This window comes from Corvus hawaiiensis, chromosome 8 (assembly GCF_020740725.1).
Source record: "Corvus hawaiiensis isolate bCorHaw1 chromosome 8, bCorHaw1.pri.cur, whole genome shotgun sequence".
Classification (NCBI taxonomy): domain Eukaryota; kingdom Metazoa; phylum Chordata; class Aves; order Passeriformes; family Corvidae; genus Corvus; species Corvus hawaiiensis.
The window spans coordinates 355,349-464,058 of NC_063220.1; the positions used below are offsets into that span (position 1 = coordinate 355,349).

A 108,710-nucleotide genomic window follows, 5' to 3' on the forward strand; every position below is an offset into this window, starting at 1 on the left:
GGGCCCTGTGGCCAGGGAGGGGTTATGCAGTACAGGTAGGGACTGAATCTACTCCTGAATTCTTTACAGACCCTTGTACTGGAATAGCCTACTGGTACAGAATTGCAGTCTACCTTAAAGAGCAAAGGATTTAGGTTTAAAATTGAATTTATGTATGTAAGCCTTTAAATTGTCTTCATGACCACAATGATTTCCCTCAGAGGATCTGGTATGACTCAGTAGCTGAGGGGCAGTGGTGAGGCACTAAACAGTTCCTTTGGTATATCTTGATGTCAGGCATCTTTTTCTTTTCTTTTCTTTTCTTTTCTTTTCTTTTCTTTTCTTTTCTTTTCTTTTCTTTTCTTTTCTTTTCTTTTCTTTTCTTTTCTTTTCTTTTCTTTTCTTTTCTTTTCTTTTCTTTTCTTTTCTTTTCTTTTCTTTTCTTTTTTCTTTTCTTTTCCCTGAAGGTTTATTTACCCTCACCTATGACTTCTTCCTGCACTGGCAGATATGATCCAAATGTTCTTGGGCATCTTGTTCTGCTTTAATTCAAAGGTTCAGCCACTGGTGGTGTATGCTTTATTTCAAAAGGTTTCGCCTTAGAAGCTCTCAAGACGGGGACAAAAATTACTGGTGACAGCACTGCTTTCATCTGCAGGAAGCCATCAATCGTTGCCTATGTCAGCCCTTGAGCCCGTGCCCGCCCGCTCTCGGTGCCGCCGGTGCCGCGGCGGGTTCCTAACGGCTTCCCCGCCCGACGGGGCCGCGGGGGCGGCTCCCTCCCGGCTCGCTCGGCCCCTCGAGCGAAGCCGGAGGCCGAGGGGCGAGAGAGAGGGAGGGCGAGAGGGAGGGAGAGAGGGAAGGTAGGTCCGTGTGTGTTGTGGGAAGGCTGCCGGGATACGCGCCTGTGTTGTGGAAACCGCGAACGGCCGAGGGGCCGCCTGCGGGTCTCTGGCGGATACCTCTGGCAGCCGGTTCTCTCGGCTGTCCGGGCAAGCGTTCGGGACCTCCGGAAAGGCCTCGCGCTCGCGTCTTGGAGCTGCCCCATGCCCCTCGCGGGGAAGCCTCGTCCAGCGGCGGGATGGACCTGGCGGTGAGGGAGCGGCTGCTCGCGGCAGAGAGCGGAGGAGGTGAGCGGGCGGCCGGCGGCTGCGACCTTGAGCCCATCTTCAAAAAGAAGTGAAATTGAAACCCCACTTCAAACAGGGAAATAGCTTGATCCTAATCTGTTTTCTAAGTTCACTTTCTAGTGTGCTAACGTTAGTGATTTTAAATAGCAAGAGAGTTGTTAATTCTTCATCTTAGAATCATACCTAACTGCGAACAACGAACAACGTGTGTGACATTGTTTTCCTTAAACATTCTTAAATTATTTCTGCAAAAGAGAGACTGCATATCACGTGGCTCGTTTGAACACAATCATGTCAGTACACCTGGAAGCAAAAATTCTTCATTCCTTTTTTTTATTTCAGATGTTCAGGCTTTGAAGAATGCTTACGAGTTGATCAAATCAGCCAGTCAAGGACAATCTGCACTTGACTCGTCAGATAACATCAGCACCGACTTATATGTTTTATGTGCTGAACAAGCACTTCGGGTTTGTAATTTAGGTCTTTTAGCTGTATTGAATGAAAACATGTATAGATACACTGTATTTACAGCCGTTACAGTTACTACTTTAAAAATCTCAGAAGTACCTGAGGAAAGTATGACACTGTTCTGGTTTTGGAGAGCAATTGTTTAAACATGCATTTTCCATTAAAACTCAGCCCTTAAATTATCATTTCTTTACAGTCCATCAGCAAGGTGTGGTTTGTGAAGTTTGTAATTAGAACAAAATTAGCAAGGTGTACCATAGTATATAAAAAAAACTTTGCTATGCCTGTTTTTTCTTGTTATGGAAAACTTAACATTAAGCAATTTGGTTATGACTGAAGAAAATATGTTCAAGAAGGCAAAAGAACCCTAATAAAAAATAATAATGACCCTGGTACATTCTAATTATGAAAGGTTGTTGCTAATTGAAATGACTTCTATAAAATGTGGTAGAGATTTTTAATTTTGAAGTACTTGTTAATTTTCAATCTATGAACATAAGTGACTGGGTCTTTAGCAGACAGAGTTTGTAGTAAAACATTTTTTTCCCCCCAGGCTGCAATCCCATCAAAATCCGTCTGTGGTCTGAAAATTGAGATGTAGCACTGACAAATCCTGCCAGCTAATATCCCTCCTTTAAAAAAAGCCCAAAATTCTGTTAAGAATTTTGTCTTTATGTTAACAATTGTGTTTAAAAAGGAAACATTTTTTGGATACTGTAAGCAGTTCTATGACTGACTGAGGAGTTTTGTTAAATAAAGAAGCTATCTTTTTACATACATTTGGAATGACAAAACTATGCCTTTAATAAATTGTAATGGGCTTATACCACAACTGGTATGCATCTCTACGGAATATTGCTTGCATACTGTTACGGAGTTAGATGTTACCCTTGATTAGGCATGCATTTTTAAAAGCTAACAATTCCTAATTATTAGTTGCATTTTAAAAAAATATTAAAATGCTTGTTTTGGGTTTTAGCTGGGATATCTGGAAATCAGCAGTGACTGTCTGCAGATGTATTTTAAAGGAAGATTTCCTGTGAACCAGTTTCTTGGCAGAGCATATTTGTGCCAAGGCCAGTTGCATGCTCCACACTCTACAGATAATTTGGTGAGAAATTACAAAGGCTGCTTTATATTAAGCCTGTTTTTATGGGTATTTATTCCTAGGTTTTTATGTGTTGCTTTCAGTCATTTAAAATACACAAGGATAATCAGGACTGTGGGAAAAATCAAAGGAAAATATATTAACAAGTAGTTTGTGAGTAAACAAAACTTGCCATCTGAATCAGACTAATATTTCAAATATTTTGGAGAAGACAATAAAAAAGAATGCTTGCAAAATTTTTCAGGTGGTCGATTGTTTTAAGTCACCCTTTTAACTTTTTACTTAAATATGGTCCTTTCAGACCAAATTAGCTGTAACTGTTAAAATAATTGCCGGTTTTATTGGGGAAGCATTTCATGGGCTTGTGGGAAGTGGTGGACTGAAAAGGCCCTCAGAGAGGTTGTACAGTTCATTTCTGTGGCAGTGTACTTCCAGCATTCATCAGTAACATTTCCACCTAGTACATGGATTTGGCTTTTTGTAGTGAGAGGTGGTAGCAGCTCAGCAGGATACTTCTGCTTCTGTGTGTTGCTTTTAGGTGTTACAATTCCCTATATATGAAAAGTTTGCCGATTTTAAAATGGAGTGGGATCTGTTTTCTGTCTTCAGTGTTTCACTTGTCCTTGTACTGTGGTCAGTCAGCTTTGATCATCTGTTAATGGTATCTAGCCCCTAAAAATAGCCTTAACAGATGTTAGAATCATAGAGTATTCTGAGTTGGAGGGGACACGCAAAGATCATCAGAGTCCAACTCCTGGCCCTGCATACGACAACCTCAAAAATCCCACCCTGTGCCTGAGAGAGTTGTCCAAATGCTCCTTGAGCTCTGTCAGTCTTGGCGCCATGAATGCTGCCCTGGGGAGCCTGTTCCAGTGCCCAACCACCCTGTGGGGAAAGAACCTTTTCCTTCTGTCCAGCCTAAGCCTTGACACAGCTCCAGCAGTTTCCCCGGATCCTGTTCCCGGTTATGGAGAGCAGAGGTCAGTGCTGCCCCTCCACTCTCCCTCAGGAGGAAGCTGCAGAATGTGATGAGGTCTCCCCTCAGACTCCTCCAGGCAAAATAAACCAAGGGACCTCAGCCAGACCTCATATGGTTTCCCTACTAGGCCTTTACCATCTTTGTAACTCATAGTTTGTGTTACTTGTGTTAACAAATACGCCTGACAGAGGTTTTAGTAGTTTCTTTGAATAATGTTTGAACTAACTTTCAAGCTAGAATCTTTTCTCTGTTACATTTTCTGTACTTTCTTTCTTCTATGAGCACACGTGCAGAATAACTGGTCAATGGTCACTTTAAGACTTCATGCATGTTTGTAATGTCCATATGTTTCTAAATTAACAAACTATTCTGTGATGTTTTGTGAATCTCAATCAAAATTTTCTGTTTTCTTCTTGACTCTTGCTAAATTCTTAGAAGTTAAGGATGGTCTCAGATTGTGCAGTCCTGCCTTGGTTCCTTGTGTCATGTGTTGTAATGATCTTTTAAGATAGACTTCACATCAGTTGTAAAGCTTTTTCGCTAGATAAATGTTCCTAGATAATTTACGAAAAAAGGAGTGGCACAACATCTCATGCTGTGCGACTAAGTAATCATCATTCACTTAGAAAAGATAAATCTGTCCTTATTTTGGTTTCCATCCTAAGGAACCCTTCTTAATTGGTTAAGATACTTGTGTTCTTAATTTTAGGATGCTTGGGTTCTTAAGGGCCAAGTGCAACTTCTTTACTTCAGTACATATTTCATCTCTGGTTTTCTCTGTGTCTGGGCAGTTCCCACTTGGTGTTCAGTACCCTTCTTACACCATTCCAGAACTCAATAAGTCAGTCCCAATTCTCTTGGAGATTTTAGCTTCTCTTTTCTAGCATACTGTAGAGACCCCCTCTGGTATCATCCCATTCCTGCACCTCCAGCTCCACCTCGGCTTCGGTATTTGCGCTGCATCCTTCTCCTACACTTTCAAAAATCCCTTTTTACTATCTTACTCATCTTCTTTACACCCTCCCTTCAGGAGTTTGTACATACTGATGAGGCCTTCCCTGAGTTGCCTTCTTCAGGCTCAACAGTCTCAGCTCTCTGTCTTTCCCCATAGGAGAGATACTTCAGTTCTGTTTTGAACTTTGCAGCCCTGTGTTGGACTCTCCATAGCATCCATGTCTCTCTCATACTGAGGAGCCTGGAACTGGGAACAGTGCTCCTGATGTGGCCTCACCAACGCTGAGTAGAAGGGAAGGATCCCATCCCTCAACCTGCTGGCCAAACTCGTCCTAAGGCATCCCTGGACACGGTCAGCAACCTTTGCAGCAAAGGGTATGCTGCTGGCTGATATTCTTCAACTTGGTGTCCACCGGGACGTCTAGTTCCTCCCCTAAAGAGCGGGCTCCCAGCTCCTTCAATGATAAAAAGGCATGTCTGACACATCGTTCAGTTGACGAATTCTTGTTGGAACTTTTTTGAAGAAAATTATTCCTCAAGATTTTTAATGGGACAAATGACTATAACTTTTTTCCCCCTGGATTTGCTCTTGGATATTTCTGAACTTCATTTGCTGGAAGCTTAAAAAGTATGCAGCTTTGTAGGTGTGGAAAATTTCAGTCCCAATAATTAATATCTGGTAGAAATGAAAGAAGCTGAAAATACCATCTTAAAGTTAGAAACCAGAAAAACACATTAATAGGCTATCAACCAGTTTTTAGTTATTCTGTTTCTATAGCAACAGCTTACTATGGCAGTATGTTTTAGCTGAGATTGGTCTGAAAATAAAATTTATGAAATATGAACATACTAAAATAGGAAAAGAATGTACTGATTTATAAAAGCCATATTCAAATTGTACTAGCTTTTCTTTGTTTTATTCTAGGAAGAGTTTGAAAAGTTTGTGCTCTCTTTTATGAAGGCAATAGATTTTGCATCCCATGACAGAAGGTAAGCCCTACTGATAGGATTAACTCTGAATCCCAGGAAATGCTACTGATCTGGCTTTTCAATTGTGTGTCTCGATTTTCATTAGGAGTTGTGTTGTTTGGGGTTTTTCTTTAGATCTTTCCTTCCATTTTGTAACTTCTGTTACTGCTGTGAGTGCTGTAACAACGTAAGAATACTGAAGTCTTACATTGACAGGATGAATAATCCTGTTCAAAGCTGGCAAATATCTCAGCATTTCTTACCCTTTTACAGTTACGATTTATAGAACCAGAGCACCATGTTAGCTTATTTTTAAGTGGTTAATTATTGGGTATAGTTGCAAGAGTAACCATATTCTTCTTGTGCTGTACTTGTATTCTCAGTTCTTAGTCAGGATTTCTTCCAATGAAAACAAAAGTTGCACTTTTTAACTTCCTAGATGTGTCTTACAGTGCTCAAGCTGTAATTTTATGTTTATTCAAGTTCATGAAATACTAAATTTTTGATTCTTATTTTTCAGGTATTTTTTTTTGATATATAATGCCTCAGTTCTTTATTGGCAACTTGTGAGGCCATTTCTTAAGCCTGGATTCCGCTATTGCCTTATTCCCAGCCTTTCACAGATTGTTACAGCATTAAACCAAATTGAAGAGCAAGACAGGGAATGGCGAGCAGAACTCATGATGTAAGTTTAACTGTATTTTTTCATATGGGCATTCTGTAGTCCTTTTGGGACTGTTACCTGAGGTAGTCTTTAATAAGGTATTTTTCACTGGTAATGTTGCAGACGTATTTATTGTGAGAAGCTTAATTCATAACTTTTTAAAGAGACATAAATGTACTGCACATAAAAGGTGCTTCATTTCAATATTTACTTTAAGCCTGAAGTTTTAGTGGCAGAGACAGCTGTGACCTAGATCAGATCTGAGGTTTCACAGTCACTTTGGATGTAGTGTTTGAGTCATTGATAGTCATTGGAAATAAATGATGTATAAATACCAATGTATTGTCATTCTCACATTTCCTGAGCAAAGCTGGAGCATAAACCTTGAGATAACTGTACTGAGGGAAATAGTTTTATGTGCAAAAGGTGGAGTGTCCATGTAATTTTTCAAGGTCCCACAACCTTTTCTCAGAGATGTTTTGATCCGCTATTCGACAGACTGATTCCAGTTCCTCTTGCATTTCTACCATAGTTTTTACGTTTCTCTTTGTGAACTTTTCTGTTTCTTTACTCTGAGACTGTTGTTTATTGCTATGTAGCATTTTCTTTATAAGCTGAAACTGGAGGGAAGTAACAAAACATTCCGAGGGGTATGCTAAGGACTATCTAGAATACCATGCATGCAGTTTCTTGGTACCAAACATACTCTTGCTGAGGAGTTGATGAGAACAAACACATACTCACAGTGTGTTTGTGTTATAAAACTAATGCATTTTTTTCCTAAAGTTGTATTTATTTTTAAAATATTTTTTATTATGATTATCGTTGTTGTTGTTAATTTATGTCATGGAGTCACAGGCTCTTTTTCAGTTAAATCAGATAAAGTATATAAAATCCAGTAGATATATTGCAGTTTCCAATATGAACAGTTTTCTATTGCTAAATGGCTTTGAAATACTAGCCTTTCTGGTAGCTAAGGGAGAACCTTAGGATACATCTCACAGAAATGTTTTTTTCATACACTTTTAAATAATTGATCTTTTTAATTATGGGTATCTTGTTGAGAAAAGTTTTCACAAAAAACCTGCAAATTTCCCAAGATTCTTGTTGCAATCTGCACTAAATATGTGTTAGCAGCTGCATATATCTGGAAAAAACAAAGATGTAGAAGTTAGAGGATCTCTTTTGTGTTGAGTCAATGCATTAGAGCACTAATCACTTGTACTGCATTTAGAAATGGTACCTTGAATACAAAGAGTATTAAAAAAAAATAAATAAGAATTATTTCGGGATGTGTTAATAAATATTTCATACCAACATTCTTTTGATCTGCAGAAATTTACTTGAGTGCTTCCTTGATGCTTCAGAACTGGAAGAAGCAAAAGAGTTTTCATCTACTGCTGCAATCTTTATTAAGGAAAATGTTCCAGATAAATACTCTCAAATATTTTCTTTAATGGTAATGCTGAAAAATATTTTAACCTCCCATTAAGACAGGAGCTTTGTCTACAGTTCATAAGATTGTAGTTATAAATGTTATATAAGCTGTTTTCTTCATTTAAATTTTGTGAGTTACCAAACAATTCTGTAGATATGCAGAGATTTTCACAAATTGTATATTTTTGATATTATAAGCTCCCTACTGCTCCATGGTCTTTTAATGAATCATAAAATAATGGGAATAACTGTGGCTAACCCTAACAATTCTGTTTCGGGTTAATTACTATTGAAAGAGTAGGTGTAGCGAGAGCAATTTAACCTGACATGCCACAGAGGGCATATTTAGTGTCTCTTGACTTTTCTCATGCTGATAAATACTTAAGTGATCCAGCTTGAACCCTATAAATAATTCTGGAAATTGGAGGATATGACAATAGATCACATTTCTTGCATGCCCTTAACTCGAGAAATAAGAGGGTGAAGACAAAGGTGGCAAAAGCAGAAAGAGGCAAATAAAACTCAGAAGCTGCGTGCAGGCATATTTTCTTTCATTCTACTACGCTGTCTGTTGTCTTTTCCTGTCCACCCCCCAATCAGTACATTTCAAAAGTGTATTGTTTATATTTCAAGATTCTCTATTTGAATTAAGAGAACTAATATACAGCGTTCCAGAGGTGTGATAACAATGAAGTAATCACACTGGGGCAAGCTTGAAATTCCTTTTGTATGTTTTAGAAGAATTGTTGAGCAGAGCTGTTTGACAACATCCTTAAAGAGAAGAACGAAGTAGTTCTAAAATTGTGCTTGGGCTACAGAAGTATGATCCAAACTATTGAGTGCCTTAGTAGCAGCATACTGAAGTCCTGCAAAACTTAGTGTTCCAGTACAGCTTAAGTAATCAGTATTGATAGCTGTGGGCAGTCAGTGTGAGAGTAAGAAGAAATGATTTGCACACTATTAACGTGTAAGTCTGCACTTAAATTGAAGTAACTGCAGTTTATTTTAATGTCTTCATAGTACTTCTTTTCCTGCCTATAATCTACAGGTACGGATTTGGCTTGTTTCTTACAGTTGGATGAGATGATTTCAGAATGAGTTCTATCAAAAGGTGTTAAAAATGCATTAATTAGAATTCTAATTCAGAAGGTAGTTCCACATTTATATTTCTGCTAGTAGTTCTGATCCTGACTATTGGAAGGTCAATATAGCTCTACTAGGTGATGTTTGTATTATCTATGCAGAACAACATAGATTATCATAGTAGCCACCTTGCCCTTGAAGTCCATAAGAACAGTCAACACACCTGCTTTATTTTATTTTATTGAGTGTTTTTCCTTTGCTTATTTAATCAAATAATAATTAAATTGTTATTTTATAGGTGTATCACCAACTAATGGATATTTCCCAGGCAGAGAAGGAAATACAAAATTCCATCCATCTTTCAGTTATTTATAAAATGCAGATGTTAAAGTTGTAAGTATGAAAATGTATCCTTCCACTTGTAATTTGATGCTGCATATTATAGAGGTACAATCAGGTTCTGGGATCCCACATGCTTGTAGAAAAATCTACTGCAGAGATTAATTCCTCAAAAGGAAAATTATAACGACAGTTTGGGTAGTAACTGTCAGGTCTGTCTAGAGAACAGCCTCATCTAAAAAGTGAGCTAGCTCTTTGGGAATGTAGGGATTAGTGTGTTGTACAGATATTGTCAGGAGAAAGAATTTAAGAGTCTGAAAGACATTTTAATATCAAAGGGACTCCAGTTCCATCCCCAAGCTGTGTACAAGAAAGTAAAGATGAAGTGGAGAAATCACCTAAAATACAATGTACAAACCATGGAGCGTAATGCTTTTTAAACTCTTCAAATTTTAAAGGCATAAGAAAATTTTGAAATTTAGACTTCACAGCAAAGCCTCATGTAATTTTTTTTCAGTGTCTCAAGATTTCTGCATTTTAAAAATACAGATTCTTTTCTTAGTGGATTAATTTATACTGACACTATAGGAAAGGAGTCTTGCACATAATTTTTTTGTTTTGTCTTGTTCTGGAATAAAATTTACTGTCTGAGAAATTAATTAGCACACTGAATCAGGTTTTATTGGTTTTTTTTCTTGGTTTTTTCAAAATCCAGGTATCCCACTGATACCTTGGAATAAGAGCCATCCATCCTGAAGTTAGGAGAGTTATTTCAAATTTTTAATGCAATATTATTTCTCATGAAAAATTATGACCCAATTCCTCATATGTTGCAGGCAGTGGGACACAAATATATTTCCAAGCGATGCCACCGCAAATCTGAATTCTTTATATGTGCTTTTGAAACAATATGATGTACCTCCAGCATCTGTTCTCAATATGAAGTGAGTTGTATTTGTCATAGCTCCATGGAAGTTGATGATGAAGCCGATCCTGCTTCCATTGAAGTCTGTCAAAATTGCTGATGACCTTGCAGAGATTGAATTCATACTTGTTTGTGTTGTGTTAACACATAGGTCATCTTAAAAAAAGACAAAATCCTATTAGGTTTTGTTACAGAACCCAAGATTAAATATCTTCTTCCATACAGCTGTTTGTATAACACGATTAAATCTTTCCATAATAATTTCTTATTGATAAAATGAGATTTTTAAAAGGTCTTAAAATTGACATGTGCTTTTCAGACTGTAGTAAATTTTTAACTCTTCCTGGGGCCCTTTCCAACTCTTCAGCATGAGTTCGAAAGACTAAACTGATCGCTATTTCAGTAATTATATCACAGCTGTTACATATAGAAGTAATACTACATTTTTACTCATTAAGGTAAACCCTCTTTGACAATATTCAGGTGTACTACTACTTCTCCTGTTCCAGACAGTAGACTATGCTCATCTGGTTATTTACAGACACCCAGTTAGAACAGTCTCCATGTGTGTGTCTGTGTTCTTAGTTCCTAGGTAGCAGACTGATGCATTTAACTGCTTTGTGTGCCAGTTCACTGAATTGTATTTCCAAAATTTTCTGCAGTCCTTCTGCAATCTGAAGTTTCTTACTTCACCAGGTCTGTGCTTCATGCATTTCATTCTGTATTTTCTGTCTTCTTCAGGAGCTGTTTGTGCAGACTGCATAGGAGTATGCTAATTATTTTCCACAAACAGATTAACTTCTGTATTTTTCATGTAGCCAACTTTGAATTCTTTCCTTTTTCCTTGTTAACTGTGAACATTACTAGTGTAATACTTAGCATTATCATAATAATACCTGTAATATTCATATGACTTCAAGGTTTTCAGATACATTGCACTTGTTGTACATTGTTACTTTCAAATAGTATTTTTTTAATTCCATGAAAGAGCAATATCAAATTCTCTGAGTGATGTTTTTGTATTTTTGAAGGATTCCTTTGATTCTGGAATTAGCTCATTTTTCTCTGAAAGTAAACTGCACTGAACTCGCGGCTCATTGTATACTTGATTTGAAGAGTGCTCGGATTACTGTAAGTTTTAATTATGTGGGTTTGGGGGTTCTTTTACACACGCTCTCACACTCCCACACCCCTTTTGTGTTTATATTTAAAAAATAGTACAAATGGTTCTATGGTATTCTGTCCATCTGTGTATTGTTTATATATTAATTGATATAAATAATTATTTGGATACTTGATCTATTCCTAAACTAGAGAAGTACATGCAAGGTCAGAAGGTAGGGTGTGGATAGACCAGGGTGATTAGCAGTGCAGTTTGTTTTGGCAAATAAATATTAACTGTAAATTTTTGCTTCTGTTTTTGAAATGTGACCTGTGCAAGAGTTTGATTGGAAGTTAAATTCAAATTTCTATTATAATGATCCTGCTTTGCATTACTTATAAAATTGAACTTATCCTCTCGGAATTTTTTTTATTCCACGTGTCTGATTCAGGCCCATCATTCTGAACATTTCCTGAAAGTCTAAAATCATATACAAATCCATAGCATTCCACTGGAAGATGTGTTTAAATCCCCTAGATCAAAGATTCACAAGGATTTAATCTGAGTATTTGTGTAGACAGTAGTAGTAAATACCTGCTGTGTGGCAGCAACAGAGAAACTTTACTTCAATTTCAACCTTGTCCATTGGAGTTAATGTGTTATTTAAGTGACCATCTTCAGATTGCCCAGCATCATTTGACATGATTTCTTCATAGTAGAGTGACAGTAATCTATGTCAAAGTTTCAATTCCTTGGCTTTTGCCAAGTACTGATAAATTTGTCTACCATAACATGAATTCCATCTCTGTGTGTATTTGTCATTAAGTTTTGCACAATCTCTTCTCTTTTCCAGTCATGGGGATGTTAAATTACTAAAGGTCATGCTGAGTGATTTGATAATAGCTCATAATGAATTAGGAATGTAGAGGCTGTCTGAATTTCCTCACTACACCAATTTAACCCAAATAGAGCGTATCTTAGATGCTTCTATGATCAATACAGATCATTTATATGATTTAATAGTCAGCTCGTTCCTAAGCTGTTAAAAGTCTAACTTCATTTTTCACTTAAAAGTTTCACTGCCCATCAAGCTGAATCCTTTCTGTCTTGACCAGCACTTGTTTATTCCAAGCATGGGCCTTTTAAATAATATTAATGAGTAAATGGAAGAGGGCAGATTTAAATCAGATACTGCGAAAATGTTCTTCCTTGTGAGAGTGGTGAGGCCCTGGCACAGGTTGCCCAGAAAAGCTGTGGCTGCTCCATCCCTGGAAGTGTTCAAGGCCAGGTTGGACGGGGTTTGGGGCATATTGGGATAGTGGAAGGTGTCCCTACCCATGGCAGGATGTTGGAACTGGATGGGGTTTAAGGTCCCTTCCAACCCAAACCATTCTGTGGTTCTACGATTCTACTAGAACTGAAATCAAATTATGGTATAGGAGGAATCAGGTGTACACTGGTTTTACTACTGCAAAGTCTGGCAATGAAGAACTTATTTTGCAGCCTCCAGTTAGTAAAAAGTGTCTGCAGTTCAAATAACAAATTCTATTCCCTTTGTGTAATTTCAGTTAATTAGCTAGTATAGTGGGATTCTTAGTAGGGAAGTGCAGTGCTGTGTTACTGTAATTGCATGGCTTTAATCTTTATCATATTTCTTTTTAATTATTGAAATTAGCATTTTGTGTATTAATACTTCATAGGAGCAAGGGAAACTTATTGAGATAGAATGTCTGGAATGTGAATATGAAATGAAGAAAAACAGCACTGAAATTGTGAATTATACCAAAGGAGTTGTTGAGGTATGTTCTTTAACTTTGAGAGAAAAGGAAAAGTTTTAATTTGTTAAATGTGGAAAATTGCATTTGACTATGTGTCTTAATTAAGTTACACTGCTCAGGAATTCTTTAAACCTTTCTATTCTTTTAAATTGGACTTCCAAGAAGGAAATGGAGAAAAATAAAGTTTTAAAGTTTAAAGAAAAATAAACACACAGTTGTGTGTTCGTCCCTTAAGTCTTCTGTCTGACCATAAAGGTTCGTAATATATTACTTTCCAAGAGCAAAGATGGTAGCATTGAGGCATGAAAGGGCAACACTCTCATGTTTTCACATTTTGCCTTTATGGGAGGTGTTTTCATGGAATATCTTGAGTTGGAAAGGACCACTACGGATCATTGAGTCCATCTCAGCTGTGATTGCATATTATGGTCAATCTCATACAAATTCTTATGTCAGAGAAATCCAGATTGTTGCTGATAAATTGTCACACTAGGGAGGATTTTCTTGAATTTTTGTCAGTTGGTCAGTTGGCTCAGTTATAATTCAGACCATTGAAGTTAGAAGCCTAAATATCAACACTATCAAAGGGATTGGAGAGGTGCCTACAATGAGCAATTTAGGCCAGCTATTAGAGTCACCTAAAGTTGCTATGGTGGGAAGTAGGAATACGTGTAATGGAAATTGGTAGTGTGAAAACTTACTCCTGTCTAGGGCTGTTCTTATTTTGGAGTTCAGAAATTCCACTCACCTTTCGGAAAAAAAACCCCTTGTTAATGAATTCCTCATAATACGAAACACTACTAATACTAACATGTAAAAGAGGATATTCAGGTATTTCTGAACTTCAAGCCCACAGTGTATGCAGTTGGAGTGGTTTTTTGTTTGATTTTTCTGGTTTTTTTTTTTTTTTTTACTTGCATAACCTCTAAAAATAGTGTAATAAATGGCACATCTGTTACTGTAGGTAACTGTGTTACTGTACATAATTCAGTAAGAACCAAGTTTAATTGACGGTATGGCAAATTCCATTCATAATATTTATTTTTTTCCTCTTCTGTACTGCATCTGTAGCTGAATGTGAAAAAAACCCCTAAAACCTGCATCTGTAGCTGAATGTGAAGAAAACAGCCAAACCTTCTGAATTCACAATTATCAATTAAAGTATTCACGATTATCAATTTTTGTTTATCATAAGAATGGGGAATAGCTGACAGACTTCTGCCAGAAATATGTAGTAGCAGCCTGGAGTAACGAAAAGAAAAACTCCTTAGTTATGGATGCCTGTTTACAAAAAAAAATTTATGAGAAGAATTATTAAGCAAAAAGTTTCTAAAGTCTGCTGGCTAAGGGACTGCTTTCTACTGAAAACAGTCCTAAGATTAAAATTTGGAGAACACATAAGAAATTCAATTTATTAAATGCAGTAGTGCTAATTATTTCTTCGTCTATGTAGGCTCAGCTGAAATTGATAAGAAATCTTGAGTTAATGTTAAAACGTGCAGTTCAGCTGGGAGATCCTGGTGTGATTCAGGTTGTTTGTGCAACCCAGTGGAATCTGTGCTTACCACTACTACAACACAATTTGCATCAACATGTGCGAAAGCCACTAATCTCAGTTGCTGATGTCCTTGAAGAGATTGACAGGTAATTTTCAATGCTATGTACTTTCTTGGAAGGTCTCAAAGCATCAAACTCCTTTAAAAGTGTTCAAATTCTGTGACATTAAGTGTCTTTGAAAATTTTCCACTAGCTTGTAATAAATGCATGTCTGTATGTTGCATACATTTCCCTATTAATCATTTAAATATAGGTTCCTTTCAGGCAAAATCTCACACTGTTTAATGACCTGTAACAAATATTGAAATGTTTTAGGAACTTAAAAATACTCTAGTTAATCAAAATTATGTGAGAAAATTCCAAAGCTGCAGTATGTGTTTCGTACTGTGGTTTAGAGTCTCGTGTTAACATCACTTTTGTTGGTTAAGAAATTAAAATTCAAAAAGTTACTTTTGAAAAAACGTCATGGCTTCTGTCTTATATGTTAAGTAAGACATTTCTTGCAAGATAGTCTTTTTGTATCTTTGGTGATACTTCTTTTTAATTGAAAATCCTACTGCATTAAGAAAACTAATAATTTTTTGAGGTATATTCTTCTATTTGCTATTATGCTGTACTTAACCCATAGCACCTAAATATTTTCACCTTTTTGTTAATTTGAGTCAGACAAGTAAACATTACTATTTGGTGCTTGCTTGAGTTTGGACCTATACATCATCTGACTGTTAAGAACAGAGATCAGAACTTTTGCAGTCGAGTGAGTTGCAATCAACACAATCTGCCACTTGAGCAGGACCTTAGGTGGTTTCTGATGCAAGTATTGCAGAGGAAAGTGAGGAATCTAGTTTCAGTGGTTTAAATTTTTTTTTTTGTTGCATAAAGAGTGGATATACACATGCATGAATGCACTATATTGTATTACTGTACTGTTATTCAAGCATTTCTTATGCTTTCCGTATGTAGAGTGCAAGATCAGCACAGGCAAATTTGAAATTTGTACTAAATGTTGGTAATGACAATTTTGCTCTAAAAGCTTGCAGGGGAGATTTTGGGGGGACTAAGGTTTTGGGGTTTGTCACATGTATATTCTTAACCATCCAGTAGACTCGGCCTCAACTCTGGTCTGGTACTGTCACTAGAGATTGAATGAAGTCACTTGTCTCTATTAATTAGCCTGTCTCAATTTTTGTTTTGATTGCAGCATTTATTGTGGCTACTTTGGTCCACAGGAAAAGGGTGATACTTCCTCAGTCAGGCTGGCTCTGATGTGGACATACATTAGTTCTGTGGCATTATATTTGATAGGCTTGAAAACCTCTCTTCTCTGTTTTTTTCATAACATTGCTTTAATTTATCTGATTTTTTGTTTTTCTTCCTGAAAATAATCTGAAGCAGCATGTAGAACTCTGAGCTGTCATGAACAGCTTCCTGGGGCAGGTGATGGGTAGGGAGCCAAGTATACCTGAGACTGGAGAACATGCAGTTTTTGGTGAAAACACGCCGGCTCCATAGAGTGGTGTCAACCACACCTGGGTAGAGAGAGTACTTAGAGTGAATGTGTATGCCTGAGGTGAGCCTAATCTTTAAAAGAGCTGAGCTAATGCAACTAGGGCTAGACTTTTAGGAGTATTAGCTTCTACTTAAATGTTAGGAAGAGAGAGTGAACTTCTGTCAAAAGTCATCATTCAATACACTATTCTTTCTCTGGCAGCTGACTACTTTTGAAAACCACCTGATTTGCACAGCTAAGCGGTACTGAAAAAGAGTTCCACAAATATATGAAGATCAGTTAGTCCACAAGATGTGTTGCTTTCTCCTGCAGGGTTAATGAAAGTAATATGCAGTTAAATTTTCTTATTAATTAAAAAGGTATGATAGTGAAAATTAAAGATACAAGTCGGTTAAAAAGGGAATATCAATTTTAATACTAGAGTCACTTTTAAATATTGAGTTTCATCTTTGGGTGAGTTTTAGGTCTAAGAATGTTAGTGTGCCTTATTTTAACAATTTACACTTAAATTTGTAACCCTTAGCATGTTGATTTTGTTGCGCTGCCAAGTTCATATGGAAATAGCTCGTATTGAAGAAGATGGGGATAGACTAGAAGCTGCTCTGGAACATTTGCAAAAAGCTATGCAGCTGAACAACAGTGGGCAGTATCAAGAACATCTAAGACTGAGTTTTAACCGCCTTCGGTTGAGTGCTATGTTGTATGAATCACCCGAGCATCCAGAGGATCAGGCGGTAATGTTGATTGAACAGGTAAGCATGAAGAATAAGGTCTGTAGCTGAAATAGGCTTGCTTATTAAATTCCAGCGGAGGAGAGACACCTGTTTAGTAGAACTGCATATTAGTAGAGACAGCATCAGCTTGTTTTCAGCAAACTGTCTTTGCTTTGTTGCCTTGAAGTGGTTATGCTGCCTCACAGTCTGAAAATTGTAACAGAGGATTTTTTTCCCAGTTATTTCAAAGCTTACTTCTTGGGGAAGGCAGGGAGATGTTAATTAGCAGAAATACCAGCAAAAAAAGAAGCTTATTAGCAGTTGTCAATAATTAGGATTTCATTGCATGAAGCAGTGTTTTATTTAATGAGAGGCACAGCATCCAAATTGCTAAACATCCTAGCTGGCTATGAGATAAATCAATATTATGTGACACTTACAAATGCCACTAAATAATATATTTTACAGTCACAGTGAAGTCATTGTCAGGAGTTAGTGCATCTAATTCTGTTGTGCTGCCTTAGCACCTGAACAAAAATCATACTGGCAACTGATTGTTTTTTCTGGTTTCAATACTTTTCCATGCAAGCTTACTCTGCTTAAATGTTGCTTTAAAAAAACCCAGGGCTCCTCTGACTTTGGCTAGTTCTTTGCAGACCAGGATACTTTTAATATTTTGTAGCAATTCCTAGTTACTACACACAGGATATGTTACCATGGGTTGTTTACGAAGGTATAACATAATGTCAGGTTATATACTGAGGAATATACTGTAAAGATTGACGAGAAGCATGAACAGTACTTTGTATTAAATGACCCTTGGTGGAAGCATGTGAATATCAACAGAAGTTCCATGGTCACCTTCAATGACAATAATACTGTAGAATGATGTCTAAGATACCTAAAGATACACAATTTCTATACGTATTTTTTTGGTAGTAGCAAGTTACATGATAGGTATTCTGTTATGTTTAGTAAATAAGATCTAGTTGGAATATAAAATCAACCTTATAACAATGAGTTCTTTTCTTTATGTAGGCTAAAAGGGGAAAACAAAAGGATAATGCGAGGAAAAAGAGATCCCTTCTGGTAAATGCAGGTCTTGCATTAGCTCCTGACACATTTCAAATAGTCCTTGACAGTGAAAAAGAAGCTAAAGGTAAAGTATGTGTGTGTGACTAAAAGTTACTACACTTAGCTTTGCACACTCTTAAAGGCTGTGCATAGCATCTAGTGGCAACATGTAGGGAATATTGCAATACAGACAAAGTGATAGTTCTGCTGAATTCTGTGGCAGACTTCCTATCACTTTCATTAGGGATCTAAAAGTTGTATGGTGATACTGGAAAAGGTGTTGATTTCACCTCCAAATTCATCTGAATCTTACTGTTGTGCACTGTAAGTAGTTCTATTTTCACTATGTACAACTCTGGAGTGTTTTTAACCAAGGTCATTTTAAAGCAGCGTTTTCAGAAATTTCAGCCAATACACTGTGTTAATTACATTGGGTGTTCTTTCTATATTGTAATTATCTTTCTCTTCTAAAATCTTGTTTTTTAGAGCTCTAGTTTTGCACAGAGATTTAGGTGTGAATTCATTATTTACTTTCTAAAACATGGAACATAAATGGGCACATTCCTTATGCCCTAAACAGCTTCAGTTTTTGATTATGCAGCCCCTGGCTGAGGAAAAGTGGTCAGGGAACAGACTTTCCAGATTGCTTAAATTGTTTAGTTTTATCTTAGCAATATAACAAGTGTATGTGTGACTAATCTTACTAACTTTGAGTAGACTCAGTGTACTCCCGCAGTAGAGATTATGCTGGAGGAAGGGAATGCTACAGAAAGAGTCCTGTTGCTTCCAAAGCTGTGTATTTGTGCTGTGGAAGGCCATGCAGTTCTCTCATGCCATCTGTTCAGCCAGGCCACAAAGTTTACCTTGCATATCCCCATTCCAAACTTGATCAACTAATCACTTACAAGCCAGAGTCTTATTTACAGATCAATTATTCGACTCTGTGCAGTCCTTTTAATAAGGTGAAAACTATGTTGCTGGAAAACATTTTCATACATTATTTAAAGTTACAGAATGCATTGTATTTGTAAAATTAAAAGAATTAAAATCATGGACATCTCTTTGATTTTAAATTTTGACTTGACAACTATACAATTACGTTTGAAGTTCCTCAGAATAAATCTTAGCACACATTAGCCTTCCAGGTTGAGTCATTAAAATGAGTGAGTTTATTACAACATTGAAACTATTACAAGACTTCATTTGACACAACATTTTATAAAATTTTGTTCTGAGAAATTCCAGTTGTTTCTGAGGCTGTCATCCAAGCAGTGAGTTTTTTGCTTTTTCTATGACTTAAGCTGCCACAAGCTTACACGTGTATTGAAGGAGCACAAAAATATATATGCAAATTTATTATATAAAATGTACATAGGACAGAACATCAGATTTATAGGGTTATATTTTCTTTTCGATTGCATAAAAAACTTTCATTCTATTTTGATGAACACGCTTGACTTATTTAGTGAGAACTGTACCCATAGATCCAAAGAACAATGTCCTCTTTTAATCCACAATTCTTTTCAACCTTACATGATGTAACTGTCATTGTGCATTATACTGGACAATTTCTATCAGATGCTCTACGTGTATAGTTACACAGAGGTATCACATGCTGGACAATGCATTGCAAAATATATTTAGCAAGAATGGTAAGATGCTGTGCCTTCCTCTTTTTTTGTAAGTGAACCTGCTTATATGTATATTTTAAAGTCAGAAGTACTTTAGGTGTATTTGCTGATATTGTTTGGCAGAATTTTTGGGGATCAAGTTAAAACCTGTTCTGTCTGCATTATGTTAGGGACCCTTGCTTAGATTCAGGCGAATGTAGAAACTCATTGGATTTTCCAATCATGTCAAATTACTTGTATTCTAATGCAAAGCATGTCTTCTCTGTCATTACACTACAGAAAAAAAAAAAAATCTCTTTTTGATGTATTTGTACTGCTGGAGTAATTTTTTCCTCAGGAGCCAGCTTCTTTTTCCCTTGCATCAGTTTTCTGTGCTGGTTATTTATTTATTAATATTTCTGCCTAATACCTTGTTGACTAAGTAAAATGGAAGTCAGTATTATCAAAACAAAACAAGTTGATTAAAAATGTGTTTGATTAGATAAACATTCTTAAAATTCAGTATGAATGTGTACTTTACATATTACATCATTCACTTGCTCTTGAATGAACCTAACTACAACTCTATATGTCCTGTCAGAAAAGAGGTGTACTTGAGATATTTGGGTACTAAACAAGCACAGATCAGTTTTGGATGGCACAACTGTATCTCAAGGTACAGGAAAAAACCAAAATAGATGCTGGTGGGGTACGTTTTTTTCATGCTGGTTGGTTGGTTTGGGGAAAGCTTGAAGAAATGAGAAAAGAGCTGGATTTTGAGTGTTTCAGCAAGGAATCATGAATCAAATTGTTTGCCTTTCATGTGGATTTTTAAATTTCTAATATATAAAAATTACATTTAATTTTTATTTCTTTGCCAAGTTTCCTCAGGCAATAGTCAAATAAGCTACCTCTGTGCAAAAGCCCAACATCATACTAAAAGTGTGGAGAAAGTTGATGAACATTTAAAACACTTAAGAAACGAAAATGGCAGAGAGAGGTAATTGCTATAGACCAGAAGTGTCTCTTTCATCTTTTGTAGAAGTCTCTAAGAGGAAAGGTTCTGTCTCAGAGGTTAAGTTACTGGATGGTATCTTGTAAGAGGCTGAATATTTCAGCCTCTGGCAACACATTGAAGTGTGTGTATAATTTCTTGTCCAAAAAGCTCTGTTACATTTCCATGCTGTGCAGGATTTTAGTCTTTCCCTGTTTCTAATCTTCTCTCTCACATGCACACTTAAACTCACCTGTTCTATTGATATGAGCCCAGCATATAGAGGGATGACTGGATTAAGGCTCGTACTTGATGTAGAATTGAAACTTGCAAGTGTCTTTTTAGGTCCTTGTACCACATCATGTGCTACAACTTTTTTGGTGAAAAAGCTAAGTAGTTCATTCTGAAAGTCAGAAAGATCAATCTGTAGAAAAAGGACAGGCTTCATTTTGACTGTATTTCATTTTGTCACTCCTTATTTAAAAGGATGTGTCTACTTTTTTTCTGCATTAAAAATTCCTGTGATGAAATTTAAAGGCAGTTGTTTTCTATAAGATTCTAAATCCAAACTTGTTTTCAAGGCTTATTTTTAAATACTCAACATTAGCTTTGAAATATTTAGTTTACTTTATGACATAGAAAATGAGAGTTGTCACACACATCTTGAAACTTCAGTATAATTACCATCCAAGATAAGAATTTTGTCTATTGATATGCTGAGGAGATTCTTCTTAATTAATAAAGTAATAGTGTTACCTTTGCTAGATTAAATGTAATTTTTTTTCCTGATGGCCATCATTATTGACATGATTGTTTTTGTCAATCTTGAAGTGTGGAACCTAATCCTGCTTATGAACTAATTTTATTTATGCTTTTTCTTTGGTAGAATTATTCTTTGGGCAGATTTGGCAAAAGTTGCACGTAAACAGGAAGTGTGGGATGTCTGCCGTGCAGCATGTAGATTTTGCCTCTTGTATGATGATATTTTGTTTAGGGAGGCAACAAAACATAAAACAAGTAAGTGACAAATTATTTTGAACGTTGTAAGGAACTATTTCATCATTTATTAAAGTTACTAAAAGGAGTCAGACAATATTGTTTTCTTTCCTTCCATTCCCAAAGTTCCCTGAGTGTCTTTTCTGTCACTGCATGTTGGCATACGTGGAATATTCTTTCTACTTCCAAATCTAGAAATCAGTCATGTTTTTTTGTAGAAGCCGTCAGAAGAGTTTCACCAGTGCTGTAGAGAAGCACTTCTATGAAATACATCTACCTGTCTTAAGAATTCCCTAATGGTCCTCTAGGTCCCTATCATTCATGCCTGAGGGAGCTGTAGAAAAATGGGTTGTTAGTGACTTTGTATGAGGCTCACGTGTTAACATTTTTACTCTTTAATCCCCTATTAGTGAGTGGTTCCTCTGAGGTGTCCAACATTGTACCTTGTTCCTTGAGGGTCTGCTGGAAACCTACCACACATTAAGAGTTTTTAACTTGGGGGAAAAGCACTTTCAAATCACTCTCTGCTTGCTGGCTTTTAAAGTTGGTTTTGTCAGGGAGTTTGCAAAACTCACATTTCCGAATAGATGAAATGGCTTTTCTCCTCGCTAGCCAATGTTAGTCGAACCTATTCTATATTGTTTCCAAGGTCCACTTAATATAGGACATTAATTTGCCAGTTTTCTTTTGGAATATTTGCATCTTCTGACTAGTTTAATCTTTTGCCTCCTTTCCAAACTAAAGGGAAAAATAAGTACACTTACCAGAAACTGAAGGCAACCGTGTGCCAAAAGAGTAATGAGTAGAAACTGCTGTGTTCTTACAAACTTTGTGCTTATATTAAAATAATCTTAGACCTTTCCCTTTCTTATTAAACTGAATTTTTAAATTATTATTATTAAACCAAATTATTAAAAAGAATGCTATTTTTTCTCGTTACTGATGTGCGTGTTACCAGAAAGTCAGCCCAGTCCATGATTCAAACACAAATGCTTTTGCCTCTGCATAATACAGTTCTATGCTCCACTTCCATTAATGCAATAAAATTGAATTAGAGGCCATGGAGTCTATTAATAGTGCAATTTCAGTATGTATATTATGACTGGAGAAAGTTATTTGCTGCGAATATTGAAGGTTATGCACAAATGCAGCAAAATCACAGGTAACAAATGCCTCAGCACTGCTTGAGAACAGGTTTTGAGTGCAATAAATGGTACTAATGAAAAAATTAGTTGCTTGGAAAAGAAATCTTTTCTTGTTAACTATTCCTTGTGAATTTAAGAATATGTAAGGATTTGTAAATTTAAAAATTAAGATGATGATTTGCATGGAAATAATAATGGGTTTATTTATTTTTAGCACAGGAGAACAAAGCTAATGCAACTATGATGGCTGACGGTCAAGGTGACAGCTTATCAGGAGAATCATTGCTACCTGCTAAATCCTTCTCTTTTGAAGCAGATTTACTCAGAATACTAGCAGAAATAAGATTTATTAATGCAGAGGTAAAGAAATTACACAACTGTCATTCATATTTGTTTAGTTTTGTTTTATATATAAATCTTGAAGCACTGGAATTTTGAGTTTAGTTATTTTCTATCTCTCTAGGAAGTAAAAGTAGTGGCTTCATGAAGCAACTTTATCAAAATACTGCGTGAAAGTAACTATAGCAATAGTTTTACTGCAGGTGCTAATAACACTTTTTTACAAGAGATTCTACTGTAAATTTTTGACATCTGACATTACATTCCTGGATCCTTAAAGTTCCAGCATGATTTAAAAACTTACACATACGAATTATGGTTGTTTCTCCATGTAATTATTTAGTAATATTATTAGCTGTAGACAATTTTATGATTATGAAGTACTAAGCATTGTATTTCATATAGTTGTATATGTATAGTTGTACATGTACAGTTCAACATTTCACAAAGCATTTAGTATTTTTTAATTTTTGAAGAGGTAACAGCACTAATATGAAGTCATAGTCTGTTTTTACGGTGATAACCTGGGTAGAGAATTTATTTCTCCGTATCTTTTCAGGCAATTGTTCATTTATTAAGATTGCAGGGAATTGAACTGAATGATCATGCTATACTTCCAGAAGCTACAAAGCAGTGTCGTCCAGGATGTGTCTCATATCTTCCTGAAAGTGCTCCAGAATGGAAAACATACAGGTGCTTTTCCATAATATATAGCGAGACCTCGGAACTCTTAACAGAGCACTATTATCAGACACAGATGATAATTGCAAAAGCTGTTTTGCCTTAGTAAAATTCATTGTCACCAGATTCTTCACTTTTGTAGATAGTCATGGGAAATGGGAAAAGGATCTGAAAAATAGTTTGAAATATTTTTTCTTAGGTTTTCTTTCATTCTGGAGTGTGGATTTTATTTTTCATTTAACATTTATTTCTCTGAAGCGAGAAGCTAGTATTCCAAGCTGAAAAACTATTAAATTGTTGTATATTGACACTTAGATCATTAAATTCTCCACTTAAAAATATGTTTCCCCAAATCAAAAAGCTCTTTGTCTTGCTTTATAGCTCCTATACCTACAATGATTTCATAGCACTGAATGCATACGATGAATTGTTTCAGTTTGCAAATCTAGTGTGTTCCATCCAATCAACTGAAATTAATTTGGGACAGTAGAATATGTTTTTTACCAGTCTGACATGATTATTTCTTGCAAAGGAGAAGAGGGGGGAGAGAGATTTCTGAAGATGATGCTTTGACTCTCTGCTGTTCACATTTATAGTAATATTAGCCTTACTGTTACAGTGGTCATGTCCTGAGAGAGCAGGATGGCAGAGTTGTGTCCCTAGGTCTGTTCATTAAGTCTGAAAATTAATTAAAGTTTCTCACACTGCCTGCTTGCAAATATTCAGTAGAACGGGAAAAATTATAAACTAATCAGAGCCAAGGGGCAAAGAAGATGAGAATTCTGTTCCAAAATTTGCTACTTGCTATTTTTGAGTTTACCTAATTAGATTAAAAACCCATAGAAAAAAGAGCACTTTGGTCTTCTGTGTCCTGTACCATTGTTGACATAATAATACCCAGTGTCAGTTTGTGCTTTTGACTTTATGACTTTGTAACCATGGCCATTCTGTATGATCATTCAAGACTGTATTTTTAGTATTGTTTTTTCTTAGCAATAGTACATTTTGATAACTAAGAAAGAAAGAAAATAAAGTTATTGAAAGAAAGTTATCGCATAGACTGTGAAAATAATGATATTCTCTTTAAAACAAATACAGCATTTCGGATCACCTGGAAATGTCTTTGAGTGCAAGAACATGCAGTTTTAAGTAAAAAGGACATGTCCTTACCTCTTAGATGGCATGCCTCACTTACCTCTATATTCAAGTAGAGCCTTGACATGGTTATTTAGGGATTTCTGGCACTGATGGGTGGATTCACATGCATTTAAAAAACCCGAACATGTGGAAGGAACATGAACCATAGACAATATCTTTCAAGCTAATAGCTTTTTCAATGTCAGAGACTGCTCATTTCATGTTGATACCACTTCCTTTTCTGAACCAGCTTCTCATCCAAGTAAAATATGTCAGTGGATGAGGACTTAATAAATGCAACTGAAAAGTAATCAAATTTTTGTTCTTGTTGTTGGTTGAAATGTAGTACTGCATATTTAACCTTACCATATAATCCCTTCTAGTGTTGAAGATTTGGAATAACAGCTTCTTTATACTAACTTTTTAGTTTATGGATAGACGACTTATCTCGGTATGCTATGGAAAACTTCCAACGTGCAGCTGAAATAGGAGAAGAATTGAATGAAGCCTGGATTGTTCACAATGCTGTGGTGTATATCTTAAATTATAACAGACATCTGATTTCTTCAGGAAGACAGAGGGACATTATTGAGTATCTGCAGACTCTTCTTGGAGCCATCAAGACTGTCGGGCATGACGGGTAAATTTAGATGTTCGGATATGAACATAATCTTTTTTTCTAAAACAAACATTGAAAGTCACTTGTGCTGTGAAATATTTATTGCTGGCTTTCACTGGTAGTGAAAGAGCCTTGGTATACATAGAGTAGCTCAGGAGGTAAATTGTGAAAACTAAATGTTAATCCTTTCTATTTGTTCTTTGTTACTATACACTGCAAGCCATGCTAACTTTAGGCCAATCAGTGTTACTTTCTCTTCATTGTGGAATAGCAACACGTGCACGCAAAATAGCATTTTGTTAGGTTAGTCAGAAAATTGGGAAAATTCTCTTAGACTCTGCATATGCACAACAGCTCAAAATGCATTTGCTTGCTGTCAGTTCGCTGAACTTGAATTATACTGTAAATACAATTCAAGTTCATTGTTCATAGGTTCATTGCAAGTATTTCTAACAAGCATGAGGTGATTACTACTGGTTGTGAAATAAGAGAAAATAGAAAACAAAGAAAGGGAATGTGCACATTAGTAGACCATGAAAATGGGAACATAGATTCCACAGTGGTTTAGGGAAATCCTGATCTGCAGTAAATGCAATGGGAGAATGATTGACCACTGTGGAGTAGACACTTTAATCAAAATCTGACTGTGGGACAAAATCCTAGATATTTTTGCACTTCACTGACAGTGACCTCATCACCAGCTAGAGTAAGGATCAGCAGCAAAGAAGTCTCTTTTAACAGTACTGGGGAATAAAATCTGTATTTCAGTTTGTGCAGCGATGAAGACTGGTAATACCTGCTTATTAATTTTGACACATCAGTATGTACTAGCAATAATCTCTTAGATGTAATTAAATTCATGTTTTCTCAAAAAAAAAAAAAAAAGAAGAAAATTCCAGCTTGGCAGTGGACTGGCATGATAACCACAAAAATATGTGAAGGGCTTGGTTTAGGGTACTTTTTTGTTGAATATAGGTAAAACCTTACAAAAGAAATGTTGCCTTTGTAAATCATGGCTCAGTCCTGTTACTTCAGCTACGTAGAAAAGGACTGTGGCAAAGAGACACAGCTGAATTAGGGATAGAAAAACATGCTGCGTGACCATCACATGCTCACATCGTGGTGTATGGTGGTTGGTTGAATTATGTTTGTTATGCCTGAAAACTGTGTAAACTAATAACCAGCTAACTGCTTAAAAAGGACGGGTTTTTGCAATAAAGTGGCTGTCCTTTGCACCTGCCTGGGGACTCTGCATTGTGTTGTATCATAACACTTTTTTAGAAAATAGTTACTCTTTTCATATATAGTAACCCATCGATAAAAAGTTGTTTTTAATGCTGGTCTGACATATATATAATTTTTTTTTTCTGTGATAGAAGGGAAACTTCAGTTACACAAAGAGTGAAAAAATTGATGTAAACTGAAAACTGATTCTGAGTTTTGTAGTTTTAATCATTAAACTGCTTTACCAATGAGCAGATTTTTTTGTAATATCCATAATTTTGCGTTTTAAGAAAAAGCTAGATTTTCAATGCTTACTTCTTGAAATCAATAACTTCATTCTTGCCTTTTATTTTGATCTGATGCAGTATGCACTTCTGATTTTTGTTTCCTTCTACAGAAGTGCTGAAATTTTAGTGATGTTATGTAATGCTTTGGCTCGAGGCCTAATTATTTCTTGGATTCCAAAGCCAGAGCCTGCTGAGAAGAAAGAAGATAGAGCAATAGACAGTAGCAGAAAAACTGCAGCAAAGAAACAGGAAAAAGCAAATATCATCCAGTCTTTTTCAGTAGATCCCAGTGGACTTCCTGACATCAAAGCTGCCCTAGAGGTACAAACCTGTTTTTTTTGGTAGTCCCTTTCGTTCTGCTGTCATACATTGTAATTCCTATAAATTCAATAGTAGGAATTTTGGAAAAAAAAAAAGCTACCTTCTTTTACAGTTTCTGCCACCACAGATCCCCCCCAGATGAACACTGGAGCTCCTTACCAATTTGGGGCTGAGGACTATAACTTCTATTTGCCTTGCGCGTTGACTTAAAGGAGATGTTGTTAGGCTTAGAGAGGCATGTGCAATAATTTAAAAATAGCTAATGGATAGCATGCTCCATACAAGAAACTTTCCACATTTCTCCTGTGTTTCACATTTATTTTTTCTCTTCTTGGTGTTTAGATTTGTGAATTTGCCCTAAATGCAATGACTGGAACCATACCTAAGGAAAAAGTCTCTGTTGCTGCACAACAACAAATCATTGCTACCTGGGTGAAAGCAAGGCAGTTAAATCAGCAGCAGATCAGACATCAACTTGGGACTCAGGAGGAGGTATGATTTCCCTGAAATCCTGCATAAAGTTGAAACTTTACAAAGAAAAGTTAAATTCGTAAATTTATTTAATAATGACTGAAATTATCAAGGTATATTTTCTTCTGTATATTTGATAGAATGTAAAAACAATTTTTTGCTGTAGTTCCTTACAGAACTTAGCAAATTTTTCACAATGGGTATAGCAGTTGAGTCTACATTTCTTAACTCTTCCTTCTCTTGTTAGCTGCCATGGTGATGTTTGTCATATGATGACTGTTGAGCAAAATTGATTTTGAATTCACAAATGTAAAATAATAAAATCGCTGCATTAAAAGTGTTAAGGAAAATCAGCTGTATTTATGTCAACATATGCTATGGCCTCTTTATATATATAGATTACAGACCTAGTAAGCTGGAAAGAAATATTTTATTCTTATATTTTTATTTTATAGTGCTTATACAACTGGAAACCCACAGCGGTATATGAAATTTGCCTTCATTGTATTGTCGATGTGTGCTTTTAGTGTTGAAACTGTAGTAGTTCAGCATTCACAATGTGAACTAAAAATATATAAATACAAAGAATCAACCATTTTAAGGACACAGTAGAGAGGAGGAATTGCTTAGAGCAAATTGAGGTTTTCAAACATCCTCATCATTATTATTATAATTGTTATTATTATTGTTATTAATGTAGTTATTGTTATTATTATGATTATTATCTTGTCATCTCAATTACTATCCTAAATAATATTAACTTGCAAAAAAAAATCTCTTAATGTGAATTTTTTATTTCCGCTTAGAATAATGACGAAGCACAAAGTCCTCTGGCAAGAATTCTTATTGGTCTGGAAATGTATTCATGTAATGGCTTGGGTCTCATGGATTTCACTGTTCCTAGCTTATCTCAGGTATTTTGGTTTTTTTATAAGCTTCTGAGTTTTAGGAAATTGCATACTATGATTTTGGATTCAATTTTAAATGGAAGTTAAATTATTTTTGAAAGTTTTCTTGTACCACTATTTTCTTTAACCAAGAGATGAAATATTTATGACAGGAAGGAGATTTTTGTGACAGGATAATTTTATTTATCCAAAGATGAGATAGCATTAGAATATAAATATTAGGTTTATGCTTGTGTTGCTCGAACAGATTTTTTCAGTAACCGCCAGATGAGCATAAGAGGTTCAGGTGAATTCTGTACAGAACCATACTTCTAACCTTTCATTTTTCTTCTGGAGAAAACTTAATAGAAGCATAAAGTTGTTTAGGTTGGAAAAGCCCTCCAAGATCATGGAGTCTAACTGTTCCCCCAGCACTGCCAAGGCCACTGCTAACCCACATCCCCAAGTGCCACATCCACACGACTTTTAAATTCATCCATGGATGGGAGCTCCACCACTGCCCTGGGCAGCCCTTTCAGTGAAGGGATTTTCCCAATATCCAACCTAAACCTCCCCTGGTGCAACTTGAGACTGTTTCCTCTTGTCCTGTCACTTGTTACCTGGGAGAAGAGACTGACCTCTCCCTTTTCAGGTAGTTATAGGGACGTTTAGGGTTTGTATTAGAAGCATTCAGCATTTGAACAGAAAACTTCATATAATAGTGAATTTACTTTTGACAATTGCAAGGTAGAACACAACTACACTTGGATTCTATTTATTGACTGTGTGAATCGAAACAAGCAGGTTGCCAGGACAACCACGAAACTACTGCTGACAACTAGGACCTGGGTCCTTATAAATATATAGGTATCTAATTCTAGTTAGTCTACAGATTTATGTCAAATATTATGAATTAACTTTAGCTATCACTTCACTGGCTTACTTTTGTGTAGCAGTGTTGTAGTATCTTCATTCAGACGAATTCATTAACAATTATCACTATCCTAAAAAGGTGGAACTTTGACATGTACAAAAGAAATGAAATGAAAATGTTTAGACCCTATAATGAAACTATATATGAAACTATATATATCTATGTATACATGTTTAGGTTGGAAAAGACCTCTAAGATGGAGCCCAAGCTCTCCCAAGCTGGCATATCTATAATAGTATACATAGCAACTATTTATTACAATTACTGGTTGTTGCAAAAACAGTTCTATGTCCCATTTTTACTTTTGGTGTAACTAAAATGGGCTCTGAATTTTGAAAGTCCTGTTTCACTGATTTTTGAAAGATGCCTGAGGACATAGAATAAGTCCTGGCAGATACTTCTGGCCAAAAGGCATGCACAATTACACCTGGATTTGCACATACTATGGTAATACTTACTACACAGTGAATGAGGCCTCTCTATTGTATATTTTGATTGTACTTGTAGCTCTTTCATTTTCTAGACAGCTTTATCACATACTTGTTCCATGCCCAGGTGGGTTGTAAGGAAGATACAGCTGTAAGCATGTAATTGCTGTAGAAAAAAGCATATAAAACCCTGGAATTTAAACTTTTTTTTTTAAATCCTAGTTAGTGAAATTGGCTGTAGAATGCAGTTGGTCAGATTCCTTAGTGGAATTGCAGACTCTGACACGACTTACATATTTTGCGTATGTATCACAAGACTATGAAAGCGTGATGACTTGTTCCAAAAGGATCTTGGAATCAGATGAGAATTTTGTCCACAACAGAAATATTAAGAAATATGGAATGTAAGTACATAGAATTTTGCATAATGTACTTGAACTAAGTTTTGAAGAAAGTAAATAGGGTAAATCTGTCTGGCTGCATAATCAAAAACGAAAGAATCTTTTTTAGAAATAAATTGTGCAGTTAGACATGTAAATGAAAGTAAAAGGCAGTGGGAGATCCAGATTGTGCCTCTGGATCCCGTTCAAAAAGATGGATGAAGCCTGCTATCTAAGTGAGTCAGCAGCTTGTACATCAATGTAGCTTGAAATAAACATGTGAAAAATTTCAGATACAATATATCGTTCATTTTTTTCCTCTGCAAAATAATTGAACTTACAAAAATAGTATTGTGTTCCCTGAAACTTGTAGTTGCTTTCTACATGGGTTTAAACACATGTAAAACCAAGTAAGTTATCTTAATATTAAATAGATAGTTTCAGAACTTCACAGAAATTCAGGGAATACTTGCTGCACATCTAGCAATCTGCAAACTAATGAAAGATAAAATGTTCGAAAGATAAAATGAATTGTCAATGCTGTTTCCAGAGAATGGAAGACAGTCTTTCCGTGGTAAAGCACAAGCTGGGGACAAGGAGGTTAAATACTTAATTTAAACTTGTTAACGTATACTGTGGACAGTGGTACCCTCTTGTGGACACAAATCGTGACTGCATGGCAGTTCTCACCGCAGAGTAGGAACAAGCCAGCTGCAATGGTGGCACTTTGTAACGAAGACACTAAAAGCTCCTGCAAATTGTATTTATTCTTTTCTTACTAAACTGCTATTAATAAATAGTATTAACCAATGGTATCAACTTATTTGTGTATTAATTTTTAACTTATCAACTCTGGGACTGAAATCAACATTGTTTTCTTCTACATGTAGTAGAATAGGATCCGTATCAATTTTTCCAGAACCCTGAGCATACTTTACCAGACACAAGCACGACAAATCCCAAAAGAAAGGACCAAAAGTTGTCTAATTTTCCCGATTTCCATTTTTAATTGTTTGGTGTGTAATTTCGACTTTGAACCAATTTTTTTTTTTGATGTACAATAGTGAAAAATAGGGAGAAAATGACAAATCTATTTTCTTTCCTTGCTAAATATATGTAATAGTTTTTTAAAATCTGACTTCACAGTTATTTTCATTAGAAGTGTGAAAAAGATATTTTAGTCTACCTTTAAACAAAATATTCAGGTTTTGAAATGTTTGCTAATTTTATAAGAAAACTCAATAGAAAGATTTTTAACTTCCAGAGCAAGGGACATTTATATAGTAGCAACTTGAGTACATCATTAATAGGAATTGGTATGGTCTTAGCCTGTAAGACTTAGCACTTCTTGAAGTATTTGCCTTTATGCAGGCTTGGTACCAGGGTGAGCCAAGAAATGTTAAGCACTATAGCCTGTATACAAGGAAAGAGCATAATGGAAAATTTGTCTGGAAGAAAACATCTGCGTGTAGCAGCATCAAAAACCTTCGTTCAGAGTGCCAGGTATGTTTTATGTTGAAAGAAAACTAATATAAAACAGATCTAAAATTCGATTACGGTTTTGAGGATCATCGTATTTTCTCCCAAGACTGATAAAAATCAACATAGTTGTGAGTTGAAATGTTTAACAAAGAATTTGACAGATTTCTGCACTTCAGTCAATTTCTCAACTACTTTCCACATAGCTGACCTTGTAGTCTCATAGGATCATCCCATCCTCAGAAGGGATCTAGTTCAGACTCCTGCTTAAAGCAGGGCCAGCCCAGGGCTTCATCCAGTCTGACTGTGAAAACCTCAAGGAATGGAGACACTCAGCCTCTGTGAGTAACCTGCTGCACTGCGCAGCTGTACCCATGGGGGACATTTGTGAACCTTTCTTATTCTAACTTATTAAAGCTTTTGCTTGTCCCGCCATTCACTTTGAAGAGCCAGACTGTTGCTTCTCAGTAACTTTGTTAGGTTAATGAGAAAAGGAGAAACTTCTCCTTGTTAGGTCTCCCAAAGCCACCTCTTCAACTAGCCCTCGTCTCAAGGCAAGTGCAGCCCAGTCCCTGGATCATCTTGGTGGCCCTTCACTGAGCTCCTTGTGATCTGTCCATGTCTGGCATGTATTGGGTGGCCTAGAACTGGATGCAACAGTCTAAATGTGATCTAAAGAGTGCTGTCTAGAGGGTGATCAGACTGCTAGATTCAAAAAACTGTTTTTTTTAAAACAGTAACGCTATTCAACTGGTGATTACCTTGCACCACTCCAGGATTTTTTACTAAAATTCCAAGCTCTTTCTCACTCAGATGAGTACTGTGTTGTATCACAATCTGGAGGATTATTAAATGTTATTCATTCAAAGTATCATTTGCATGAAATACGCTCAATGCAATTTGAATGCAGCTAGAGGCATTTGGGGCATATTCTTGTGTTACAGTGGTACTGTACTATGCAAAATACATAGTATGGTATTAATTACTATGTTCTATTTTTTAATGTTTTTTGGAATGAGAAATCAACATAATAGGAAGCCAAAAGAAGTATATTATTCCAAGGAGAACATCTTGAGGAGGTTTCTGCTATTGTTTTAATGAATGCTCCTGAGCTAAGATTATGCAAAAATACAGTAAAATCATTAATATGCTACTTATTTATTCCTAGTTCTGCTGAGTGTGTGAAGTTATTTGGTATATAAAAAAGGAAAACAGCTTTTCTGTGAAGCTCTCATGCTAAGTCCTCATTGCTGAAGTTACATATGGTGATCCACAGATCAGCTAAACCCAAAAGTTCATAGAAGTAAAATTCTTTATTAAAGCTAAAGTGTGGGTTTTTTTCCGTATTAAGTTCTACTTCCCTTTCTTCAGGTATGCAGGTGAAGCTGGAAATTATTCCCTTGTAATGTTTGCAGCTAGGCACTTTTGGAATGCATGTTTACCTTTGCTAGGCTCACCACTTGACAGAGAACAGCTTAAAGAACCTACTGAAATAATTCTTAAGAATATAATTAAAGCAGAATCTAAAAACAAACAGGTAAGAATTTCTAATAGGTAATGCTTGTTTTTAGTGATTGGTGCTGATGGTAAAGAAACTTCAAGACACCTCTCCTAAGAGGCAAAAGTGACTTGTCATAAACACATTTATGGTTTCTCACCTGCAGTCACATACTCTTTTATTCCATTTGGTGATTCTTATGGTTTTAGGCAATTGTCAAACTCACAACAGTTTTCTGCAAAGTAATTTGCTGTCTGATTTTCACTTTAGTGTTTCACTTCATGAAGCTTACAAAAAAGAATGTTTCGAAAATATTCAAAACCCAGAAAAAAAGCCACTTCTGGCAAGTATGTTAATGGATCTGGAGAATATGATAGTAGATCCTAAAACACTAACTCACGAAAAAAAATGTTACTAAGTTAAGTTTTCTCCCACCTGCAGACTCAAATTTCTTCTACCTGCAAAAGGAAAGTTTTACTTTTTATATCTTCAGGTTTTTAACAGATGGTTTAGGACTTTGGCAGTAGGAAGGAGTTAAAATATAGACTGTGTTGGGAGTTTGTGATAAAATTAAATACTTATTATGAACAGCACATGTAATCCAAATAAGTCATCCCCTTGAAACCGTATGCAGGTGATATGTGTCATATAACACATCTCACTATGTGGAATTTCTTCTGCACACTGAAACTTCCATGCACATTTACAACTTTTCTTACTTCAAAACTCCATGGAGCTGATCCATTTCCTTTTTCTAGATTTGATTTACATGTCAATGAAGCTGCTGTGAGTTTTCCTGTACATTTCCATGGGCACTTGAATGAGCACTTGAAGGGATTGTTGATGACTTTTGCAACCAAACTTAGTGGTACAAATAGGAGTCTGCATCTCAGATCATCAAGCAGGATAGTACAAGAATAAAAAGCTTTATTTTGATTTCTCGTCAAGCCATGTATAAATCACAAATAATCAGAGACGGTGACTGGTCTGCTTATTCTGGGTGTGTAGGAACTGATGAGTACAATGTGTGCTTGGAAGCACAGTGATAATTTTAAGTTTAATGGAACTTTGACAGTGTTTAGATACGTAACAGTAATTGCCCATAGACACAGTCCTAAAGTTTGTTGCTTGTAGAGATATGTTTAAAACCAATAAAAAGGAATACTTCGTTATGTGTATATAGTTAACCCTCCACCACAGCATAATTTCAGAGTGAATCCTTAATAAGTGGTATTAAAAAGCAGAACTTTAATGTAGATAATGAAAATTTACAGCTCTAGGTAGCATAGGTGTTTTTATGTCTGAAAATGTTGGTAATTCTTATGAATTAGAAGTGAGTAACTTCTGATAGTAGTTAGAAAAAATAATTCCTGTTAACAGAGTGCTCTATATTTTATTATTTCTGGAGTTACTGAGTTTTTAAAATAGATATACACTGTAGTAACCATTGTAAGAAGCAGGAACTGGTTTCCAGTGATCCTTGACCAGGATAATTAGGCAATTTTTAAATGCAGTCACATCTGGAGAAGGATATAACAGCAGATGTCCAGATTCTCATCTACCAGTACTCCCAAATCCTTCACCACAGGACTGCTCTCATTTCATCCCCAAGGCTGCACTGATACTGGGGTTTGCCCTGACACAAGTGGAGGACCTTGCACTTGATCTTGTTAAACTTCTCAAGATTGCCTTGGGCCCCCTCCTCAAGCCTGTCAAGGTCCCTCTGGGTGACATCCTTTCCTTCTCATCAATCAACCACACCACTCACTTCGGTGTCATCAGCAGATTTGCTGGGAGTGCACTCAATCCCCTTGACTATGTCAGCAATGAAGACACTGAATAATACTGGTTCCAGTCTCCCTGGTATCGGTACCCCTTGAGGTACACCACTTGTTACTGGTTTCTACTTGATATTGAGCCATTTGGACATTGAACCAGTGACTGTAACTCTTATCCAACAGTCCATCCATCTTCTTTATCCACCTAACAGTCCATCCATCAAAGTTCTATCTGTCCAATACGGTAACAACAAAGTTACTGGCCACGATATCAAAGGCCTCAGAGAAATCCAAGTGGATGACATCCATAGTTCTTGTCCATTGAAGCAGCCACTCCATTGTAGAAGGCCACTAAATTAGACAGACTTTGTGCCTTCATGGAAGTAAATGCTGATTAGACCAAATCTGATAAAACTTTGATGATGGTAACGTAATACTTACCCAAAAGTTGTGGCTTATAGCTCAGTTAGCTTATTGGCATCATCCTACATGTATTCAATGGTTAGTGTGTCATATTGAGTGGGACCAATCTGATTTTTATTTATGCCTCGACATCTGTGATATTCTTATAGGGGCTATACATGCGCTGGCAGCCCTGTCCCCGGGGCGGCTTCCTCTGGCAGCCAGTCGGGGCAGAGAAAGCATCCCCGATCAGACTGTGAGCAAGAGCCCCCACCACTGGCGGGTGGGGCAAATGCCCAGATGCTCGCGAAAAAAATGCCCGCGGAGTCGGGCTGTGGGAGGAGCCTTAGCACACAAAAGCAGGTAGCCGCGGCACAAAGGGACCTATTTGCTTTGGGGTATTTTGGAGGGAGTGGGGGCTCGCCTGTAGGGTCAGCTCGGCCCCCCTTCCCCTTTCGCTTTTTTTCCCCCCTGTGCTCCAGCTTCCCTGCCCGTACTTGCTTTGCCCTGCTTCACGGTTCCCGCGAACCAGCTCATCACCGCGACGATTTGGTGTTCCGCTGTCTCCCCGATGGAGCGGCCGCCTCCGCCGCGTTTGCCGGCCGCGACCGCCGCCGCCGCTGTGTTTCCTGCGCTGCCCGCCGCACCAACCTGCTGTAGGACGAGCCTGCGGCACCCAATTTGCAGTCGCCGCCGCCGTGCCCCGAACCCGAGAGTCTGCAGCTGCTCCAGGAGCGCGCCCGGAGCCGCAGCAGCCGGTTCCCTGCGGACGGAAGGGACGCGCAGCCTGCGGCTGTTCGCAAATCGCGCCCAGCCCGCCACGGCAGCCGCGCAGCCGCCCCGCGGTTCGCGGCACGCACGCTGCGTCTGCTGAGCTGACGCCGAAAAAGCGCCCGGGGTTTCTGTAGTAACGCTGTCCCTATCTTCTCTTTCCTTCTGTTTTTCTCTCTTTCCCCTCTCTGCTCTCTTTTCTATCCCCCTTCGGTAAGAACACTTACCCTTTTCTATCAGTAAACGGTTCTCAGATATGATATTGCCGCGTTTGCGCTTTATTTTTGCCTGAGAAGTCTAGCAAAAAAAAAAATCCTACTCCCCTTTTTACAGTGGAACGGGACACATATATGGATCCATTTGAGAAACAAGATAGTGAATTTATCTTTGAAGACGCAAAACTGCTGTAGAGGAGAGGGAAACAGTTGGCATGTCTCTGACCTTTGGGTGAGAATTGCGATAGTCAAATTTTCACAGGTAAAGAGTGGAGCCTGCTTTAGGCACGGGTGTAGGCAGAGAGCTCTGTAGAGTCTCTGCCAAACTCAGCTGCTCTGTGACTCTGTGAGAGAACTTCAGGATTTCATGTTATTTAATGAGTGTAAGCGATTGAGTACTACTAAGTCTGCTTATTTTTGTATTGGGTTTGTATTATAGAACTCAGTCTGGAGAAATGCCTGTGCCTTTCTTCTGGTCAAGCTGCTATTCATATTAATGATATGGATTGGTTCACAGATGAAACAAAAGTTCAAAATACTTAAAAATATATGTTAACTGAAAGATAAAGGGCTTTTTCTTCTCTCTTCTTTTTTTGTCCTTTTTTTAGGAAAAGAAAGATACATGTCCTTTGCATCAATGGATTACAAAGGATTTTCAAAATATTGGGTTATCAGTTGGATGCTTTCTCCCAGGCATGTTCTTCCTTCTGTTGATCTAGTAATAAAAGAAACACTAGTATTTTGTAATCACTATTCTAATTCTGCAGTATGATAATAAATCATTTGAATATACTTCAAAGGTGCTGAGGAAGATCTCACATTAAGAACCTCATTATATGGTCTATTATTCCACATCTGTGCTGATAAAGCTGACTGGGAGACAGCACTAAAACTCCTGGATGAAGCTATTCAAGTTTTGCCTCAGACAAGACACAAACTGTAAGTTGGTTGATTTATTTTTATTAAAATCAGCAGTTTGGTTCTTGAGAAGTATAAAACTCATGAGTATTTTTTCATTTTTGCATTGGAAAGTATTATGATTACTTTTTAGCAGCCTGTCCTTACAACACAAAACACTGTTGTGTCTTTTCCATGAAAAAGACATACATAGGCAGTGTTTGCTATCATTAATCTGTTAATAATATTTGTAAATTTAATTTTTAAACAGCTTGAATACAAGTAGTATCTTACTTCCCAAGCAAATAGATGTATGAAATGTGGCTATATGGCAGAAACTTTAGTTTTCCAAACTGCAAACCCATTTTCATTAAATGGAAACTAAATTATCTAGGATATTGTTTGCATAATCTTATCTGAGTTGAAGGTTTTATGCCCTTTTATGCCAGTTTATAAGCTTTGCATCTTTGTACTACACTGGTGCGAACTAGTATGTGTGTCTTATTCACAAAGTTATTTTACAGGTACAGATGCAGGTAATTTGTTTGATCTTTTTCTAGCCTGATTTTCAAACTTATGGCTACACTGAGGGCAGGATCGGGATGCAATTTTATGATGGCCATCCAGAAAATTAGTCATGAAAGTGAAGATTATTTGTCACATATGTGGCATCACTTGGTAACAGTCTCCAGAAGCATTGTTGGACAGTTAAGCTGTTTTCAAAATGCGATCATTGCTTTACAGGTTTGTCACTTCTTCCTGTTTGTTCCCATGCTGATAGAATCATGTTTCTCAAGTGACTCATAGGACTGCAAATTCCTGAATGGGTAGGGAGGCCATATACTTGACCATTACTTTTTATAACTTTGAGATTCCTCTTCAGTAGGAAAACTGTATGGTTGAATCTTTATATCCAGTAAAATTTCAGTTGAATCCAGCCAAAGAAAAATGTCTAAGAGTAGCAAGCGGTTTTAATAAAATGAAGATTTAACTGGTGGTGGAGTTTTCTGTTACATTCTGTTTATCATAATTCTGATTATGTGATACCAATAAAACTGCTTGATGTCAAATTATTTTTTGCTTCGGTTAAGATGACATGAAACTTCAGAATATAATTTTGATGGCTTACATAAACAAACACAGATTAACTCCTCCTTTATTACTTTTATAGAAACGAGAAGATGAATGGCAGAGAGTTGATTACCTGATGGAATTTGCTGAATGCTTATATTGTAATCAGTTTCCCCTCACTGATGCTATTAAACCTCTGGAGTGGGCAGTAGATCTCCTGCTATGTATGAAATTCCCTATGCAGTCCTCACAAGAGGAAGGTATGTAATATGAGTATCTCCTTCAGAGGAATTTCTCAGCAGGAAACACAAGGGAGATTTTAAATTTACAGCTTAGTTATCAAAAAGAATGGCACAAGTTTGTCTGTATTTTCTCGTGCATTTACTGTCATTTGTTCAATACAACTTCAGTTTATCTGTGAATTCTGTGTTATGCTATGGAGACTTACCCTCAGTCTTTTGGTATAGTAAGATACTGCTCCCCTCTGACATAGGGATTCCTAAATTGTGAGATGCTGCCAGAAAGCAGTGCTGGACAGTTTGTTTCAAGTGAGTTCTCAAGGAGGGACAGATGAAACTGAAGGAAATAGTTTATGTGCCAAGATTTGGGTACCTAAGTCCATTGCCCTTTCCTTGGCTTTATTTTTCAAAAATGACTTTAAAAGGGATGTATGCTTTCAACTACTTGTGTAACTGTAAAAATTCTTTGGTTCTTTAACACAAATATCCACTTGTACTGGTATGACCTCAGTGCTCTGATAGGATACCCCAATATTCATTTGGGAAAAAAAGTATCTGATTTCTGGAACCATACTCTACTGTGTGGCATTAATGAGCATCTGCTCTGCTGTTCTTTTTTGTGTGGATAGATGACATGGATCAGGCAAGTACTTCTGGTGTTTTCATTGAGCAAGATAAATGTTCAGTGTCTCTACTGTCACACAGTTGATCAGTAACAGTAGCAATATTCTGTTCATACTTTTCTGTTAGTGGTTTTGTTGGGTTGTTTCACAGTCCTGTGGTGATTTTAGTTCTGTAATGATCCTCCCACCCAGTTTCACCTGGTTGCTTATGATTACTGTCCTTCTTACACCACTTAAGTTTCAAGAAAATTTTTGCAAAGCTCTTGATAGAAACTCAAATAATATAATAAGGAAAATTAGATTCAAATATAAAATAGCCCAGGTTGGAAGGAATCTCAAAAGATTATCTGGTCCAGCCTTTCGTGGATTTCACTTCTCTGTCAGGCTTACATCATTTATTATACAGAACTGTTACATTATTGATTAAAAACATGGTACAGGTAATATTGCATCATTTTAACAAGAACATCTTCAGTAGATAGATTTCCATTATTCTTTTTTCCCCCTAAATATTTTTATTTTCAATTCAGAAATTTTAACTTTTAAATACATTTTTACAATGCTGTCACTGTGAGCATGTGTTCCCTTTTTTTTTAACAGAAAAAAATGCTGCAACAAAATCGTTGCCTACAGAAAATGCTGAGATGGACAGTGGAGCAAATGGTACCATGCCCCAAATTAATTTGGAAGATTTGAGTAATATTAAACAACTGGAAGCTTTGTTTAGAGCGCAGACATTAATGGCTTTATTTTCTGGTCATAGTTCTTCTTTTCATCAGCAGCACTGTTTGATGGCATATGCCTGTATCATCCGTATCTGGCAGGTGAGATCATATGAAATTATATGTTGTGCTGTGTTATTATAATATGTCCAGTATATTTCACATCTTCTTGTGTAATTATGGTACCAGCTATTCATTTGGTGTTTAACTTTGTCCTTAGAGTTTTCTGGTTTATGGTGCAGTTAGTATATTTTCTCAGGTTTAAGGATTCAACAAGAAAATTGTTTTGCTTAGGAAAATGGAGAAGAGACACTAACGATAAAAGCAGCGGGCCATTGTTTCTCTGGAGCCCATTCATATGTTTTGTACAATAGGTTCTCAAATTTTGTATTTTTGATTTGTTGAGGAATCTCAGTATTGGCAGAATACATACTGAAGACATTTTTAGCAGTTCTGAAGGATGGTGATTTCAGATTGAGCTTCATGAAATTGAATCAAAAGGGCTGTCATTTGACTTACAGGAATTGTATAGGCTGGCAGTGTTCAATGATTAATTTCTCAGATTACTTTTTCATAGAACATTTCAAATGAATCAAATTGACTTCTCATAGATATGCCCAATTGAAATGGCTATTCAGAAGCACAGCAATGATCATAGGAAAACAATTACATGTTAAGTAAAGTAAGTATTTGAAAGGACTAAATCTGTACTTGATAATAGTAATGCAACAAATCATTATAGGAACAGTCTCAACTGGGACGTACCAACTAGATTGGTAAGCTATAGCTTGTGTTTAATTTTATTCCAGTTAGATGTAAAAGCCTGCAATTTATTACCAATTAATCATGCTAATTATGACCAAGAATTCATTGTGAAATCAGTTTAACATGTGATGTGAGACAGGAATTTGCAAAATAAAAATTGAATATTGACAATTTTTGGATTTACACAAGCATAACTTTTAATATCCAACCCTTGACTGAGTGTCGTACTAAGAAAAAAACTACCTTGACTACTACTGTTTGAATAAGATATTAAAACTAAAATTTAAAGAGTATCCTACAGTGCCAGTTGTAGGATAATGACAGTAATTCTAAGAATCATATTTGCAGCTGAACAGTATTGTGAGAAAAAGAATAACCATGTGGTATTGAAGGAGTACAGGACACCTTGTTTTGGTGTAGAATGGAAAGCAGACCTGACTGCAGACATCCTCTTTAGTGTTAGGACTCCATAAATAACTCAGTAGAAGATATCAAAACATTCTCTGAAAAAGTCAGCTGCCTCTGACTTTTTAAAACATTTTTTACCTTTAATTTGGAATTTTCATTTGTTGTGAATATCCAGCATTATTTTTTGATTGATATTTTGTATTCTACTCTTGATTCCTCCAGTAGAATATATTAATCTCCTCAAATTAATGAAATTAATGTGGTTTTTGGTTTTGGGGTTTTGTTGTTGGTTGGTTGGGTTTTTTTTGTTTGTTTTTGTTTTTGGTTGTTGTTTGGTTTTTGGTTTTGTTTTTTTTAAATTTTAGGTAAGATCAGAATCTATGCTTTTGCTTGTACAGAGAAAATTTCAATTAATTCTTTTGTATATTTAAATATTTGGAAATTTATATAATATTCATTAGTAGCATTGTAAAAGACTAACCCAGAAAGAGGACAGAGTGACTCTTTGCCATCTTGCAGATTATTTCCTTATAAAATTCATCCCTTGAAGAAAATTAAGCTAGTTAGACTAGTGGTTTGAAAAGAAAAGAATTGCATTTGCAACCATATAGGTTAAAAAAAGGTAGCAGTAGCATTTATCGCAGAGATGATCTTGTCTTTTGACAGTTCTGCTGCTTAATCGCATTGTCATGATTGTCCGAAATGCTCGTACAAATAATGCAAGCATCCAGGAGTCTCTGAAATGGTTATTTTCTGAAGAAAACTACTGTGCAAGCAGAATATGATACGTGATAATTGTTAATAGCTGTAGATAGTGACTTGCAGTGGAAAATAACTATTACTAGAAACTGACATTATTATTATTATTGCAAATTGAAAATAATTAACTGTAACTATTTGATTGTCTAGGTGTCATTGTCAGCATCAGGGACTATTACAAAAACATTAAAGACTTCACAACTTACAAATCCTCAGAAACTGCAGTCAAAAACTTCTAAAAAAGACAAAGACAAAAAGAAACAAGTAAGACCCACTTTTCTGTGGAATTAAAACAAACCTCTCTTTCTAAGAGATGTTTCCCTGGGCTCATTTGGTAAATAGTTCAGATGCTTTCCTGTACCAACCCTCAGAACCTGGGAAGAATTTCTCTTGTGAATCTATGTATCATACTTTCACTCTTGATCACACAGTCTTGACAGATCATGAATTTACAAATACTTCTTCATTTGTTGCCTTTGTCAAGATACTGCTGTTTTGTAAAACCCACGGTCTAGAGATCCAAAAAACACCCCAAATCTGACAAAACTTCAAAGGATATTAAGCAATTGTGTTCATTTTTTTAGCTGAATATTTAATACCAATAGAATTGTTAATTTGATCTCCTAAATGTCCTTATTTTTATTATAGGTTGAGGTTTCTGTTGCAAAGGAGAAGCCGAAAGGGAAAGAATCAGTTGATACCTTACCAGCAAATGTGGAAGAATGGGCCCAATATGACTGTCCCAATGAAATCAGAGATACTTTTAAACAGAAAACAAATATTTACGGTATTAATTGGGATAATTTCCCAAAACCTGTAAGTATACTTCTCAAAATTATAAAGTATTTACTATTCAGGAGAAAATCACTAAATGGTTGTATTTTAGTTTTTCTCTCTGTATGTGTTCAGACAGCTATCCCAAATACTTTTGTATTGTAGTATTCATTAATACTTCAAGAGGTGTTAGCCTGTACTTTGCAGGCTGAAATGAACTTAACTTAGAGAAGACATTTACCAGCTTTCTGTGTGTCTTGCTGCTCTTTCAGCTAGAAAGTTTCTTTGTGTCTTCTTTGAAGTTTATTTTGGAACTGAAGATGTAATCATTAATTTAAAATTTATTTTCTACAAAACTATGTTTATACTGACTGAATTTAAAAAAAATTCTTTTCAGACTTGCACTTTGTATTTTATGGACCTTTTGTCTAAAGAACTGCAGAAAATTTTTTGCCCCCACTTGATTCTTCCAATCTTTCAGCTAGCTGAAGTTATTGCTAGTGAAGTTCTGGAATGTAGAAGTCTGTCTGATCTCTATCACCTCCGGTTTGTATCCTTTATTTATTTTAAATAAAAGAGAAACTGAATGGAGCGGACCATCCATTAGTATTTCACCAAGTAACAAGACTTTTTTTGACTTACTGTTTTATATTTGTAATAGTTTTTTATTTATTTTCATTTATTTTTTATGCATTTTAATAGAATTTTGACAAATAGGTTTGCGGAATTAAAGCCACTAAGTTTATTTGTTACTTAATGTGATCTCCACGTGGAAAGCATACAAGATTATGAAGCCAGGCCACTTTCAGGTGAAAAATTTTTGAAATGCCTTATTGTCATCTAACTGACAAAAGCAAAGTCACAAAAAGTTTCTATGAAAGTCTTATCTATTAAGTATTCAAAAGGCAGACTCACTACTTGCACCAAAAATATATTCTTCACCTTAAGGGCACAAAGAAGTTGCCCTAATAAGTGCATTTTTAGAGAGATTTACCCCTAAAAGTTTTGATTTAAAAATATTTAATATGCATGCAGTGGAAAATTCTTGATGTTTTAGTTAAAGCATTTTATCATGCTTTTTTGATAGGTATTAAATAATATTTGCTTAATAAGTAACAGTAATAAGCAATTTTTTGTCTTGTTTTCTGTTTGTGAAATACCACATAATGAAGCTTTAAAATGCCTAAGCTGATTCCACCGAGCAGAATAGATATTTGTGTATACAAATATACGTGCTTCTCTACCAATTGATTACTGAGTTGCTTTCTTACAAGACTAAAAGGGACTTTCTGATAGGAAATTATTTTCAGCCAAGATTTGCCAGACAAATCTTTTTTGTTGATTCCTCAAGATTTGTGTTTATTTCATGGTATTTTATTTATATCTATGACCTGATGTCTATATATGATTAGATAGATGTATAGGAATATATTATTCTTTACTCAGGACAAAAAAATAGGTTAGCACATACACACCGGGGGACAGGGGGGTGGTTGTTGCATGCTATAGTGAGACCATATAAATATTTTCATACTTTTAGTACATAATTTTTGCCATTAAGTTGGAGAGATACAGGTTTGATGGACAAGACTGGGGCTACTGGTGGATGTCCCATCCCTGGAAGTGTTCAAGGTCAGATTGGATGGAGTTTGGAGCAACCTGGTCTTGTAAAAGATGCCCTTGCCCATACCTTTAGATATCTTTAGAAGTTCCTTCCAGCCCAAACTATTGTATTATTCTGTGACCGCTGTCAATGGGTAATTTCCCCTGTTTTTATTTACAATCTTTGTTATTGCCAGTGTTAATCAAGACATGAGAAGGCAGGATTGACAAATGTGGAATATGTGCTATTTATATATAATGTGCTTATATGAAGGAACATATGAATGATCTGGATTGTTTTTTAAACATTTTTTCTTTTTATTTTTAGAATTGCCCTGATATGCTCAGATTTAAAACTGAGTCAGGCATCTGTGTATCATGAGAAAGCTGCTGGAGAAGTATACATTAGTGAATTAGAACAAGCAATGTATGTATTTTCCCTACTGAGGCGGTATTTAGTTGGGACTGTTTTCCCTACAGCTGATAAGTGTTGTTGGGGGAAAATAGTGAAAAACATGATCTCAGAACACACTTTTGGTATATTAGCTATTCCCTAAAATTCTGTGCGTGTTTGGTTAGTGTCTATCTACCAAGTAGTGTACGGTAAAGATTCCTAACACACTAATACTTCGTTATGAAATGCTTTTTAAAATATAGTTGAGTTTACTTTTTCTTTCTTGTGATTTAGGTGTAGGCAAGAGATTGCACTGAACAAAGAAAAAACTGTATGTATGAAGACAGAAGAAATAAAAATACCTTTTGAAAATGCTCAGCTTAATGGTAGTAGGAATGAGAATATCCTTACTTCAAGTGAAAAGGTTTTTATTTCTACTTCAGTTTCTATAATAAATTACTCTTCACTTTTTTAGTACACTTGCTAGTTTGTTTTTAGGTAGTACTTGAGAAATACATGAACACAAAAATAATTAAAATGCATGCTACCTGCTAGCAAGCATTAGCTGAGGCTGAGCTGGGTTTGGCTGGCATATTATTTATACTGAGAAAGAACAAGATTGGAATCTTTATTGATACAAAGTAAAACTACTTTCTTACAAATGGATTTGGGGACTAATGCAAATCGATTAAAAGACTGAGAAGCAAAAAAGATACTGTAGTCACTCTTGGTCTTGTTTTTTCTCTTCTTTCTCTCTCCATCACATTAGCGTGTACTGTTTTGCTTCCTCTTACATACTGTTTTAAGAGCATGCAAATATTTCAGTTCTGTCTTTACTCTCTTTTCTTCAGGAAGGTAATAATTGCCTTACTGATTTTTTTAATGCTTACCTCCATTTTTCTCTTTATTATGGCAGTGCTGTCTGGATTGTCATCATACAATTTTGCTCTCTTTGTATATTTTTTCCATACTTCCGCATATAACGTACCTGGGTTTTCTAATTACTAATCCCTCTCAAGTCACCCTTTTTAGCTCTTGTAAATAGTATTCCTCTTTGAGTTTTAGTTATTACCAGAAATCAACTTCTTTGTGACAGCAGCATATCTGAAGTAGTTATCTGTCATACAGTTAGTTTGAATAGTGTATACTTATGAGCTCAATGCCTTTTGAGGACAGTAAATTCCAAATCTCATAATAAACCTGTTGTTCCTGAAATATAATGTTAAATTTTGAAGTTAGAAAATACAGCTGAGCTGTGGGATATCATAGTTAATAACAACTTGTATTCTGTCTAATTTAGTTCTGAAATTTATGAAGGTGAAAATACTTTTTTAATTTCTCAGGGTTTTGAGTTAAATGCAGTAACAGGAAGAGGACTGAGTGCACTTTCTTTCCCTCACTTGTGGATTCAAAAAGCTGAAGTACTAATTCAGCTAGGCTTGTATCAACCAGCAAGACTTCTGCTTTCAGAGGCCCATGCTGCAAGTCAGGTACAGTAAAAATTAAATAGAAAAAGAAACACTAATAGAATATATAGGGAAAATGTTCATTTTGATGCAGTTATTCCTCAGAATAATAATAATCAAACTGCAAAGCCAAGCCTTCTCCCACCGCCCCAAACCAATTCCATATTAAGTTTCAACATATGTAATATGTAAATTTAAATATATGGCATTTCAGTCCAACTTTATGGGAGTTGTCTGAAGGTTATATAAATTTCTGAAGCAGTGTCAGCATCTCTGTCTGCTTTGCAGTGGCCTTGGAAGATACAGGTATATTTCAACCATGTTAGTTTAAATAGGTGGGTTCAGAAGAGAGAGAATTTCGCTCCATCTCTCAATATTTTGATCATTTGAAAGTCTGGTTATTTCATTTTGAGCTTCGTTATGGATTTACTGCTGTTTTGATAAAACTGAAATTATATTTTAAAATTCTGGCAGATCTGAAATAAGTGTCCATATGTTTCACCAAACAGATCTGCATCATCTCATTATTATGAAGGATCATACATTACTGATATTTTCCCTATACCTACCATTTTCCACATTTCCCTGTGCTTCATTATACAAGTTATTGAAATACAATTGTTGCAGTAAATCCTTTACTTTTAAAAAAATATAATTGCTATTGTCTTATTTTGTGTAATAATTTTTCTTGCGTAAATAAAAACTGCCTGTGTAAATTTAGCATAATCATTAATACTTTGAATAATAATATATGAATGATATTCATGAATAATACAGGTCCCTTTATAAAGCATTAATTACGCATTGTGTATTGAGGAAAGTTCAAAATCCATTAGGGAGGACAGTATTTTTAATAATACAATTTGTTACTACTGTCCTGTATGTCTGTATGCTAGTATACAAATATGATACAATATTTGTCCCCTATACAGCACCAGTTACATAGCTTATAACCAATGTGAGTTCACTGGATATCTAGCGTATCTGTACAGTTCACAAAAAAAATCTTTCGTCACCACATTTCTTCATCAGCCGCTGACAAACACTAGCAGATATACACATACTAAATAATAGCAGGAAAATAGCTTATTTGACTTGTGAGATAGAAGGTAGAGGAACATGAAGAAATATGAAGTAGACGTAATATAAGGAGTAACTAAGAAATTCGGCAGGTACTTGGAGGAATACCATTTTGTTTTTATTTCTGTAAGGTTAATCTAAAATATGGACAGACATAAATACGGATAGCTGTCGTGGATTTTTGGTATATAGATCACATCTCTTTCTTTCTAGGAATTGAGGGCCCTATCTGATATGTCAAGGTGCTTGTACTTACTTGCTGTGTTGGCTAACCTGGAAAGAAACCACAGACAAGCTAAAGCACTCCTTGAGAAAGCACAGCTTCTGGGAGGCAATGAACAGTTTTGGTATAACAGTACTCTTAGTCTAATAGAAGCAATTCTAGAGGAAGAGGGAGAAGGAAAACAGGGCACGGTAAGGAAATATTTTGAGTTTGGAGGTTGTGGTTTGGGGTTTTTTTTCAGCAGTGGTCTCTCTCAGTGTAGTATTATAGCCTTTGCATTTCAAGAAATGCAAAATTAGGTGTTAAATGTAGTTAGTGTTTTTTTCTCTAGCATTCCACAGACATAAATTACAGATTCCAAACAGGTACAGGCCACTAGGAATGAGATTCTACCCACAGAAGTTTAGGATGTTTTTATAAGCTGTATATTCTTTTCTTGGAATAAAACCAGTTATAATCTAGTATGTATGACTAAATCCCAGAGAGCTGATTCTCTTGATTAGAATTCTTTTGTATTCAGACAGTTCTGTTAACACTGGTGTACTTATTTTCCATATTCAATGAAAATCACGCCTTTCAATATTATTTTCTCTTACCTTCTTCCTTCTCAAGTATTTAAAATAGTTTTATAAATATTATTTCTAGATTCTGGAAAATACTACTTTAACACTTTTTTTTTTTTTTTACTAAAACCCTGTAGCATCAAATATGCATTTACTGTTAAACCCTTTCATGAGTTTCAGCATAAATATAGTCTTATGTCTGTGATGATGTAATCTGTCTTGATAAACTATGCAAGTCTGTGTTGTGTAGAGGCATTATTTTGATTTTGACTGAACTCATATTTACTGTCTTGGTACGTACCTCCAAGATGAATCTGGCTCCATCTTCTCTCCTTGTATGTATGTGCACCATTCATGTAATCATCAAAGTATCTAAGTATCTGAGTATCTAAGTATGATGATAACTTTCAAACTTTCTAACTTACAGTTACCAAGAGCCAGCCATCCTGGGGATAGTTAACATGTTCTGTACAAAATTTAAGCTTTCTAAATGAATGATTATTATAATCCAGAGACATTTAAAATAGAATTACAAAAATTCTGGTGTTACCTGCAGGCTTGTGAGATACTGGAACGTACTGTAAATGTGCTTCAATCTACTTTACTGAAGAGACCTAGCAGGCAATCGGAATTGGGTATTATGATTGCATCCCTTGAAGCCAGGTAACTGTCTTTTCTCTAAAATATGCCCAGCTTCTAATATGCAGCTACATCGCAAATATATGTAATTTTTACAATGCTGTCTTATTTTAGTATGGCAAATTCAGTGGATTCTCAAATATTTTTGTTCTAAGTCATTTATGTGGTGGTTTGGTTTTTTAAAATTTAAATTTCTTTCCAAATTTTTGTATTTCCTGCCCTAATTCTTGTATGTAGCCCTACTACCTGTTACATTGGTAAATTAGATACCACAGTGTCTTGTGCATAGTTTGCAGTGTAGGCTACCTAGAGGTGCAACATATATTTGTCTATGCAGAGGTATCTGTTTGAACACTCCCACAACACTACTGCAGTCTACAGTATTGACTTACTTCTGTTCTCACCGTGAACCAAGAAGCCTGTTTATGGTGAAACTAAACAGTGATTTAGGTTCCACTGAAATCCAAGCACAGAGACCTTAAAATGCGTTGGTAAAGGGAGAGAAGTATACAACATTTACACACCTGTCTCTTTCCATAAATGGGAAGTTTTTCAATTAGAAAAGGAAGACTAATATCAGTCTTCTCAGTTCATCTGTATTTAGAAGATACAATATTTGTATTATTAATACTATAATTTGTAAACACACATTTATGAGGCTTTTTGTAGATTTCTTAGAATTTAAAGGAAAGCAGAGTGAAATGTGTCTGTTCTCAAAAATAGCCTGTGCTTTCTGACTGCTTTCTTGTATTTAATTTTTATTTCTAGAAAAACACTTATTCAGATACATTTTGCCCAGGATCATATGACAGTTAATGCCAAGTCTGCTCAGTTGCCACAGGTGCTACAGGAATCCTACAATAAATTAGCTCAAGTTGAGAAGGACTTTTTTCATCATGGGCATAAAAACTACAGCGCTGAAATACTGCTGGAATGTGCAAATATTCGTAGGTAAGACTATACCTCTATACCTCTATTGAAAAATTTTATTTAGGTTGAACTAGTCCATGAAGTGTATTGTTTACTTTTTGTAGTCTAATTAAGATGGGAAAGAGCAGATAACATTGTTAGGTTTTATATATTGGTGTTACATGTCTGTTTGCATTCTTCATGTGTTCTGTATTCAGAAAAGTACTGTAGAATCAAAAATTGTTTTCACTGAAGGCGGAGTTCTCTTTTGTTCTCTTTTGAGGTCAAAACAAAGTGTCAGGGTCTCTTAAGTCAGTTTTTTGACTTCCCATTTGTAGACACATTTTAGCAGCCACACCATAGAGAAATATTTCTCTAGAAACTGCTGCAATAGTAAAAGTGCAAAACAGGGTATGCTTGGAAACCCAGCTGTTCACAGGATACCCCCTTAAAACAACTGAGGTAATGTTTTGTACCGGGTATACTGCCATTGTATTTCTGGAAAATACATACTCTAGAATATTATCTGCCTTGCTTCTCTTTGAGTCTTGGCATCTTCTTGCATTGCAGCAGTACAGTTCTAAGAAGAAGACCTTGGAAAAATAACTAGTAAACATTCACTTCTCCTATTTGTACATTTCAAAACCACATACACAAAATTAATCTTTTTATCTATAATTAATCTTTATTAATTAATAGATTCATTATTTAATTATATATGTTCAACAGTGCTGATACCATAAAAATAAGCACTTTCTTATGTTAGTTCTTTTGAGTTAATGGTGTTGGATTTTTCTTTCAGGATGATTGCCAAGCAGGAAAAGAACAAAAAAGACAAACATAGTCATTATCTACATGCTTATAACTTAGCTCAGAGAGCAGTATCCAAAACAGAGGAAGTATTTCATAGTGTTTGTAGTCTATTTGCAATTAATGAGGTATGGACATTTTTTTTCCTTAATTGTGGAAAAGAAACCTAGTCTAGTTGTAATATTCACTCATTCTTGGATAATCTCATTTGGGGCTTCCAGAAATTATCTTCTTGTAATGATAAGCATGCTTTGTATATAGAAGGAAATATTGGATGCCAAAAGAATTTACGGTTGAAAGAGGGACGAAGAGAGGATTTGTTTGGTGTTTGTCAAGCTTATTTAGTTCTGACACTTATCTAACAGCTACAAAAGAAAAAAGTATAAACTTGGAGATATTTTTGATTCTCTAAATACCTTGAAAGTATAAAATTCTTCAAAATGTGTTTCTTCTCAGGGGAAACAAGAAGTCTTCACAAAACATTATTATAAATAATGTCTATCTTCAAAATAGTGTACTTTGGGTAATGAAAGCCTGCAGCCTACTTTGCTAATGTGTATGTATCATTCTTAGATACTACATATTTGTGAAGGTACACAAAACGTGAAATCAAAAACCCAGCTGCTCTTGTTCTATGGAGCTACTTTGATTGCCTTGTAATATATTTGGCATTGAATTTTTTCTTTTAAATTACTTTGATTTCTTCATTGCAATATTTCTGCTCTATCGAGGTGATAAGGCTAAAATGTTTGCTTCTTTTGTTAAAAGACATACAACGTTCTAACTTCTTTTCAGGTAAATTTGCAAAAATACTTGAAAATAGAATTCTTCTTTCTTTTGTATTTCAGAACAAAAATATTAGTATCCCATTAATGAGACAACTAGCTCTTAGAAAAATAAATCTTGTAGAAATTCTTTTGGATATTTTTCATCTTGTCACTACTGAGAAAAAGCTTAAAAATGTGGGAGAAGCATCATTTCATGAATTTGTGGAGGAATTCATCATTGAAGATGATGCAACAGAACAGGTAATAAAAAATATTTAGTCCTATGATTTGCATAAAAGGTATAACAAAGTTTTCCATGACACAACTTCTTCCACTGCTGAGGAAATGGGTTTCCAGACCAGTCATGTAGTTTTGTAGCAACTGAGGTTGAAGTGTGTGGTTTTAGTCTCGGGAATGATTTACTGGGCGCCCTCCCCTTATCCCATGTTTTCCTTGGCACTGGTTGAACTTTGCTTAGAGATATTACATTGGACTTTTTTTCCTAAATCAGTTGTTAATGAAATTGTATATCTATTAAAGACAGCTCATTTGTAGTTGAAAGTATAATCACATTTAACATATGTATTTATGTATTTTGTGTGTGAATATAAGTTACATTTTTAAAAAATACGTATTTCTGTCTTTGTGGGGGTATATGAACAAATAACATAAATATGTATTTTACCAGGATTGGAAGTATATGAAACGCACCATGGCTCACATTACACTGGCTCAGTTAGCAAACATACGGAATCTTTGTAAAAGCTGTCCCAACATCAAATCCAAATGCCTGTATCTAACTGGAAAAACTCTTCATTTACTTGCCATTAATGTAGATCCTGTATATTCAGAGATTTACTGGAAGCCAAATGTTATGGTATGCATTCTTTTCTGCAGTTAAACTTATTTTTCTGTGTAAAGTTTATCTGCTCTAATATTTTTTCTATATACATTTGTATAAAAGCTGCTCTTTGTGTAGAACTAGGTTTTATATACTGCATGCAAGCCATAATAAAAATGGATAGCAAAATGAGTAATTTCAAAAACATGCTTCTGCCTACATGCTATCCTCATGTAGATAATTTTTGATTTGTTTGTGAGATATGCTAATCACAATATTTTCAAAAGAGAGATAGAAAAATTCCTTGAATGCCTTAAAGGGCGAGTGAGGTATGGTCTCTGAATCCATGCGATCGAGAAGTACTGACTTGTAGGTTAAAAGCTTGGATTTGTAAGTTCCTTTTGTGTTGTAGTAAAAAAAGGAGAGTTGGTGGAGGCATTATGAATTCAGTGATGAATTAAAGTGTTCAGAAGAAATTAGTGGAGGACAAATATGAGAAAGTCAAAACTCTTAGAGGTTGTATGGGGCATCTTTTTAGTTTATGTTGGTCATACTGCCTTCATAACATACTAAGAAATTTTGATGGTGGATAGTATTACTAAATCTCTCACCATGAAGGAATTAAGGCAGTGATTTCTTTCAAGATGAATTCCGTTTTCACATAAACTTTCACAAAAGAAATTAAGCCTGTCTTACTTAATGGAATGATTAATTGTTCTTTTTTTTTATACTATGATGGGTAGGAAGACGCTAAATCAGACATCAGAAAATCTTCGCTGACTTCAGCAGAATGCAGTGAACAGGACATGACAGAGAGCGGTTTATCAACTAATAAATGTCATAATGATAAGTATAGGAGGAAAATACAGGAATTAATGGTATATTACTTTATGAGCTTGCATTAGACTTTGAATGCTTTCTTTTTATGGAATAATAGTCAATTTACCTTATCAGTTCTGTTTAAACTGATAATGGAAATGTTTGTAACACAAACTTGATCTTACATGGAGCATGTAGCAACCAGGATTAGATGACCAGGCAGTTTCTTTCTGCCTCAGAGATAGGCCTTTTTAAGGGAGCATAACTTTTTGCAGACTGGGAACAAAGAAAGAAATTACTTCTATCACAAAACATTTGTGAAATTCGGTGATCTGATCTCTGTTAATTACTGTAGTTGAAAGCACACTAGGAATTGGGAATGTACAGTTTGTGTTGCTAGTAAAATCAATAAATACCTGAAGTACGAGATTTGTGAGTTAATTTGGAATAAATATAGTTAACTGTCCACAGAAACAATTGTATTGATCCTTGGTTCTGAACTGCTCAAATTGCCTGGAATTTAAAGTCTGTTCTGCTAAGAACATTTTATATTAGAAGAAATTTCTGTGTTATACCAAATATATTTTAATGTTGTATAACAGATGTTGGTGTCTGCTAGAAAATTAATCAGTATTTGCATATTTTGATCATACATGAAGTGCCTTAAAAATAAAATGCATTAAAATTACTCATTAAAAAGCAATATTTATCTTCTCTAACATGCTGTAATTGGTGTATGTATAACAAATACTTAATATTAGCCAATTTTTATGTAAAGCTTTTTATTTTTATCATCTAGACAGGACACAGGATGGCTCAGATGTATCTTTCTCAATCCAGTGAGGCTTTGCTACAGTCTATGGCTATTGCATTTAGTCATAATGTTACCGATGTACTGGCTCTTGCTAGTTTGGAAATGGCAGAATGCTTTCAACAATTTGATCCAATTTCAACTAGCCAGTTTTTGGCACTTCATCAGGTAAGGCAATTAATGTTTGTGCTGCTTTTCAGTGTGAGGATGTTTGAAGTTGCATAAACTAAACTGTATTTGCATAGCCTGAAAATTGGTCATACTGAAAATGTGTAGGGTTCCATGTAAGAACTAGTGTGTAATACAGGTCATCAAATATATGATATATTTGCAAAGTTCAGAACATTTCATCAGTGGTTTTTTAACAATTCTATTATCTGTTGTGTTTGATCTGACATTTTCTTTGATGATTGCATACATGAAAAAATTTTAGTAGGAATAAATGACTGTATTATAATTAGCAAAGATAAGACATTGCCACAAAATACAGTTTCATTCCTCCCTAATCAATAATTTAAAAATGCTTCTCTGAATTTGTTCATTGCTTTGAGGTGGATAATTCAGTTTACATTCAGTTTGTTAGATTGCTACCTGCACAGCATGGTCCTATAGATGGCTTGAAAGTATGTATGCATGTGAATATGTGCCTCCATCAAAGAGAAGGTGCAGAATGGCTGCAGGGCTTATATTCCCTGCATCAGAAGCAAATCACCCATAGTTCCTACACCAGCATCTGTATTGCAGAAATACAAAAAAGCACCTTATATTACTTTCCTTCCTGCCATATCAATGCAACTGAAGGAAGTTATGACAAGCAGAAAGCACCTGACTCTCTGTCAACACTTAAATTTGCAAATACCTGCACTCATGGGTGGAATGGACTAGCTGGGTCTTCTGGTATATTAGAATCAGCTAATACTGGGTCTGGTGGTTTAACTGTTTATCACTCCTGTACTCCTGCAGCACACTGTATTATTTATGCTGTGCTGTCATACTTGTTAGTGAACAGTCTAATGTGATGTATATCAAGGCACCAAAACCATGAGTTGTCATGTCTTTTACTGGGCAAAAAATTCTGCTGATTCAGTTATTACTGCCCAGAAATGTTTGTATTAAGCCTCCCTTTGGAATTTTTGGTAAGATGAACCTGAATTGCCTTTTTTTTTTTTTTTTTAATGTGACATCTGCATTAAAAGATAAATGGTTTAGCTCTTAGCTAGCATTGATTCAAAGGACAGGATTAGTATGTTTGCTGAAAGAAGTTTATGTAGTTTTACCCATTATTTTGCTCTTTGTAGAAGACTGTTGTGTGATGTGATGGCTGTCCATTAAAGCACAGAAACAGAAAAGACTCAGCTTACTTGAAAGGCTAAGCTAAGAGCACAGTATTTACCATTCCATGTAGACCTTAGATGACTAAATGCAGGAACCTTGATGATAAATGTAGAAAAAAAAAATCAATTCCAGCTATTTTTATTTAAGAAATTTTAGTTATTGTCAGACTGTTTACATGAACCTGTAAGAACAAACAGCAGTCTTCTGCTAGTTCATTTCACCTTTCAAGCAAGAGAACTTTTCTTCAACATAGATATATGTTATAACAAACATAGTGTATATATTTATTTGTTTTATTTTTGTGAAGGAAAATAAATAGATGTAAAACTTTTACAGAGTTGTTCAGTGTCTGTGATGATGAAGAGTATCCTTCTAACTGCTACATCCAACACCAGCAGCTCTCAGCTGGCAGCATTGCTGCATCTTCAGAATCATTTGAAACAAAACAGAAACGCAAGTGATCTTCTAAGTTGTGTGGAACAGCAACTGACTGCTACTTCAGTGGTAACTTTCCAAGCTACTTATTAGGGGTTTATATGTATGTTATATAAACGTACACAGAGAGATATTTGTGTGTATACAAGACGTGGGTTGGCAGTGCTGAGAGAACAGTTGCACTTGATGGTCTCTGAAGGCTTTTCCAACCTGAACAATTCTGAGATTCTAAGAGCCACCCCTGCACCTTTCCCTGTTATCAAAATCTTGCCACATAAACCAAATACAATTTTATATAGTACTTGTTGGTGAAGTGTCTCTGGCAAATTCTTTTTGAAATATAAATTTTACTATGAATTATTCTACTCACTTCCTTTGCTAATACTCTGCTAGTATTTGATAGCATTTTAACTTCAGAAATAGTGTAGCGGCCATAAAAGTCATGTTGTTATGAAGAGTAGACTAAGCTACAGTATTTGTAATTTGTTTTAAATAATATTTATACGTACTTCTGCACTGCACAAAAGTTACATGATCATAGAATGATTGAGGTTAGAAAAAATCTCTGAAGGTCGTCTTGTAAAAACCCCCTGCTCAAGCAGGGCCACCTAGAGCTTGTTGTACATGATCATGTCTAGATGGTTTCCGAATCATCTCCAAGAATGGAGGCTCCACAGCCTCCTTGGACAACTTGTGTCAGTGCTTGCTTCCCTCACAGGGAAGCAGTATTTCCTGTTGTTTGGACCGAGCCTACTGTCCTGGGCACATCTGCTGAGTGTTGGGGCCTTTTTAGTATGTTCTTTCCTAGAATTACTATCAGTTTTCTAATGAAAGAACTGAGAACAGGGTTTATAAAGTCTATGAAAATAATACTACTTTTGAATTACTGTACAGGCATGGAGAAACCTCTGTATTCCTGTTGAACATTTTAATATAGTGGATGAATTGCCATCCAGTTTCTACATAGTTATTCTCCAGCATTCAGAAGACAGGTATAAAATTTCATCATTTTGATTTAGCAAGTTTTGTTACAAATGTAATCTTTTTTTTACCTGGTTGATTATTGCCTTTCACTTCTAATTTTGATGGACTTGAATTTTAGGATAACGAACTGATTAATATAGAAATAAAGCTGCCTGCAGCTCAGTTGTATGGTTTCTGTTCTTTCGATTTCCCTAATTACCTCTTAAATCTCCAGAGGTCACTTGAAAGGTTTCAGGCCATTCTTGATATCTGTTCTAAGTTCTGTTAAGAGTTTCCTGCTTTTATTGCTTATGCTCTTGGAAATGTTAGGAGGGGCCATATTTAGCTTTATAAAGCCACTGATTATCTGATTATTGCAGACTAATTATCTGCAATAAATTAGCTCATAAATTGAGCTATCGCAACTGACTATGAATGCATTCACCAATTTAAAAAGTTTTTAAACACTTGTCATGGAACAAATAGAAATCTACCTTATTGGTTATACAGTAATAAAAGAATTTACTTTACAACTCTCAGTTTGTTCCAGCTAGAATTTGCAGGGTTTTGTACCCAAGGTGGGGGTAGTTACTGCATCACGAGAGTATTTGTGAGCACATTAAATTAGAGGGTAATAATTACTCATCTAATAAGTTTGAGTCATATAAACAAGGCTAGACAGTCAGATAAACTATTCAGCACTGTTCTGCTTTCTACAGATCACATTTGTACAGTTCATTGATTGAGATACCCAAAGTAAGTACTGCACAGAAAAAAGGAAAACTTACTCAGCGGATGGGTAAGTACCATTACATTTAAGAGATAAAAATCATTGCACAGATGTTATGAGAAGGCTCATATCTTTCACTGTTGCAGTTAGTAAAATTTTAAAATACTTTTTCAAATAATTTTAACTCTTCTTAATTACCAAGGAACAAAAATTCATAAATATATCTCATTATCAGATGTAATGTATCTAGTCACAATTTGTATCATTTTTGTTTACATTTGAAGGCTGAAGTTGTTACAGATAAATAATAGTAGAGTTTTTTTCATTGTACATTTCTGTATATATTTTGCATTTATATATATATATATTTTATTTTAAAAGAATATCATGGCTAGAAACTGATGGTGTTTGTACAATCATTTCTTCAAGTACAAGTATTTCTCAAAAAGACTCTTAAGAGGGTGTTATCCTCCTTAGTGCAGGCAAAAGTTTCTCGATTTCATGTGAATCCTGATGCATTTCATATTTTGTTGGACAAAATGCGTCTTTACAAGCAGCAAAAGATGAAGAGTCATCTTAAACAAACTGTTATTCAGAACTTGCAAGAGTGTGTCTCCGAAACAGATGTGGTAAAATATTTTGTTACCTTATATTTAAAACTGGGTGAAAAATGTGCTAGAAATATGATAGACATTCTTTATGCAGAATTTTTCAGTTCATTCCAAGTGCAGCATCCCTAGTCTTCACAGTTACTAAATGCTTTGTACTCTACTTCAAAAATTTAATCTTACTGTGCTATTGTTTCTGTATTTGTCATTCAGGAGTTTTGAAATGTTCAGTAGTTTATCAGAATTGAAGTGGTGCAGTTGAGAGCAGTTTACTTGAAAATGTGCCATATTTCTGAGATTTGCATTTGCAAATGTACACTGCCTTTCATATCACATGAAAGTCCCTGCTGTTCAAAGGAAAAAGCAGGATCATAGATTGTAACCCTTTAATTAAAATAAAACTATCTTAACCAGAGATTTATTACTGATTTCCAGCACAGAAGACCCTTCTGCTTGGACATACAGTATCTTCTGCACTGTAGCTCTTTATTTGGGCGCAGTTGATCCAAGTCTGTTAGTCACAAAATTTTGCTTCAAGGACACATTTTGTTGGAGTCTAAGTTTGTAAAACACTCTCAAATTCTAGACAATAAAAGTTTTCTGTAACTGTAACGGCAGGAAGGCTCAGTTCTATGAGAACATCGTCAGAGTCAGTGAGCACAAGTTATGTAACATAAAGGTACTGGAAAAACCTGCAGCTTTCACACTGTTAATCTCCAAGGTGACAGAAAGTTTTCTACACATGAAATGTACAAGTCTACATTCTAGCATTTTACTTTTAATTTTGGTTTCATTAGGTAAAACTTAGGTTTTTCAATTCCAAAGAAAATTCACTGTTAAATATAGCATTAAAAAAAGCTGGTATAGGCCTATTTCCCTTATTAACATAAAGGTAAAAAATATAGATAATATTGAACTTTCTGTACAGGCTTTCATTGTTTTACTCACACTAATTTGACTGTTTTGGTCTAAAACAATTTTAAGGGGTGGACACTAAAATGAGTTAGATTTAACCAATCCCTTTCCACCGGTAAGGAGAAACAAGTGTGAGTAGATATAAATGAAAAAATAACAGTTTACTAAAAAAATGAAATAGGAATAGGCAAAAATAACAGTAATAGTCATTAGTTACAAAGTTGCTGAAATCTCATGGACTCCCTGGGAACAAAGAGAAACTCACAATGGCAGAGAAACCCCTTCCCCAATATGGTGCCCTCCACGGGCAGCTGCATGTAGGGAGACAAAGGGAAAATGGCATCAACCCCCCCCAGTCTCTCCACCAGTGGCACCTATGTCAGCAAAGGCAGCTGGCACACTCTGGTGACTGGTATTTGGTCAAGGGCTAGAACTTGGGACTTCACCTTCCTCTCAAGAGAAGATGGCAAGGCAGCTGGCTGGGGCAACTTGGTGCATTCTCACCTCAGCCAGGCACTGCTGACAGGCTGGGGTGGCCAAATGAAGCAGGGCCAGTCTGCTCCTCTTGCTGTGATGCTGGCTGCAGCCAGGCAGTCATGGAATTTGTCCTGAGGATGTTCATAACTGTGAAATGTAGCCTCTTGGGGGGAAAAAAACCCCCACTCATAGCAACCCCCCAAAAAAAACCGCAAAGAAAACCCAAAAGGGGAGCCTCCACCTGCACTGCCTCAGCTCTATGGCAAAAGCCAAGAGGCAGAAGAGAGCCAAGAGGGAAGAGAGGTCTGCTTGGGCGACTCTAACAAGGGACTGGCACTCCCCTGCCCCTTCTGTTCCAGGGGCAGGGCCTAAAAGAGACAGTAACAATTTTGGGCACAGGTAGATATGGAATACAGTAACAGTTTGGGTTACCCAGGACATTGAAAAATCTGGTTCTTGAATTGTAATTCTATTTTATTCATCATGTTAGCATCTGTTAAACTACCGAGTATTGCAGATGGTTGAAGTGTTGATCACTTTCTCTTGCCCATGGCCAGCCTTTATTGTATTGGCAAGTTTGTAAAGATTGCTGTAGTTGTATAAGTAAAGAAAAGGTGCTAAAATAGTGTCAGATTGAACAGATGAAAAAAACAAGTGACTTAGGTTTTTAAAAAGCATATGCATTACAGCTCCCAGAACTTATGCATGCAGCCTGTACTGAGCCACACAAGCCTTGGATGAGTTCATTCATTAATACCAACACTCTTCATCATTTGGTTGAGCTCGTTTGTCCAATTAGTGGTTTTGTGTAAATCTCTGTTGGATTTTACAAGCTTCAGTTTTCAGTGTCGTTCTCTCCTACATGATTCTGTTTTCCCCTTATCTAGTTTCTTCATTCTGATTCCTTTTTTTTCCTAAACTGACTCCACTGATCTCTCCATATGCTTTCATTTGCTTCTTCTATGTTCATCATGCAGTTTTTGTTCACTTCTCAAAGTTGGCCTTACACAATTGCTTCTCAGTACTTGGAGAAACACATTATAATTTCTTTCTGCTGTACTTTCCTGCCATTCCCCACTGAAACTGCTGAAGTATATCAGCTGTTTAAATAATAAGTATTGACACCTTCTAGTGATTCTTTTGTTAGAGTATTTTGCAAAGTGCTGGTACCAAATTTTGAAATAAAGTAGTTTTGAAACAGACTTCTTATATTTATATTTTCCATTTTATTATCTTTCACATTATTTTATTTAGTCTCTGATTTAACTTATTACAAAAATTTATATATATGATAGTATTTAACAAGGATGGAGAAAGTACTCTTAATTTTTGTTTCTATGTGTGTGATAGACTCCAGCAAAGAAAATAGATGATAATGAGCTTGATTTGACATCCAATTTCTCTGAAATAATAGAAATTATGGAAGACTATCTGAAACCAACGCTGTCACAGTTTGATTTTTCTGCTGTCAGGTAAGATATATTGACTTTGATTATCATTTGTGAAAACAGGACCTGTGACTTAAGTCCTCCAAATAAAGGAATAGTTTTAGCAAGGGTAGCCTGTTAAAGAATGTTTCATGTCTTGAAAGAAAGTATATTCAGGATATGTCAGACTAAGAGACTGAGCAATATGATAGACTGATGGCCATTTCTGACAAGCACTGTTCTCCAGCTTAAGTTATACTTAAGTTGAAGCTCAAGATGCAACATTATAATTAAACTGTTTAAAGATAGGATTTCTAAAGGACAGGAACTACAAAGGGAGTGCATTCTTTGTGTAAAATTTCACTGAAATTGAAGTAGAAATTGAAGCTGGTAATATTTTCACTGAAATTTCTCTTCCCAGAGAATCCCAGTGCGTATCAGTTTCAGCAGCTGAAACAGGAAAAAGGAAAGTGAAAGATAAGGACACCAAACAAGTTGGAATGCAGGGTATGTGCTCCCTTGAGTACTCTGTGTATGTGTTTATGGACAGATACCAAAATTCAATCATTTCAATTTTAATTTTATTTAACACAGGGAGAGGACAAAGGCTTTAGCATTGTTTTTGTCTGTTTTATTTTCTATATCAAGTCAGATATTTCAGTATTCTTTCAAAGACAAATTTAGATGCTGGGTGGAGCCATGCTTTTGCATTTATTTAGAGTCTTCCAAACCATACAGTCTATAGACACCTAAATGAAACAGCTTTATCACAAACGAGTTTTTCAGGAGAAAAGCTAGAATAAAGAACTTTCTTAAGTCGGTAGATCTCTTTGTTTTGTCTTTATTTTGCTTGTAACTTTGTGGACTCCCACAGGTTGTTAGCTTGCATGCAAGCCTAATGCTATAGTATGTCCCTAAACACATCTCGAGAGTAGTTCCGCAAAAACTGGATGAATTGTCTTCCATGCATCTTCTCTTTCTCTGTAGAAGAGAAATATTGTAATAATAATATTTTGTACTTTTTTCCTAAATAACGGAAAAAAATTTTTTTTACAGAACAACATAGTTAGTATTGGGTAAGAGTTCCTTTACAACTCTATTCTGTTTAGTCAATCACTGCTGTGGCAATTATGCACTTCCATTGTTTTCCTGTATGTATTGCATACACCTGGACTTGGACCTGAGATGGTTGGTTATTAATATGGGGATATTTTTCCCTGTGAAGAATTGGTACTAACAAGTGCATAGAAATTTGAGAACATCTTAAGTGTAATGGTATCAAAAGAACTATTTTTTCTTGATGCACTTAATCTGCAGTACCATGAAGTTCATGTGTCATAAAATAGAGGAAACTTAGGTTTTTACATCTAACTGCAATTATTTATATACAAACTGAGAACTAAATCTCAATCATGTTCTGTCACATCTCTTTAGATACACCAATGGATTTGGGGTTGTGTGTGGTATTACTAGGGGATACATTATTTATGGAATTGCCTTTGGAAGCTCTGAGTATATTTAAAGAAGAAGGAATAAGTTCTGTTTCCAGAGATTTTTCTCTACAGATTCTCTACAATCGACTACGTTGGACTGAGTCAGGTACTACTAGATAAACATTTTTTCCTTTAGTATAATGATGCATTAAAAAGATACTTAAAAATTTAAATATGAATGGTGGTGTATATTTTACTGGAAGACAGCCACATGCAATAGGTTTCCAGTATTTTAGGTGGACTAGATAGTACAGTAGACTTATTTCAGTAATGTACAGGGTGATTATAGGTGCAGTGGTACCTAGTTTAAAATAACCTTGACACATAAAGAATTATATAAAAATTGGAATCTAAAATTGTAAACAAATTTACAAGCATGTTGTTAAAACTTCAAAGCTATTTTCAACTGCAATTTAAAAAAGGAAGTAAGAATTTACATTTCTGTTAATTTTTTTTATCATTACTGTAAGACTTTGCTCAAAATACCAAGTGTAAAATCTTAATCTCTGGAATACTTTCAGTTCTTGTGCTTCACCTGGGCAAAATCAAATCCCCACAGGCTTTATGAACTTTCCCTACTCCAGACACTTATACCCTACATAAACTCTTCAGCAAAATGAAGTTAAGTAAGGTAGTTGGACAGTTGGTAAACTTGTCCTTATGGCATCTTAAAACTCATTTCTTAGATCTAGAAGTGAGTAATAAATCCAGGCACAAAGCCATTTTTTGTATGCATCAAAGATACCTTCTATTTATGAAGTTAAAAATCTGAAGCTGCATTTTTCTCATACGTAGAAAAAAACACATAAAATTATTAAAACCAGTTGGTCCAAGACAAAAAATAGACCGAAGAAAATCACACTCTGTACCATGAAAGCATGCTGTTCCAGAGAGGTTCTTGTATTGTGTCCATATCTGTAATATAGTATCTAACAATAGTAATATTTAGCCTCCCATATAACCTGTTCTGTTTTTCCATTTCACACCTTCTTTCTAAAGGGAAAGAATTGTACATAATCTGAGATTAGCATATTTTCAGTTTACATACAACAGTATGTATGTAAACAGGTCTTTCAGAAATACAAGTTTCAGAACATGTAGGGATTTTTCTATTTATGTTTTTCCATTTTTCAGAGTGGAACTTCTTATGGTTGCATAATTTTAGGAGTGGATAAATGAGAGGAAGCATAGTTGAAAAGTGTTCTTGCAATGATGACAGTGGCCACTGAATGAGGAAACATGAGCAGTATGATATTAATGTGTATCTCAAGCTTCCATGACCTTTCAGGGCACTCAGTGATAGCTGGCTGAGACATGTACTCTGGGTGATAATCATATATACAGTGAGAAACATAGGACAGTTTTCTCTGCTTTTTAAAATTCCTTTAAAGAAATAAAAGTTCCAATTCAAATGTGAAACTTCCTTTTTCCTATGGATCACTGTGTGTCCCAGAGAAACTTCAGTTATTACTTTAACATCAACAGTTAATAGATATGGTAAATGACTTAGAAAGTGCATTGATGTTCAACTCTATCCAAAATTGGCAGTGAAATGAAGCATTTTCATATCTAAGGGATCACATCTCCTCCTTGTTTTCCCCTTTAAAGCCTTTATTTTTAGGCAAGAAGGTTTGGGTAATGTCCTTGCCTTGCTGTGCTTTGAAATGGATTTTTTTTTTTCTATTTCAATCTGTTGTTGTTGTTATTACTACTACTACTTCTACTACTACTACTACATGCGTCGTATTAAATATATGCAGTCCTTCAAGGACATTTATTTGCTAAAACTGCATATATATTAAAAAATTTTTTTCTTTTCATTTTCACAGAAACTCAATTTAAAAAAACTGTTGAAGTGTCTAAAGAAACAAATACAAAAGCTCATGAGAAAAAGAATGTCCAAATGGTGAACTTTCCACATTTTTTATAAATAACCAGAGAACTTGCATAAAAAAGTGTGAAAGTGGGTTGCATGGAAAGCAATATGTGTGCTAGAATTCTGAAGTGGAATAAATGTCACATAAGTCCAAAAGAATCTCGCTTCCTGTTGATTTTGCAAGGAGTTTTTCTTTGAAAAATCACACTTTGTAAATGGGACATATTTAATAACCTGTGAAGGAAATTGCTTAAAGTTACTGAAAATAATTTCTTCAACAATATATTGTATTTTATATAGTATATACATGTTTTTATAAATCTATGTTTATATTTGCATATATATCTATGTGCAAACACGTGTGTATATATGTGTAATATTTGTATATACATTGTAGCTAATGCAGAATAGTTTATTAATTTCCATTGACAGTTGAGTATCACGATGCTTTTAAACCCACTTTCAAAACTTTGTTAGTTGTTTGATGTGTCTTTCTCTTATTTATTTGACACAAAGAATGCAATACTGTTAGCATTTGGTTGAAACTTTAACACGTAAGAGATTATGTATTCTTTTTAATTGTAGGCACTGGTTAATCGTGATCTACCCTCTAATTGCTTGCCTGTTGATGCACGTAATTTTAAATGTATCCTTTCACCTATTAGCTAAGTGTATCAGCTAAATTTCCTTCTTTTGTTGTTTAAATATCATTGTTTGTGATTAACTGTTCATCAGATATTGTGGACCCCTATAATGAAGGAAGAGAAGCAGGTAATATATTAAATAATATTTTATTCACCATCTACCCATGGAATTTAGAAATTTTTGTACCAAAAAATGAAGTCATGACATCAAGATGTTGGCAAAAGTGTTCCTTTTCATCGGAACAGCACAGCTTATCACCTGTAAATGGTGCATCAGTGAAACAGTATAACAGTTAAATGGAGGTTTTTAGTTCAATCACAGGAAGACAGACTGGTTTGGGTTGGAAGGGAGCTATAAGCTCATCTCATTCCACCCCCTGCCACAGGCAGGGACATCTTCTACTGAACCAGGTTGCTCCAAGCCTCATTTAACATGGCCTTGAATTCTTCCAGGGATGGGGTAGCCACAGCTTCTCTGGGCAACCTGTGCCAGGGCTTCACCACCCTCACAGGGAAGAATTTCTTCCCGATATCTAACCTAAACCAACTACGTTTCAGTGTGAAGCCATTCTCCCTTGTTCTGTCACTACATGCTCTTGTAAATAGTCTCTCTCTATCTGTCTTATTGGCTCCTTTCAAGTCTTGAAATAGTTATTAAGTTTAAACACAATGCAAAAGGAGCTACAGAACAACCAGTAGCATAACAGAGTATGTCTCCATGCGTTTGCAGTTCTTCTTCACAGCAGATGAATATAAAACACTTTATGTGCTCAATATCTGACTCTAGAATGTATCTTTTAACTTATACTGTGAGAAAATGTAGTCAAAAGGAGAAAATTGTTTATCATTAATTGTGCAATGTCTTTGGAGAGAAGAGGTGGGCTTGGAGTCTTGTTTTCTGAAATCAGGACTCTGGAAACTCAGTTAGTTTATCCACCTACTTTAGTCCTCTCTGAGCCTCTGGAACAGAACCGTATGAGCAGTACTGGTTTTCAATTCTTTATCCTTTTTTCAGGGTATCTAAAACTTTTTCTTTGTGTCTTTTACCTGTCTACCAAATAATCCTTGTTCATTATAAAATACGCCTTTCAAATGGGCATCCCAGTTTTACTCTGTCACAATTGCTTCAATTTTAAAAGCCAGACTTAAGTTTCAAAAAACATCAAATCTAATGATGACCTAAAATCCCCTAAATATGATAGTGTCATTTTAAAATTATTGAAATTGAGATTGCCCAATGTAGCTTGTAGTATGTTACATCCATACTGATGAAATTCTGTTGTTACAGAAGGTTCAAGTCCTTCCCAAAAAATAAAAGAAATACTAGAAAAATACCGTGACCTATTTACACTGCAGTGGGAAGGCGTCGTTGGAAATATGTGTGTTCCAAGGTATGTAATATTCTGTCTTCTTTCTTGTTTTATCCATGTTTCTTGTTTAAAATTGTGCCTATTGTCAGAGACTTTGGTCATATAATAGGGTCACATTTTGCTGAGCTGATAAACACATAGCAAACCATTGTTGTTGTATGAAACACAGATCTGTGTTTGTAGACAGAATAATCGAGGGATCTGAAATAAAGTGCCACAACGTGATTTAGCCAGGTTGGTTTTGTCAGAGTTGCTGTGTATGTAAATAATCTAATTTTGATAGAAAGTCTTCTGGTGCGGTCTTTGATGAATACACATATGTGAGCATAAGTGTAATTTCTGGCTTTGCTCATATTTGTTTTTAAATTCAAGTGTTAAAAACATAGCATCTTCAGGCACCTTCAGTCAACCATAAATGGGAGCACAGATTTCAGAGGCAGACTAGTGAAGGTACATCACACAGTTTCCAATTTCAAACATGATCATGAAGCTAATACCATTTTATGGAGTCTACTCATAAACACGCTTTGTTTTTTATAGAAATACTTTACTTTTAAGATCATAGCCATAGAGGAATAAAAGGGATTTCAAGAGGTCAGACAGTGACAAGCCCTAGGAGTCGACATGACCATTGCTCGACATTCCTTCCTAACTGCTAGTTTAGCAATCAGTCCTTTGGAATTTTCTCTACTTAGCTAATACCACTGAGTAGGTACTCTAATATTTTTTCATAACAATTGCAAAAATTGTTATTATCAAATTGCAGTTTTTGCTGCCAGATAGTCTGATTATCCACATCTCTTTTCAAAAACCAATTGCTCATGTCCTGGTGGGTATATACACAACTGCTCCCTTTGAATGTTAGAGAAAGACCTTATTTTAAAGCTGTACAATACATACAGCAATGATTTTTTTTTTGTTGTTTTTTTGATGGAGAGGTTGGTATTTATCTAAAAATACGCTATGCCTCTATTTATCTGAAATACACTATTGCTCACTATCAGATGTTACTCAGTAATCATTTTAATACAAGAGTACAGTATTAATAATCCATATGAGGTATTACACTTTTCACAGAATTCTGCAGTCGTGTTTGTCTCCTTGCTTTGCATGCTGACTTTATTACAATCATTTCTGGAGTAAATAGCACTGAAGTGTTTGCTATGGATAATTTCTGAAAAGTATTCTTGTAAAACAGTAACATGAAAGTAACTTCCTTTCTTTCTTCTTCCTTCCTTTCAGCCAAGCTGAATGGGAGCAGCTGCTGACAAACTGTAGTGCATTTCTGTTCTATGGGATGGAGAGATTCATGTCTCATGTATTGCTTAATTGGTTGGTTGCTATGAACATCCCAAGTAAGATAAGCAAATTGAGAAATATTTTTAATTACACTAACTTTTATTCCTAGATCTGTCCTACTGTATCTTTATCGCAGTATTGATGTTGGCAATTAAGGGCTTTTTCTAGATCCAGGGTTTTTAGTCAGAAAACCTCTGTATTATGTAGGTTTTGTTCTGTTGCACAGCTTTCTTGTTAAGCCTCACAGATAAGCTTAGTCTTTCTTCACTTCAATATGATGGAATTTCTTAGGTTTCAAAAATTAAGTCATCATCCAATGGTTTTCTCAGTAAACCTTCTCTTTTTCTTTAGAAGTATTTGGTTGCAAAATATTTTTTAGTGGTAAGAACAACCTCTGCAGTACCACTTCAAAATTTGGAAGTCTCTGCTGAGGCAAACAAGAATTGTCCATCAAGGCTAGGTTAATGCTGAAGGATTACTCTAGTATTACAGAGCATTTGTAGACTCTGAGAAGGTATTTTTTCTCTGTTTTTTCACAACTATTTAGTCTTTCTGTTGTAGCATAAGGCTTAGATTCAGGACTGGTTTTTCAGATTCGCGATCTTCCTTTCTCCTCCTGTTTTCCTTGCACATCTGGAAGAAACTTGACTTTGGAGTTGTGCTGAATTTGTCAGGGTAGCTATATTGTGTTGACATGTGAAACTGAGGAGGAGAGTACACATCAGATTGTGAAGCCCTGTAGAGCAACAGGAAGCTTCTTCATGATGCTTTGGTTTTAAAAGTGATTTAAATATCTATATGTAAATATTACAAGAAATAAGAAAATATGTCTTCTATATACATGGGTCATGTCTGAAGATGATGTTTCAGATATCCATAGACCAGATACTTACAGGTCTGGCAACTTTTGGAAAGTTGTTAAACCTTGCCCTTTGTCCTACTCTTAAAATAAGCCTGGATTAATTCCGTCTGAGATTACTGAAAGCTCTAACCTAGATCAGATATTATTAAGTATTCAGTTTGGTCATTTACATGATGAAATATATATCATTGCTAAATCTGAGCATGAGACCAGGCTGACAAAGAGAATGCAGTGGTTTAGCAAATCCTGAAATGCGAGATCGTGATATAAATTAACCTTTGTGCAGGGGTGATTTGGGAAAGTCTAGTGGGAGATATTATACTTAAGGGAAAATAATCAGTTAATCATTAATAAGTTAAGGTGTGACTGTTTAAGGAGCAGAGTTACAGAACAGAGTCAAGAGATGGATCACAAATTAAACAACGTACACTTGCTAGTGTTAAAAAACCCCCGAGGTCTGTATAGGGGTAACTATACAGGAGGGTCATGTGCAAGCTGTATGAAATAATTTTCCACTCTATGTAGTATTGCAAAGGTCTCAACTGGAGAAGAATATTGACCATATAGAGTAAGTTATTTCTGGAGAATATTAGGAGTGGTCAGAAGGATGTACCACAGCTTGTGTGCTTAGTTTTATTAATAAATATGTATGTGCATTGGTATGTTTATATGGATTTAAAACATGCTTTCGGAGGAAAAATTGACATATTGAGAGGAGACATGATAAAAGTTTTAAGTGTGTTGAAGACTTTCCAGGCAGAAAAGTATTACAAATTTTCCTCTCATATGCTTGGGTTAGGAGAATAATTAACAGATTGAAGCTGCAGCAAACCAAACAGTAGGCAAAACCTTTTAATTCTGAGAGTATTCTGAGTTATTTCACTGGAGACCTTTAAGGAAAATAAGGCATGTTAGGGATGTAACTTGTTGTGATTTTTGGAGAGGAACTGTGGTATAAAAAATTTCAATACCAGCATCCCATAAACTCTTCCAAGAGTTCATAACTACCGAGCTGGGTCATCTAGGTCATTGGCTGTAATAAGATGGTATGTAGACTTCATTACCTATTACACTAATGTGGCATAGTAAAAAACCCCTGCAAAACACTATGGGAAAGTGTAGCAAAATTACATTAAATAACACTACAATGACTTCTATGCGTGTACATTTACATAATACTTGACAATTGTGGCTGAAATATGTAGATTTTATACTAGTGGTTTAGACTATGTTCAAGAAAGTAATTAACTTACAAAATGCCTGATTTACTTTAATTATTATGCTGGGTGTTATTATTCATGCAAATACCATTGCTGTATTTTTTTCCAGAATGCCGTTTGGTGATTCTTCTGGATCTGGTACGGACACAGCAAAGTTTCCAAAGAATTACAAACTCTGATATCCACAAAAGGTAGGTAAAGTCAATTTCAGTAAAGTCCACAATAAGGCAGATTATTTCAAAACAAAGTTAAAATTTTGAGTTTTGAATATTCTCCTTTACTTCTGCAAGTAGAAGGGCTTCTTCATAGGACTACTAAATAGGATGAAAGCTCTCTTACGTGGAAGTGATAAGAAAATATGATGCAGAAACCTTGCTGCATTACAGGTACCTCACAAGTCTGAGATCAAGATTCTCAAAATGTTCTAACTGAATTTATAAAATTTTCCTTTAACAGATAAACTGCTAAGAGTACCTCTGAGGATTCATACATGGAAAAGTTTTAAACACTCTGACAGATTTTTATTTAAATGAATTATTATGGCGTGTTAAATAACCTGTTTAGAATTTTTAATATAATTAATTGCAGCTTTTTTATCTTTAAAAGCATCTCAGTATTTTCTTTGCTTTTAAGTTGACAGCTGGTAGGATTTACATTCTTTTGTTGCATGTCCATATGAATTCCTGATAGATGCCACAGTGTCCTAATTTTACTCGTTAATTATTTAGTCCATGCTGAATTTTCAGATAACCTGATCATTCTCTTGAGGGATGCCTTGCACAGGAATGTAGATACATTGGAACACTGGGCAATCAACAGTGACATGAAATTTAACAAGAAAAAAATGACAGACTCTTCACTGGTGACAGAGTAATGCCAGACACAAGTATAAACTTGGAGAGGGGTGGCTGGAGAGCAGCCCTGCAGAAAGGCACTTGAGGCTGAGCCAACAGTGTGCCTGGGCAGCAAGTGAGCAAAGCACATCCTGGGGACATGAGCATCTTTTGACTTTTCTAGTTATTCATTCCGTGAAGAAGAAATAGAAAAAAAATTATCTAAAAATACTGTTTAATTAGTGCAATGATGCATAAGTTAAATCCAATTGTGTGTAAGATAGGTTATACACACATCTACGTATGTAAGTATACAGATGTCTGAGTGTATAAACAATCTCCTGATATTTTTTTATATCCTTTTTGATCCCAAACAGCCATTTCCTAAAGTAAACTAAAACACAGTTTCTTAAACTAGTTTTTCAAACTCAAAAATTTTGAAGTCTCAGTTTAATAGTTTGGTGAATTTATCAATAAGTCTTACTTGTTTAATTCCAAAAGCTTCCTGAAAATTTAGAATAACAATTTAAAAATGAGTCATATAAACTCCATAGACAATCAGACAGCATTTCCCCAAAAGATTACAGAAAACTTTATAATCTTTTTATAAAGTTACTATGAAAAGCAGATCTGAATAAAACCAAAATGCAACCTTTTATTTACTGCAGTTTCAACCTTAGAGTATCCCTCCCATTTTATGACTGAGACAATAATACCAAAGATACTTACTGAAATATTCAGCGGTAAAAACTCAAATGCCACATTACAAGTGATTTGCTTTTAAGCCTCCAAATCAACACCAAATTTATGACAAAGAACAAGTTACCTGCAATATTTTATGTCTAAACATGTCTTTTCACACCTGATTTGCAATATTTTCTGCAGTGTTTTGTAAAAGTTAGAATGTTACTCCTCATTTCATGTTTCCAGAGATGTCCAGAGCTACAGTAATATGACAGAGAGTAATCCCCATAGTAAAATTGCATCATGAAAAAATAGATAAAGTTACCTGAATTCGTTGTATTAAATTCAAAGTGCTGTATAAACATAAAAAAACCACTTGATGCTCAGCAAACAAGAAAATGCAGTTGGCATTCTTTCTCCTTCTATTAAAGAGCATTGTATATTTGGTTATGTTTTTTATATCTTATGTACATTTTTCTTTTATTGATCTCATAATTCTGATCTTCCTTAGTGGTCTACATATTGCTTTAGAGAGACCAACAGAGACAGCAATGCTTCTAAGCCTTACAGGTGTTGGTTCTGTAATTGCCACCCAGTGGTACACAAACTTGCAGGAGAATGCAGAAAGGCTGGAGGTCTTGTTTGAGAGTAAGTGTTTGTCTTTGTCTTAGTTTGTATGTATATTGCGTCAGACATTTGTGTGGGTGTGCTCATGGAGTGTGTGTACCTGCCTGTCTCCTGTCTCTTCTTTCTTTGCTCCTTACCAAATTTTGCCTGGAGTTTCCATAGGTGGTGAACTGCCTGCAGGAGCCACCAGGTGGTTGACAGGTTGATCTTTTATACAGAACAGTAACCTATTTAAACAGTTTTAGTGGAGTGTTTGTTTATGGTACTATATAAGGATGTTTATGGTAAGAATAGGATTTATACGGTGAGAAGCAGTGCCCTAGGACACAGCCATCTGTAGTTACATAAACTATGGGAAAAAAAGCCCCTGGATTTAACTTACATCTGCACAGATACATCACTTCAATCTTCCTTTTCATTAACTTTTAAATGTGAAAGCACCAGGCTGTATGGTTGATATTTTCTTGTTTTTCAAAACTTTCATTAAAAACTCACAGAAACTAACATTTCTTTCCAGATTTGCTGAACTTTGGTAAAACGGCTGGGCAGACAGTTCATATTCTTCGAAGTAGAAGTCACAGGAAAAGGGATTCCATTAAAAGTAAGAATTAAAAGGCTTACTATGAAAGACTGGCTGTAAACACTAACTAGAACCTTTAGATAGGTAGATCAATACGGTGGTTCATGGGTATAAGTGAAACCTTCCAGATGAGCTATTACAATTTTCTCTGAAACTTCTTAAAAGAATTGAGTCAAAAGACCACTGATACAATATCATAATTGGAGTAGCTATATTTTTTACAAATAAAATTCTGGGGAGACTTTGACATAGCTGACCAAAAGCTAAAATTTGTTTTCCACTGAACAAATAAAGTAATGTTACTAACAAGGTATATCCGGAGCACAACATGAACAATATAAATGGAACAGGATTGTAGACTGCAAAGAGATCAGTAGGATCTGCAATGATTCTAGACAGTCTGCATTTTAAAGGGCATACTAGATATAAGAAGTATCTGGCATCTTGTTGGAGAGCAGGGAAGAATTTTTAAGTAAAACAGCTTCTAATAGACTGTCTGTAAAATTGTACTGCCATTTTTCAGTGTACAGGACTTACCTTGTAAAATAAGGTTTAATAAAATAAATTTTATTTATAACTTGCACTGTCATAGAATTGAAGAGAGAAAGAATTCACATCAGAAATATTCCCTAGTTTTCTAGGGGGTTTTGTGGGTTTTTTTTTTCAAAGAATGCTTCTTCAATATAGTGGCAGTTGTTAATATTTTTAAAAGAATGTAAAAGAACCACAAGTATTAATCAAAGAGAATGTGTGCTAAATTACGGCATTTACAGCATTCTTATATTTAGTCATATTCAGAAATAACAATGGTTTTTGATACATTTTTATAGTGGAAGCAGATTCTCACACCTCTCCTGGAGACAGAAAAGAAGAGCAGACTGTTTGCACTTCCTCAGATCTTCCTGCAACTCATCCACCATTTTTTAATTGTGTGATCTATGGTTTACCAAACATAATTCTGAGGTAATTCTTGTCAGTCTTTTCATGCTAGGAATACCTGCACTGGTGGTCTAAGGAGAGGTGAGATTAAGAAAATTTGCATATTGCTGATTCCTCTTTCAGATGTAAACAGTTTGATATTAGAATAAGAGTCAGGAAAATAGAATATGTAATTCAGAAATGTCAGTTAGTACTGTAAGGTTTTTTTAACTTGATGAATCCTTTAAAAATTTGCTAAGTACCAACATATCTTACAGAAAAGTGGATTAGTATTTTTCAGCCTTGATGCATGAATTGGAATGTGTCGATGTCAGTGCTTCTGTTTGGAAAAATGTTTCCTTGATCTATTTTATTTTCACATGGATGATTCATCAGGAACTTAGCTAAAAAATTTACCAAGTGACCTTATTCTGAACGAACTGATCTTTTTATATAGAGGTAGTTGTAGTTTAATTAGAAAACAAGTTAGTGTTAAATAAAATGGTTAATAATTTTTGCTGTCTTTATTGTCCTGTGTTTTTCCTCAATAACATATGATTATATATTACATTATTTCAAAATCCCAAATAAGATTATTGTGTGTATGGATTTTGTAATATGCTCTGTTTAGCAGCAATCCGTTTTTAATTACACACTTTAAAACTTCATAGCAATAGAAATAGATGTAAAATAATTTAGCATTTATGGAAAGTATAAAGTTTGGTTGTTACGGCAACTAAAATAATTTCAAGAGTCTTTTTTCCCAGTAAAATGGTGATGTCTATTTCCTTTGACACTTCTTTTGTATCTGATAGAGCATCAAAATGGTACTGAAAAGATGCTGTCCTTGGCTACCTGATGTGTTACAATCAGTTAGAACCTGGTAAAGGGTTACAGGGCTATGTAGACCACAATACAAAATAATGGTATGTAAAATACTTTCTGCACTTAAGAGAATATAAATTTGTGCTTCCTTCCCTCTTTCACTCCATTTAATTACATGACCTTATGTGAACAACAGCTGGTCTGTCAAACTGTGTTCCATAACATGCATGATTTTTATTCCCCTTATAACTTAAGTTAGACATAGGACATACATATTTTTTATGGCATGTATCTTGGCCTTTAATACATTACATATTAAGTAAAGAAGTAACTGAGGTTACCTGGTCTGAAAATTAAGGATTCAGATAATAACAAATATTATCAAGTCTCTGAACTTGCCATGTTTTGCCAGATACTGGCATGAGTCTCCAAGTTCTGGTATTGATTTGTTTAGTTTTAGGTCTTTTAAGATACCTTTTCATTGTATTTCTGTAACACGGCTGCTTTTTTTACATCCCATGAATGGTATTTGGGAAGCTAAAGTATTGTTGAGTTTGAAGATGCAATTTGTGTTGAAGGAAGCAAGTGTTCACACTTCTTGTTCACTATAGCAAATGTACACATATTGTTAATTTCTCTAAGTATGTGCAACATTAATTTTCACATAATTCTCCAACATATTAATTGCCATGAAACTGTATTTCCCTGCTCTTAATGTCATTGTTTACCTTGAACGCCATCTTTCTAGTGCTGTCTCATTTTTTGTAACATAGAAGGTTTGGGAAAAAAGTGTATTCAATGGGAATTATGAAGCCTTGGCTACCTTGCTACGTGACAGTCCTTATGGATTTTTGTTAGCTTCTACCTTCTTGAAGTAAGAAATTTCATGAATAACAAATTCCAGAAAAGTTTCAGTGCTTCAGAAGTGGCAGGGTTGTTCTTCGAGAATAATCCAGGATAAAAACTTAAAGATTTCAAAGATTAGAAAAATTACTGATATCTAGGTACAATGGGCTTGTTCACTAGTTTACTACTGTGGTTTGTTTATGAACTGATGGAAATAACTTAATCTAATGAAGTCTTTTTCTCCAAAAATATTCCCATTTTGTATTTGATCCTTTAGCTCTCACTGCATTGCAGCAACCTCTGCCAGAAGGATGAATTGGGTATGAGGAAAAACTTCTTGATAGCCCTCTGTAGTACATACCAGTCAGTAAAATCATAGTAGCAGTAGGACTACATGAGTAGATGATAAACTGTACTTCAGGTGACAGTGAATATGCATTCAGTGATCTAAGAAGACATCTAGTTCATTCCTTCAGGAATTGATGCTGGAAATAATGTCATCTTTTCCATTATGCTTTTGTAGCAATGTGTAGTGACACGATTGTACAAAAGTAAAGAGTCTCTTCAGGAGAAGATACATAGTAGAAGTTGGAATGATTTCAAAAGAAAAAGAGCATAGATAGTTAACACCTTCTATATTTCTTTTAAAATTACAACAACAATTTAGCAAATGAGAGGAACCTGCTTCTTATTTGTGCTGAAGTATCTCAGCTGGTGGAGTTTGAGAGTCTAGTATGATTATCAGTTCGAGAGTGAACAAGAATGGAATGAGCAAGGAAAGGTTGAGAAGAAGCACTGTAAAAAATTGCTGTTTCAGAACCTGTTTTAAATAAGGAACTAAAAGCTTAAAATTTCTGATATTCCTCACATTTCAAGGTAAGGTACTGTCATAGCAAGTTACCTGGACTAACAATATCAAGCATTCTCTCCACAGAGTGAGCCAGCAGATGCTGGCAGTGAAAGCAAAACAAATCAGCTGTGTGCAGCACAGAAGGGTATGTTCATCTTGTAGCAGTTTAATATATGAGATCCCCAGGAGGGCACTTGGCTTTAAATTATTGGGAGAAGTAAATAGCAGCATAGTCATACAAGGTGCTGTACAGAAGGTCTTCATTCTTTAAAACCTGAATATGAAATGAGTGAACCAAAATTTTCAGCTGCAGATACAAAAGTGGAATTAAGACTGTTGATCTAATATAAGATTTTATGTAGAAAAAGTACTTGCTAATAACTGCAGTGGAAAGAGTGGTGAGGAAAATGCTGCTGGAATTATTTTTAACCATTCATTAAGTATATATGAGTAGCAAGTTCAGAAAGTCAAGTTCTAGTATCACAGAATCCTGTAATGATTCAAGTTGGAAGGGACCTTTTTTCCACCCCTGCCATGGCAGGGACACCTCCCACTGTCCCAGGCTGCTCCCAGCCCCAATGTCCAGCCTGGCCTTGGGCACTGCCAGGGATCCAGGGGCAGCCCCAGCTGCTCTGGGCACCCTGTGCCAGGGCCTGCCCACCCTCCCAGGGAACAATTCCTTCCCAATCTCCCACCCATCCCTGCCCTCTGGCACTGGGAAGCCATTCCCTGTGTCCTGTCCCTCCAGCCCTTGTCCCCAGTCCCTCTCCAGCTCTCCTGGAGCCCCTTTAGGCCTCCCTGGAGCTTTCCCATCTCCAGGTGAACACCCCCAGCTCTCTCAGCCTGGCTCCAGAGCAGAGGGGCTCCAGCCCTCAGAACACCTCTGTGACCTCCTCTGAACTCGCTCTTATACTGGGGACTCTTGAACTAGATGGAGTACTCCATCTGGACTTTCACAAGAGTGAGAAATTATTTTTATTATATTAAGCAATAAACTTTTTAATGAAATAAAAATATGAAATTAAAATATTTTTTAAAATAAAAATATTTATCTGATATTTTGAATTCTAAAATACTCATTTATTTGACTACGAGCTCTTAAATTTTACAATATTATATAGTGTTCAGCAACCTGGAGGAAAAAAATCCTACCAACTAATGACCCAGAAATAAATTACAGTCGATATACCTTAGGACATATGAGCTCTCTCGTCGAATGACGTTGGCACAAGCCCAAACAACAAGAATAAGAGCTTCTGAAAATATTTCATCTATGTGGCACTACATCATTCCCATGCACTGTATTCATTCATACAAGAAATATTAAGCAGTTAGTGCTATTCCATGCATCAAGGGCTTTAAAATAACTTTCTGAATTATGTCTCAGCAACATAACAAATCACACTATCAATTAGCTTTTATAACAGAAAAGACATTTCATAATATATTTTAGCATGAAAAGAATTGGTCAGCTAAAATTTATGTAATCGGAAAAATGTGAGGAAGAAAAAAATCATGGTGACTTTACTGATGATATTCTAGGATAAGAACATAATTTGAGTTGTACATAGCTGTCCAAGAAAAGTGTGTGGTTCTAGATGGTCTGCAGTAAAGAGCTGCAGCAAGTTTGCTACAAAATGATAAAACAAACAACAAAAAAAGAGAAGCTCTGCCATTAGTCCCTGGTGCAACCTCTTTAAAATTATACTGCTATAAGCAGTCATTCAGGGATTTCGTATCTTATGTGCGTGTCTCTCTCCAGAGCTGCAGTGGCTGGTCCTGTCAGCAAGGCTGTTGTCCCCGCTTTGCAAAGGGATGTGGTGGAGTAGATGCCAAAATGTAGCAGCTGATGATGTAGGTGTTTGATGTAGGTGTTTGTAGGCAGGGAAATTAGAGCAGGTTTGAGGTTGGTGTAGGGGTCATTCTCATAATTATTTAAGACCATTTATCTTGAGTTTGAACACTAATTTAGTGACTTTACAACCTGCTAAGCCTTCCAGCATGTGCTTTGGCACCATCTGAGCTGAAAGCTCTCCTGAAATAGAATATCAGAACCATCCTATATAAGTGTAAATCCTTCTCTTTCATTTGGATGAAAGACCACCTCATCACTGTAAAGTCACCAGGAAGAACTTCTTGAAGTCCCTCTTGGGTATTAATTCAGGTCTCCAACTGCAGTGTCTTCATGTGGATATAGCAACAGATATTATTAGCATGGGTTTTAAGGATGTGGTCAAATTAAAACTGAAATCATACTTATGTGCCCTGAAATATTTACTGGTTGGTAGAAGACCCAAATTGGTACTCAGGTGATAAATCGATAAAGTACTTCTCAGCCAGTGATAAAAGTGTGTGGGGACTTTGTGAACATGGTAGTAGCATTTTCAAAAGTAGCAGGCACAATAGTCTTCATTTCAGAATAAGAAGAGAGGAAATATATTTAATACATTGCAGTTTTCCAGTTGGATACGTAAGACTTACGGTATGAGGAACAATTTTAGATCACTTAATCCCATTTTTATAAAAACACAGCATGGAATGTTAACAATATTGTTGGTGGATAAAATATGAATAATTTATAATAGTACCTGAAATATTACTCTTGATACTTATTATGTGTGTGTATACTTTTAAATATATTAAACAGTGTAAATACAATAGTCCATCTATGAAGAAAAGTTTTCTTCCTCTGCCAAGAGTACACGAAGTCAGTGTTGAGTTGGAACAGTTGAAGCCAACAAAATAAAGACCCCTTTCAGAAATAATGGCCAATATTTTGAGCTAGGAAGGTACAAGAAATTAAAAGGATGTTTTGTGACAGTGTCTGTTAGTATGGGAAATATTTAGGAAGATATTTCTTTGTCACTGAATAACTACTGTGATTTATTTTCCCTTTGTTTCATATAATGCTTCAGCCTCACACATGGCAGAAGAGGGTGAAAACTGTCAAGATATAACTGAAAGTGAGTCAGTACTGAGCTCAAGTACAGCATCCTTTCCAGTAACTGAATGTTCATGACCTGTCGCTTTTCTGGATGGTCTCATACTTGACATCTAGCATTTAAAATTGTTAGGAGAAATGAGATGTTTACAAAGATGTACAGCTTTTCCAGAAATCAGGGCTGCACTAGTTAAGGATTTGTGTTTATTTCCTGAAAAGGCATCTAAAAATATTTTTATAATGTTCTGGCCTTTTTGATTACTTAGTTTTCTTAAAGAAAGTAAAGTTAATGTTGTAAGACAAGTTTCTTAGCAAGGTGAATGGTTCAGACTTCTGGTTTTTATGGGACTACCATAATCATAATCAACAATTCAGCAATTCCAAGAGTTGACATAATTTTCTGTGCTATAAGTGCACTGAGATAAGCTACAGATAATAACACTGAAGTGAACTGAATCAGATTCATTATTGTCTAAAATTCTTTTTAATTTTGGGTGGGTTTTTTCTTAATTTTGCCCAAGTATGTCAATTGTGAAAGAAGTCAGTACATTACAGGGAGAGTTCCAGAAAGCAAACAAAAAAACCCAAAACAAACCTGAGTTTGTCAAAAGTGCAGATGGTAATTTCCCTTAACAGTCGTAAACTGTACTAGCTTCTGTGTAAAATATTATGTATTATGGATGTTTTATTATCTGAATGGATACTGGGTAGTAGATCAAATTTATATCACAGCAACAGTGTCCACACTACCTTCTCTGTCTTCTTTTTCTGTTTGATGCCAAAGTTTTCAGAGACAGATCAGCGTTCCCAATTTGTTTTGATTAGCACAAAGACATGATCGTAATCCAGTAAGGGAAAAAAGTTTCACACTGTAGGACAGAAGTGTTCATTTGGAAAACTGCAGGCAGTGGCATGGGGAACAACCTCTTAAGTACAAAATGAGCTTGATGAAAGAACAGTGACAGTGGAATTACAGTTAAAAGCTGTAATCTGCAATATCCTGGAAGAGAAATGTAGGGATAAAAGTTTGCTCAGAGCCAACATCTTGACCTTCATTCTGGTAGTAATGAGCTTGTCTGCTGGAGTTCTCAGCATTGCGGAAGCAGCCAGAACAGTCTGTTCTCCCACTGATGTGTATTAATTACCTGTCAATACACCAGTGGAGGGAATTAACTAAGATTTCCTGTTGGAAGAAAAGAACGGGTTTCAAAAATATTTGCAGTTCTGTCATGTCCTCAAAATTTATCTGAGCTTGTAACTCCTGAAGTAGGTTACAGAACACAAACTCAGTATGGAGTACACTGCAGCCCTAGAGGTATATAGATGAGCACCTGTAATTCGGCCAATCCTGACAGCATGGCAGCATCTAAATTGCATAGATCACCATGCATGATACTGACATAGAGTTCCTACCTTGTCATTGTGCATCTGATCCTCTCTGGGCCATTATTTTTTTGTGATGATTAGCAAGTAGTCCTATCACTGTCACTGACAGCACAGGTGCATGCTTTCTTCTGCACTGCTGCTCAAGACCAAATATGGGTTCAGATACACACGGATGCAGATGTGCAGTTACAGAGTGGGAACAGACTTCTTTGGTTGAGGCAGATTTTACCATGGAGATACACTGCCAGTATGCTTTGCTTATGGTGTGTCTAGTGTAGCAAAATATGAATGATGTAACTACCTTCTGAGCTTTTATCATATATGGAACAGAAGTTGTTTCCAGCTTTTAAGTTAAAACAGCATAACTTTAGCTTTTCATGACATATGGCATATGTGGGCACCAGATAATTGAGAGGTATTTAATCTGTAAGGATTTGTCCCTTGCCACTCCATGACAGGCCTGCACATGCAACTGGTTGTACAGTTTGTGTATGCAGAAAAAGGGAAGGCACAGTTCTAGTGACCACCAGAATGGCACAGAAGCCAATACTGAGATATTTGTAACCAGATATCTCTATCAAGTATTTATGCACTGGTTGTCTTCCTGACACAAAAGCATGTACTAAATTTTTCTGGTCCAGCAGAGACAGATTTAAGCACTACTATTCTCATAAGTAAAAGAAATGTTCATTTTGCTGCTTCAGTATAGTCACATCTGTGCCCTTGGGCAGCATCTGTGTTTCCACCAGCACACTGGCTTCTGTGCTGGTTTTATAGTTTTCATTTTTTTCTCCTCCAACGGAGTTCATTGGTATTTCTCCTGAATGACATTGACTTCTATTCCACCTGGAAATACCTATTTAGCATTTTTTGGTTATTAGTATTGCAAGTACTGGCATTAGAAGCTGAAGTGGGATGTACATTGAAATAAATTTGCACTGTAATTCCACAAACCTTTCTGCTTCTTCATCAGTGTGATTCAAGGGACATGGCCTACATCTGTACTCAATCAAACAGGGCAGTGTTGGCCAATATAATCTAATTGTTTGACATTCTATAGTAATTCATTGAGACTAAAGAGAGATGACTACATTAATATCTTGATGCAGCTAGATAATAGTTAAGATAAAGCTGGTGTGCCAAATTGCTGAAAGGCCCTTAAACTCTCTTACAGATTTTTAACTATTTGTGACATAGAAGAGGAAAGAGACTTCAATATAATGTAATAAAGAGAAAAAATAGTACAATCTATAATACTGAGTATTATAATAAAGAACATTATCATAAATTTTCTAAGAATCTTCTCTTCACCAATCATTTAAAATTCTATTTCTCAATAATTGAGATGAGAATTATTGTTAATGTTCATGACTCTGTTTTCTTGGATAATCATTTTCACTGAGGTCATAATTAAACAGAAATGTTTTAGCCATATAATGTGTATTTTATTCCTCTAGCTAGACTGTGAACAAATATGTCAAATATGTCTGCCCTGTGCATATCTGTGGGAACACTCAGGTTGGAGTAGTGGTGGAGGAATATCATGGACACTCTAAGCATATGTGGATGCTGGACCTGCTTAGGCTTAGACAAGCCACCTCATCTCACTGTCAAGCCCTTCTCTCCTTTGCAAGTGCATTTGTTGGGAGAAGGAGTCTCCTCTGAGTGGGATGTCAGATCTGCAGGTAAGAGCAAGCAGAGGGAGAATACTGGAAGTGTTTTATTTTGGAGGTGTTGCTCTGAACCCAGTGAAGAAATCAATGGAAGAGAAAGCAGGAAACAAAGAAAAATCAGGAATCAATATTTCATCCAAAATCAGAAACAGAGAGAAATATGTTTCTCAGACTTGGTTTGATTGCTAGTTGCAGAACCCTTGGCAATAAAGGTTCAGTGTGGGCAAGGGCAAGGTCTTGTTAATAAAAAGTGAAAGAAACTCAGATATGTGGTTAAGTGCATTTTTACCAAAAACCAAGACAAAAATATTTGCAAAAGGAGCAACCTGTTAAAAATGATACAAATAGGTGATTTAGAAATTAATCTCCATCAGAGCTATGCTGGAGTAATCTGGTTTATGGTAAACTTCTGATAGAGCTGATCTTCTGTAACAATCTCTGCCCCTCGCCATGCCCTTGCACTTTGGACGAGAAGTATCTCCTCTATTGGTGCTCTGCAGTTAATATGGTTTTAGGAGAAACAAAATCTGTATATTAAAACATTTGTATCTTCAAAAAGCCTAAGGAATCCCTAGAGAAGCTGTGTTGTTTGTTGCCAGAGCAAGAACATGAACATTTTGTAAAGTGCACCAACACTACCTTCAGTGTCTAAGCTTTCGCCTTCATCCGTGCTAGTGGGTGATGAGGTGCGCTGATCTTAGGACATTTTGAAATGTATTCTTTCTCTAGATCTGAGGCTATGAAAAATAGCTTGGACAAGGTACTTTTAAACCTCAGCGTTTTATCTCTTACTGAAATGATTTTGAAAGCTATTTTGGATATTTTTTCCCCATGCCCAAATCCACTTGTTTGTTTGGGGTTTTTTCTCAAGAATATACATCTTTAAGAACAGATTGTTTGTTTGTTTTTCCATAAGAAAGCACTGACACAACTGTAAATGCAGAGCAGCTCTGATGGGCCACGGCAGAAGACATGGTAACTGGGAGACAGGGATTCCAAACAGAACTGGAGCAGAGTTTAAGCAGTGGCCTCAGCTGTACAGACCTGTTCATTAGCTTGAGTGACCATACCCTGTGCACATGTTGTGACATCAGGATACACTTGTATGTGCTTAACCACATACTTAAAACCACACTTGTATGGGCTCATTCCTACTGAGAGAACCATAGTGTGCCAGCTAGAAAGTTCAGCATTGTACAGGTACAAGATTGGTAACTTTGTTCACTTGGACGTAGATGTAAAGATGTCAAGAACAAGGTTGGAATACTTCATCCCAAATAGGGTCTGGGTAGCATGTCATGGCCTAAAAGGAGAGACTCATTTCATGCTGAAACATGAGGTTTCCAGCACCAGAAGGGTCCTAAGATTGCTATTATCTTTTCAATAATTTCTGGTTTTCACTCAGTGAATCATTTAGCCAGGCTTGAGTGTCAGTGCCTTTCTTACTTTTATCCCAAAGGAACCAACATGACCTCATAATGCAACAGTAACTCTTATGGCAACCATCATTTGTATTAAATTAAAAAAAGAAAAAAAGCTATTTCCATTAATGGGTAGATTGATGAAGTATTGCCGACATTTTAAAGAAAAAACACAAAGCAATTATCCTGCTAAGATGTTCCACAGAATCTGTTTGGACATTTAAAGACTCAGGAGGGTGGCTTGTTTTGTTTTGAAACTGTTCTTGTTATGTTTATTCAGTTGTTTTCATTCTCCTTTTATTAAAATAAAACGGGTGAGGTGTTGGGGTCCCTCCCCCGCCGTGTAGCCCTGGGAGAGGGGCCCTGAGGGCACAGACACGGGGTTTCGCTGTCCCTGCTCAGCCTCGTTCCCATGGGTTGGTTTGTGTCCCCTGCGCGGGCAGAAGGACCCTTGGTCCCGTGACTGGAACAGTTCCTCAGCAGAGCCCCGGCCATGCGGCTGGAGAAATAAACATCTCTGAAACAGCTATCAGGAATCTGTCTGTCCATATATATTTCCTTTCCACGAGACTCCTGGTTTGATATATGCGTGTTGCAGGATCCCCACTGCAACACTGCTATGGCATGGAAAGTTTATAAGAAGGGCAGTTACTTTCTCCAGGTTGCATCATTGAAGTGCAATGATCACAAAGCAGAAAGTGGTGTAGTGTTGCATTGCTAGTTTTGCAAACAATAGACAATTCTATAAAACTTTTTTTTTTTTTTAAGGAGTGTGATTTCTAGGCAAACTCTTGGTGGCAAAATGAAAATTCAGGAACACGATACTGTTTGTTCCCAACCAAGTGTGAGCAAGCTGACTTTGGCAGCATTCACACCTTTTATTTATGAAAATTTAAGGTCTTAAAACTATCCATTGCCTAAATTATGTTTTGTATATGGTGAAATATTAATGTCCTGCTCTTACCAATTATGCAAAAGGTGTCCCTTTAGTCATTGTGCGGAACTCTGAAAAAAAAGTGCCCCCTCCCTCGCCCCTAGTTTTGTTTGTAGTTCTAAAATTTTGTTTTGTGTTACATTGAAAGACTTGAAAACCAACTCCTGGGAGCCCTGTAATATTTTGCACCCAGGCTGATACTGTTCTGGTTGGCCCACTATGGCAATGAGTCAAGGTGTTCATAGATTTTAAAATTTACTCTCGTAACCAGTAAGTAGGAAAAAGGTATCCTCCTCTTCCTGAAAAGAATTACTGAAGGCATTTTAACAGGAAAACACCCACCGATTATATTATTCCTTGTTTCTATCAAAAATGGAAACATTTCAGAGACAGCATCTCACTACAGACATTGAATGTTAATGCTGCAGAATTAGTAAGTAGTTTAAAAAATTTTTTTATGTGCAGAAGTAAGAACCTTCTTCAAGAAAATGCCTTTTCCCAGTTATGGGTGTCCTCATATTAATAAACCAAGCAAAATCTGGCCCTTAACAGAAAGTACTTGTGAGGACCTGAAAAGTATCATCAGTGTTATGGACAGTGAGAAATAATGCTGACACCTTAAGAATGATTGATAAATTCTTTTTCAATGTAGGCTTTGCTTGATAGAAAGAAAACATTTGTGATGCCTCTGTGGTCCTATTAAGACTAATTAATTCCTTCTCCAAATGAAATGAAGACTGTAATTAGACTCTAATATTAATTTCCTATTTGTCCAGAACCACTGATTTTCATATCACCCTGTTGCAGCCTACATTTTTATGTCTGTGCTTGCTGCATGTCAGAGTATTTGGCTGACAGGGTAGCAAAATGATACAAGACAACCATAAATGTAATCTATTAAAGTGTGCCAGAGGGGTAGTGTGAAAGGAGTACGATTATAATCTCAACAGTGGCAGTGAGGCCATGAGCTATGCAAGGAACTAGACACAAGCTGTTTCTCCATAAGCTTTCAAGATAGTTTTGCACTAGGAACAAAGGTTTAGATAATGAATACTTGTGTGCCACTTAAATACTGCTCAAGTGGTTTTCAATATATTTAATTAAATTATTAACTTCTCTGTTGAAATAAACTACTGATACCTTCATGCTAGTCCCACTGGTCCAACAGACTGAAATAATATTTACTTATCCCTATTTCTCTCATATGCTTTCTTTACCTCCACAATTTCTCCTCCTTCTCTGCTTACTTCCCTTGACAATGCAAAACCAGTTCTCTCCGAAAGCTGCTGGGCTCACTGCACCATCCCCAGCCATCACCTTTTGTCTTTGACACTCTTAAATGCCAAAGGCACCTCATTACCATGTTCTCCTTCTATGCCTCAGATTTTACGCCCCACTCTCAGGCTTTCATGTGTTTCACCCTGGCAAATTGCTTCCCAGCAAATGTCAGTTTGCATCTATAAACCTGATGCTCCAGATTTTGTTTTCCACTTGTTTTTGTGCTACAGATTATAGCCCTCCTCCTTACATCCTGCACTGCATCTCACACTACTAAACATCAATAATACTCCTTGATCAGTCACTCAGCATGAAAATTCTCCTTATCTCACCATCGTCTTAATTCAATCCATTTTCCCCTGCATAACCTGAGTGATTGCCTCCTGTGCATTTCTTCTACAACCCTTGCTAACAGCATGCTAATCCATCTTTCTATTTCTAATGTCTCCTTCTTAGCCGTGTATTTCAGCCAGGATCTCTTCCTGAATATTTCAGAATTATTATTGGAGTAGTGTGTCCAAAACTTTGATAATCTATTCTGTGATTTGCACTGCTGCAACTCTTTCTCCCTCCCACAATCCTGTTATTGCTAGTGGCAAAACTGTCTCCTCTGATATGGAGGACCATCTTTGTTTCAGTTTGGCACAAATATTCTGCCCATGTCCAAGATTAATATTATTACTTCTAATCTCATTTTTTCCTCTGGCCACTACTACTAGCCTCATCTCACATAACCATACCCTCTACTTTATTTTATCCACACCTCTTTGATATCCACAATACCTGTTGCAGTGCAAGTAAAAGTTCCACAAGTAAGAATGTCCATATTTCTGTCCTAATTAATCCTCATTTGTTGTTACTTTTGTCACTGAGTGCATCTTTCACACATATTTGTTTTTTCATGATTATCTATCATCTTCTTCAGTGCCATTTTAGATCTGTACATTGCTTCTCTAAATCTGAGTTGACTGTAAAGCCTGTAAACACTTTTTGTCTCCTGTATGTCTAAATATTGCTGTCACACCTTAAATTAATTGTCTGAATGACAGCAGAGTACTTGAGAGCAAACAGTAAGAAACTAACATCTCAACAAAGACTTCTCTGTGAAAAAAATTACTGTCAGTGCTTTATTGATATCCAGAGAACAGGAAAAATTTGGAGCCTCTGATACTGCACAGGAAAATAGTTCTGTGTTTTCTTCCATTTTTTTCTTATTATCTTCCAGCTTTAAAAACCAAAAATTACAGAAAATGCAGCAGTTTCTAAACAAGTTTTAAATAAATCTTTTTCTAAAAGTCAGACCCAAAGTTGTCTCAAAACTGTTTCCCATGAAATTAAATGTATATGACAATTGGTTTTGCACAGGAAAAAACATCCCAGTAGAACTTTTGACTCCGCAGGTATCCAGGTGGCTGTTGAGGGAGCGCTGTAGGTGGATAGGCACTGGGGGGCTCCTGTACCTGACTTGGGATGAAAATCCTGCTTTCTCTTTCTAGGTCTTGCTTATGGCTAGGCAAAAGGAAGCAGGGCTTAATGTCATGACTTTTCAATTTATTCCTGTATGTTCTCTCACTCTGAGGATTCCTGTTTTGTTCCTATTGTGCTGTAGTTCTCCCTTTCCCTTATGAAAAAAGTCAAGGCTGTTTGTCTGCCCCATGGGGAAATGTGAGTACTGCCCTAAGGCTCCTCTATCAATACCCTTCCTTATAGTTTTTTGAGTGCAGTAATTCAAAATCTGATGTCAGACTGCCCACCCCAACATGCTCCATAGTAATGGGACCCCTCACACTGGCTGTTAGTGCATTTAGTAGGTGGATGCCCATTTTTGTGAGTTGGAGGCACTGTCTTTGACTATCGTTGCAAACTGGTGTTCTCAATTAATTTACAGGCACAAACCTCGGTGAAATATTCTAAAAGGCTCACCAGTACCATTTCATCATGGGTGACCTTCAGTGAGGATGACACAGCCACTAATCAGATGGTGACTCTCATTTTAACTTGCTGTTTTCTATTGTTTTCCATGCATTTTTTCCATTGTTTTTTTTCTTTGCAATTACATAACTTTTGTTCCTTTATTTTGTACTACAGAGCTATACTTTACAGCCTCACCTTCTCAGGAGATAAAATAGTTCTGTTACTTTTAATTAAACACTAGCACTTCTGCCAATTCTTCATGATTTAATATATGTAATACCATTAACTTGTGATTAACCTAGGTCAATATATCCTTGAAAGAGAAAATCTTAAATGCAAGAATTTTCACAGTCAAATCACATCTGACTGTTTCAACGGACTAATGAGCACAAAAAGGTGCATACAATTAGTAACTGAATACCTTACTCTTCCTATCACACAGTATTTCCAAAACATTTAAAAAAGGCATCTACATCTGTTCACTGTTCTGCTCCAGATAACACAGCATTAATGATGAAGAATGTGCCTGTCAGAATAAGGATCGACATTTGGGTTTAAGATTGAGCCCTGCAAAAGTTCAAGCTCACTGAGGCCAAAATTACACTGTAAAAGACAGTCACCTCATGAAATTTTGTGAGACGAATAGGAAAACTGTAGAGTCTTTTGCAGTGAGTTCTCACATGTGCAGCTCGTGATTTTATTTGTAGACTAACTCCCCTCTTTTGATCTTACCATCCCAAAATGAAGTCAAGGCAATGGAATCTGAACATCCTTCTAATCAGAAAACAGAAAGGGATCCAATTCAGATTAAATTCAGTCCAGGGTGAATTAAGAGGAAGATCACAATGTATAAAATTTGCTTATTGAAAATTAGGTGTTTAAAATGTTCCAAGTTACTTGTCTATGTCTTGCAGCTACATTTCTCTAACAAAGGGAATTGTCAAATATCTTCACCTCTAGGGTACAGGGTGCTCGGGCCTGGATGGCATAGACATAGGTGCTCTTTGTGAGAAATTTTAAAAGGTATTCCAACAACGTGAGATTCCTCAGCACTCGCTGTCTTGTACCTTTAAAAGGCAGGATGATAGAGTTAACTAGACTGCCAAAAGAAAGGGAGCCCCTGGATGCTCCCAGGTAGTGCCTTCTTCCTGATGTCTTGCCCATTGCTAGAGGCAATGTCCATTCCTTGTGGTGCCTGGAAGGGCAGCAGCTATCACTGAGCAAGGAAAACTCGCCGTGCTGCAGGTCTCTGTTTTGGAGCAAGGGTGCAGGCACCAAGCTTGGCCTCCTCACATTTGCTCAGCTTCATGTCAGTCCTAACCCATCTGCAGGGACCATCCAGCACTTCACGTGCTCTACCCTCAAGGTCAGCACCAGTGCTTCCTAACTTTTCTTCTGCAAAGGATACATTTGTGCCAGTTTGGACAAATTTAGAGGAAAATATCCTCTGATAGAAGGCAGGTTACAACCAGCACTCACCCACCCGATTTGGGAAAAAAAAAATTTTCCTCGGAGGAAAATGAAAGAGAGAAAAATATTTATTTGACAAAAACACAGGAAAAGGAAAATAATATAAATAATATAAATAAATATAATATATATATAAATAGATATAATATAAATATATAAATAATATAAATAATATAAATAATATAAATAATAAAACCTCTCACTGTGGAGAGAAACCTGGGAAGATTTCAGAGTCCTTCTGTAGGTGTGGTCTCTCTCTTCCTCCTCAGAGCTGGGTCGTGGGCCCACCTCCGGGACATCGGTGGAAAATTCTCCCAATGTGTTCTGATGTTGAAACAGTCCAGAAGAGAAGAAAGGAAAAACCGAAGTCCCAGGAAAACAAAGTTCAACTCTCTGTCTCCCTCCAGAGAGAAGGAGCTGAAAGCTGGCTGAAAAGCAAGCAGGGTGCTTCCTCTGCTCTTGCTACCACAGCAGGAGGACGCAGAGGAGTGTGTGTCTGTCCTTGAACAACTGTTTTGAAAAGTTCACTCGGTTTTTCCTCTCTCCCCCCTCTCGGGCTCAATTTAAAGGCACAGAAAGGCACAAAATTAATTTCTGGGCATAGATAGGGGATACACATCATAAAGTCACCCCAAGACAACATTGTAGAAGAGGTCCAAAGGGCTTTTGTAAGATGCAAAACAAAGAGCATGGCTGAGACCTCTGCACTCACAGCTGTCCCAGGGGAACAATGGGGAGCTGGGTAATGGGAAAAAGAGCAGGGCCAAAGAAACTGACCACATGGTGTGTAAAGGGAAAGCACTACAGAAATACACTTCCTGCAGGATCTTTAGCAGATAGATCTTACTGAATAATTCTTAAATATGTGATGAAGCAAAAAAAGATCAGCAGTGACCTAAGCAGGTACACATCATTACCTATTGTAGTGTGTTTGTCTCAGATGTCAGATACACTACTGCCTGAAGAAGGACAGCCTTCATCCCGTTGCCAAGCTCCCCTTTGCCTGGTGATGGAAGACAAGTGAGGATCTCCTGCTTTGTTCCGTGTTACTGCCACTGCTGTTTCAGTGTTTAGATTGCCTTCACAGAACTAAGGCAGAATGCATCAAAATCCAGGGCTGTGCAGAAATATGGGGGATGAATTATTCTGTATGTCCATGGGTGTGAATGTGAGGGGCCACAAGCAGGAACAGATGGTCAAGCAGTCCACTGTGTCGCTGTTGAGGTGGTTACGACACACACAGACAGTGCCTCGGACAAAGGGAAAAAGCCATTTATTAAACAAAGCAGCCTCTTTTATACTCTTTTATATATATTTTTTCATATATATTTCATATATATATTTTTTCAGCCTCTTTTATATATATTTTTTCATATCATTTGTGTTACAGATTCATTGGCTGCAAAACTACTACAGTAGACTTGCTGGCTACTATTAACTATAACACATTATCATTGGCTACCTATGGCATAAGCGTTCAACACATTCAGAAAAATAACAGGTGTGGATATGTTGCTGTTTTTCTCCTATTGTCTGACTTTCATGCTTCTGTTGATACTACATTTTCATGGGTAAAAACTAACTGCTTTTCTTCTCATGGGCTTTTCTCACAAATAGAAGTTAACCATGTCCAAATTAAGGTCTGTGAAGCCTCCAGACCTGCTGTTGGCCTCAACACCACTGGGCATTCCAAGGCCAGAGTGGCTCAGGGACACGCTCCCTGTACCTGTCCCTCCACCCCAGCAGGTAGCTACAGCTCTTCTCCTCACGAGCAGGAGAATCATACAGAAACCAGTCTCTGCAACATACCAGGGGTTCAGAATATGCTTTGTACTGTATTTCTGTGTTACCTTTTCCTGATCCACCAGCATCTCCAGCTGCTGCAAGAATAGTTCTTGACTTCCAAGTCAGCAAGGTACTGCTCAGGGACTAGCTTTTACTACAGGTATGTCAGGTAGTCCATCACTCTTTTTCAATGCAATATAGTTTTTCAAACATTAATTTAACAGAAAGCAGAAAAAAAATTTGATAGAAACAAAATTTCTTTATTCTGTGTAAAATAATGCTATTTTTTTGAAGTAAAACGGAACCATTGATGATTCATTCCATATCACATTTCTATAGCTAAGGCCTGTACAGGGTGGAGCTAGTGTAGCTTCTCTATACCCACTATGGAACAACATTTGTTTCAACTGGCATTGTACTAATGTCTTCTCTAGAAATAATGGTTTTCCATCCTAAAGCATTTAAATACAGTCAGCCATTGCCTTTTGTCCTAGAATGCATTCAATTAAAGATAGATTTTATATAGGATTAAAATTCTGATGTGCCAGTTCTTAGCAACATTTCATACAATGATCCCAATCACTGTGTAAAACAGAAGTCTGCCTTTATTACCTTCATAACCTGGTTTGGCTTTGCATGTGCAACTGACATTCCACTAAAGCTAAGTATATTGCTGCATGTTATTGTGTGAATGAAATATGAGATGGAATACCGCCATGGAAAGCTGGCAAATTCCATTAGTTTTCACTGTTTACACAAGCAGTACTTGTGTTATAGTCCTTGCTTCTGAAAGTAGAGGTGTAATAACAAATTAATAATTTATTCCAGAATCAGTAGCCCAATTAAAAGCAGTGAGGATGTGACTTTAGCAGAAACACGGATTTAAGGACTGGAGAGAGAGAGACACAACTGCTCCTCAGAGGAGAACAACAGTGTGGTGCCACTACCTGCTTCAAGTTGACTGTGGATTGGGAAGAGGAATGCAGTGGAGGAAGGGACTCTCCTTACAGCTGGGAGTTTGACTGCACCTGCAGAGCCAAGAGGCTCTTACATGCACTGAGGAGCCTGCAATCTCAAAAGCTGGTGTCCACAGGAGCAGAATGTCCCCAATGACAACATATTTTTGTATTAGATGATTGTAACAATGAAATACACTGTAGCATTGCAATAATGATCCTATCTCCACTCTACATGGGACAAATTTTGTTTTCTGAAGTTTTCAACAGAGCCAAAGATTGTCTATTTCTGTGTTCAACTCCAGTTTTCGTCTCAGAAATGGTGCTAGGAACTGCCATGGGGGACATCTCGCTGCCTCTTCTGTCCTGGGTTAGCACTGCTCTCTCTGAAGTCAGGTTCATGTTGGACTCCACAGTTCCTATGGCACTGCAACTGAACATTTGAATCAGACACTGCCTGAACTAAAAAGTTGAAAAAACAGGAGATCAGTCAAAACACATAAGAAATTTAAAAACAGTTCTATAAATCAATCTGCATATTAGCTAAAAAGGTCTTTGAAATTCTCTCATGAACCAGTTGAGAATATGAAGAAATAACCCCATAAAATATATTTCCCCATGCCACCATGAAGAACTCTAAACCTAAAAATTAACTATGTTCTGAAAAGACCCAAACTACTGGTACATCCTAATCTAAAAAATAATTTTTCTTTTCTGCTTCTAGCTAATCATATCTAATGGACATAATTGGCCATTTCTCCAGACTCATGCTTTCATATACTAAATTCCCGGCTACTCGAAGATGGGTTTTTGTTGTTTGCATCCACAAACAGGATAAAGAGTGGCACACATCTACCATGCTTTGGGAGATTAGGGTGCTGTCCACAGGATGTGAGATAAGCAATTGCTCTCTCTGCAGGACCGGATAAATAAATTCACCATTTCTTATTCAACAGACACTTAACTATTTTTCTTTATTTAATTTACGTGCTTATACTCTGCTTGATGCCACCACTCTCAGTTGCTGCATTCATTGCAGAAATCTGCTCATGTTTATTATCATGCCTGTTATCACTGTGAGCACACAACACTCTCATTCATCCCCATATCAATTCTTTTTCTCTGCATCCAATCCTCTGCCCTCATTCCAGAGAAGAAAGCTCCCTGTTAAATGGCCATGTGCAATACTTCCTACCCCCTGCACATAAGCCACAAATGCCTCATTTCCCCAAGACAAATTCAAGCTTTGAAAATGTGCACCCCACCTCTAGATAATTTACTGGTGTTGCATTCCTAAACAATTATTGAAATATATTGGAACAGTCTTGAGAACATAATTTTCATACAGGAAACTAACTCATCTTCCCTAAGGGCTGATTTTCCTTTGCAATATCTAAACCTAATAATTATTAACATTTATATTTCAAAAATGCTCAGAGGCTTATGCCATCTTGCACCAGGCAATTTTTTTCGTTCTAAATGCAGGATATTGTAATGCTTGTTAACTAACACATAGGTAGGTAGAAATAATTCATTATAAAGCAAGACAAAATAGCAAAATATGAGTATTGGAGACACTCTGAGGGCATACAGTACCTGTTTGTTCATAAAGACATAAATAATTGGATTGTAAACAGTAGCTGTTTTGGAAAAGAAAGCCGGAATTGCTGCCAGACAAGGATCCAGCTCAATGGAGGGATATGCAGTGACTAGGATAGAAAAGGTAGCGTATGGCATCCAGCAGATTAGAAAGGCAATGATCATAAAAACAACCATTCTAGTCACTTGTCTTTCAGGTTTCCTGGTAGTTCGCAGCCTGCCTTGTGCATCTGACACCTTTTAAGAAAAGAGAAAAGATTCTAGAAAACAAACAGCAAGGTGTCCAACCAGTGACTTTAGTGAGCTGTCTAGTTGCCATGCTAGAAGGAAAGACCTGCTCTTCCCAAGTGTGGCAGCACAGAAGGATGGATGCTGAAGTTACTGCTGAGGGACATGAATTACCATATACCAGCATTAGTAAATTTTCCTTTGCTTAAGTATCTTTGTATTTTTATTGTCAAAGTGAAAAAGAAGGACATCATGGTGAATCATAAGCAGATAATGAGCTGAATTCAAGCACTTTCTATTCCATGTAGCCTTTGCAGACAACTAGGTGTCTGATAGGGGTGTTACAGACAGCACTCAATCAAGGCTGTGCAACCTCCTCACCAAGGGGGAAATTTACACCAGAGGCATCTGTCTGGCTCAGTGGTGCTTTATGGCCTTCCCCAGAAGGGCATTCACAATCTAATGATACCAGAATTAAAGTGGGATTGGGGCATTTAGTAGGAATGCTCTTCCTCTTTTCCTCACTGATCATGCAAGAAGCTTAGACACGTATATTCATACAGAGATTAGGTGATGTCAAACAGCATGTTTCCGGGAAACATCTTTGGTTTCTGATGACTTAGTGAAACAAGGCGCTGTTATGAAATGTTATTTTACATGAGAAATAACTAATAACTGTGTATGGCTCCAGAAAAACCTGATGCCAGGTCTTGCAATGTTACATTCTAATAAAGTAAGATTTTTTTTTTGTCTAACATGGCCTTTTAACTTCCTGCAGTAATGTTAGAACTCTATGGAGACATTTTCTCTAACTTTTGAATTGCACTCAGAGAATTCAATATATTTAGTACTTAAAGAGGTATAGAAGCACCTCCTGGGAAGGGCAATGTCCTCATCTCCGTAGAAAGTTGCAATTCATGTCAGTTTTCACCAAATATAAACATAACAACGACAGTAATAATAATAACAATAACGAATTATTAAAATAACTACAAGTTATTAGGCATTAAGAAAGGCTGTGTTTGGTACTGATAAGATATTCCCTGCAAATATATGAAATTTCTATAGCATTTTTTCATATATGCTGTACCTACACAGAGAGCAGCCCAGCCTCCCTTTCAGCAGAAGTGCAGTCCCCTGGAAAAGGAACAAAATCTCCTTGATTGCACTTTCAGCTTTGTCTCACATCAGCCGGGTCTTTTTTTCAGATACAGCTTTTCCTTTCTCTCTAAATACAGGTAAGGAACAACATACTGGTGCTTTATCTTCCAAACAAAGGAATATTGCCATCATAATTTACCTCTGTTGTAAACTGCTAATTTAATATTTTTCTGAAGATTAATTTCTTTCATCAACTTTGATGTTGCAGTGAAAGCTACAATTGGCATTGTAAAGCTGGGGCCACTGGGACTGAGGGACTGGCAGACTACTAAGACAGAACTATTCCACTCAGGAACAAGCCTACACTGTGACAACCATGGGACAAAATGCATGAAGAGGGATGGTTGGGAACATCGAGACACCAGTTCTGCTGCTTGGATCTTTCTCTGTACACTGTAGTCAGATTTTTGAAAATGAGCTTAGTTGTGAGATATAGCCAAAAATAGCAATTCATTATAGATTTCCGGAATATGTTGCGGGTTCTGGCTTTTCAGAGCTGAAGGCCGAGACTGGCACAAGCTAGATGGTTACAACTCCATCACTTGTGATGTGGCATTTTGAGACCACCCCCTGTTTCCTGGCTGTGGTTTGCCAGGTCACTGAGCTGCGAGGGAAGCGTGAAACACACAGCTTGCTCTGAAGTGTGATTTTTTTAATAATACCCCTATTATTTCTGGATAACAGCCTAGAGACAACGTGCCAGAGTGGTTTCAGGCCCATGGTGGGACACACTACGTGGCACTGATCAGCCTTCCAGAAGACATCCTGACCTAACTCATATGGCCAAATGGACCATTCATGACTCCTGCTGTGACTGACAGTGACATTTTCCATCACTGCCTCCCTTATTCATCATCTCACTTGCTTTGTTTTTCTGTGCAACTGCTGAAGCACCTGATTAACAGATTAGCCACTAGTCTGGCAGCCCCAAGACAGGGCTGGATGCAAATGGTCTCGCTTCCTTCACATCCCCCCTGCTGAGGCAACACCCCTCCCTTCCATGCCAGGCCACCAGACTACCCCATGTGTTTCCCTCCCAGGAGCACATGCCTCCTGGAGGTGGCCCTTTCCCACTCTGCTCTGTGACTGCCAGTCTGCAGGAAGGGACACCTGTCCCTGGCAGGACTGGGAGCCCCACAGTGTGGCTGCTGTGGGCTGTGCCCCACCTCCCACACCAATCTGGCCCCCTGTGGTCTCTCTTCATTCTGTTTCCTCTGCAAGTAGGTTAGGGCAGGGTGAAATAAAATACTAATAGAAGTTCTGGGTATTCAGAATAACAGAACCGTAGTTTTACAAATTATCTTAAGAGAGCCTGACCCTAAATCAGCAATTGTTTTCTTCAAGCATTTCTGTATCCTGTTCTTCAGGTCCCCCCATCCCTGCCACCAGCGAGCGCTGTGCTACCTCACTGTCGTCCACATTGCGCCTGGGAAACCTCTTGTGTTTAATACAGAGATCAACCTCTCTCAGCCGTTTAACCTTTTCTCCCCTGAACGAATCCTGGAGGAAATCAAGAAAAATCCATTCACAGGAATCACAATGTCACCCAAATTTCCCTTCTGTTTTGTTCAGGGGGGGAGACCCCAACATTTTTTTGTTACTTAGAAAAAATTATACTCAGAATAAATACAATAAATTTGACTATCCCAAATACTTCCAAAACATCAATAAATTGAAGAAATTTACTGAATTTATTTCTGAAGCAATGTCAGGGCAGTTTTTCAGTAAATAGAAATGCCAATATTGTCCCAAAATCTTGTCCCCAAATCCTGGACCAAATAGGAATTTTCCTATTCTATTGTCTTCTTTTTCATTTTTTGCAGCTTCTCTTTTGGATCAGGTCAACATGACCATTGAATAAAATTCAAAAGCATTTCTCAAGTCTTTTAAATATTCCTGGACAAATGAATATTTTGTTTACTAAACAGCATTGCATTATTTACAAAGGCTATGTCTTATTTTGAATGTGTTACAAAGTAGTAGCCAGCACTCTTAGAATTTACAACTGCAGTCATTTTAAGCTACATTCTGATTTGCCTGGTTTGAGTCTTATGAAATGTCACTGAATTGAAGTACAATTATGAATAAACCAATACTGTGTCATTCTGTTTATGAGATAGACATTCTTTCATTTACATTATGTTTGACTAATGAGATGTACTGATAAGTGATGCAAACTGCACAATTTAAAAAATCACTTCTAACCATAGCATGAATTTCTGTGTGTAAGGATAATTATATAACAAGGGATGTAACTGAGTGTTTGCTGCCTGCAAATATGATCTGCTTATGTCTGATCTTTATAGAAAATCAAACAGTAATTCCAAACTTTTGCATACATACAAGTTTACTTATGAGTACTTCTTCTTACCTTTTTTAGCTTCCACACCAATTTTCCATAGGATACCAAAATCACCAATAAGGGTACTATAAAACAGGTGGTGAAGAATGCAATAATGTATGTACGGTCAGCATAGGCTCCTGAGTACCTGTATAAAATACAAAATACCTTGTGTATGTATTAATAATATGTGTTTTTACTATTTTCTTGAAATACTAATTCTGCTTTTCAAAGATGTCACTAGTATTTTTGTCAAATGTTTTTGTTCAGTGTGCCCCTTTACAGCTCTAGTCATATCACCAGATGGAGCGCTGGGCCATTTCCCTGCCCAGGGGCTAGGAGAGAATCCTATGACCATAGATACAGTACGAGAGAACAGTGGGGCCAATTAGGTGGGAAGGGACATGTAGTCCAACCTCCTGCTCCAAGTAGAGCCAGCTATGGGTCAGACCAGCTTGCTCAGAGCTTTGTCCAGTCTTCTGAAAAAATCTGTCTCTTTGTCCTATGACTCCAGACAAAAATCACAAGGTATAGGGTGATTATTTTCATTAGAAATGGAGGCTCCACCCTTTAGAAATTTTTGTTTTAAAAACTGCTCTTGGAAAATTTTGATCAATTTTCTTACAACTTTCTTTACATCTGTTTTTTTTTCAGAGATTTACATCATCTTTAAACCTTTTATTTAAATTTCTGGCCCTGAGACATCCTGAGGTGCAAGTTTCGTTTTTTTGCCATACTCTGAGAGAGTGGCCTTACCAGTTAGGCTCACAAGTAGTTCCAATCTTACTGGTCGTGTAACTGCTCCAACCAGTTGTTGGTGGAATGGTCCAAATGAAGGAAAAAGTCCACACAAAGACAATACCTAGAGCTGCCTGCTTCCCCCTCAAGCGCATATTTCTCAGCGGGCGGCAGATCACAATGTAGCGCTCAAAAGCCAACAGAGCAAGAGACCAGAGAGCTACAATGCCTGTAGCAAGAGAACACAGTCAGCATCAAATTTGGGTAGATCACTGAAAAGCAAGCACCATCCCAAATTACAGAATCCCTGAACTGTTTGGTTTGAAAGGCATCTGTGGAGGTCATCGTTCCCCCTCAAGCACTGTCCAGATAGTAGGTTATTCAGGACCAAGTGCAGTTGGGTTTTGAGTATCTTTGGAGACGGAGACTCCACAACCACTCAGGGCAACCAGTTACACTCTTTGACTACCCACAACATCAAACAGCTTTTCTATCAACACAAGTAATGAAAGGATGGCCAATTTATGTGCATTATTCTAATATTAATGAAGAGCATAAGAATTTCACATTTTTCAAGTTTTCCAGTCTACAGTATAAGGGCTACAAAATCAAGCAGCTGATCAGACCAGTTAAGTGATTGTGACAGTCTTTTCATTTGTTTCTACTCTGAAAAGCTGCAAATTATGTAGCATCCAAATTAACTAACTAAAATCTTCAAAACACTATCTTTGCAAAAATTATTTCAGACTGTCATAAAACTCAAACCTGCAGACAGCTACCCACAATATCACATTATCAATTTAGGCACATATTACCTGGTGGGACACCAAAATCTTGAAATAGCCTGATATTTCTCCATAGGACACGACTTACATGCCACAAACTGATGCAGAAGCATTGCTCCTCACCAACATACCCTCTGACTAGCTTAAACAGGCAGAGAGCAGCTGTGGGACTCCTTTTCAGACTGAGGATCAGCACTGTGTGTGATTTAGAACAGGGACAAGCATTACTGGCTGTCTTTATGTAGCTTCAGAAACAGGGACAGGACACAGGAATGAGTGTCTGTCTCAAGTAAGTAGACGTCCCATTTTAAACTAATACCCATTTATTCTGTAGAGATGTATTTACACAGGGTTCTATGTGGTGAGGATTTTTCCTCTTACTACTTCTAATATTTTTTTGTAGTAAATGAACAAAGCCATGAAAAAAAAATCACAAAGAGATGTAATTGTGTGGACTGACTGTTACAGGTGTGTCCCTGCTCCTCAGAACCACTGGAGGGTAGAGAACATGAGATGTTCTGTGCCCTGAGGTTTTCCCCAGTTTATGGGCAGCCATTCACTCTTTTTCTCTCTCTCTTATTTATCCATATATGCACACCTAACTACAAATATTGAAAATAGCTGTGCATAAGGATTTTTTTCCTGAAATTGTTTTAACTTAAGCTCCACAACACTGCTATTCTATTGGCAAGCTTTTCCTCATTCTATGAAACACATTGTATTATCAGTACACATGCAACAGGCCATGTATATGGCAGGGATAGAGAGAGAGGTTTCTCACTCTCCACTATAGCATATATGTAACTGGGGAAAATACCAGTGAATTCAAAGGCATGCGAAGTCAGTGACTTAGGAAACTGCAGTAGAATACAGGGAAGGAGGTTGAAGGAAAAAACATGCAACCACAAACAAAATCAAGCTTACCAAAAAATGTGACAGCAAATCCTTCCAGTACACAAGCCCAGTATCCCATATAAAAATAACCTTTCAGATTTGTTAAAAAGCTGATGGTACCACCAATCAGTGAGACCAGGAAATCAGCCACAGACAAATTGACTATAATATAATTGACAGGTTGTCTCAATTGCTTGAACTTAAAAGTTACCAGGATTACAGCCAGGTTCTCAGCAAGTGACAGGGAGGTCACCACCAACATTACTGCTGCCAGAAGCCTGAATTGCCAGGGCTGGATGGAGTCCAAGGGACGACGGAAGGGATCCAATCTGGCAGGAACAGAGTAACTGGACAAAAGCGACTCATTTTCAAATGCTCTGAATGCATCCATTACTTCACTCAGCAAAAATAATATCATATAATATTGAAGTTTAGTTTCAGATCTGTAAATAATATTCAGGACTAAAAGAGATGTTTGCTGTCTCCAACAAAAGTGTGAGCAGACTCCCCCTCCTTCTGCTTTCCAATAATAACTGAAGAAAATTGTTTCAGTTGGAGGAAAGTTTAGTGCTGCAGACTGAATGCAGGAACAGGGATTAGCAAGAATATCTTTTAGAGCAACTTGTGCCCCTCTCTGCCCATCATCTCCTGCCTCTCTCCCACTGCAGCTGTGCCTTTATCTGTAGTGGAACTCAGCTGTGGAAGCTGCAGGTTTCCTCCTCCTGCAGCAGCCAGCAGTGCTGAAATACCCCAAGCCTCCCACACTTTCAAGATGCAGCTGTTTTTTTTTTTTTGGTCAGTGCAAGGGTTGTGCGATCTCCCCCATGCCCGGTGATGATGGGAGTGCAGCAAGGGGGAGGCTCCCAGCTGAATGTTTTCTTGAAAGACAGCAGCACTGGAGAGATTAATGGGGAAAATGGATGAGACTGCACTACAAAACTCTGCCCGCATCTCAGGCTGGCTTAAGGCTCCAAATTAAGTAAGTTTTCTCTGTTATTCCGTGGAATTTCAGTTTTTATTGAGGCAGTATGAATGTCATTCCTGAAGAAGGCATAATGATTCTAACTGCAGTTTTAGCACTAAAACCTAAAAGAAGCAAAACAATATTTTAAAGATAGCATTTGTAAATACAGTAAAAGAAATACAACTTGACAACAGACACCAGGAAAATTAAGTCATATATTTCTGATAAAAATGACTGAATATATCTAACTCTAATAGTTATCAGTAGTTAGGGTTACTTGTTTCTATCTCCAAAGATAAGTAGCACAGTAATCTCTGCATCCTCACTAGGCATAACACTGTGATAGGTATTGCAGTACTCCTGTTTTACAGGACTGCCAGTAATTATTCCACAAATTAAGAAGGATACCTCAAAAAAATGGAAATCATTCTACTGTGTTGTGAGATAATTCCTGGGACTGTAATCATTAAGCAGATCCTCAGTTTTAACCAGAATCAAAAAACCAAAAGCAATCCAGTTATTGTCTTGGAGAGTTCACACTTTGAATGCACAGCACATACAACACACGAATAAATGAATAAATGAACAGTTAGAGTAGGAATGAGTAACACTGCTGGTCCATACAGTCTCCTGACTTCAGATTTGGTTTGGTTTGTACATGAAATATCTTGTTAACGCAGGCTAAAATCTTTTGGCATGCAGGAATGGAATCAAAAGGGCTTCTGGATACTGGCAGAAAAAGCTATGCACCAGAAAATTTTGAACTGAAAAGAAGTTTCCTATTTACCATAAACAAAATACCAAAGATATTTTTAAATGGTTGGTAACTGAAAAGGAAAGAAATATTGCTTAAACAGTTCAAATCTAGCAACAAAATTACTCACAAAACTATACTTATTCAGCAGGAATATAAAAAAATTCCAAGTGTTATTAATGAAAGAAAGATCAACACAGAGCAACATTAAAATGCCTCCAGACAGTCCTTGCATGACATGGTTCAGCATAGTTCCACTCCCTGCATGCTACAGTAGAAGATCTGGGCCACAGCTTTAAAATTACGTTTGAATAGTACTTTGTTAGAAATTACGTGCGATTATAAATTCTTGTGGGTTTTGTAATGAAACCAGGACTCTGAATTTAGCATACGACAGGGAAGGTAGTATCTGGACTTGTCTATAGTACAATCTCTTGATTGTACATTCAGGATTAAAAGATGTTTTGCTCTAACAAAAGTGTGAGCAAACTCCCCCTCCTTCTGCTTTCCAATAATAGTCGAGGAAAAAATGTTTTGGTTGGAGGAAAGTATAGCATTGCAGAGTGAACTCCTTAAAATGATGGCTAACTATTGTTACCAGCTATTTTCTCGTTGTTATATGTTACCATATTTTTAAGGTTGGTTGTATAAGTTACTATTCTAGTTAGAGTTTAAATTCATTTTCTTTTCTTTATCTTGTGTTTCCTCTTTGTTAAGAATCCTTTAAAAATATTCCTATACTGTCTTGATTGCTCATTTTGTTTGTTTTTCTTCTTCAGCAGGTCAGCTTAATCACTGTCAGTGCTTCTCTGCAACATGCTCTCTTGTTACAACTTACAGCAGTTGCACTTCTTGCAGCAGCAGGGGTTTGTATTTTGCTACTTGGCCCACATTTGCCACCACCTTGCACTGCAGACCTTTTGTCTTCCTTTAGGTCCAAATATTAAAGACATGGATTTTTATATTCTTGTTGTGAAATTTTTTTTCTGAAATCAGTATAAGGCAAAATTAGAAAAACAAAGCATTGTCTTACGAGCACAGGAAGAAAAGGAGTATCTCAGGTTTGTAGCCTTCCTTTAAGGAGACAGATGTTCCCCAGCAATGCATCACAGGAGTTTTAGCTCCTTTTATTAAAGTCTTGTTTTGTATTAATACCAAATTCCTTTTCCTGAATTTCCATATACTGAAAGTTTGTTGATAAACGTGATGCCTATGCAAACCAAGAAGCCTCTGCTCATCACTACCTCACACATCTGACCTACTGCAGCCTTCATTTTCTTGGGCAGAATTGAAGCATGACTGGGCAAAAGTGATGAAACCCACCCAAAATTTCACTGTGTATCTGCTTACCTTCTCCCTTGCAGTAATCCCCAAGGGCTGAAAGGGCTGAAAGGTAAGTACTTCTGAGGGGATGATGTGATGTGAGTACATGCACTGTGTCCTGGGCTTCTGTTGCTTCACGCCATGCTCAGCACAGCTCTTGTCACAGAGAGATTTTGGCCAGTGAGTGGGACACCAGACTCTTTCTGTGTGGTGGCAAAGAAAGGCTGGTGAGAGGGAGATGTCTGTTGTGAGCCAGAGAGCTCGCAGGAATTTGGGAAAAGGAACTGTAAATGTTGAAATCAAAATAATGTGACATTTGATATTATACTGACCCGTCTCATCGGGTGGGTTCCAAAGAATTCTCTGTGGATGAATTTTCTTGTACAGACCTTGAGAAACCAACAGATAAGACAACACATGGAATCAGCAGGGAGCAAAAACCAGACCCAGGGACTCCTTTCCTCTAGCTGCACAAGATTAGATCCCACTGTCTCTTTGCAAAGCAGTTATTTTTTTCTTAATCAACCTGAGTATCTCAGATAATCCAGAAATGAAAATAAATGTTCTAAATATTTCGTTTGTCCAGAGGCCTTTATAATGACTGATGGTAAAGATAACCTACATCTGGCTGCAGTGATATGTACAATACACACAGGGGTCTCATTATATACATGTCATATTTAGTGAAGTTCTGCTGCTAATTTCTAGTCCCAAAATGCATTAGTTTTAGCTCAACTTCTGAGAAGTAGTCTTGCTTTCTTAGATCAGCTGATGATTGAAAAACGTTCTGAAAGCCTACTGAATATAATTACAATATTAAAAACTGAAATTCAGCATCAACAGAAACAAAAGCAGTCAAGCTTTTTGCTTCATACTGACAGCTGAATCTGTCTTTACCCAAAACAACTCCTGAGCCCAGGTAGCTGGTAAAAAGATTTGACTGCGCATTGCTGACATGAAGACCTGTATGTGCTGTATTATTTTGCTGGCAGAATTTGTCAGTTCATTGCTTAAACATGTTATCCAACCTCTGATTAAATTGATGGAATTTAACAGAACAGTAAGAACTGAAGCATTACTGAAAGTTAATTGCAAATACGGATTTCAGGAGCTGACCCTGACTTGATCTTACATGACTTAATAGGTGCTTCTGCTCTAAATAGTAATTTTGGATATTATTAAGAGTATTCAAGAGCCTACATAAAACATTCATATCTCTTCCTGCTCACTTTGAAAAAATCAGTCTGAAATGTGAAAAATTAAAGGGGCTTTTCTATTTCTCCTGCCCTAATAGTAAATAATTAATTGCAATCTCTTTGCAGATGGTTTCCCCAGTTAGGGCTGATCTGAATATAAATTCCATTTCTGCAAACTAAATACACTTGCAGATGTTTTCATGAACATGGAAATATTTCCAGAGCACTTCCTTTTGAGATGCACCAGAAGTTATCATCCACATATCTTGTTTACTCCAGCATCAACGGAGTTATAATTGCCTGTAATTGGAGTTTTCTGATGGCATAGCATATTTTATGTACTCTCTTGTCCATCTGAATTAGGTTTTACCTAATAATTTTTTTTTGTATTTGTACTGAAGTAGAACATTTATCGCTGAGAATTTATGAGAAGAAAGTAAAATCTTCTGAGATACTACTTTAAGAGAGTTTTAGGTCCTGTATAAACCAAGCCATATGTCATTTTGCCATACACAAAGGTCCATGAAAAAGAACAATCACTTCTCAATTCAGTGACCCTCTTATTCCTAGCACAAATGTCCCAGATATATGTTCTTGTATGCTTCAGATTGTTCAGGGTTAACTTTTTAAAATGACGGTATCTCTTGCAGCCCTAAATTAAAAGTTAGCATATCTTGCAGCCCATTAAATGAAGGCTTATACTGATCCAAATGCCATTAAATTCTATCACAAAAAGTGAGTCCGATTAAACCAGGGCAAAAATGAGATGAAGGGAATTGGTAAGGATACACGGAAGGACCAGTGCCACCACTTTTTCCTCATGCTCTGGGAGCACTGCAGTTGCAATGCTCACTTCTGGCCCAGCAGGTGGTCAGAAGGATGCACCTTGGGGAGGGACTGCCAGAGGTTCACACAGCTGGTCACCAGCCTGGACAGCCAGGTACTGTGGTGAAACTGTAGACAGAAATTTGCTAAGCAGTTCTTTGGAGTTAAAACAGCAAGAATTGCACAGACTGCTTCAGAGCATAATCAGAAATCTTGCAGATAAACTTAGACTGCCTGAGACATCCTGTGTGTGAAATCCCACAACACCTGTGTTACTCAGTGCTTTGGAAAGAAAAGCAAAGGAGTGAGTGTTGAGAGACATGAGGCTTTCTCATGCAAGGATGCAGGGTGGACTGACAATGAATTTGCCATAGTGAAAGGCAATGCACAAAGATAACTGTCCTGATCTTCTTGTTGACTTCTAACAGAAGTATTATACCCCAGTACATAATTTTCCTATATAATCATAGGGAAGGGCCAAAAGCATAGGCTGAAGAGTCAGAACAGCCAGGGTAAGACTGAGATCCAGCACAAAGTAAGCTTCTTTACGCATGGAAAAAAGTCACCACATTATGCAACTTGGTAATTGGCTAGCAAGCAGCTCTCACTGACCTGATTTAGCATTAACATGGTCATGGGACTTCTGGCTAGGAACCGGCCTGGGTAGACAGGCAGGCTGCAAGCCTTGATGAGAGGAACCTTTGATAGCACAGGGTTCTCCCCTCCATTCTTCTGGGTATGCATGCATACACTTAGTAAGATATTTCCTCTTCTACATTAACTGCACTAACAGGCAAGCACTAAGCCCATCTCCTTTTGCCTGACTATTTTGTGGATAAATTAGGATGTATGTACTTCAAGAGAAATATTGTCTTTACAGAAAAAAAGCATTTCATCTTCAAAATGCATGATGTTTTTTGCCTTCGTCACATTTAGAGATGTCTAATTTGCCATTCTAATTATCTTTCCTATTGAAGTAGACATTTTCTAAATGTTTGTGTTTGGAAAGACACAACTATAAAGTATTTCCACAATCTATTCTCCCTTTGAGAAGGTCCTTTTGAACCCTTCTTTCCATGAGTTCTTATAACTACTGCTTCTTAGTCCTTTATATATCTTCTTGTAGCTACTGCTTCTTAGTCTCTTAACCCCTGTTCCAATGACAGATTTTGTTAGTAATTTTGTTCCTTCAGAATGTGAGTTCATACAGAGTTTCTCTATATAATCAATAAAAAGTCCTCACGTTCTGCATAAGTGGTTACAAGATATATTTAATTTTTGCAATTCAGTTTATCTGAGCTAAAATGAATGCAAAACCATTCAGAATTATTTTAATCAGTATAAATAAATCCAATCTTTCATTATCAAAACAAGGGGCAGTGGGGAAGAAGAATAACCCCAGAAAACCTGAATAATAGTGTGGAGTAAGGTGAAGCAACAGAGCAGAAGAAAGGATTACTGTCATAATTCATTTGGCAAATTGGATGTCAAATAAGCAAAAGTTAGTGCCAGAAAGAAAAAAAACCCCAGAGGTATTGGTCATTTGGCATGTGAGAGGATAGAAAGTGCACATCAGAATGCGTGAAAGTAAAGTTAAGCCTCATGATTTTACATACAGAGTGTACATATGGAAAAAAAGTTACATTCCATGCTGATACAGTATCACTGGAAAGTGTTTGCTACTATATATGAAAAAATCTACTAGAAATAAAACTGCCTAAATATCTATTTCATTCAATAAACACTTGCTGTGAAACACAGAACATATCCTAAAGCTTTTTTGGAGCTGAGAATTAAGATTAAAGGATGCAGGACCCTTATATCACTGCATCTTTACCTTCATATTTCCTCTTCTCAGCTACCATTCTCTAGAGTTCTGCGTAAAGGTTTGGATCTCTCATTTGTATCAATACCTGCGACTATATCAACAAGCATCTGCTCATGGAAAGCTGAGGTTTCATGTTTAGCAAGCATGGAAGAATGACTCTGGCTATTGCTCCACTGTAACAAGATCTTAAAATTTGGTTCTTGCCATGTTTTTGTGATAACATTCCCTCCACATTTTCCCTGTGATTTTTACAGGTAAGTGTATCACTAGTTAATAGCTATATTTAATCCCATAAATGATGCTATAACGTGATTTTCAGCTACACTGAGACAAAAATAAAAACTGAAGTGTCCAAACCTCAAACCAAAATATTAAAAAACTAAAGCCAAAACCTAAAGCAACTGATCTATTAGCAAATCTTATGCCAAGGGAGTTCTCACCTTTAAGTTCCATCTCAGGCCTCTGAGATAAAATGCACAACTTTTAGATGGCACAGAGACCCTCAAAACACTCTTATTTATCATCTTCTCGGCTTTTCGGCATTTAGAGTTCTCTACAGACCAGAATTTCTGAAGAGGAACTAAGGCTGGACAGGCAATCACATTCCAGTTGTGGCATCCCCCAAGCACTGGAGAATTCTGTGCCTCTGCTTCCGCAGGACCTCAAACCAAAGTACAGCCCTCCTTCTCCCTGTAGTGTTCATGTTTCACATACCAAAGGTCCTCTCCAAAGTAATTCAGTCTCTCACTAGCGCAAAAACTAACTTCCTAGTCAGATTTCAGGAATGTAAATTATATATATTTCATACTGATGACCTTATTGTAATAAAATAATGTATTAGATTGATCAGATTTCAAGGAAGGAAAGTATCTGCAAGAGATTAATCTCATCTCACTGTTTCAAGATACTTAAGTATCTATAAAGACAAGTTAAGACATGCAAACCAACAGGACTAGTTACACAGGATATTCTTGTCTTTTTCTGTTTTATTGGAATTGCTTTATTGGAAGAGCTTACATCTCTTAAATAACTACATATTTATTCCTATCCCTAATACAGGGTTAATACCGTGCCTTTTAAAGGTAGAGTTGTCTTTAAATACAGCTGTTAAAATCCTTTTTTAACTTTCATTTTTCTTTAATACACGATAATTCCTCAATGAGTCATTCCAGGGTATTTTTAAACTACTTTATCTGACACAACTTTCTGTTTTCCATTGTGTGTACCAAAAAATCCTGTTATGCAAAACACAGTTGAGCTCATTCACTTCTGTCCTCCAACTGCAAAAGAAACAGTATAATTCCATTGCTAATCCAATTAGCACACACAAATTAGAAGTATTATTTATTGCAGTCGAATTGGTCGTTGTAGAATGTGTTATCTATAGAAGTATTCCTGAATTTACTCCTAGATTGCTGAAATGACCAAACTAAAAAAGTACAGTCTTGAGGCATTTTTCTGGTGGAAACACATTTGGTTATTATTCTAACAAAATTATAAATCCTATCTAGTTTTTGACATGAAGGTTTCACTCTGTCGCATGCTGTATAAAAACAACAAATAGGCTCCAGGATGTGATTTCAAGTGAATATACACTGGAAGAGTTCAGCCACTTCCTTGTCAGAAGGAAGGAGTGACCACTGCCAAAGGCTGTAAGCTCTGGAAGCACATCTTCCTGCAGAGAAGCTCCTGACCTGCACAGAGCCCTTCTTATTGGAATTATACTTGGAGACCCTCTTCCTGCACTAGCAGAGAAAAGAACAAGATGGTGAAATCAAATTACTAGAGAGCAGATGGAAAAACAGTACAGAAGAAAGAAAAGAGAGAGATGGCAGTGTAGAAAGAGCTGAGAGAGAATGCAAACCTGGCAAGACAGAGAAAACAAGCCACATCAGGAGTGTCCATGTAGGGAGCTTTTTACTGCTCCTGTTTCTCACTTTTTTATATTCTTCAAACAACCGGGTCTAGTGGGAGGTGTCCGTGCCCGTAGCACTCCCTGCCATTAGAAGTGAATGATCTTTAAGGTCCCTTCCAATTCAAACCAGTCAGTGACTCTATGATTCTAGCTAAGTAGTACAAGTAGTGTAAGTACATGAACACAGCATAATCACTGGGTGCTTTTGCATCAGCTCTGCACTTTTCTGCACACAGACAGGAGGCAGCAAAAATAAACAGCCAGAACCGCAGCCCAGGAGTACAGTTCAGTGGCTACTGCAGTGGTGTTTGGTTAGCACTTGGACTCCCTGATCTTGGAGGTCTTCGCCAACCTAGACAATTTCACGATTTTATACAGCAATCACTGCCACACTAGTAACACATAATTCAAAATAATATTAGCATTGTATTTAAAATTACCATCATTCTACAGTGGGCACAAGGAAAAATTTTTAGTGACAGGAGAAAAGGACAGCCTTCTTTCCAAGATACCTGCCTTCAACAACACGTCTTTTCTTTATTAATGATTATGATTCATTTCAGTGGTATGCTTGTCCTAGAAGTTAATATTAATAGTAAGAGGAAGAAAAATGGGGACCATTTCCAACACTACCCTTTTGTATTTTCCTTGAAAGTTAAAGTAAATAGTATTACAGTGCCCTCAGGTGGTGTGAATTCAATTCTGTCCTATAGTCTACCCTAGAAATACACCTTTAAATAATACTAATTTCAGCAGACTGAGTGAATATGGAAGGCAAATCACAGCATAAACAGCTTTGTTTCCAAGGAAGATTCTTTTCTTGAGTGTTTTGACAACTCCTGATTTTTAAAAAGTATTCTTTAATTTTTAAATACTGTGGAATAAATATAACGAACCTCCCAAAGAAAACCTAAATAACATCATCACCAAATGTAGGAATAAAAAATAATAGAAGGAAAGAAATCTAAACAGAAGATCAAACCTAAGTGCAGAAGAGGTAATGAATTCTGTAAGAGCCTTTTGGAAAAAAAACATGA

The 108,710-nt window shown here is 36.5% G+C and overlaps 2 protein-coding genes across 2 annotated transcripts; one reads left to right on the forward strand and one right to left on the reverse strand.

The window, feature by feature from the left end:
• The first annotated feature begins 802 nt into the window (after positions 1 to 802).
• CFAP46 (cilia and flagella associated protein 46) lies at positions 803 to 73,357 on the forward strand. The gene is made up of 59 exons (XM_048312043.1): positions 803 to 1,109; positions 1,452 to 1,576; positions 2,557 to 2,688; positions 5,544 to 5,608; positions 6,108 to 6,272; positions 7,587 to 7,710; positions 9,070 to 9,164; positions 9,947 to 10,054; positions 11,067 to 11,166; positions 12,838 to 12,936; positions 14,369 to 14,559; positions 16,506 to 16,734; positions 17,734 to 17,854; positions 20,262 to 20,379; positions 21,260 to 21,390; positions 22,729 to 22,874; positions 23,413 to 23,546; positions 25,099 to 25,311; positions 26,912 to 27,122; positions 27,465 to 27,614; positions 28,400 to 28,507; positions 30,065 to 30,246; positions 31,594 to 31,725; positions 33,073 to 33,238; positions 36,974 to 37,058; positions 37,166 to 37,304; positions 37,823 to 38,006; positions 38,434 to 38,593; positions 39,796 to 40,019; positions 42,000 to 42,113; positions 42,498 to 42,665; positions 43,021 to 43,169; positions 44,554 to 44,652; positions 44,914 to 45,043; positions 45,963 to 46,109; positions 47,379 to 47,579; positions 48,508 to 48,614; positions 49,359 to 49,541; positions 50,302 to 50,437; positions 51,158 to 51,337; positions 51,765 to 51,953; positions 52,661 to 52,795; positions 53,536 to 53,715; positions 55,219 to 55,386; positions 56,212 to 56,309; positions 57,000 to 57,079; positions 57,488 to 57,639; positions 60,361 to 60,482; positions 60,859 to 60,944; positions 61,872 to 62,036; positions 63,760 to 63,836; positions 64,392 to 64,452; positions 64,542 to 64,577; positions 65,739 to 65,841; positions 67,063 to 67,175; positions 69,311 to 69,392; positions 71,230 to 71,366; positions 71,863 to 71,946; positions 72,756 to 73,357. The coding sequence occupies exons 1-59, from the start codon at positions 1,061 to 1,063 to the stop codon at positions 72,890 to 72,892; spliced, it is 7,905 nt and encodes a 2,634-aa protein (XP_048168000.1). The 5' UTR covers positions 803 to 1,060; the 3' UTR covers positions 72,893 to 73,357.
• A 16,383-nt stretch (positions 73,358 to 89,740) lies between these two features.
• Positions 89,741 to 100,605, reverse strand: LOC125329757 (opsin-VA-like). The gene is made up of 5 exons (XM_048312100.1): positions 98,899 to 100,605; positions 97,208 to 97,418; positions 96,482 to 96,599; positions 92,719 to 92,958; positions 89,741 to 91,584 (listed from the first exon to the last, which is right to left on the reverse strand). Exons 1-5 carry the CDS (start codon positions 99,284 to 99,286, stop codon positions 91,354 to 91,356), a joined length of 1,188 nt encoding a protein of 395 aa, XP_048168057.1. The 5' UTR covers positions 99,287 to 100,605; the 3' UTR covers positions 89,741 to 91,353.
• Between the last annotated feature and the right edge of the window lie 8,105 nt (positions 100,606 to 108,710).

Bases quoted from the DNA above. Each gene is read 5' to 3' on its own strand.
- CFAP46 (XM_048312043.1), top strand. From the start codon at position 1,061: ATGGACCTGGCGGTGAGGGAGCGGCTGCTCGCGGCAGAGAGCGGAGGA. The intron at 52,796-53,535 runs GTATATTACTTT...TTTATCATCTAG, and splicing joins GGAAAATACAGGAATTAATG to ACAGGACACAGGATGGCTCA. The intron at 64,453-64,541 runs GTATCCTTTCAC...ACTGTTCATCAG, and splicing joins TGATGCACGTAATTTTAAAT to ATATTGTGGACCCCTATAAT.
- LOC125329757 (XM_048312100.1), bottom strand. From the start codon at position 99,286: ATGATATTATTTTTGCTGAGTGAAGTAATGGATGCATTCAGAGCATTT. The intron at 97,419-98,898 runs GTAAGCTTGATT...CTCTTGCTACAG, and splicing joins ATTTGCTGTCACATTTTTTG to GCATTGTAGCTCTCTGGTCT. The intron at 92,959-96,481 runs GTAAGAAGAAGT...TTTTCTTAAAAG, and splicing joins TGGTGTGGAAGCTAAAAAAG to GTGTCAGATGCACAAGGCAG.